The following is a 144179-nucleotide window of genomic DNA, read 5'->3' as shown; positions in this document are numbered from 1 at the left end:
TTTTTAAACTTTGGTTCTCTATTTCAAGTTGGTTGACTTCTAATAATTTTCTTTATTTTCTTTGCCTTTTTTTTATTCTAATTTTTCCTGTACTTCTTCTATTTTGTTTTTAAAGTCCTTTTTTAAGTTCTTCTAAGATTTTTTTTTTGGCTTGGGACCATTTGATATTTCTCATTGAAAAAGGACTGGCTTTTTTAGTTCCATCATCTTCCTTTGAATATATCCTGGTTTTCTTTATACCTAAAGTAACTATCTATGATTGGATTCTTTCTCCTTTGCTTTCTTATTTTGTTGTTGTTTTGCTTTATATTTTAGCAGTTGTGTGATCAAATTTTGGTTCTGAGGTATGGGGAACAATGTCCCCAGACATAAGTCCTTCTTACTGTTATTTTCCAAAGTCTGTCAGGGTTCAATATTGGGCTCTCCACTTCACTCCACTTCACTGAACTCCACTCCTAAGTTACATTGTCCTACAAATGACCTTGCCCCTTGCAGTTCCTCTGATATCAGAAAAGTACCAATGTCCCTTCTGCCCTGGAACTAGGGGTCTCCTGCAAGTACCCATAGCCAAAAGAGTTCCAACCCCTCTATCATTATACTCTCTAGTTGTGAGTTTTTCCCTGCGCAGCAGTCCTACCTGGCATGCATCTGACCAGCACAATTTTGTTTGGCATACCTCTACAGTGTTAGGTCCTTCAGAATTCTCCTACTCACTTGACAGACTAGCACACTGTGCAACTTCTCAATCCTAACCACCCTCAGGACTTGTTGTTTATTGATTCTTTAAAGTTAGCCTGGAAATGTTGGGTTTTATTCAGTCTAAGCCTCTGACCCTGGCAGTCATGTCTTTCCTGGAGTCTTCTTAGGTTTTCTTTGGGGATCAATTGTTTTAGCTATTCTTATTTCTTCTGTTCTAGATTCCCTCTGAGGCAATATTTTGTCTTTTTCTGTAGAGGAAATTTGAAGAGCCTAAAGTTTTCTAACTACTCTGCCATTTTCCCAGAATCCTCTCTAGAAGAGCATTCTTACTGATATTGGTAGTAGAGAAGGAGCTTAATTCATTATGTATTGTACTCATTTGTTCAAATATTGGAAGTATCTGTGATTTCTTTAGTATAGAACAATTCTAGTCAGCCAATACAACTCTCCATCAATTTTTCTACTTGCCTTTGTCATTCATGTATTTTTGATTTATGGCAAATGAATGCTGTGGATAAGGTATTAGACTGACTACCAAACTGTTTTTGTTTTTTGTTTTTGTTTTTGAGGCTGGGGTTAAGTGACTTGCCCAGGGTCACACAGCTAGGAACTGTTAAGTGTCTGAGATCAAATTTGAACTCCGGTCCTCCTGAATTCAAGGCTGGTTCTCTATCCACTGCGACACCTAGCTGCCCTGACTGACTACCAAACTGAAGATGTACAAAGTCATCATGTTGATCTCATAGTTGTATGCCTGTGAAACCTGGATAGCACCATGCCAGAAAACGGAATCACTTCCATTGAATTGTCTTAAAACAATTTGAAGATCATCTGATAAGACAAAGTACTGTATACTGAGATCCTTCTCCATCTCCAATTTCTCTTCCATATATCTTATTTATGTGAAATTGCTTACATTTGGTCTTTCCTATAAGACTATGAGCTCCTCAAAAACAGGGACTCTCTCTTGCCTTTCTTTGTGTTTCCAACATTTAGCACAGAACTCATAGATGCTTTATAAATTCTTGTTGACCATCTAACAGAGTACTGGGTCTGGAGCCAGAGAACCTGGATTCTAATCCTGCATCTGGCACTTACTTACTACTTCTGTGATATTGAGCAGGGCTCTCTGGGCCTCAAATTTTTTGTCTGTAAAAATGAGTGTTTTGGATTAGTTTCCTTCCAGCTCTAGATCTATAACTGTGTGATACTATAAAATTGGGGCAAATGAACGTCATAGAATATTATTGAATAATAAACAAATTTCAGATAAATTTAGGCATACATGAATGAAGCAATGGAGTGAAATAAACAGAAGCAAGAGAATGATTTATATCATGAACACAATAATATAAAAAGAGACAGTGAATGATTTCAGAAATATTATCAATGCAGTTACTGAAAATCATTTGTTGTGAAGGCTGCTTCCTGCCTGTGATCAGAAGTAATAATTTAGAAGTGGGGAATGAATCCTAAGTTTTCAGATATTGACAATTTGTTGATGTTTTTCTTGATTATACTTATTTGTTTAAAAAATATCTCTGTGAAAGGGAAGAGAGAGCAGGAGAATCGGTAGGAAGTGATAATAATAATTAAAAAATGAAAATGTCAATGAAATATATAAAGAAAAAAAGGAGAGTCATATTATGCTATAAGTGGGCAAGTATTGCAAAACTTTAATGTGCATGAATAAATATCCTTGATTTTTATCCACAGAATATACATTCCATCTACATATTGTAATCCCTTCTGCGTCTCAGTAAATGATTTAATGATTTTTTGTGTCCAAAAACAACATCATCACCAGGTGGCCGGCCTTTTGGTGATGAGCCTTTTCAAATATGGCCATTATGATCCTAAGATAAAAAAAGTTACATATTGAATATATTATATTCTTAAAAAGAAAGCAAACTCTCTTTATAGTAGAGGTTCTTAGTTTTATATACAATGTTTTCTATTCTCCTATATACATATGTATAATATATGTAATAATAATAAGTGCTTATTAATAGTTTTAATTTTCCAAGATTGTGACTTATCCTAGCAACTAAAAGATATTAAGTAACAGAATGAGGTACTAAATCCCAATCTTCTGACATTATGTCTACTAATGCTCTTTGAATCTCTCTATAAGTACATATATGTATATATATATATATATATATATATATATATATATATATATATATTTGTTGAATTTATTTACTTCTTATAACTGAAATCAAAAGAAGAAACACAATTTTATCATTTCACACAACAGGAAAATTGAAAACAAAAGATAAATTCTCTTTTATATAGAAAATTTTAAAATGTCAATTTTCAGTCATCAAATTCAATAATTCTTAATCTGGGAACAATTTCAAAATTAGAAATTGTCAAGGAATCTGAGAAGAGGCCAGAATAAACTCAATTCAATCTCTCTCTCTCTCTCTCTCTCTCTCTCTCTCTCTCTCTCTCTCTCTCTCTCTCTCTCTCTCTCTCTCTCTCTCTCTCTTTACTTTCTCCCCACCCCCTTTCCCCATTGGACCAGATCAGAACTTGTTATTATTATTTGCTTGGAGGAAAGGCAGTGTTTGCAGGATCAGTTGAGGCACCATCTTTCCCTTCACATGACTATAATTCTTTGAATTAAAAATTCAAAGTTACAATCCTAAAAACTGTTCTGAGCTTTCCTTTTCAGGTACCTCATCACCACAATACTCTATATATTTTGTCAATTTAATTCCATCCAATTTAGCAAACAGCATTTTATCCTACTTTATGTACCAAGAGGGCTTTCTAGGATAAAGTGTGGGTAGTGAATAGATAATCTCAGTCAGGAAGACGTAGGTTCAATTCCTTCCATTAATACATTCATGTTATGTGATCCCAGGCAAATCACTTAACTGTTTAATGCCCAAGACATATTTAAGACAATAAGTTTAAGGGGGAGGAGTGGCACTTCTATTTGCTAGAGAAGCTTTCCAATCTTAGTTCCCTTTATGAATGTAATCCAAGTCCCTGTCCAAAAACAAAACAAAAATATGCACAATATTATACCAACATAACAAGTATATTAAAAGTAAGTAAAAGTATTAAGTATTAAAAGTAAAACTATCAAGATATGCAGCCCCTGCTCCAAAGAGATAGCACTCTATTGGAGAATTTGGGAGTATTTGAAAACCATGAAACTATAAAACAAGACAGAATTAGATAAGTGTAAATAAGTAATCCAGAGAAAATGCCATGAGAAACAACTCTCTATAATATGCATTTGAATGTGATAAGTTTAAAGACAAAACAAGAAAATCCAAAATGGAAAAAAAAATGTGTGTGATTTAAGGGTAGTATAATAGAAAGACTAAACAATTTAGAATCTTGAGTTTAAAACAGTACTCCAGTCTTAATGTTTAAATCCTGCTTAGTCATAGTTGCTGTACCTTACCTAATTCATAAGAATTAAAGTTCCTCTAGTAACCCAAATGAAATAGTATTATATGCTGGTGCAGTGGGGAAAGCACTGAGTTTGGAGTTAAGTTAGTATTATTATGATCTTGGGTGAAGCCCTTTATCTCTAGATAAAGAAGTGTGGATTTAAAGGACCTTCAAGGTCATTTTGTGTGGTACGGAAATGGTGAGGGAACACCATTTAATAAAAAAGCTGGAGAGAGCTCTAGAGAAAAGCAAAGTTTATTGTACATTCTCGCGAGAAGGGCGTCCCACTCTTCGAGTAGACTATCGAAGAGAGGAAGCGCCTCCTGTGGGCGCTTAATTGCGTTAATCCCTAACGCAAAACGCCCCCTCCCACCACTGACCCTCATCCTCATTGGCTGAGAGTCTTACATTCTAAACGGGAGATCTACCCATGAAATTGAACTTGACCAATAAGTACATAGTTGCCCATATTTGGATGAAATAGGGAGATGTCATAGGAGGGGAAGGCAATGCCCTTCAGAGTCCTTCAGGCCTACTCGAACTCTGAAGTAGATGAAGCCTTACTCGATTTTCACAACTGTCTTGAAAGATCTCACCTCATCTCATTCAGTCCCTCCTCTTATTTTGTACACTGAGATCTCTTCAAATTTTTGTAACATAATTTCACATTCCCTATGAATTCCTCACTTCCTTCTGATTCCTGTTGGCCTTGGGCCACCGGCTCCACCCTTACCCTTTTAACAGCATCTATTTAACAGACCCTTCAGCTTTCTCTTCCAACCTGATCATTCCAGATGATGAGTTTTGGACAAGTCTGGTTATTAATCTGATCAAACAAGGGATGTAGATAGGGAATAATATAACACCACTAAGAACTATAAGGCCAAATCAAAGGAGCTGCTTCCACCAGCTTCCCAAACCAGGACCATCAAGAAGTATTGAACAGTGAGGTCCAAGTCTGTACAGGAACATGAGCAAGTTTCCTAATGTTCTTAGTGATTTCCTTCACTAGATTACCATTGTTATCAATCTCTATACAACATGTGGATAAATTTAGTTTAGCACAAACTCTCCCTTCCTTAGCCAACAAATAATCCAGCACAAGTCTGTGTTGTAAAATAGCCTCTCTGGTTTGAGTAGCTTCATCAGCCAAAAGATCTAGTGCCTCAGCTGTCTGATTGGTGATAATCTCTACAACTGCCTGAAGCCTAATTATCCTGTTCAACATCTATATTGGAGTTCTATATCCCCAACTTCCATCTTGAGCCCAAGTTGCTGGCCCATATTCTTTGACTATTCTTTCTGGAGGCCAGGCCTCACCCCAACCATTTGCATCTTCAGTCCAAGTGATGGAGGTATCTAAACTCCATTTCTCCCTTCCCAAATCATTATACAACTGAATCCCTAAATATTGGTTTGCCTGTTCGGGAAGAAAGAAAAATCTTGGCCTTATTAGTCCAATATAATAATTCCCTGTCCAATTGAGAGGCAGGTGAGTATAGGCAGTTAAACCATAGATCCAATAATGACCCTTTAGAGCAGGTTGTTCCCTTGGAAATATGTCTGAGCTATTCCTTGTAAAAGGGTAATATTGTTGGTCTCTCGTCCTTAGGGGGCTTCTCCCCACAAAGGGTCATACTGGCATTTTCATAAACCTTGCTCTTTTCTCCAACTACAATTGGCAACTGGCCACTGGCCTGTTAGATTAGAGGTACTCCAAAATGTGGAAAATAGAGTCCCATGTTGCCCGGGTGTCCCTGGGGTGACATTATACCAACCCCATTGGTAACTGTACCCAATGTATATGTTCCTTTTCCTCTTATTCTCTTTTATACATCTTAATACATCCCATTCTACTTCATCACACTCAGCAGTAGTGACTTGTTGATAGCAATATCCCTGCTCTCCTATTTCTGGGAGAACATCCAAGGTACAGTCTTTCTAGTCCTTCCCACACTTCAATTGAGGATTCCTCCCCGTATCCCGCCAATATTTAGACATTTTTGTACAGTCAATTGTGTTTGGCCTCAGGTCTGTTCTCGAATAGGTCCACTCACATACACTAATTCCCAGCTTCAAACCTTGTCCTGTCTGATTTAAGCAGTATTTCCCTTTCCTATCTTCTGTCAATGACCACTGATGTTTCTCTTCTCAATTCCAGAAACCGGTCCCATTATGAATTTGGGATCTGTTGCTAAGGATCCAGGCTGGGCTTAAGGAGACAGGTACCCATGGCCATTGGTTCAATTGTTGGGATCCACCACAGATCCAACAATTCGATAAGTTAAATGTTCTCCCTATATTCTGCATGAGCAGGAGAAATTGGTCATAAGGAAATAGATAAACCCAAAGCTTAGGGAGAGCCTCATAATGTTCAATTATTATAACACCGTAAAGTTAAGGTGAACTTCCCAAAGGAAAATATATCAAATCACAAACAGGCAAAGAGACCCAGAGTAAGAAAAGAGAAGTCATACAGTTACAATGCACTGGATTCAGAATCAGTGTTCCCATTCAGTGGAGGTCCCCTCCTCTTATGTAATTGGAGGTCTCCCCTGTCTTCAACTGTCCACTCTGATAAAGGTGGCGCCACAGGTCCTTTTGTCCTGGTGTGGTGTGTCCAGCCTCGTTCCTGGGTGCGAATCGCAGTATCTGAGGTCAGTATCACTTGGTAGGGTCCATCCCAGCACGGAGTCAGCTTCTCGTCCTTCCAGGAACGGATCAGCACCCAATCACCAACCTGAATTCTATGAACAGGGAAACCTAGAGGAGGAGTCTGAGCTATTAGCCCCTTTTGTTGAAGTCCTTGCAAATGTTCCAGCAATGATTTAACATATCTCTTAACAAACAAATCCTTAGTTTCTAAAATAGGGTCCCAGTCTCCCTTAGGATAAGCCTGGAAAGGATGACCATACAATAATTCATAAGGTGAAAGCCCAGTATCTCTACGTGGCTTGGTCCTGATTCTGACCAGAGTGAGAGGAAGGCATTTTGTCCAAGGTAGTTGGGTCTCTAAAGATAACTTAGTCAGCTGCCGTTTTATTTCTTGGTTCATCCTTTCTACTTTCCCAGAAGAGGGAGGATGCCAAGGGGTATGGAGATCCCAAGTGATTTCTAAGGCCCTAATCAGATTCTGCAATACCTGGGCAGAAAAATGTGTTCCCTGATCCGAGTCTATCCTCTCCACCATTCCATATTTAGGAATAATTTGTTCTAATAAGACCTTACTTACTGTCGAGGCAGTTGCTCGGCCTGACGGGAATGCCTCCACCCATGAGGTCAGATGGTCCACTATGACCAGCAAGAACTTAAGGCGACCCACTGGTGGCAGCTCAGTAAAGTCCACCTGGATGCTTTGGAATGGTCTGATTCCAGGAGGTGGTCCCCCTTTTGGAAGCTGGCGTTGGGCAGCCCTGTTAGTCCTTCGACAAACAAGACAACCGTCCACCAGTTGTCGAGCCATAGTATATAGGCCGGGGGAAACATACCTTGTCAGTATAGCATCACACAGGTTTTGGACATCCCAATGGCTGCCCTGGTGCAGTTGCTGAAGGACTTGCCTCATACTTGCTTTGGTCAATACCTCTCTGCTATCAGGTAAGAACCATCGTCCTTCCGAGTTCTCAACTGCTCCGAGAGTTGAGGCCTTCTCTTTTTCCTCCTGAGTAAAACTAGGAGAGGGTAGACTAGGGGGAAGTACAGGTATCAAAGCCATTATATGAGAGATTTCCTGATCTCCGGCTCCCTTGGCCTCCCGGTCTGCTAATCTATTTCCCCTTACCTCAAAAGAATTTCTCATCTGATGTCCCTTTACATGTATTACTGCTATATTCCTAGGAGTCAGAATATTTTCTAGTATCTCTCTGACTAGTGTATGATGAACCAGTTCTTTACCTTTACTGTTTACATATCCTCTTTCCTCCCAAATCCTCCCAAATACATGCACCACACCCCAGGCATATTTAGAATCAGTATATATATTCCCATCTTGGTCACGTAATAATTTTAACGCTTGATTTAAAGCATACAATTCACAACAATTCACAAGTTTGAGCCAACTAATGGGCAGGTAGACTGCCCTTGGTAACAGTGGAAGTTCTAACAAACCCATTTCTTTTCCCATTTACCATCCTAGAAGAACCATACATAAATTCTAAACAAATATTTATCATAACCTTGTGTTGATAACAATAAGGAATTTGTCCCAATGAGTTTATATCCAAGTAGATCTTTCATAAGTGAACATTATTCATACAAATCAGTTTGTTTTTAAAAACATCCAATGCAAATACAATCATATACAGAATGTCTAATTCCACACAAGAGAATTCAAGAAGTTTTGATAAGAGATTCCCATTAACTTGTAATGGGAGAGACATTCTGCTATTCTGAAACATAAGGTCTTATCAAGTATTCTGATAGAGGCGGGGGGGGGGGGGGGGTTTGCAGAACTAAGAGGCAGGGAAACTGAGGCAGGACTGAGTCAGGACAATAATTCAAAGTTAAAACATAAGCTAGCCAATCATAGTCTAGCAAATTTTCAGCTAGAGTCCCCTGTAAAGGCCTTTTGTCTCTGCAGCCTTCTCCAAACCCAGCATCTGCTAAAATCAGGTGTGTCTAGCTAGTGGACAGGTAAAGAGCTTTTTCAACTTTTTGCAGCCTCTCCCTTATCTGTAGAGACAAGAGAGCGAGACAAAAGGAGACCTTTCGTCAATCGCAGCAATTCTTAAAAGAATTGTGCCGAGCATAGAGCTCTAACGACGATCCAGGCCAGAAGCAGCCTGGATGTCCGGTGCAAAAAAAGAAAAAAATCTTTTACCTTTTCCAGAGTTCCATTCAGTACCCAAATTATGTCTAGTTTTCGAGGTCCTTCATCAGGGAACCAAAATGATGAGGTAAGCAAAGAGTAAGTAGTTTCCAATTCGGCCTGAACTGAAATAAGACATCAGTTTTTCCCAATTTTCTGACCAGTTGAAATCTCAGTTTCCCTTCCCCCCCTGTTTACAGAAATTATCAGATTATACACAACAGACTAGTAAATTTCCCAAAATAGCAATAGTCATACAGTTTTATACAGCAATAGTTCTGTTCTCCAGGGGACAAAAAGGAAGCAGGATTAAAATTATGATCTTGGATTATGGAGCATTCTTTTCTAATAGTATTGCCTCATGTTTCAACACTATGGAATCTGTGAGCCATCTCCCAGCCCTCTAGATTTAATATTGTTCTAACTTGAATACCCCTTCATTTCATTTTCTCTGCATATTTAATAGGGGATTGAGTGTCAAAAGTTCTTTCCCCACCATGATCATGCAAAACATGAAAAACGCATCTGAATATAGATCTATAGTCAGGAACTTGGGATTGGGGTTCCAGAGATTGCCAGCTTCATCTCAAAAAGAGAGGCAAAGTGGGAGCGGTCCTAGCAATGTATATCTCACTGACCACTTGGCTCTGATTACAAACATAAGAGGAAAAACCAGGGGCATGATTTAAGGCAGTTTTACTTCAGGTAGCTGTCCTAATTTTAACCATCCCACCTCCAGATGGTGGAGTTTAACGACCTATGCAAACAGTTATACCTGAATTCAAAACTCCGTAAATATTAGCTTCAGTCCCAAAAGATTTTATCTAAATGTAGGCTGTTCCTTTAAACAGTAGAAATAATTAATATCTAAATCAGCAAGGAGGTGCAGTTATTAAAAACAAACTAACAAACAAAAAAAAAAAAACCCCACTATACTTAATGGGAGGAGGGACCTCTCCACGTGGTCACCCTTCCCCCACACCACCCATGCTTCATGACCCAATATATCATAGCTCCATTTAAACTATTAATTACTTTTACTGTCCCATCTTTAAGTAAATATATGTATATATTTTTAAACTTTACACTTCAATGTTTGCACGTAACTGACCCAAATTTCATAAAACTTAATACATGCCCAACAGAGCTGACAAACACTTAAGGCATAGCTCAGTTACAAATTACCCAATACCTCTAGCAAACATACCATCGAAGTAGGGAGATACAACCACAACCTCCCCTAAGTAAGCTACCAGCATTGTTTTAAAAACCTATGTTTTAACTTAAAATCCCAATCACAGCTTTAAATTCCCAATAATATAAAACTACTTTGCCATCATATTTAAAACAATGAACTTCACTAAATAGCAGTTTCTTTCCCCCAGCCCACGTGGCCCTGCTGCAGTCAGGACACGTGGGAGGAAGAGGAAGGAAGCCACCATCTTCACTGGCTCAATCCCACAAACTTCCCCATGTACAGGGTTTCTGATCCCAAATGGGATCTACTAACAGCTATTTCTGGTCAGCTGAAACGACCCCTGCTTCAAAAGACTTATTTCTCCTCCCTGCCCGCAGGCCCCTGGAAGGGCTAATGGAATTAAATCCTCTCAGGTCCTTCCTTTCAGGTACCATTTAATCCTTTTGGCACCACCAGTCTGCAACAAAACAACAATACCTTATCCGCTTTTTCTTGCTTTTTATTTTTCCTCATATTTTGGCAGTTTGTTCCAATTACTTAATTTATCTCCCAAGGGACTATCTACCGGTATTTTCTGATATTTTTCTCATTTCTCTCCGCGAGGGCTGGCTGGGACTAGGCCACACCCATTGAATTTGGAAGGAGTTTAACAGACTCCTAAACGCCCAAACACGCTAACCGTCGCCGGTTAACTCAGTCACCCAGGAAGGCCTAGCTCTCTTCCTGTCTACCGTCTACAGCCCCCTCCAGAACCTATAACTAGACTCAAGGGGCTTCACAGGACGCTTACCTCTGGGTTGCTGCGCAACAAATTACTTGACTGATCTGTCCTCCACCAACCGGTTGGGATTTTCACCGCGGAGTTTCCGTTGCTTTTCTCTGAGTTTCTCCACTTCGGGTCCACTCTACGTCAGGGAGCCCTTAGGAGAAGCCCCTGGATGCTGGCGGGCTGCCTAAATCAAGGCAGGGCGCCATCCCACTAGCACCCAGGAGTTCACTTACTCACCGAGTAAAGGATCCGGACTAGCCCCCAAACTGTGTGGTACGGAAATGGTGAGGGAACACCATTTAATAAAAAAAGCTGGAGAGAGCTCTAGAGAAAAGCAAAGTTTATTGTACATTCTCGCGAGAAGGGCGTCCCACTCTTCGAGTAGACTATCGAAGAGAGGAAGCGCCTCCTATGGGCAGGATAGCACCTTTAATCCCTAACGCAAAACGCCCCCTCCCACCACTGACCCTCATCCTCATTGGCTGAGAGTCTTACATTCTAAACGGGAGATCTACCCATGAAATTGAACTTGACCAATAAGTACATAGTTGCCCATATTTGGATGAAATAGGGAGATGTCATAGGAGGGGAAGGCAATGCCCTTCAGAGTCCTTCAGGCCTACTCGAACTCTGAAGTAGATGAAGCCTTACTCGATTTTCACAACTGTCTTGAAAGATCTCACCTCATCTCATTCAATTTCTAACTCTAAAACAGTGATCTACAATTAAGGATATGCTGGAGCCAGACTAAACCATCAGGAGAAAGCTGATTATTAAAATTTTAGCATTAACATAAGCATCTCTTGATTTATTGTTGTATTGATTTTCTTAGACTTAAGAAAGTGATGGGAAAAAGTTAAAAATTCAGATTAAATTTAGAATTATTTCATAGGTGATACAGAGTTTGAAACCAGCTTATTAAATGCTATAAGTGATGAGGAAACCACAAAACTCTTAAAATCTCCTTGGACTCTACCTCAGGGAAGGGAATCTACCCTAAACACAAACAGTTTTCATCTTTGTTGTCTGGCTCAGTCCAGACACCCATTGAATTTGATGAGGAAACCCTAAAACTCTTAAAATCTCCTTGGACTCTGCCTCAGGGACTCTGCCCCACCCCAAGCACAAACAGTTTCCTTCTTATCTAAAAACCCATTGAATTCTATTCAAATTCTAACCCTGGCTGAAGCTTAAGCAGGAAGCCAACCTGGGACTCCACCCACGAGTCCCTTCAGATGGTCCAAAGCCCCCCCATTATAAAAAGGGCTAACCTGGAATCCACTCTTTGCAGAGATCCCAAACATGGCATCCTTATGCTAGTCCTGTCTGATGTGAATCTCCCTTGTGGTGTCTTTAGGTCCATGGACAGCTTGCAATAATTATAGAAATTCCCTTGCATATTTAAAAGGAGAATTTTTAGCTGTCAAAAGTCTCCTTTCTTTCCATATAGCTCCATGAGTGTGCAAAATATGAAAAGAAAATTTGGAGACTATATAGCTGTTCCCTCTCATTCCTTTTTCCCCAGATCCAAAGCCCTGGTAAGGGCAATAGGATCAGCTTTCAGGGCAGAAGTCTCAGGCAGGGAATGGCTTAACTTCCAAAGTGTTATTGAGGGTCACCACAGAATAACCTGCCTTCCTTTCCCCATTTTCAAGAAAAGTGGACCCATCTGTAAACTATTCACAACCTGGGTTGTAATGTCACTGACTGAGTGTTGTCAGGAGAGTCAAGTCAGGGGTGTGTAGCAGAAGAGCCTGGTAAACCTCTCACTAGTAAGTCCCTGATGATCTTTGATTTCAAAAATTTTCTGAATGATAAGCTCTGGGGATTCCTCAATTAGGAAAGTTGCTAAGTACTCTTCCATAGCTTTCTAAACAAATCTCATTTTCATGATAATAATCACCACTTTTATCATCCTAAAATGTTTACAAAGCCCTTTTCTCAAAAACAGTCTTGCAGAATATCTCAAAAAGAGAGATTTCCATTTCCATTTCACAGATAAGGAAACTCTAGGTTCCAAAAGGCTGTGACTTGTCAAAGTCATAAGTTGGGAAGTTCAAGTGATTCATATGCAGAATTTTTGTCCCCACATACAGTGTTTTGTTTTGTTTTGTTTTATCAATCCTTGATAAACTTTTCTGATTACTATACTACTTTATAAGGCAACAAAAAGCTGCTTATAAAGGTCCTACTTCCCAATATAGGCTATCCCAAAAGTCTTAGTGCAGTTTTAAGCTTTAAGTCTTTTAGTACTTTCTGCCTAAGAAAGGAATCTGAGGCGCTGGAATATTCCTATTGTCTTCCACATTTCTATCATTACACATACCTTTATTTAACCCTTTTCTCTGATTCTGTAAAGATCCAAATACACAAATGTAACCAATATTTAATTCTAAAGCATACCTTGAGAAAGGTTTGAGCAATAAACTTATTTTCAGTCTCAAGTTAGGAATTTTTGGAAATCTAGAATAGTAATTCTTGATTCAGGAGAACTGGTATTGACTCTAGCAAAGGAAGCAGTTCTTGCTTCAAACATAGAAATGCCAAAATCATTTAGGGAAATGCAAGGTTGAGAATACCCTGTGTTACAAAAATCAATTTATTTATGTCAAAATCAAGAAGTTGATTTTTGATTTGGGTATAGGGAAATGTCCTATAACAAGGGAGAAGAGACTGGGAAATTCTCTCAAAGGTTACTGGAAAGGATAGCAATTTCTAGTGATGTGGGTTAGGTACCAACATTATGTGGATAATATAGATGCCAAATGATGGTAGATACCAAAAGTTGGGATTCAGTCATGTGAAGAATTCACAATAGCCATCTTCTTTGCCAAAAGGTAGATTTATTTAGAGGAATAGATGGCAAATAAAATGAAGCAATGCAATAGACAACAGGAATGGTAAATATGAAATAGAAAGAGCAATGAAAGTCAAATTTCTCAGTAGAACTCCCAATTACCCAGTAGAAAGGCAACACCCCATGAGGTTGGGACTTGGCAGTTATAGGGAAAACAACCTCAGGGACATGACTGGATTTCTGACAAGAAATGGCTAGGTGAAATTGGTCATGAGATTGGTCAAGAACCTTACAGAGGGTGGGTCTCAGGGGTTTGACATAACTTGAATTTCTGACTGGAAGATTTCCCCAGAGAGTGGGAACATGGAACTAAACTGATCTCTATCAGTGCCTCTTCCCTGCTTGCCCCAGGCAATTTTTATCAATTCCTAGGCTAACTATCCCCAAAATTGAAGACTTCATCATCTAGGAAATTATATATATATATATATATATATTTCACACACAAGTATAGGTTCAATATAGGTTGAAATCTAGCACTCAAAATTGTTAAAGCAACTGTTAAGAAGCTGTGTTTTGTAGTGGGAAGAACTTTAGACCTGAAATTCAGACACTTAGTTTTGAATCCTGGCTCTGACATTTATTTCATGATCATGAAGAAATCATTTTTATCATATTACTATCAATTAATTAATATTAATACAACTACTTTAAGTGTTGAAACTACTCCAGATGAGCTATTTCCTTGAATAATTATAACAAATGTAGCATGAAGTTTTATGTATAACTCTTAGAGAGGAAAGAATATACTTCTTTAATGTCTGCCTCTCCAATCTTCCTCCAAGGGAGCCTTTGATTATTGCCAGAAGAGGATCCATAAGATTGAGCCAAAGGCTGGTGCTTCCTCTCTCCTCAGAGTGAATAGATACCCCACTCGAATTTTATCTTTCTGGTCTGTTTAAAATGTTAGTGTAGGAGAAGGAATTTTTTGGTTCAAACTAAACTCCTTATCACTATTTCTTTTTTTTTTTTCTTTTTTTTCCTTTTTTTTTTTTTTTTTTTTTTAATTATAGCTTTTTATTTACAAGATATATGCATGGGTAATTTTTTGGCATTGACAATTGCAAAACCTTTTGTTCCAACTTTTCCCCTCCTTCCCTCTCTCCACCCCTTACCCCAGATGGCAGGTTGACCAATACATGTTAAATATGTTAAAGTGTAATAAGTTAAACAAAATATATGTATACTTGTCCAAACCGTTATTTTGCGTACAAAAAGAGTCGGACTTGGAAACAGTGTACAAATAGCCTGTGAAGGAAATAAAAAATGCAAGCGAACAAACATAGAGGGATTGGAAATTCTATGTAGTGGTTCATAGTCATCTCCCAGAGTTCTTTCGCTGGGTGTGGCTGGTTCAGTTCATTACTGCTCTATTGGAACTGATTTGGTTCATCTCATTGTTGAAGAGGGCCATGTCCATCAGAATTACATATCGCTATTTCTTAACGGGGAAAGAGGGACTCCAAGCTATATATCTAGGGTTTAATTCTCCTCCTACTAAATACCTATTCCACACTGAACAAACATGCAAATTGCAAAGAAACCCATTTATCCAAATTAATCAAAAACAGAAATCAGAGAAAGTATATATAGGAGAATGTATGCCAGACAATGCAGATTGAAGGAGCTCTCCCTTTGGGAGTGAGATAGCTCAACTCAACTAAAAGAGTCCCAGATCTCACCCAAGAGAAAATCCCCCAAAGTCTCTAGTACAGTAAACAGGGAATAGGGACACGTTTTAAATTCTACATGTCAGCTTCTTCCCAGAATCTTTCTCCCTTTATGGAAATGAAGTTAAAATTTCTCTACATCTTCCGTCTTTATACTAGAGACCAGAAGGACATGAAGAACTGAAATTCTCTTTATTTCTCCCATTCTCTCCAAATCTGCCTACCCTCTCACACAAGCATAGGGAATTGATTCCAACAATGAGGAGAGCATCCCATGCCAATGGCCTTTGGATGTCACACACACACACACACACACACACACACACACACACACACACACACAATTTGAGGACAAGATCTCTATTATTTCATTGCTTTAGGGAATTTCTTACATGAAAAGTCCCACTATGGGTGTAGCTCCCCTACCCACAATATCCCTGGTTGTAATGTAAGACAACTCTGCAACAAAATCAACAATTCTTCTGTAACTTTGAGTCACAGGGCAGTGCTTGAGGGCATTGAGAATTTGTGATTTACCTACATGAGTAGTGTGCTTCAAAAGGATTTGAACTTCATGTGAAATCCATTATTTTATCCACTATACTGCTTAACTCTCAATAACAGTGATGATGACATAATTCATATTTCTTTAACAACACAAAATTTACAAGTTCCTCAATAGTACAAGTATTATTGTCACAATTTTACAGATGAGGAAACTGAAACTTAGACAAAAAGTTACTTCCCCAAAGTAGGAAATGTCAGACAGAGTTTATGTTGTTAGGGGTTACAGCTTGCTATGTGCTTAATACATTTCTATTGTAAATAAAATAAATGGTTGTTCCATCTGTAACTGAACTTCAGTATTCAGAATATGTGAATAATAGTGAAGGGGGAATCATTGAAAATCTATCTCATTAGATTCAATGCTGTCATTTTCTTAAAGATCAGGAAAGATCAGGTATATATATATATATATATAAAGAGCCTTGGACTTAGAGCTAGAAAATCTAGATAGGTACCCTGATTTTGCTGCTTATAAGCATTTTAATCTTGGGCAAGTCATTTAAAGACTCCAAGCTTCAGTCTCCTTATCTGCAAAATGGGATAATTATTATGCTGCCTCTCTTGTGAGACTGCCATAAAGATCCAATGAGAAAATCCAAGTCAATTGCTTTGCAACCATAAAGAGTTATAGAAATGAATCCTTTTTCTTACTAAAAATTCTATTTGCCAGCAATGAGTCAAAATTAATTAGCATTTAATTTCTCTGTTTAAAGGTCAAAAATGCAGTATTCACTCAGAATGTAATTAAACAACCACTTAAAATAAATGTTCTGTGTAGGAAAAAAAGGATGAAATAAAAGCAAAAGAGAAAAAAAAATTCTCCAATCTGTACTTTTGAGTCCATCAGTTTTCCATCTCTAGATAGAAGCATTTTTTCATCATGAGTTCTTCGAAACTGGTGGATCATTGTATTGAACAAAGTTACTAAGTCTTTCACAATTGATTACCTCTACAATACTGTTATTACTTTGTAAATTGTTCTGGTTCTGTTCACTTCCCTTTGTGTCACTTCATATAAGTCTTGCCATGTTTTTCTGACACCATGCTTTTCATCATTTCTTATAATACAATAATATTTCATAACATTCATATATCATAATTTATTCAGTCCTTCCCTAATTGATGAGTATCCCCTCAGTTTCCAATTCTGTGCCACCACAAAGACCTGCTATAAATAGATTTTTGGTACATACTGGTCCTTTTCCTTTTCTTTGTTCCATTTGGGGTATAGACATAATTATGGTATTGCTGGGTCAAAGGGTATGCAGAGTTTTATAGCTTTACCAGTAGTTAGTTCCAGATTGCTCTCCAGATTGATTGAACGAGTTCATAGCTTCACCAATAGTGCATGAGTGAACTTATTTTCCCATAATCCCTACAGTATTTGTCATTTTCCTTTTTTTTTTTGTTATTTTAGCCAATGGATGTGATGTGGTACCTTAGAATTGTTTTTAATTTGCCTTTAATTATTAGGGATTTAGACAATTTTTTTCAAGACTTGAGCATAATTTTTTTAACGTATTGCTGTAGCTACATTTTAAAATGATAGATGATGGGGGAGGGGATGGGGGGAAAGAGGGGAAAAATTGGAACAAAAAGTTTGGCAATTGTCAATGCTGTAAAATTACCCATGCATATAACTTGTAAATAAAAAGCTATAATAAATAAAAATTTTAAAAAATGATAGATGATCCAGGAACAATGAAGTACACATGGGGTATTTGGATATTTTGTAGTTATTAAGGAATACTGTCATTCTGATGGGAGAAGCTGAAGGAGCAAAAAGAGAATTCCTTTTTTTTATAAGGACTTCTTTTCTCTTTTCTATTCTCTTTTCAATAAGGACTAAATCAAGAACCTGGGTTCAAATCCCTTGGGCAAATTACTTAGTCTTCCACAGTCTCAGTTTTTTTCAAATGTAAAATCAGAAAGTAGATTAAACAGCTTCAGAGGTTCTTTCCAACTACAGTTAATGATGATGATGATAGCTAGAATTTATTTTTACTTTAATTTTTGTGAAGTCCTTTACAAATTTCATCTCATTTCATTCTCACAGCAACCCCAGAAGGTAGATATTTTTATTATCCTCATTTTAGAGATGAAAAACTGGATAGAAAGAGGTTAAGTGATTTGCCCAGTCTTGAACAGTTATTACATATCTGAGAATAGATATTCATCTGTTCATCTTCACCATGATCCCTATTCCCTCCTCCTTCAGTTCTTTCCTAAGTCAATAGCCCTGCACTGACTATATTATCTTACCTCCCCCATCTCTGTTTTGGTAAACCAACTTAACTTATTTATTTAGCTTAATTTTTATTTTTAATTTCTCTTAAATTATTAACATTCATTATAATTGTTATTATGCATTAATTGTTTTATTAATATTTGTCTTAATCATTGTCTACCCTAAAATCCCTTTCATTCTTTTTCTTTCCTGCTATATCTCTAACTTGAAATACTAGCCCTATTAGTCTTCGCTATTATTTCTACACTGCTGAATGGAACTTGAGAAAATTATGAAACTGTGCTAACTGGAACCAGAACATATTTTTGCTATCTAATCTCAACTGGACCCTCACTGTAGCAAGGCAATCATTCTATTCAATTTTCTCTTCCACTCTGGCTTTCTCCAAATTTAATTGAGTCTCTTTAATCCCCAATGGCATCACTCCACATCATTTCAGTTGAAGACCTCTACCCACATTTCACTGAAAAACAACCAAGTCCATTTGCCAAGATCTAGAGATCTCTCCCTTCTCATTGCTTTCCTATCTTCTGTCTTACAAATATCTTTCTCCAGCAACTCTTCCTTCAATTTGGTCTCAGATAATTATCTCCAGGAGATTGTTCCTATCTTCCCCCCTTTCTCTTATCCCTATTTTTTCCCTGCTTCCTATAAATACATTCATGTTTTCTCCATCCTTAAAAAAGGATTTTCATTTGATCTAATAATCCTTGCTAGCTATTATCCTATCTTTCTTCCCCTGTTAAGCTAAAATTTTGAGGAAGTTATATACATTATGTCTCCCCATTTCCTGTATTTTCCTCTTGTAAAACTTCTGAAGTCTAGATTCTGACTATTTTACAACTGAAATTGCTCTTTCCAAAGTTACCAATGAACCTAATTTCACAATCTAATAACCATTTCTCAATACTCATAATTTTTTTTTACCTTTTTTTAGTATGTTACATTAAGACCACTGTTTCCTTCCTTCTGGAAACTTAATTTTTCCTGGATTTTAGTAAAATTAGTCTCTCCTAATTTTTCTCTTATCTCTCTAACCAATGGTCCTCAGCTTCTTTGGTGATTCACAATCTCATTTAAATTATCTATCTTTGAAAATATTTTTAAGACTCTGTCGATCTCTTCTATTTCTATAGAGTTTTCTAACCTTTTTTAATGTCATGAACCTTGATGAAATCTATGGAACCTTTCTCAAAATAATTATCTTCAATGCATAAATTAAATATTAAAGATTATAAAAGAAATCAGCTGTATTGAAATAGTTAACTTTTTTAAGTTCATAGACCCCAGGTTAAGAATTCCTGATTATATTCTTTCACTTGATCTTACCAGCTCTCCTGGGTTCAATTAGCATTTCTATTCATATAATTCTTAGATCTCTATATCTGTTATGAAATCCTTTTTGGGCATTGTGAATTATATATTCTACAGGGATCTCAAATTCAGCATACTCAAAACAGAATTCATTATAATTTCCTCTAGTCCTTCTCTTCTCTCAACTTTCTTAGGACTGTCAACAACATCATCATTTTCTCACTCACCCAGGTTTGTATTCAAGGATAACAAATATTCACTGCATATTCAATCTATTGCCAAAGTTTGTCATTTCTAAGTTCATAATATTTATCATATATGATCTGTAAAGTCCAGACTAGCTCTCTGGAGAACCTCAGGATCAGCCCGAGTCCTTGGTAAAGTTGTTCTTATACTATATCTATATTGGCCTGAATTCTATCACTCTCTAAGGGCCACTGTTTTAACCACACTGGTGTATCAGTTTTCCATTGAATGGGTACAGGTGAGGGTTTTGGCAGGCCTTCAACAGCAGCCCTTCCTTAAAAGCCAAAGTACTCATTTGTTAGCTGTGTGATCCTGGGCAAGTCACTTAACCCCAGCCTCAGGAAAAAAAAAAAAAAAAAAAAAAAAAAAAAAAATAAACAAACAAACAAAAAAAGTACTTATTTTTAATCCCAACTGTTGTAAGATATCTCTTCCCCATAGTTTGACAGGGAATTTTTTCTACTACAAAAGGTGTAAAAACTCCTGTTTTACCTTTAAATATCCATCTCAAAGGGGTAGCACTGACTTCAGCTGCTATTGATCCTCCTATGCCAGACATGTAGGTGTCTGCCTTAATCTCTGGCCAATGACTGGGCCAACTGGTACCTCCAATGACTGTACAATCTGCACCCGTGTCTACCAATCCTTCCAATGGTATGCCATTTACATAGATAGTGAGCATAGGTTGGTAATCTGTGACAACTGCAGTCTAGAATATTCCTGGATTCTGTTGTTGGGAGTCAAAATTTGAGCAATTATCACTAGATTGCCTATTAGGAGTATGTATGAGTAAACCTAATACTATTACTTCTCCTGGGTGATAAGTCACACATTGTCTACCTGTATTAGTGATTGGGATATTAGCTACACATTCTCCAGTTTCCCAAATCAGTGTATGGATGGACACTGTTTTGTAAACACTCTTAGGTGGTGAAATCGTCTAGCCTACTGTGCCTAGAGGCAAGGGATCCATACGCCAAACAGGTTCATATTTCATCTATCCAGAGGAATATCTCAGTAGTCTCAGCTGCATACAATTCTATTCTCTTTGTATTGTAATCCTGTTCTCCCATCAGGTTGCTTCTCAGATGATTGATGATGTTGAAGTACTGAACTTCTAGAGACTCTCTGGGTATAACATCAGCTGCCATCATGCCCAAGTGGTTTTTGTTTTGGTTTTTGTTTTTGTTTTTTGCCTGGGGCCCTGGAGCTGGGCCCCACTTCCCATTTCCTTGAGTCAATCTAAATTCTGAAGCCCAATGGAAGCCTCTGTTGCATTTTGGACATATGGTTTTGGGTGTTGTTCTCCCACCACCTTGTCTTCTCTGCCAACATTGAGCTTTCAGATGCCCTACTCTATCACAGTGAAAGCACTGATGAATCTCTCTGGAAGTCCCTTGCCAAAAGGGACCCTTTCTTCCCATGTTCAGATCTTGAGAAGTCTCCATCATAGCCTGGGTATAAAAGGTATTTGTGCCCATTGTGGCACAGCATCTTATGATCTCATCTACAGGGGCATCCTTGTGTAGTCCTAGTATAATTCTTCTACTAAATTCATTAGCATTTTCTTTAGCAAGTTGTCTTATAATTTCTGTTGCTACATTTTCACCAATACTTCATATGACAGCTGTCTACAGACATTCCATGAAATCAGCAAAGAGTTCACTTGGACCTTGGGCTATTTTGTGAAGGCTTCCCTTCTATCTTGTCTTCCTGGGAGGGTGCCCCATAATTTGATAGCAGCAGAAGCAATTTATTCATATACTGTCAAAGGATAATTAATCTGCACTAACGTGTCTGCATAATGACCTACATCTGTTAATTGATCATAGGTGACTGGTATACTAACTCCAGGTTGCCTATTTCATTGGGCTTGTATTCTACAAAGTTCACTGTACTCAGAAAGCCACAACAAGTTTTGTCCAGGTTCTAAACATGTCTTTGCTACAGATTTCCAATCATTAGGGGTTAAAATTTCAAAAGCCAAATTCTCTAATATCATCTTAACATAAGATCTACAGACCCATAAAGAATGCAAGCCTTTTTCAGATCTTTGATAATTTCCAAATTAAACAGGGCATATTTTCTTTTTTCTTGACTTGAAGAATCAAACACTTCAATCACAGGGTATACTTCTATTTTTAAATCAGCTGTATCTTGCCCTTCCCCTTCCCCTCCCTCTACTCTTGAAGGCAAAATTGAGGGGGTAGGGTTAGAAGCTGGGGAATGCCTTAAGGACACTTGCTCAGGTGTAACTGAACTATGAAAGTGATTAGCTTATCTATGTGTTGCTACCTTCACATAATTATAACAAAATTGTTTAAATTTGTCTTGAGTTTTGCCTCTTTAATCAGGGTGATCCTCCCAAAGAAGAATTTTTTTTTACATAGCTCTCCTTCCTCACCTCTGTCTCTTACTGGTTTCCTTTAAGATTTAGCATAAATCCTACCTTTTGTAAGAATCTTTTTCTGGTCCCTTCAGCTGTCAGTTCATTCCCCTCTCATATTATTTTCCACATTTTGCCTCCATCATAATGTGAGCTCCTTTAGGACAAGAACTGATTTTACCTTTAGCACCTCACTTTGCATCTACTGCTCTGCCTAGCTTCAATTCTAAAAACAAGATGCTATTGAGCTCAATATACCTTGGTTCCCCCCACACACACCTATTTTTGTTTATTACTTTATTCCTTTAGATCAGTGGTCCTCAAACTTTTTAAATAGGGGGCCAGTTCACTGTCCCTCAGACTGTTAGAGGGCTAGACTATAGTAAAAACAAAAGCTCACACTCTGTCTCTGCCCCTTAGCCCATTTGCCATAACCCAACGGGCAGCATAAATGTCCTCAGCAGGCTGCATCTGGCCCAGGGTAGTTTGAGAACCCCTGCTGATTAGATTGTAAATTCCTTACAGGCATCTTTCTTTTTTAATTATCTTTCTTTTTCTGATTTGTGTCGCCAAAGCTTAACACAGTACCTGACACATAGTAAGTATTTTAGAAATGTTTATTGAATTAAATTGAATCTCAATTTCCAGAGTTTAGCACACTGATTCTTTAATTAAAGCTTTTCATTTACAAAACATATGCATGGGTAATTTTTCAGCATTTACCCATGTAAATAAAGCCTTCTGTTCCAAATTATCCCTTTCTCCCCCCTACCCCCAACCCAGATGGCAGGTAGTCCAATACATATTAAATATGTTTAAATATATGTTAAATCCAATATATGTATATATATATATATATATATATATATATATATATATATATATATATATATATATATATATATATATATATTTATACAATTATCTTGTTGCACAAGAAAAATTGGATCAATAAGGAAAAAAAACTGGGAAAGAAAACAACAACAGAAAGAGTGAAAATGCTATGTTGTGGTCCACACAGCTCCCACAGTCCTCTCTTTGGGTGTAGATGGCTCCCTTCATCACTGAACAATTGGAATTGGTTTGAATCATCTCATTGTTGAATAGAGTCACGTCCATCAGAATTAATCATAATATATTTTTGTTGTTGCAGTGTATAATGATCCCCTAGCTTTTCTGAAATCTTCCTGCTGGTCATTTTTTATAGAAAAATAATATTCCATAATATTCATATACCATAACTTATTCAGCCATTCTCCAATTGATGGGATTCTATTCAGTTTCCAGTATTTTTGCCACAACAAAAAGGGCTGCCACAAACATTTTTACACATGTTGGTCCCTTTCCCTCCTTTAAGATGTCTTTGGGATATAGGCCCAGTAGAAACACTGCTGGGTCAAAGGGTATGCACAGTTTAATAGCTTTTTTTTTTTAGCATAGTTCCAGATTGCTCTCCAGAATGATTGGATCCATTAACGGTTGCACGATCAATGTATTGTTGTCCCAGTTTTTCCACATCCCCATCCAACATTCAGCATTATTTTTTCCTGTCATCTTAGCCAATCTGAGAGGTATGTAGTGGTATCCCAGAGTTGTCTTAATTTGCATTTCTCTGATCTATAGTGATTTGGAGAACCTTTTCATATGACTAGAAATAGTTTCATTTTCTTCATCTGAAAATTATCTGTTCATATCCTTTGACCATTTATCAATTGGAGATTGGCTTGAATTCTTATAAAGTTGAGTTAATTCTCAATATATTTTAGAAATGAGGCCTTTATCAGAACTTTTGAATGTAAAAATGTTTTCCTATTTTATTGATTCCCTTCTAATCTTGTCTGCATTAGTTTTGTTTGTACAAAAACTTTTTAACTTAACATAATCAAAATTATCTATTTTGTGATCAATAATGATCTCTAGTTCTTTGGTCACAAATTCTTTCCTCCTCTGTAGATCTGAGAGGTACACTATCCTATGTTTTTCTAATTTGTTTATATCATTTTTTATATCTAGATCATGAACCCATTTCGACCTTATCTTGATATATGGTATTATGCTTTTTAACTTGACATATTCTTCATTCCATGCAAAGAAGCCTAGTAGTTGTTATCTGAATATAATATTCATTTTCCCATCCTTATATCTTTGTGTTCCCAGATTTGAAATGCAGTATTTCCTCAAATCGACCCTGTAGAATACCTAGCTTTCTCCAAAACATAGATCAAATGCCAGTTCCTATGTGAGACTTCTTTCTAAGATCCCAGTGACTAGTGCTCTCTACATCTTGAAATTACTTTATATATATATATATATATCTTTATAAAGCTCTGGGCTTCATCAACTCACCTTCCAAAGCAAAATAGTATTATGGCATGATAATATTCTAATATGTTCATGGTAACAGATTGTGGCCAATGGAGATTATTTGTGTCTAGATAGGACTGTCTAGAAGAGGTACCTTTATTTTTCTCAATGGGGCCATTGCTTTATTCCAGGATGAGTAAACAGAAGATGGAAGCCATGGGTTGTCCAATTTGCTCTCTTGAGCAGTATAATTTGTCAAGATATTTCCAAATGAATGGGCATCTCCTTATTTCCAATTCTTTGCCACTTTAATAATAGAAGTTACAAATATTTTTGCACATATGGGATTTTTATTTCCCTCCCCTGACTGCTTTTCTTTTCTTTATTTGATATTCTTGAGGTTTCAGCTAGTCATCACTGGGTAAAGGTTATGCACATTTTAATAACTTTTGGTGTATGATTACAATTTTTTTCAAAATGGCTAGATCAGTTTATAGATCTACCAACAGTGCACTGGTGTGCCTGTTTTACAAAAGTTCTTCCAACATTGATCACTTTCCTTTTTGGTCAATTTTGTTAATAGTACGTGTGTGAAGTAGAAGTCAGAAATTTTCATTTCTCAAATTATTAATGATTGAAGCATTTTATATGATTAGCTTGAGTTTCTTTCTTTGAAAACTACATATTAAGACCTTTTGACCATGTATTTACATAGAAGATTGTCTTTATGAATTGTTATATATGCTTTTTTATTAAAGCTTTTTAATTTTAAAAAGATATTCATGGAAAATTTTTCACCATTAACCATTGCAAAACCTTATGTTCTGATTTTCTCCCCTTTCCCTACTCCTTTCCTTAGATAGCAAGTAATCCAATATATTTTGAACATGGTAAAATATATGTTAGATCCAACGTATGCATACATATGTATACAATTATCTTGCTGCACAAGAAAAAAATCAAATCAAAAAAGGAAAAAATGAGAAAATACAAAATTCAATAAAATAATAACAAAAAGAGTGAAAATGCTATTTTGTGATCCATACTCAGTTTCCACATTCCTCTCTCTTGGGCTGTCTTCATCACAAGATCATTAGAACTGGTCTGAATCATGTCATTGTTGAAAAGAACCACATCCATCAGAATTGATCATCATATAATCTTGTTGCTGTAAACAATGATCTCTTGTTTCTGCTCATTTCACTTAGCATTAGTTCATGTAAGTCTCTCCAGGACTCACTGAAATCATCCTATTGATCATTTCTTATAGAATAATATTTCATAACATTCATATACAATAACTTATTTGGCCATTCCCCAGCAGATGGGCCTTCGCTCAGTTTTCAGTTTCTGTTATATATGCTTGAAAACCTTTTGTTAATCAGTGGCCCATACTCTGGTGATAAAACTTTCTAATATCAGTATGGCTTTCAGACAACAGACCTATAACCTGTTAGTGGTCAATGTTTTTGAAGCCTTTCCAATCTGAACAAAATCACTAGAAGCCTATGCTTGATTCACACAGTCTTAAAAAACCCATACTAACTTCAATACAATTAGGTTTTAGAGTCAAACTATATTTGAGAATAAATTGCCTTTTTTCATTTTTTTTTATTTTTAATAGTATTTTTCCCTTTTTAATTGATTTCTTTTTTCTGATTACACATGTACATCAATTTTTTAAAATATATATTTCTTTATGAATTATGTTAAGAGATAAAAATTGGAACAAAAAGGAAAAACCATGAGAGGAAAAAAAAAAACATAAGAAAAAGAAAAAAAAATGAACAGAGCATATATTGTTTTACATTCAGTCATCATTCAATAGTATTGTGTTTTCCAAATACATGTAAAGATAGTTTTCAACATTCCTTTTTGTAAGACCTTTTGTTCCAGATTTTCTCCCTCTCTACCTTAGCATTCTTATACCCAAGACACCAAGCAATCTGATACAGGTTAAATATGTGCAATTATTTTTTAACATCTTCATATTTGTCATGTTGTTCAAGAAAAATCATACCAAAAAGGGGAAAAAAGCTACAAGGAAGAAAAAACAAATAAAAAGTGAAAATACCATGCTTTGATCTACATTCAGTCTCCATAGTTCTCTCTCTGGATGTAGATGGCATTATCCAATCTTAGTCTATTGGGGAATTGCCTTGGATCACTAAATTGTTAGGAGGTAAGTCTATCACATTTGATCATCACGTAATTTTGTTGTTCTCTTGGTTTTGCTGTTTATTCATCCTTAGTTAATATGTCTTCCCAGGCTTTTCAGAAGTCAGACTACTCATCATTTCTTATAGAACAATATTCTATTACATTCATATACCATAACTTATTTAACCATTTCCCAACTGATGGACATCCACTCAATTTCCAATTCCTTGACATTACAAAAAGAACTACTACAAATAATTTTGCCCATGTGGATTCTTGTCCTAATTTTATGATATTTTTATTTTTTATGTTTTTCTTACCACTTGATAGAAAAGAGGATTTATGAATGAATAAAAACTTTTGTCCCAAATTATTTGGCAGTCTAATCAATCTAGTAATATAAGAAGAGGTAGGACAGGAGTTTATAACATATTTGGGAAAAAATAGAAAATAGAAGTCTGAGTTCAGCTGAAATAAAGTGGGTTTTAGTAATTACTTTTTTTAAAGTACAACTAATATATTAATAGTTGGCACATTTGGACAATTTTTCTAAAAGTTTTCCTTTGAACCAGGATTGACCTTTGATACTTTTCTTTCCTTTTCCAATTATCCATATACTCTCAGGCTGCTTCATACACTCTGTTTCTTCATCTCATTGTATGAAATGATTTAAGTTCAAATACCTAATTCCTTACTCATCTAATCTTTCTGCTTCTGTAGTCAAGTTAAAAAGCTTCTCTAACTCTGCTTCTAGCCACAAATACTATATCTATTCCAGTTTATCTGAAAAGGTCACTTCCCAGAATGTCTTGCTCTCTACCATGCAGTCTTTCTTGATTTTATAAAAACCTTTGGTCCTTTCCTTTATAATGATTGAATACCCACATACTTTCCTCCTCTACTAGTACCCTGAAACATTTATTTAACCCTTTCTTGGAACATAATTTCAATAGTGGTGTGATATGATTTTTTTTATTTATGCTTTTCCTTTCTCGTGAGTTTATATTTTCCCTCATCAGCCTCCTCTGTATTCCCATAACAGCTTTTTACAAACTTCCTAAAGGTGAGAATTATTTGTGTATTTCAGGGTTTTTGGTTATATCTAAGTAACATTTGGTAGAAGATTAAAAGTGGTCTAACTTAGACCAAAGTCTGTGGCAAATCCTACTATCAGAGCTCTAAGTAGAAATTATTGAACCTGGAGCAAACTCATTAGGGGTAATGAAAAATGTTGAGGTGCAATTGAAATGGAGGGAGGATATGATTCATACTCCAAAAATAATGGATCTTTCTAGAAGTATGCTAATAAATATTTAGCAATCAACTTTTCAAGGAGAAAAAAAGTGTGCATGACAGACTTTTAATTTGTCATTATTACCATTTTCACTATCACTTTCTCTTTTTTTACACTTAATAGTATTTTTCCATTTACATGTAAGTTTTCAACATTAATTTTTGTAAGATTTTGAGTTCCAAATTTTTCTCTCTCTCTCCTGAAGACAGCAAACAATCTGATATAGGTTAAACATGAATAATCACATTCAACATACTTCTACATTAGTCATGTTATGAAGGAATCAGAACAAAGGGAAAAACCCCAAGAAATAAAATATAAAAAAGATTAAAATAGTATGCTTCAATTTGCATTCAGATTCCATAACTTTATCTCTGGATGTCTCCATCACTTGTTTAAACCTACACAACTTCCCACAACAATAAATCATGTCTAATTAATAGCATTTACCAATTTCCAAAATGTAACTGTTCATACTGAAAATTTATCAACCAATTTTCAAGAATCAGTATGATCTGTCCCCAGAATACTTCTGGATCTCTCTTCAGTGAGTGTTAGTTGAGAAGCTAGGTCCAGGAATCAGGGCCTCACCAAAGGGAACCACATGAGGGCAATCTGGGTAGCTGTCCAGCACAATAAGATCAAGTAGGTTGGATTGTTGTCACAAAGGAGAACAAACAAGTCTAACTGGAGGTCAGCACACCTACGGTTCTGTCAGTGATTGATGCAGAGGCCTGAAAGTGAAATTTTAGGAGATTCTCAGGCTAACAAGGATCAGCTTGTAAATGAAATGCAGGAACTAGAGTCTCATGTTTACTTTTACAAATGAGGCACAAATATAATTATGAAAGAATCAGCTAAGAGCAAAAATTTTGTTTTGTCTAGTAGTTCTGATGTTGCCTGAAGAAGTGATATGACTCTATATATCATGATAAACCATAAATAAACAATTTTGTAGAAGGATCTTTTGATGAATAAAATGAAGTCTATGATTTATTTATTTTTTGTTTTTGTAGGTGAAAGAAAGTAAATTACAAACTTCTAGCATATTTATTTATCCTCATAAGATAGATTGTTGCTTTTGATCTATGATCTAGCTTTCAGAAACTGTATTATAGTCTTCAGTTAAGGGTGACATGCACTTTAATTGGGGTGGTAAGGCGTTTTGTTACCTGAGAGAAGTCATAGATTATGAATCACTAAGAGATCATTGGGAATTAGTGTTTGAGATGAGTCCTTAAATGAGTAATCAGAGGCCTTAGAAACAAGTATAGGTTCCTCAAATCAAGTAAAGAAATAGACATTGTGCTCAATGCTGGTAGGACCAAAACAAGCAGAAAGGCAATTTCTACTTTCTCTCTCTCTCTCTCTCTCTCTCTCTCTCTCTCTCTCTCTCTCTCTCTCTCTCTCTCTCTCTCTCTCTCTGTCTCTGTCTCTCTCTCTGTCTCTCTCTCTCTCTCTCTCTCTCTCTCTGTCTCTGCCTCTGTCTCTGTCTCTCTCTCTCTCTCTGTCTCTGTCTCTGTCTGTCTGTCTGTCTGTCTCTCTCTCTGTCTGTCTCTCTCTCTCTCTCTTCCTCTCTCTCTCTCTCTTTCTCTCTCTCTCTCTCTCTCTCTCTCTCTCTCTCTCTCTCTCTCTCTCTCTCTCTCTGTCTCTCTCTCTCTGTCTCTCTCTCTCTCTGTCTCTGTCTCTCTGTCTCTGTCTTTCTCTCTCTCTCTCTGTCTATTTGTGTGTGTGTGTGTGTTGGCCGGAGGGAAGGAGTAAAGATAAAAAGAAGGTAAAAAGTGGGGATGGAGGAGGTACTTCAGCAAGGGTTTGGTAAAGGTTTGGTAAAAAAAAAAAAAATCCAAAGTGTCAGGGGTTTTACATCTTTCCTTCTCTGTAGAGAATCAGAGATTTCAGGAAGGTAAGGTCCTGGCTTGCAAGTGAATTAGATTTAAGTAAGGCAAAGTCATAATTCCAACTCTCTCCTTCAGAGCTTTCAAAATCCAAGTGGCAAGACATGGAACAGGACTACTGATGGTCCAGAATGTAATGGAAGAGCTTGGGCCTTTTAAGGGAAGGTTTTTTCCCAGGTCTCAGCTTATCTAAAGCAACACCCATTCAGTAGTTAAAGGCTAGGGAAAGGTTAGGGAAAATGCCAGGAGCAGAAAAGAGGTCTGTATATAACATTTGTAGATCTGACCAAGGCCTTTGACACTGTTAGTTGTAAGGGTTTATGGAAAATTATGTTAAAATTTGTTTGCCCAGAGAATTTCATCAGTATTGTATGTCAATTTCATGATGGCATGTTTATTTGGATTTTGTACAGTGCCCTCCAGATTTCCCAGTCATCGATGGAGTGAAACAAGACTGTGTACTTGCTCCCATGCTTTTTAGCCTGATGTTTTCAGCCATCTTTTCAAATGTCCTAATGATAAATTCTTAAATGTAAAAAGGCTACCAGTAAGAACTAAAGCGGAGAGAGTGTTGCATGATTTTTTGTTTGTAGATTATTGTGTACTCAGTGCAGCCTCTGAAGCAGAAATGCTTCTGGTTGATACTCTGTTGTATGTGCTAATTTTGGTTAGGTAAGAATTGAGATAAGAGAGTCTGTTTTGCCTTCACAAAAGAATCAATAAGACAGAAAGTCAAATTCAGTCTACTCTCAAAGTTTCTGATCTGAGTAGAAACAACTGCTATTCATATTTACTCTGACCCATCAAAACTCAAATAATGAGCAAGTGAGGTTTGAGCTAGGGCCTCTTATTAGCCAATCAAAGAAAAACAGAGTGTTTGGGTTTAAAGGCATAGTCAAAAAACTCCATTTGAATCCCAATGGCATTTTATCAAAGTCTGGTTTCTCAGAGCTATAAGTCAAGAGATCATAAACAAAAATGAAATGAGACAAAAGAGTGGACTGTTGCAAGAGGAGGAACTAGAAGTAGAACTTTTATGGCTGACCTGGACATTTATCTTAAAATGAAAGGTCTTGGTAGAATCAACAAATAAGAGGAAGGGGCTATAGAGGCAGAGTATATTTCCAGTTTGAATAGGCTTGGGGTGGGGTAAACTTCCATTATGAAAAAACTTTAGTATCTTGGAGAAAGTCCAGGGAGCCAGGAGGACGAAAAGAATGAAGTCAGAGTGGAATGAAAACTTATCCTCAAAACAAGATAGGGCTTATGTAGTTTGATATACAACAGAACAATGTTTAAAGCAGTCTCCATTGTACCCAGACAATAAGCAATAGATTTCCATGGTTGTGCATTTGGGTCTCAGAACTGCACCTGGGCAGACTCTACTTTAGTCTTAGGATCCTCAATTTTAGTCAATGGGTAATGGAAAACTACTGAAAGTTTTGAGCAGATGAATGGTATAATCTTAGTTGTCCATGAAGAATATTAATGTGGTAGTAGTCTAAAGCATTGGTCTTCAAGAAGAGCATTGTGCCTTCATCCCAAGTATGCATACATAGAATATGGGTTGATATCTTGCCATACCTGCTAGAGCCAAGTATAGACTTGTGTTCAACACAATAACCCTGCTGCCTTTAATATCCTCCAGCTTTATTCCCTCCTATATGGATGCTCCTGGTATACTTCTCAGGAAGGTTTATAACTCAAGCCAGGTACCTATAGCAGCTTCCCCCCAAAAAAAAAATTCCTTGCCTACCACTACATTCCTCTTAAAATCACCACAGTAGCAGGCTCTATTCTCTGGGGGCAATAACAAGTGAGGAAAAGCTATAAAATCATTTTTTTATACAAGCTCTTGAGTTTCAAAGGATAACTGCTAATTAGCCAGGCAGTAGTACAACCAGTTATTACTTTTTAATGTGTTAGGTTTCCAAAGAGATTCAGCGTTATTTTCTTTGCTATAGGGATAATTTTACCATTAATAAAACATCATTTATGATCTCATGCAAATTATTTTAGGTTTATGGCTATAAAATCATCAAATTTGTCATATAGATTTAGAATGGAGTTTTGGTGAATGGAATGTAACAACATGAGGATGGAAAAAAATAGGTTATTTACTGCCAAGCACAGAATCAGAGGGTGTGGTTAGATGGACAGTTAACTCAGTACAGTTAATTCTTATTTGTACTGGCACTGAGTAGCAGGTACGAGGCCTGGGTGAGGTGGAACACAAATGCCTTTGGATATTCAAAATTCAATCTAATGTTTATTAAGGAGCTACTCTTTCTTTGCAAAGTACTCAGCTAGCAACTGAAGACATTAAGAAGTAAATGACAAAGTTCTTATCCTCAAGAAGCTCATATTCTATTAGAAAACAAACAAAGAAAAGTAAGTACAAAGTAATTTGATGAGGGAGGATAAAAACTGGAAGAATCCAGAAAGGCTTCTTGTCTAATATGCCATGAAAGCTAAAGCTTAAGGAAACTAGGGATATTAAAAGAGGTCGCCAATTGCTTGCTATTTTGTCGAGGGGAGAGAAGAGAAGGAATAAAAATTTAGAACACAAGATTTTGCAATGGTAAATGTTGAAAATTATCTCTACATGCATTTGGAAAAATAAAATACTATTTAAAATAAAAAGAAACTAAAGTTCATATATGTTAAGTTGCCCAGAGTTCAGGGGTATGATGGAACTAGTTTGAATCAGCTTAGAAAGTCAATTTAAAATTTTTCAGTCTGAGAACTGATACCTTAGAAATGGCAAATACTACAAATCAAGACTTACATTTGTTGCTCTGTTCATTGTCTAAACTTAAGAAAGTGATGGAGAAAATATTAGTAAATATAGCTTAAATTTAAAAATGCTTCATGGGTCCATTTCCCCCAAAGAATCAACTGTTAAACATTTACCAGCTCCCCTGTTGCTAAGATTAGTGTGTGAAAGAAAAGGGTGAACCCAGGTTTATCTGACTTCAGTTCAACTACTTTATTTAGTACACTATACTTTTTCCTCTAAGCTGCTATAAAGCCATTTTGTTCTGGGCAATGTTCTACAGAGTGTGCCAATTTTAATGAAAAAAAAAAAAAACGGAATGACAGCATGTGGTACGAAGTGAGGAGAGGAAATCTGGAGAAAGCATGCCTGGGTAATATGTCTTTAGCCCTTCTGAGGAGAGGATGCTCAGACTAGCTGACACCAGCACCTGGTTGGCTTGGCAGACTCCTCCTACTAATGACTTTCCTTGCTCTGCTTCTATGTGCTCACCAAGCAGCCTTCTATCTAAATTTCATTTCCCAAGTAGGCTTTCCTACTGGGAAGAGAATGTGCTGACTGGCCAACATGAACTTGGCAGCTCTATTTCTCGCTATCAATTATTTCAGTGGCTCTCTGGTATAAAATCGGTCTCCCACTAGTACAGGAAGCATTAACCAGCTTTTCCAAGGCCTGATCACTTCTGGATAAATTGTCTATTAGACTTCAAAACATGCAGACTAAACTACTGAGTGAAATTAAAGTTCACACACACAGATACCACATCATGTTTATGATTTGCATTGAATGCATAGTCATTAAAAGCAAGCTGGGAGTCAAACCTGATTATTGAACTACTATGCTACATGATACAATAGAAAGAACATTGAATTTTGGGGTTAAAAAAACTATGATAGATATAAGACCTCTTCTTGTCCTAGCCCACAGCTGCACTCAGGCTTTTGGTCGGTCTGAGTGTTGGAATGCTACTTTCCATGTGCTTCTAATTAAATTCTGTCCCTAGTGTCCACAGACATCTTTGTCTCTCTAGGATGACCTAGGCTAGAAAAATGATTTGCTGGGATTATTCATAGGCTTTCCTGCTAAAACCTCACTTTAGTGCATTTTCTAGAACTTTGTAGAGTAGTCCTGGGGGATGCTAACCTGTAGTATGTCACCCTAACCTACCATCTTGTTGGTCTCCTCTATTTGGACTTTGATATGCTTTTTATCTAATCAGCTGCTTTGGAATGCTTATTTTATGAAACCTATGACACATGTTTATTGTAGGCAAGTTTTGTATGCACATTATGAGCAAGAAGATAGGGGACTTTCACATGGAAAAAAACTGATTCCTGCACTGAGAAAATATAGCATCAGGGGCGTCATTTCTCAAACTAGCGATTAAAAAACCCAGGTTAGTCAAAGGGGAAATTAAGAGAGCTTATAAAACTAGAGCTATGCAAATAAATAAGTCATCAAACAAGGTAAATTTTCTTCCTTAGTTTCCTCATCCTTCTCTCTTCACCCTTGACCTGCCAGACTTTAGTAGTTGCTGTGAGATTTAACAATACAAATGAGAAGTACTAGCCATGGAATCAGGAGGATCTGGGTTCAAATTGAAATTCAGATAGTTACCATTTCCTATCTGTGTGACCCTGGGCAAGTCACTTAAGAGAGAGACAGAGATAGAGACAGAGACAGAGAAAGAGAGACAGAGACAGAGTTAGACAGAGCCACTACAAAAAGGGCTGCCACAAACATTCTTGCACATACAGGTCCTTTTCCCTTTGAGGTATTATTGGCTCATGTGTTTAGCCCATCTCACTGTTACCCCTTTGACCTGATCACAGAAGTTCATTCCTCATAAAAATAACAGGATAGAAACATCTTGTTCACACATCAAAATCTCAGCATGCAGGATCTTAGGCTCAACACCTTGCTATTATTAATTGAAGGGAAAGGGATAAAATAATCCCCCTTACTCTTATAATAAAATTGCAATTGTATTTTATGTTAAAGTTTATCATTTCAAATGCCAATCTTACTTTTTTGGAGTTATGGGGCAGAAATATGGGATTTAAGACACAGGGAGGCTAAAGTGTTATACAGGAATACTCAATAAGTGAGAAAGCCACAGAAGTAATATTCTGACCTAGCTACAAGGTCCTTTCTCAGTATTCCTGATTGTGTTGCTCCACAATATATTTATAACATTTTAATTAAATGTAGGGTGGTCCATTTAAAATGCAATTTGTCTTTAAATAATCCCTTCAAAAGGTGTTGGTCTATTTTCAAATTCTTTGATTAGCATTTCAATAACTTTTGATTAATATTTATTTTATGTAGAGACAGACATACTTCATTGAGATAATTTTAAAAAAATGAAATCAGAAGTCTATCTCACACTTCTCCCAAATATCACTCAGCCTTTCATCTTATCTTCTCTCCCATTTGTATTTGGCCTTCACAAAATAACAGAAAGACTTTTGGATAAATCTAATTAGAAAGTTTTTCTTTATATTGGGCTATCTGAAGTCTAGATCTGCCCTATGGAGCCATCCCTGCAGAAGTTCTCCCCTGAGGCCAAACTTGTTTACTCATTTTTCTTTAGGCTCACCTTTGCTCACATTCTTCTTTCACTCTAGAATACTTTCCTCCAATTTCCTAAGTCCTATTTTTCTTAAGAGTTCAAATTAATGTCCATTATCGTCTAAGAAGTTTTCCATAACATTCTCATCTCACATGGATTATTCTATTCCCAACTCTCTAACCACATACTACTTATGTCATTTGGTCTTTTGTAAATGTTACCTTGTATTATTATTAGACACTTCCATGTGTCTGCCTAATCTCCCCAGTTATTATATAATATTACAGCCACTCCTACCATCACCATCACTAGTATCACCACCTCCACCTCCACCCCTGTTGAGAAGAACAAGAAGAAAAACAAAACAAGAAAATATAAGTAACACACACACACACACCCACACACAAACCCAAGATGGTCAAGAACAAGAAGGAGAAGGAGTCGAACAAAAACAAGGACTACAAGGAGAAGAACAAGAAAATCAAGAACAAGAAAGACCAGGACAAGAAGATGAATAAAAACAAGAACAGCAACAGCAAGAAAATGAACATAAGCAAGAACAAAAGTTGATTAAGTTGAAGGTAGCATTTAAACTGAACTTAGAAAGAAATTAGATAAGAATTAAGAAGCATATTGATCAGAGAAATGAAAATTAAGACAACTCTGAAACACCACGATACACTTCTGAAATGACTAAGATGACAGGAAAAGATAATCATAAATGTGGGAGGGAATGTGGGAAAAGTGGGACACTAGTACATTGTTGGTGGAACTTCAAATGGAGCCAGCCATTCTAAAGGGCAATTTGGAAGTATGCTCAAAAAGTTATCACACTGTGCATGCCTTTTGATCTATCAGTGTTTCTACTGGGCTTATATTCCAAAGACATCTTAAAGGAGGGAAAGGGACCCACATGTGTAAAAATGTTTGTGGCAGCCCTTTTCATAGGGAAAGAAATTGGAAACTGAATGGATGCCCATCAGTTGGAAAATGGCTGAATAAATTATGGTATATGAATGTTTTGGAATATTATTGTTCTATAAGAAACTTCCTTTTTGATTTGAGTTTTCTTGTGCAACAAGAGAATTGTTTAAATATGTTTACACATATTGGATTTAACATATTTTAAAATGTATAACATAAAAAAGAAGAAACAAAAAGCATTCCTATGCCTGCAATGAAATGCCTCATCCTTTTGCAATTTGTGTAATCCCTTCCTTTAAAATTCAGCTCACTCAACGTGTTGTACATGAAACCTTTCCTAATTTCCTCAACTTCTAGTGCTCTCCCTCTCTCCATTATCTTATATTCATTTTGTATATATTATGAATATAATTATATAAATACCTTCTTCCTTGATTAAATACAAACTCATTTTTATCAAATACTATGTTACTTTTTGTCTTTATATCCTCAGCACCTAGCTCAGTCCCTCAGATGTATGCAATAGGAACTTAATAAATTTTATGTGTTGAGTGATTCCTGGCACAAAGGACAGCTTGTGCAGAGATACAATGTCAGAAGAAAGAAAAGAAAACTAATAGAATTCATTAGAATTGATAATATTTGGCAATTGAATAGATATATGAGAGAGGAATAAGTATAGGTTTGAAAAACTGTGTGCTTGGCAGGATGGTGTCCTGGACAGAAAATAGGGAGATTTTGAAAAGAATTATGTTTCATGGAAAGGATATAGAATTTTGTTTCGGTTAAGTTTGTATTTGAGATTCCTGTAAAATAGGCAGTTCAAAATGTTAAGTGGTCATAGATATAGAACTGAAGTCCAAAAAATAAACAAGAATTGGATTTCAATTCTGAATTTCATCTGAATTAAGAGAAGGTCATTACGAGAGAGAAGAGACAAGAGCCTAGGACAGAGTCTTAAAATACAGCCAAAGTTTGCAAATGGGATATGATGTATGAAGAGATAGCAAAGTCTAAGAGGAAGAGAATCAAGGGGAAAAAAAAGAAATAATACATTGCTTCATCTTTCATTACTACCTGCAGGCATTTAACTTTCTGGTATCCGTTCATTTTGCATGTTCAATACCCTTTTTGCTTTTGAGTTCTTTTAACAGAATGGTTAAAATTAATGTCTCTTTTTTAGAACATCTGTTTAATTTATTTTATTTTAGGTTCATAGTTTAAAGATGCATTATATTAAAGATATCAGCTAATTTTCCTTGGTTCTCTATAATATTGTATTACTTTTTTATTTCTTGCAACAATGGGATAATCCACTATTCTGTTCATTTCTCCTATGGATTTGAAGGATATCTTTGATATCTACAAAATTGTTCCGATATTATAAATGTGAAATTTGTTTACAATATTTTCTTGTGAGTTAAAGCTAAGCTTTCCTTCTCTTGATATTCTATGGTTTTGCTTATTCTGTAAGTTATATTCTGCTTCCAGTATTTTAAGACAATTTAATTATTTTGAAGTATACTAGTCATATTTTCTTTTTATTTTCAGGAAGATGTCTAGTACTTACACCATCTCCTCTTTTTCTTTATTATCTATAAACTTTTTATTTTTATTTGTAGATGTCTCATGTTTTCTTTCAATTTTGTCTCTCATTATTATGAGATAAAGACTATAAATGTAATTTCTTGAAAATATCTTTGTCAAAAATGAGAAAAAAAATAAAACCAAAGGTCATTATAACATATCATAAAATCTTAATATCCAACTTTACCTCCAGAGGAGAATTGAGAAAAAAAGCACTTAAGAAATCAGGCTATATATAGTTATATGAAGGAAAATATTCCAAATGAATAATAATTAATTAAAAACAAGTCTGAGATTTCATTTATTAGCCATCAGATTTACAAAGCTAGGGGTTGGGGCTGAAGGAAGGATAAAATAAATGTTAAAAGAATCATTAGAAAATAGGCATATTGATGGACAAATATTGGAAGAGTTATGATTTGGTTGTCATAGTTCTCCATCTAAATCTCAAATTTTATGACTAGGCAGTTAATAGCATGATAGATAGAACATGGATTGAGGAATATCAATGTTCAAATCTAGCCTGGGATATTTACTAGCTGTGTGATCCTAGCCAAGTAACTTAATTTGTGATTGCCTCAGTTTCCTCATCTATAAAATGGGAATGAGAAGCTAGGGGGCATAGTGGATAGAGTGCCAGGCCTAGAGTCAAGAACTCATCTTCCTGAGTTCAAATCTGGCCTCAGATGCATACTAAAATATGTGACAAGTCACATAACCCCATTTGACTTAGTTCCTCTCTGTAAAATGAGCAATAGAAGGAAATGGCAAAACCACTGATAGTAACTTTGTCAATAAAACCCCAAACAAAAATGACTGAACAACCACAAAATGGTGATAATTATAACACCTACCTCTCAGGGTTGTTGTGAGAATCAAATGAGATAATAATTATATTTAGCACAGTGCCCAGAATGTAATAAACATAATATAAATTTTATCTATTATTATTTGATATAATTAAATATGACAGTCATACAGGAAATTAATTTGAAATTGTATATAAAGAGTTGCTAAACAGTGCACATCTTTTAACCTACCTATACTATTATGAAGCTCTTAAGAGATCAAAGAGTAAAAGTTCCATTCTGTACAAAAATATTTATGACAATTTTTTGTGGTGGCAAAAAATGGAAAATCAGGGGTTCTCATCAATTAGGGAATGCTGAAGAAAGTGTAATATATGAATGTGATTAAATACTATTGTGCAATAATAAACAAGGATAAAAATAGTATCAAAATGTGATAACTATGTGCAGCTAAAATGATCAAGCTCCCCAGAATTGAGCCAATAATTATATATTACCTTCTTATTTTATAATGGTGTTGTGAGAAGAGTACTTTACAACTCTCAACATATAGTGATTATTTTTTAATCATTAAGGTTCAATAAATGCTAAGAATTAGGTTGCTATCATACCTAATGATATTATTGAGATACTTGGCATTTTTGATGCATTTTTTCTCAAAATCATGGCGATGTACTAATTCCTTCCAATTTTTTTTATTGCAACAACTTAAAAATAAAACATATGGAACACAGAAGAGTGTGAGCAATAGTGGAGACCTTCCTAGAAACTATTCAGGCTTCTCAGCCTTCCTCCCTACTCATGTTTCACCTCAAAGTTAGATTATGCCCTTTAGGTGCACATAAGGAAAGAAAACAAGATGGAGAACAGATCTTGTTCCCACTCTTTCTATAATATGTGACCAAGAAAATGCCTTGATCAAATATACTCAATTCATTTGTTGAACCTTTCAACAGTATTTTTTTCCTCAGTATTATTTTTATTTTTTTTCTAAATACATTTAAACATAGTTTTCAACATTCATTTTTATAAAACTTTGTGTACCAAATGTTTCTCTCTCCCTCCCTTACCTCCCTCCTTCCCAAGCCAGCAAGCAATCTGATATAGGTTAAATATGTGTAATCCTTTTAAACATATTTCCAAACTTGTCATGTTGTGGGAGTAAAATCAGACCCAAAGGGAGAAAACCATATGAAAGGAAAAGCAAACAAACAAAAAAGATGAAAATACTATACTTCAATCCACATTCATTCTCCATACTTCTCCCTGGATTCAGATGACATTTTTCATGCAAAATCTATTGGAATTGTATTGAATCACCACATTGCTGAAAAGAGCTAAGTGCATCATGGATGAGTATTACATAATCTTGCTGTTACTGTGTATAATTCAACAGTATGTTATTAGCTTTTTGTATTAGTATTATGTGAAGCTGAGAACCAATAAACCAATGATAACATACTGATCCTCCCCTTTTCTCTCACACTTTTCTTTGAAATTTGAAAAAAAAATAATAATTTAACTTTGAAATGTTAGCACTGCATCTCACATCAAAAATATTTATAAAGCCCCAGATTTCTAATCAATAAGGAGGAATTAACAAAGGAGAAATGATATCTAATGGTGGGAAAGCTAGATATGGTCATACCAAGGTTTGGGGGAGAACAGATATCAAAGTTCAAGGAAAGGATTGCTTTTTTCATCTTTTCTTCAAAGTCAACCTTGATGATTATGACACAGGATTTAGTTTCATTTTTTTTTTTGTTGCTCTTCTTTCCATTTGCTTTGCTGAATATTATTTTCCTCATCCTACTTATTTCACTCTGAATTAGTTCACATAGGTCTTCTTCCCGTGCACTACTTAATTTTGTTATTTCCTGATCTTTTTTACAATGCAGTAATCTTCCATTACATTTGTAAGCCACGATGGAAAATTAATGAGCTTCTTTTTTTTTCCTCTCCTGAAATCATTTTCAGCTCTGAAATTCTCTAAGTGCTTTCCCAAGACCTTAGATGTTTCTAAAACAGCCTACACAGAAGAGGGGACTTTTTATTCCATATTCTTCTTACCACAACATCCAAAATGAGAATTCCATAAATGAAAAAAAAGTATACATCTCTAAAAAAGATAGTCTTCTACAAAACTTATAAAGTTCCAGATTCTCATATGTAAAAATTGACTATTGAGGTAGTTAAATATTTTCCTGGAACTCAAACAAGGAAGAGTGGAAATTTCATGTCTGGTAGAGAATTTGACTACAAATCTTTACATTGTCTGAAGCACTACTAAGTCATTGTTTTTCTCTAATGACTGAAAGGAATTTTGTTTCTATCCCACTTTTATGTATCACACAACGTGGACTTTCTCAAGGTACTTTAAACAAGGAAACGCCAATAGGCCTTTTCAAAAATCAGAGATGCCTCAATGGCCTGAGGAACATTTAACCATTTCTTTCTTTCATGCCACTCTATTTTTCAAGGCTTTAGACTCCCTTAAGAGTCTTTATTTCTTCTTCCACATGATGCCTAAAAGAATTTTAATATGCAGATAAACAAAATGTATTAGCTTTGGTTAGAGGATACCCCCTTATTAAGTCTCCCAGACCCTTGTATTTCACACTGCCTCTAAAGGAATTGCACCATGATACCAGAGAGGCTATATTTTTCCATCATTTCTTCAGATTCAAGCTCAGTAATTATAATAACACAGCATTTAGTTTCATTTTTTTCTGTTGCTACTCTTTCTATTTGTATTATGATATGTTATTTTCCTCGTTTTAACTGCTTAACTGTGAACTAGTTCAGATAAGATTAGTATAAGTTCATTAATACTTGTTTTTCTTATCACTGAAGTAGAGATAAAAATATGTGTACTATATATATCAAAAGGACTTTGTGGTTTAATATCATTGGATAAAATTTTAAAGAGCCCATGATTTAATCAGTATTCATAGATTTCCCCCATAAAGGAAGGTGATAGCTCTTCAAATAGCTTTCAAAGAGTATGTTCAAAAACTTCCTCAACCAAAAGAATTCTTCACATGGTATTCTAGCTTTCTCTGATAATCTCCCGCAAGCAGAACTAAAATGGTTCTTGGGCTCCAAATATGTAATCTGTTATTGCTGCTGATTGTTGTTTAGTCATTTTCAATCATTTCCTATTCTTTCTGTTTCTCTATGAGTGGCAAAAATACTGGAGTGATTTGCCATTTCCTTCTCATTTTACAGATGAAGAAACTGAGGAAACAGGGTTAAGTGACTTGCCCAGGGTACCATAACTAGTAAGTATCTTAGGTCAGAGTTGAGTTCAGAAAGATGAGTCTTCCTGACTGCAGACCTGTGCTACCTAGTTACTGCTAGTCTCATATTTAAAGCCTTCACAATTTGATTACACCTACTAGAAATCCAGGCAAGCTTTGAGGTACCCAAACTCTGAAGTATTAGAGGAGGACTTGAGTTGAGACTACTTAAATACTCTGCATAAGTTTACTTTTAAACACTTCAAGTCCAAACTTATTTTTCTGTTCTATTAGACTTATAGGAATGTTCGTTTTATTTGATGTTTGTTAAGGTCAGAATTTAAAAAAAAAAAACTTCAAGGAAAAAAATAGTACCAAGAAGCAAAGGTAGTCAACTAAGTCAAATTGAAAAATAGATAGAGAAAATAACATATTTGGTGACTGAGTAATTATCCCCAAAGTTATGGGGTTAGTGTGTTTCTTGAGATAAAGAATGTTTTTGGTCATTTTTATCTTCATATTCCCAGCACTTGGTATATGGTAGATGTTTTATAACCAAATTTCAAAGGGTTATGGAAGAGGGAAGACCCAGTATATGCTAAATGATTTTCAAATATTTAATTTGATCTTTACAACAACCCTGGTTAGTAGGTGTTTTATATTTTACAATTTTACAATTGAGGAAACTGAGGCAGAGTTTAGGTGATTGCTTAGGATCCTGCAGTTAGTTGAAATGTGAGAGGTTAGATTTGAAGTCAGATCTCACTGACTCCAGGTTAATTAAGTAATGATGGATGATGAGGAAGTAGAAATAGTGAATGAAGGCTATACTGCCCAGTATTTCTTTAATATAAAAACATCACAAGGAGATAGGACAATTAAGGTAGGATTTTTTTAAGGATAGTACAAGTCTAGATATGTTTATAGGCAGAGGGAAAAGAGCCAACAGATAGAGTTGGAGATACTTTAAAAGAGGGTGACTTTTATGGAACAAGGTGCTATAAAATCTTTTTAATGTTTTTTTGGGTTTGCTTTTTTGCAAAAGATTAGACAAGAACATTGGTGAACGAATTAGCCTTGGCGAGGAGAGTCATCTCTTCTCCCAAGACAATAGAAAAACAATGAATAAAGGAAGACAGAGAAGTCTTAAGGTGGAAGAGAAATCAACAAACTGAGAACATCTGGTGATATTAGGGTGGGTGGAGGGAACTGCCAAGTGAAAAATGTTAGAATAGTTCTTCATGAATTCAGTAGTAAACTGGGAAGGGATAGATGAAAAAAAAATAGAATCAGCAAGGAACCAGTCAATAAACTAAGGTTTATTACTATAAATCTGGAGTAGGAGAATTCAGTACAAATTCAAGACTTTTATCCTGTAATGTTTGAGAAAATGAATAAGGAGAAATATCCTGATGGAAGGAATTGCAAGTGAAGGGTTATAAGAATGGTGAAAAGAACATTGAAATGGATAATTCTAGGAAGTAGGCTGAGTAAGGAGGCAAGTACAATTAGGGCAAAAATAATAAATAGGAAGAATAAATAGGGTTAATGAAATCACAGACCAATATGTCTGTTAGGAGCAAGGGAATGGAAAAGATGGGATAAAAGAGTATTGTGTTCAGAGAGGAGAATTTGAGAACACAATATTTTGGAAATGGAAGAGTTTAGAGGGATGGCAAGATCTAAGGAGTTGCCTAGGTTTTATGCAATTTTTCTGCTAAAGGAACACTAAAAATAGTTTTGTGTCACACTCAAAAATATATTTATTGTAGGGAGGAATAACCGTTCTCTGTCCCATTTCTCCAAATATCACTGGCTGGTAAGCTATTGATTACACTAGAGTAGTTAAAAATGGCTTTAGTAGATTGTAATATCATTGCCAGATGTCTAATGCCAAGTAAAAGTTCAAAGTAGAGAAGAATTCTGGATGATAATGGTATGTCTGCCTCTTCTTCTACACTATACTCCCCCTTACTATTCTCCTCATCCGATTGTATGTATTTTTTTACAAGTGAAATCGGATTAAAATAACAGCTTGGATGTACAACCTTGAACCTATGAAGTACTTCATAAATGCTGGCTGAATTAAATTGAATATAGCACTGTAAAATTAGCCAAGTTGTCTCTTATCCAATCCTATAACAGCCTTGTGAAGCAATAGTTTGACTATTATCCTCACTTTTTGTTGTTTTTTTATTAATTTTTTGGCGGGGTGTTTATTTGATTCCATTGGTAGAGAAGCTCTCAAAGAGGAAATTTCTCTCAATGCAAATTGTTATTACTTTGCAATTTATAATCTTAGAGTAACTTGAAAGCACTGAGAGGTTGGATAATATTCAGAATTGCACATGTGTGAGAAAGATAAAAATATGAATCTTATTATGAGAATTCTCACCATTTTACAGATAAGTAGACTGGGACTCTAACAGGCTAAATGACCTTCCCATGATCACACTATTATTAAATGTTGGAGCTAGAAATAAAATCCAGGTTTTTAGACACCATTTCTATTAGGATATCCATAAAAAGGAAAACACAAGGAAAGGATAGCTCTTTAAAAGGATGATATGCTAATTTGTTTCCTCATGACTCAGCACAGTTCCTGGTACATTATTGTTGTTGAAGCTTTTCAGTTGTTGGATTCTCTGCAATCCCATTAGGGGTTTTCTTAGCAAAAATTTTAGAGTACTTTGTCATTTACCTCTCTACATAAATTTTGCAAATGAATAAACTGAGGCAAGGGGGTTTAAGTGATTTGTCCAGGATCACATAACTAGTAAGTATCTGAAACCAGATTTTGAAATCAGGTAGATGAATCTTCCTGATGCTAAAATTAGTGGTCTATCCACTGTCTCACTAGATGCCCCTACACTTTATAAAATGTAAACTGCTATATTAACAGAAGAGGTAATAGAATATTTGAATAACCTTATCATAGGGGGAAAATTGAACAAATCATCAATTATCTCCCTAAGAAGAAATCTCCAGGACCAGATGGATTCACAAGTAAATTCTATCAAATGTTCAAAGAATAGTTAATTCTGATGTTATTCATAAAGTCATGCTTCTTTTTTATGACACAAATTTATTTTATGACATCTAAACCAAGAAAAGTAAAAAACAAAAAGAAAACTTTAAAACAATTTCCTTAATAAATATTGATGCAAAAAATAAATAAACAAAACTACCAGCAAGGAGATAACTGCAATATATCACAAAGGGCATACAGTATGATTAGGCGAGATGTAGACCAAAAATTCAGGCCTCAATACTAGGAAAATATTAGTATAATTGACCATATCAATAACAAAAACCATATGATTATTTCAATAGATGCAGAAAAAGTTTTGCCAAAATATAACATTCGCACTAAAAACACTAGAAAATAGGTATAAATGAAGCCAAAATGATAAGTAGAATCTATGTAAAACCATCAAGAATCATCTGTAATATGGATAAGCTAGAAGCTTTTTCAATGAGATCAGGAGTGAATCAAGGATACAATTCTCATTATTACAAATATTATTCAACATTTTACTAGAAATGCTAGCTATAATAATAATGCAAAAAAAAATCCATTAAAGTTGAATGAATAAAAATAGGCAATGAGAAAATAAAACCGTAACTCTTCACAAATATGATGGTTTGCTTTGAGAATCCTAGAGAATCAACAATAGCAATAATAAAGCTAGTAGAAATAATTAACAACTTCAATATGTTTCAGTATATAAAATTTAAATGTCTTCTCTCTACCTCCCAGATCTATTTGGCAGTATTAGCATATATTACATCAAGTTTCACAATAGCCCTATAACATGGGAAGAAATGAAAGAAAAGAGACAAGTATTGATTAAGCTTCTAGAATATACCAAATACTGTGCTAAACCATTTACAATATCTCATTTTATTGTTAACAAATAATACCTCAATTGATTCACATAACAATCCTGGGAGAGAATTGCTAATATTAATTCCCAGTTTACAGTTGGGGAAACTGAAGGAGACCAAAATTAAGTGACTTGCCCAGAGTCATACTGCTAATAAATGTCCAACGTCACATTTGAAATCTGTCTCTAGGCCCACCACTGTATCTATTATGCCATCTAGATGATACTATTATTCCCTTTTTGCAGATAAGGGAACCAAGGGTCAGAAAGTGAGATGATATAGCTAATGTCACAGAGCTAAAAGAAAGTATCTCTGATTAGTTTCAAACCCAGACCTTCCAGTTTCCAAATCCAGTTCTCTATCCCTTACAATGTACAAAGGAATAGCTTTGTGTATATAAAGACTTCTATCTTCCCCTATCTTCCTCTCAGATAGTTGAGCTAAATTAATTGGGGCACATCAACTTCTAAAATCAGCAGCTACATAAATGTATGTCTGAGAATATTATGGTCAATTCTACTGTTTTCCCTCAAGTCATCATTTTAACCATGCATCTTAAATTACTTTGAACTTCACATCTTGGAATTTAATAGGCTTATTTACTTGGGTTCCAGTAGGTAATTATTTTTGTATTCTCAAGTGATGTGAATATTTGTTTGTTGCTTCTGGGGTCTTCTATTTCCTAAAAGCTTTTCTTCCAAAGCTATAAAGTTGGTATCTACATATACAATGAACCTTTTGATTGTTCACTAAGTAGCTAATTTTATTATTCAAGTAAATTAATCCCTAGCATTGGATGCTTTGGTTCTCTTGGAATTAAGATGACAGGATAAGATTTTAATAATAATTGTCAAACATTTAAGAATAAATTGATTTATTGAACTCCAGTGCAATTTTCCCCTTTGCTTTTTATCTTTTTAAAGACCATTTTAGATAATTACTTTGGAAAAGAGAATAAATTGTAACTCAAAAAAAGTCCAAGAATCATAGCTTTTGATAGTCAGAAGGGAGTCAGAAGGGCAAGACCCATATGCAAAGGAATACCCACTATATCATCTAATCAGCAAGTATCCAGCCTCTGCTTTGACTGTAAGTTCCTTAAGGATAGGGGTCATCTTTTGCCTCTTTTTATATCCTTAACACTTAGTAAAATGCCTGGCATATAGTAGGCACATAATAAATGTTTATGGATCCTCTGATAGATTCTGATTTAGGACCACAATGGAGCAGGAATCCAGCACCTCTGGAGGCTATCTATCCACTTTTGCAGTTACATAATATAATAGAGAGCATACTAGACCTGACAGGAGTCAGGAAGATCTGAGTTCAAATCTGGTCTCAGACACTTAATAGCTATGAGATCCTAGGCAAGATACTGAATTTCATGCCATCAACATCTTTATCCAAATCATTAATAAAACATATAAACAACACAGGACCAAACAAAGACTCCTTTAGAGAACTGTTGCTATCTTGACATTGAATCATTAACAAATATTCTTTGAGTTTTACCATCCAACCAGTGCTTGATCCATTTAAGTGTATTATGTCCTCATCAATATCTCTTTATTTTCTCCACAAGATTAGCATAAGATGCTTTATCAAAATCTTAGATAAAATCTAGGTAAACTGTATCCATAGCAATTCCATCATCCCTAATTTAGCAATCTTCTCATAAAAGAAATCGTATGCCTTCAGATAGGAGGCAGCTAGGTGGTTCAGTAGATAGAATACTGGGCCTGGAAGATCTGAGTTCAAACATGACCTTAGAAACTTACTAGCTGTTTGCCTTAATCCAGTGGAGAAGAAAATGGCAAACCACTCCATTATCTTTGTCAAGAAAACCTCATGCACAGCATTGACATATTATAATCCACAGAATCATGAAGATATGACTGGATAACTACAACAACAAAGTCTAAGGAATTGCTAAAGACATAGTTCTTACCTAGGGAATGGCTTATAACTGGCAGTGATTATTGATGGTCTTTTTGGGCATTTGAATAATACAACCAAGATGAATAAGCAGGGTAGTAATAAGAGAGGTACAGCTCCTTTAGTAATGGAGATCCATGCCTGGTGTCAGGATTTGGGGTCACCTTATCTAAATCTTCAACTTGAGGTGAGGACTCTCAGAAAGCTAATGGGCAGTGTCTAGAGTATCAGAATTAGTCAAGAAACCTGAATTTGAATCCTATCTCAGACACTTAACAGTAAGGTGACCCTCTTTTTCCCCAATATGGTGCTAAAGGGAAAGAAGAAAGCTATTGTCCCCACAATCACCAACATAGAAATAAAGTCCAAGGCTTTGAAGGCCAAGAAGGTGATGATGAAGGGTATCCACAGTCACAAAAAAAGATGATCCAAACATCTTTTGTGTTCCAGTGATCCAAGACAATACAACTTTGAAAGCAGCCCAAATACCCTCAAAAAAGTGTCCCTTGGAGAAATAAGCTTGATTATTATGCTATCATTAAGTTTTCCTTGACCACTGAGTTTGCTATGAAGAAGATTGAGGACAACTCCCTTGTCTTCATTGTGGAAATCAGGTCTAGCAAGTATCAGATCTAGCAAGCAGTTAAGAAGCTCTATCACATTGCCATGGCCATGGTTAACAAGTTGATCCAACCTAATGGAAAGAAGAAAGTTTATGTCCACCTTGCTCCAGTCAACAGAATTGGAATAATCTAAACTGTGTCTAGCTCTCCTACTTCACCTACAATAAAAAGTTTTCAGTTAAAATAATAGTTATGTGAACCAAGACAAGAGCTTAACTTTGAAGTCATCTGTAGAAATGAGAATAAGAACACACTTACCTCATTGGGATTTTATGAGGATCACATAATATAACATTCCTAAAGTGTTCTGAAGAACTTTAAGTGCTATATAAACTCTAATTACATTATTTTTATTTTATTGTCATTATTATTATTAGATAACAATCCTAGATTTTCCCCCAGGGCACATCTTTGTGCCTGGAAGTGTCACAATTAGCTCTGGCCAAGGGAATCCATCACTAGAACTGTGATGCAGGGAAGTTTAATTAGGTAAGAGAATTTAAAAATCTCTTTTCCATTTTCTAGTCTATGGAGACTTCTCCATAGAGAGCAATAAAAAGTTACTGCCAGCTGGTAGCCTCAGAGAAATATAACAAGAGCCAAAGGCTGAGAGAAGCATCTGGGGCAACCATCTGGGGCAGCAGAGAGGAGAAAAGTACAGAAATGAGTGGAGTCACAGGCAGAAAACAAAGAACAAAGACATGTGAAAAGTCCCCGCTCATTTTGGAGATTATTTGGGCAGAGTGGAGAGCAAAATGAGTTCCAGAGCAATCATTCATGATATGTTTTTCTGTTTCCTTTCATTAAAAATTTTCTTCTGTAATATTGTGAAATCTTTGCTTATGAGTGAGGAGTTAGCATACAAATTATCTGGCGCTCCAGATAATTAGAGAATTTTGCCCCAAGTTTCTGAGGGGGGGGGGAGGACTTTGTTCAAAGGAAGGGCAAAATTCCCACAAAATATATTCAGGCCTGTTGCAAAGATTTCCATGGGGACCTTTAAGTATTCAAGAGCTAATTACCTGCTTTGCTGGTTGTAGGACCTCAGTTTTCTTGCTCCCCAAGCTTGTCTTCCCGTTGACTCAAAATCAATTCACTAGTATCCTAGGAAGTCTCAAGGGTTTATTTTTGTGTTTGGAATCAGAGAAACTTTCCATTTCCACAGAAACTTTCCAGAGAAAAGATAAATTTCCAGAGAAACTTTTAAAAATAAACACCATTTTCCTCCATCTTCTAATTCTATATAGCAAAAAAGAGCATTTTTGGTTTTTTCATTCCAAACATCAACCATTTTGCATAGTTTATTAGTATTAGAGTAAAACATTTATTTTTGAATCCTACTTCTGGTTCTTTTTACCTATGTGACCATCATCACACTCTGGGGCCTTACTTTTTCTCTGTAAAATGTGGGAGTTGACTTAGATGATATCTAAGGTTGAATCAACTCTATATCCACAATTCTATAATATAAAAATGTATAAAATTATGAATTGATTGCAATCTATCTTTAAGCATATAGAATTTTCACACTGACATAATCATAAATTCTTGACATTATTGGTGGATATTCCCATAACTATATAAGGAATTTTGTGTATTTTTAAAGAATCTACACTAAAATTTTATTAATTCTGAATTTTAAAAACAATCTTCTGTGACTAATATTCCCTATAGTTTTCCATCAATTCTTTCTAATTTGTCAGTGGACCACATTTCACTTTAGGAAGATTTAATACAACATCTCTCAATGTTTTGACTGAGATTGACTAAAATGACAGGAAAAGATAATGACAAATGTTGGAATGGATGTAGGAAAACTGGGACACTAACACATTGTTAGTGGAACTATGAACAGATCCAACCACTCTGGAGACCAATTTGGAATTATGTTCAAAAAGTTATCTAACTGTGCATACCCTTTGACCCAGCAGTGTTTCTCCTGGGCCTATATCTCAAAGAGATCTTAAAGGAAGGAAAGGGACCCACATGTGCAAAAATGTTTGTGGCAGCCCCCTCTTTGTAATGGCCAGAAGCTGGAAACTGAGTGGATGCCCATCAGTTGGGGAATGGCTGAGTAAGTTACAGTATATGAATCGTATGGAATACTATAGTTCTGTAAGAAACAACCAACAGGATGATTTCAGAGAAGTTTGGAGAGACTTACATGAACTAATGCTGAGTGAAACAAGCAGAACCAGGAGATCACTGTACATGGCAACAGCAATATTATAAAACAATCAATTCTGATGAACATGACTCTCTTTAATGATATTGAGATGATTAATACCAGTTCCAATGATCTTGTGATGAAGAGAACCATCTACACCCAGAGAAAGAACTGTGGGAACTGAATGTGGATCACAACATAACATTCTTACTCTTTTTGCTGTTGTTTGCTTGCATTTTGTTTTCTTACTCATTTACTTTCATTTTTGATATGATTTTTTCTTGTGCAGCAAGAGAATTGTATAAATATGGACTGATATATTTTAACATGTAAACATATATTGGATTGTTTGCCATCTAGGAGAGGGGTGGGGGAAAGGAGGGGAAAATCTGAAACATGAGACTAAGGGTCAATGTTGAAAAATTATCATGCATATGTTTGAAAATAAAAAACTTTAAAAATTAAAAAAAAGATTGAAAATACAAAATGTGACCACAAAAATGACAGATTTGTACGTGTGAAGTCAGTATCCTTATTCTTGAGACATTATATATATGTATATATATATATATATATATACATATATATATAAATACACACATACATATATAAAGTTTATTTTTAATCATTATGGAGCTCACAATAAAATTCATGTAATATATTAGGAGAACAAGGATTCTTATTTTCTTGTGTGTCATAGACTATTTCTTAAATAACATTTTGAAATAAATAAAATAAAATACATACATTATAAAGGAAACTAATTATATTGAAATGAAATTATCAAAAATTTTAAAATTATGAACAAACAAGTTCATGAACATTGTGTTCTGGAGATAAGAAGATCTTCAGGGGCAATCTTGTCCAACTTCTACATCTGATAGATGAGGAAGTGGAGGTTCAGGGAAATTTGTGATGCCCAAAGTTGAATCAATAAAAAACATCAGAGATAAGATTTGAATCCAGGTTCTCTAGTCTGGATGCATTATTTATTCCACTGCACCATCTACTTATGTTGCATGGCATTTAAGCAGAAATGATAAGCAATTCACATTTTAAGACTATACTAGTCTGATATTTTTTAGCCAGATGAGATTTTTGAAAGTTTTTTTTTCCTTACTTGGTTAATTCATTATTACCCACAATCACTATCAATATTGAGTTCTCTCTCCCTCTCCCTCCTCTCTCTCTTCTTCTCCCTTCCTCCCCTCCTCCTTGCCCCTCCTTGTCCCTCTTTTCCCCTTCTCCTTCTCTCTCTCTCTCCCTCCCTCTCTCTCAGTCTCCCTCTCTCTATCCTTCTGTCTCTTTCTCTTTCTCTCTCTCTCACTTTTTTACACACACACACACACACACACACACACACACACACACACACACACACACACACACACCGATTCATACTCACTCCATCCCAACTGTTCATGTCCTCCAATTTTCTATATTCCATCCATGTTCTCCTATTTCACCATTCTTCTCAGTTCCTGTTCCCAACCCTAACCTGTCAATTTTTATTTCCTAAACAAACATTTAGATGCTTGTCTCCTTTTGTCTGGATAACTGCAATCTCCCTCATTTGTTTTGCTGTTCAAGTCTCTCTTATGGCTTCAATACTTCCTGCATGTCTCTTTCAGAATAGGTTTTCTAAATGACCAATTCCATCTCTTTCTTTTTACTGGCTCAAAAACTTCTGATGGCTCTTTGTTGACAGAGACAAAGACAGATAGAAAAAGAGAGACAAAAAGAGAGAAAGAAAGACAGAGACAGAAAAAAGGGAGAAAAAGAGAGAAAGATAAAAAGAAAGAAAACATGGAATGACTTACATGAAGTATTTGTTGGGATGACCACTGATTCTTGTTAATGCAAAGATATAGTATAATGCTATGATCCTATGATGCAGAACCAGAAAAGTAATGTACATAAGCAACCAAGTAATTTATAAACACTGTAGCAGGCAGAGTTATTACAACAATGTAATAGAAAAAGTTAAAAAAAAATGCATTGGAAATGTAATAAATAAGCTTGGTTCATTGCAGGGATGTGAAACTGGTCCTCTCTCCCCACTAGGAGGAATGAGAGAACTATGGGTAAACTTTATAATTTTGGCTAATGTTTTGGTTAGTTTTGCTGAACTGCAATGTTTCTTTTTTCCTTTTTTTTCTAATGGTTATCTCAGAGAGGGAGGGAGTTTATGCTAGGAAATATATGTAGAATAAAAATAAAAGGTTATCAACAGTTTAAAAATAAGAAAAGAAATTTCTTTTTAATAGGATGCATTTTAATTTTAAAATCATACTTTCTACAGTTGAATACTTTTAAACCCAAACTAATTTCTCTTTTTTCCTTTTTTATTAAAGCTTTTTATTTTCAAAACATATGCGTGTATAATTTTTCAATATTGACCCCTGCAAAACCTTGCATTCCAAATTTTCCCCTTCTTCCTCCCACCCCCTGCCCTAGATAGCAAGTTATCCAATATATGTTAAACACATTGAAATACATGTTGAATCCAATATATGTATACATATTTATACAATTATCTTGCTGCACAAGAAAAATCAGATCAAAAAGGGAAAAAAATGAGAAAGAAAACAAAATGCAAGCAAACAACAACAAAAACAGTGAAAATGCTATGTTATGATCCACACTTAGTTCCCACAGTCCTCTCTCTATGTGTAGATGGCTCTCTTCATCACAAGATCATTGGAACTGGCATCAATCATCTCATTGTTGGAAAGAATCACGTCCATCAAAATTGATCTCATATAATCTTGTTGTTTCCGTGTTCTGCTGGTTCTGCTCATTTCACTTAGCACCAGTTCATGCAAGTCCAGGCCGCTATAAAATCATCCTGATGGTCATTTCTTGTAAAACAAATAATGTTCCAGAGCAATCATATAACATAACTTATTCAGCCATTCTCCAAGTGATGGGCACCTACTCAATTTCTAGTTTTTTGCCTCTACAAAAAGGGCACACAAACATTTTGTACATATGGGTCTCTTTCCTTCCTTTAAGATCTCTTTGGAATATATGCCCAGTAGAAACACTTTTGGATCAAAGGGTATGCACAGTTTGATATCTTTTTGAGCATAATTCAAAATTGCTCTCTAGAATGGCTAAATCCATTCATAATTTCACCAACAATGTATTTGTGTCCTAGTTTTCCCATATCACCTCCAACATTCATCCTTATCTTTCCCTATCATCTTAGCCAATCTGAGAGGTATGTAGTAGTACCTCAAAGGTGACTTAATTTGCATTTCTCTGATCAATAGTGATTTGGAGTACCTTCTCGTATGACTAGAATTGGGTTTAATTACTTCATCTAAAATTGTTTGTTCATATCCTTTGACCATTTATCAATTGAAAAATGACTTGAATTCTTATAAATTTGAATCAATTCTCTATATATTTTAGAAACAAAACCTTTATCAGAACCCTTAAATGCAAAAATGTTTGCCTAATTTATTACTTCCATTCTAATCTTGTCTGCATTAGTTTTGTGTAGCGTGCTGCTTTCTAGAGCATGTCGGGATCTCCTTCTGGCGATCACTGTTCGGGCACCAAAATGTAGTGTGCTTTCTAGAGCCCCCAAATTGGGGTGCCAAAATATACGCTCCAGATTAATTCTTTGGAGGATCTCGAGACCAGTCTTGGTCTTAGTGGAGAAGTGAAGAAGACAGGAGACTCGCGAGGACGGTCAAAGAGGGACTGTCCTTATTTCCAGTCTTCTCAGCCCTAAAATTCCTAGGTATGATTATATCATTACAGCACACTAGACATGATGAACTAGAGAACCATTATATCATCACAATCACATCACACTGAGCAAGTGCTAACTATAAGCACCCTGCTATTGATATGTAAATGCCTCTTACTGTAAGTATCCCTTGCTCCAAGTCGAACACAGGTAGTCAGGCCCTCCTAGACTTCTCAGGAAGGGTGAGAATACTAAAGGGAGGTGGGAAGCCAAATCAGACATTGTCAGCAGATTCCCTCTGGGCTGAAGGGTTTTATACCTTACCCAGAGTTCCCCCAACTATCTGTGGACCTCTGTTTGTACAATTTTTTTTTGATTAATTATAGTTTTTATTTATCAGATATATGCATGGGTAATTTTACATCATTGACAATTGCCAAACCTTTTGTTCCAATTTTTCCCCTCCTTCCCCCCCCCTGCCCCAGATGTTAGGTTGACCAATACATGTTAAATATGTACAAAACATTTTTAACTTAATATAATCAAAATTATGTATTTGGTGTTCAATAATGAGTTCCAGTCCTTCTTTGCTCATAAATTCCTTCCTGATTCACAGATTTGAGAGAGAAACTATCCTATGTACTTCTAATTTGCTTATAATATCAATCTATATCTAAATCATAAACCAATTTTCAGCTTATCTTGGTTTAAGGTATTAGGTGTGGGTCAATGTCTAGTTTCTGCCATACTAGAGAAAAGTGATTTCTAACAAGTGGCTTAAAGTTAAACCAAAATTTAAATAGACTCACTAGCATCATGTTCCACTTTCTCAGAGTCCACAATATGAGACATCATGAGTCTTATGCCTTATGACAGGAGTCCTCAAACTATGGCCCCTGGGCCAGATGCAGTCCACTGAGGACATTTATGCAGCCTTCCGGGTTATGGCAAAATCAGACCGGAAGTGATGTTGGACCTAAACTCACATTAGCAATGCACACTTCCAGCACTGGGCTGAGGCGGCAGAGACAGTGTGAGGTGCTCCAATTGTCTGAGGGACAGGGAACTGGCCCCTTGTTTAAAAAGTTTGAGGGCCACTGCCTTAGGAGATTCTTTTTATACTTTCAGTAATTTTGGATTAGGATTACAGCTTTGCATTTGATTTTGCACTATAGTAAATTGTATTACAGCATTGTTTCATTATATTAGCAATATATTTTAAAACATATTTCATTACTTTAGTAAAGATTCCTTGTTATATTATGAGTTGCAGACCAGTATGCACTAATAAATTGCTATAGGTTTGTTGAAATGAAATTCATTGGTCTAAATTTAAGATTAAAAGCCAATAATGAATCAATTTATTCAATGCTAATCCAGCTCTCTATACTGCACCAAAATACATTGAAAAGTCATGCCTGAGAAAAAATTTTGATTTGCTATTTTAAAATTATTTTCCTCAATTATATGTAAAACATTTTTAACATTTAAAGATTTTGAGTACCAGATTCTCTCCCTTCCTCTCTCCCCTTTCTCCTACCTGAGAAGGCAAGCAATTTAATACAGATTAAACATGTGCAGTCATGCAAAACATATTTCCATATTAGCCATATTGTGGAAAAAAACAGGACAAAAAAAAAGAAAAAGAAGTTTTTTAAAGAGATAGAGAGGATATTATACATATAAATTCAGACTCCGTCAGTTCTTTCTCTGGAGTTGGATAGCATTTTTCATCATAAGCCTACTGGAATTATTTTGCTGAGAAAAATGAAGTTATTCATTGTTGAACATTATACATGCACAATGTTTTCCTCATTCTACTTACTTCACTTTGCATACATTCATATAAGTCTTTCCAAGATTTTTTTTCTGAAATCATCCTGTTTATCATATCTTTTAGCACAATAGTATTCCATTACAGTCATACCATATCTTGTTCAGCCATGTTCCAATTGATGGGCATCCCTTCAATTTCAAATTCTTTGCTACAACAAAAAGAGCTGTTACAAATATTTTTGTATATATAAGTCCTTTTTATTTTGGTTTTCTTTGATTTCTTTGGGATATAGATCTAGCAGTGATATCATTGATCAAATAGTATGCACAGTTTTATAACCTCTGGAGTATAGTTCCAAATTATTCTCTAGAAAGGTTGGACTAGGTCACAACTCCATCAATAGTGAATGTGTCCCATTTTTTCCATATTCCCCTCAAGCACCTATCATTTTCCTTGTGTGTCATTTGAATCCACCCAATAGCTCTAAAAATGTATCTCAGAGTTGTTTTAATTTGCATTTCTCTAATTAGTAGTGATTCATAGCAATTTTTTCATATGACTATAAATAGTTTTGATCTCTTTTGAAAATTGACACTTCACATCCTTTGATCATTTATCAATTCAGGAAAGACTTTTTTTTTTTTAAATTTGGCTCAGTTCCCCAGACATAAGTGAGGCTTTTATGAAAGAAACTTACTACAATTTCCTGCCCAGTTTCCTGCTTTCCTTCTAATCTTGGTTGCATTGGTTTTGTTTGTGTAAAACCTTTTAATTTAATGTAATTAAAAGTATCTATTTTACATTCATACTGCTCTTTATCTCTTGTTTGATCATAGATTCTTCCTTTATCCATGGATTTGACAGGTAAAATATTTTATGTTCCCATAATTTATTTATGATATCATTCTTTATGTCTAAACCATGTATTCATTTTGATTTATCTTAGTATATGTGAGATGTTAGATGGTGATGTATACCTAGTTTCACTTGCTATTCCTATAATGAAGTGAATAGTTTCTCCCTCTTTCTTTTCCTCACTTTCTTTCTTTCTTTAACATATATACACAAATATTCTTGTACATACACAGTGCTTTCCTCAGCAATGCCAATTCTGCTTCTTTTAACAAAAAGGAGGCTTTGATTTGTTAAAAAAGTATTAGGATAAAGAAATACTTGTAATTATATGCTTGATTTCAAAGACTATGTGATTATTTGAGGCTGAAAAGACTAATAGAAATGGGAAAATATACAGTGCCATTTTTTTCCCTAGCAATGTGCATGTGTGTCTAAGACATTCTTAATGGTATCCAAAAAAAGCCTAAACTAAAATTTTTGAAATGTTGCTGTCTCTTCTCACTAAAGAGATTTTTTTGCATAGGAAATGCATTTAAATTTCAAATAATAAATATATGGTATTTATTAATGTTCATAAGTATATTTCAGTGACAGGAAGTATTACCTATCATCTGAACAAAATAACAATTTAGTTCCTTTAATATTTAGATCACAAAAATGTGAAGAAAACTCAGAGAATTGGAAGTGGGGAGTAGGGACCAATATATGAAGCAATATAATTTGTCTAAAATTATGCTAAAGTTATTAAGGGAAAAGTTTTGAAAATGTATGACAAGATTCCAAATTGGTTGATTTTTTAAAAAATCTTTACCTTCTCCTTCCTTCCTTTTGCTTAGAAAATCAGATTCACATACATTTGAATACATCTGGAAGGTATCTTAGATAAGGTTTAGCTCATTTTTAAAGGAGAAACAAATCCAGCTACATTATATCATAAATAAAATCTCTGCTGTTTCAAATTCTCCTTAGATCCTTATAAGAACAACAGCAAAGCTTGTAGAAAGAGCAATGAAAACCTCAATTCTCTTGTGTGATGGTAGCCAATCCACTATAGGATTATTTTCTACATAACATTATTGTGACATGGTCAACAGTAACATACAGAAGAGAAAAATATTAAAAAAAAAAAACAACTTGTCTTGATGAGTATCTCTTAGTAACAAAATCATCTAACCAAACCAGGCCATATGCCACAAAGAGGTTTTCTGGAACTAGGATGAAAAATATAACTAAGCAACCTAAAAGTTCAGCAAAGTCCTCTTCTGGAAGAGTGTTGTAAGTGTGTTTTCATCACTCTTTTGAGAATAGATTTTCAAAGCCAAAAGGAGCTTTAGAGATCACATCATCTGATCATTCTCATTTACAGAGAAGAAAACTGAGGCAAAGAAAAGTAAAGAAACTATCATTATCATCAAGACATTTAAATTTCTTTGGGGTGTTATTGTTTAAAAGGATGTGGCTAGTGAATACTTCTTGAAAAATCAAAAAAATCATGGGTAAGATAAACAACTCCTGCCTGATTTGTCTACCATGAAGTATTGAATTTCCAAAAATCAGTTTCCTTAAAGGAGCATGAGTGTGTGTGTGTGTGTGTGTGTGTGTGTGTGTGTGTGTGTGTGTGCATGCTAATGGTGAATCTGAATACAGAATTTAGGATAAAGGAGCATTAAAATCAGATATTGTTCAAAAGCATATCTATATGTAGTTTTAAAAGACTAAGTCATCTGAAATAAAAAGCCTGAGAAGATGGCTTCTGAACAATGTTAGGACCAACCTAGAAATGGAAGGTCCTTTTTTATATTTCCATTTTTATTCAAAGCAGCATGGCAGTTTTGCTGTTCCTGAGTTGGAAAACTTATGTACAACTCATATTGTTTAGGCTTTGTGGGTGGAGCTGGGAAGCAAGAATGAAGTGATCAGTTTTTCAAAGCCAGGAAGCTGATCCCAAGTAAATCTGGTACGGCAAACACAGGACCAGAGGCTATACATTTCTCTCCTCGGAGAGCTCTGTGCTCCCTCAAAAAGCATTTCAAATGCATCTGAACTGAATTTGGCCCATTTAGTTAACACTTATTGCTCCTTTCTCACTTGCTCATTACATAACAGAGAAGACTTTGGCTAAAGAGTTATTTCCAAGTTCCCACCTAACAAATATTTTGTATTTAAGAACTTCAATATGCAATGTTTTCTAAAACTTAAGATTCCAAGTAAAGTAAATAATGTTATATATTCTGGAAACTGTAACAATTGGAGGGTAGTTTTTTTTTTTTTTTTTTTTTTACCACTATTACCACTCCTATTAATAATAACAATAACAATGATGATGATGATGATGATGATGATATTGATGAAGAAAAGTCTTATTAAGCCTTAAACAAAATCTTTTTTGCTACCTCTCTGAATATAGTCCTACCAACAGACATCAAATAAGACTATTGTAGTTTCAAATATGATAGAAAGCTGCTAGGTGACAAGAGACCATCTCCCTGGGTGCCAGTGAATTTCTAGCTATGAGCATGCTCAGAAACATGGGAGGCAGCACTGGAGTTTACTATATCAGGGCTGCTTTCTGAGATATAAGGAGCATAAGTATAATAACTCAATTGGTTTACCCTATTGCTACTAAGCTGCTATCCATCTCTTCTGCTTACAATCGACTGCAATGTTATTTCTGCTCCATTTGGTCATCTTGTTAGATATCAAAGGTAAGACTTCTGCTTTCTTACTTATTTAAGTTTTAATAATTAGCATTCCGTAAGCCTGAATTTCTGAAAGAAAATAACATTTCTACTATTTGATTCTATTTTACAGATATACATGCGTATTTATGTATACCTTTGTCATGACTTCTAGCAATCTGTATTTAGTAGACAATGAGTCGACACTGTTTTTACCATTAGTTGCTATTTGGTTTGTCTTAGGGTTTTTTTGGTTTTTTTTTTCCTAGATGCAACAGATATTCCATCAAAAATTGTCATTGGAGATAGTCAAACTTGAAGAGGAAACAGTTTTTACAATAGGCAGAATAAAGAAACTATTTTGAAAAGTCACTTTTTATTCCTTTTAAGATATGCCTTCTGAAGCATTGCCTGACAGTTTTTATAACCTAAGACGTAGTGTGTTTCATAAAATTAGACCTTGTTCAATGACAAAGATATAAACCTTCTTTAATATTCATTTGGTATTTTTTTTTCATTTTTCAACAACTGAGCCACAAAATCTACTACCAAATTTTAGAATATATTTTTCACTACCAATAGAATTATTTTTAAAATGTAAATTTAAATCTACAAAATCAAGTTTATTTGGATAATTTCATTTTTTCTAGTTTGTGGGAAAATTAATAAATGTAATTTTCAAAAGTACTAACATATTAGGAGGCAAAAAAGAAACAAGCTTTCAGTATTTAGCCCATTACACATACACAAAAATGAAACGAGACTTCTTTTTAAAAAAAATGCAACGGTTATATTTCTGTAAATAAGTAATTTGTTCATCCAAAGGCATAAAAACTGGTTAATTTGTTTGAATGTGTAGATTTTAATATACTATATTTATTAGAGCCCTCTGATAAGCCATTTTTTAGAGAACAAAGTTTAGATGTTCAGGGAGCAAAAAAGTCTTTTTAAGAAATTGGTTTGAACAAAATCACTGGGTTTTAAGCAAATGGTTTAAAAGAAAAGATGTCATCTAAAAAATAAAATACTCCTAGAGAAGTATTTTAGCAACTCTTAAAATGTAATCCCTTTATTTTAACCCAACTAAATAAAACTTAACATAATTTTATTTTATATTTAAATAAGGGCTAGCCAAGCAGAGCTAATATATCAATTCGTCTATGAAATTATACAAAAATAAATTTGTAGGGAAAGAGTCTAACTCCTTCATATAATCTCCTATAGCAAAAAGTTTATGTCTTTACCGCTATTCGATTTTTGGATGACTCTTCCAGCCTAGACAATTTTATATTTAAAAGCCTGTACACAGATTCATTGCATACTATTGCATAAAGAAAATCTACAATTAAAAGGAAACATTATATCTGTATATATCTTAATACAGTTACAATATATTTCTATTTGTATAAGTATATATACATATACACACAAATATGCTTTATGGCATCACCTCAGATTTGTAATTACAAATTTAATTGGTTTTACTAAAATATCATAAAGATAAACATAATTTGGTTTACTGTTTATTGAAAATACTTTACCTCCCCCAACATTCACACCAAAAAGGGGGTGAGGGAAGGTGGGGGTTAAAACAAGATACTTCAGCTTACCATTCTTTACAAGAAAATGTCAGAATTTGTGCACATAATATTTGTATTCAAATAAATATAGAATTTTTTCCTTCTTCCTGACATTTTTATTTCAGAAATTTATATTTTAGTAGAATTGGAATACTGTTTTAAATATTTTCAAGTGAAGACATTTATTTAAAATATTAAATCATTTCCTTTCCATATAATATAAAAATCTACAACATTTAATTGATGGTTCTAATGTTTGTTTTTCTTTCATTTTGAGCTTATTTCTCCCTATTTTTAGAATAAGAACTTAGTAAAAAGGTTTTCTTAAATTGTTTATTGGATGGCTTGTCTTGTGAGTTTCAGGATCAAAAGCCTTATCTGTGCAGCATAAAGTTCCAAAAAATGTGATTGATTGATTTGCCTTGCAAAATATCCATGGACATTTAAAGACCTAAACATTATCAGTTTGAAGTATATAACATTATTTGTCAAAGAAAATACCTTACTTAAGCCAAATGGATTGATATTTATCTTAAACAGAACTATTTAGTGATTGCAGGGAATCACTTATTTCCCATTTTCCTTAAGCCAAATGGATTGGTATTTCTCTTAAACAGAACTATTTAATAATTGCAAGGAATCACTTATTCCCAATTTTCCTTAATGAAGTTCTCATTTTTAAAAATTTAGAGTACATATGGGAAAGTACACTCAATCAATAATTTAAGTTCCATATAACTTGCTTAAAAAGTCACTGGAAAACTGCAAATCAATGGTACTTAAAAGAATAATGCTGCTTATTGCTACTGATTTGAGTAATTTGTCCTGTAGACAGTTAGTAAAGGCAGAGTTTGAGTCTGTTCAAAAGGCAATAGTATTTGACTGCCCCCTAATGGCCCATACAGGATTCAGGCTTAACTGAGACCATGTCATTATAGCAGGGAACAAAATGTCTCCACCACACTTTAATTTCACACACTTACTGCCATGCTGCTAGTAGCTGAGAAAAATCAAATGAGCTGTGAGCTAAATGAAAGGAAATAAACCAATATTACTTATTGCTAAAAAGTCTGCCTTCAAACTTCAATGAGGGTCTCTGTACAGCTGCTAATTGTCAGAAAGTACAATACTAGGAGGATAGCTAGAATCTAAGTGGTAAAGTCACTGAGCATGTGTTATCCTTACTCATGATCTGAAAATAATTTACATTGTTCCTGAAGTTTAAACATTATAAAAGTCAGTTTGCTCATTTGGTATGTGACAATGAATAAATTTCTCCACATGCTGGCAATAAGAGAAAGAAGCAGCTAGTTTATAAGCAAATGTAAAGTAGGACTGACTTTATTATATGCCTTAAAGTTTACAGGTAAAATTTGTTTAGAACACTTAGTTGTTCCATTTTCCCCCTATCAAAAGTATCATGGCTCACAACAGATTATAAAAGGATTACTGTTAACTTGGCAGGGTGTAGAAGGAAAAATACAGGGTTCTGAGTTCATATAAAGGAAAGACTCAAATTTGGCTAGATCTGTTTATGCTGTAGATGGATAACTAAAGAGTCGAGGAGATACCCTAGAACACGATTAAAAACAGTAATTATAGCTATATTTCATTAACAGAGAAAAATCTAATGAGAGTAAACTCCTTACAGCAGTGCAGATCAATACCTTCTCTACAACCTAGAATCCTAAAAAGATGGTTATGTACTCTCTTTATATATATATTTAGCCTCTCTCATGAATTCTCTCTTAATTCTTCATTGTAACCACCTTTCCCTTCAAACCTTGCATAGTATTTATTTTTATTCTTCTGAAATATATTAAATAATTTATATGGATGAAAAAAGGAAGGAAAAAAAGACAGATATAGAAAGAGAAAGAGAGGCAGAGGGAGAGACAGAGAGAGTGAGAGAGAAGGAGAAGGAGAGACAAAGAGAGACACAGAGACAGAGTCATAGAGAGGCACAGAGACAAACACACAGAGATAGACAGAGACAGACACACACAGAGAGACAGAGACACACACACAGATACAGACACAAAGACAGGCACACACAGACACACAAAGGCAGACACAGACACAGACACAGACACAGAGGCAGACATAGACAGAGGCATAAAGAGGCACAGAGACAGAAAGAGGCACAGAGACAAACAGACCGACAAAGAGACAGAGATACAGAGATACAGACACAGACACAGGCACAAACAGATAAACACAAACAGACAAGAGACAGACACAGAGACATATAGACAGTAACATAAACATACAGACACACACACAGACACAACACAGACATACAAATGCACAGACACATACACATAAAGAGAGTTATACACAAAGATACACATTCATATACATATACACAAGAGATGGATTCCTGGAACAGATAGACAGGTTACGTGACTTTCCCAGAGTCACAAGTAGCATATTTCGGAGAGAGGATTTGAGTCCAGGTTTTCTCTGTTCTTTGTGCGTCTCCATGCTTTGTGTTACTGAATATTTTCAGAATCAATAAATATATAAGAAAAGCCTGTGTGTACTGGTAATGATGATGACAAAGATGATGATAATGATAGTGATGATTCATATTTCTGTAGAACTTTAAGACTTAGAAGCCTCTGAACAAGCAAAACAATAATCATCCCCATTTCAAATTGTAATAAAGATCAGCATAATCAAATGCAACAACAATAACATAGCTAGCATTTCTGTAGCAACCATTATATGCCAAGAACTATGCTAAGTACTTTATAAATATTATTTAATCTGATCTTTACAACAACATTGGGAAGTAGGAAGTATAATCCTCATTTTACATGTAAGGAAACTGAGGCAAATAGAAGCTAAGTGACTTGTCCAAGATTACACTTTGGATTTCTAAAACTGAATATAAGTATTTAATTAATTTGATACACATAACCTTGCATTTTTAGTATTTTAAACTTAGGGAAAAAAAACCACTGTAACCTAAACTTAGGGAAAAAAATCACTGAAGTTTTTCAACCCATCGTTTCTATTGCCCTCCTTTCCTCTTGTCTCTTCTCAATGTCTTCTATCTGCAGCTTCATTTCTCTCTAATAGTTTACTAATGTTCATACCACTCACTTAACCATTTACCTTTTATTCAAATGATTTCTCTTCTGCAGTTCAATTTTTAACTTCCTCATACTCTATCTTGTCTCTCTTCTTGATTATAACTAGAATCATATTGTTCTCTATCCTCTGGGGTTCCTCCTCTCAAACCTACCATCTGCATTCTTCCTCCCTCTCAGTTGTTCATTGCTTTCTTTCTGACAAAATTCCCCTTCAGCTTTAATTCTCTGCTATTTTATAACCCACATACTTTTAAGGCATATTTTTATTTTATTAAATATTTCCCAATCACATTAGTCCTCACTTACATATTAAAGAAGTTTAACAGTCTTTTTTTGTGGGGGTTCCAAATTCTCTCTCTCTCCCAAATCCCTCCCATGCCTCCTTGAGAAGGGAATTTTGATTTTACATGGGAAATCGTGCCAAATATTTCCATATTATCCATATTGCAAAAGAAAACACATAAAATATAGAGCAATAAAATAAAGTTTTTTCTTTGGTTTGTTTTTTAAGGGGGCTTCAATTTGCATTCAGAGTTCATCAGCTCTAGTTCTCTCTCTAGAGGGGAAATACCATTTTTTTTTAACCAAGGGTCCTTTGGATGATTGTCTTAATTAGAGTACCTAAGCCTTTCACAGTTGATCATTCATAAAATATTGCTATTACTTTGTACAACATTCTCCTAGTTCTACTCACTTCACTTTTCATATGAGTTTTTCCAGGTTTCTCTGAATCCATTTCTCTCATTATTTATTTTTTCAAACTTTTTTAAATTTTTAATATTTTATTTTTTAAAATACATGCAAATGTAGTTTTCAACATTTACTTTTGAAAAATCTAGTATTCCAAATTTTTCTCCCTCTTCTCCTTTCTCTACCCTCCCCAAGACAGAAAGCAATTTGTTATAGTTTTCATGTTTAACCTATATTCTTCTAAATATGTTTCCATATTCATCATGCTAAAAAAAAAAACAGATCAAAAAAGAAAAAAAAATGTGATAAAGGGAAAACAAACAAACAAACATCAAAAGCAAAATACTATGCATTGATCCACATTCAGTCTCCATAGTACTCTCTCTAGATGTGGATGGTACAAGTCTATTTGAAACTGCTTCGAGTCACTTCATTGTTGAAAGGAGTCAAGTCTATTTTAGTTGATCATCACATAATCATGTTACTATGTACAATGTTATCTTGGTTCTGCTCGCTTCATTTAGCATCAGTTCATATACCCCTCATTATTTTTTTTATAAAACAATAGTATTCCATCACATATACCACAACTTCTTCACCCACTGATCTATTGATGTGTATCCTCTTGATTTCCAGTTCTTTGCCATCACAAAGAGAGTTGCTATAATGTTTTTGTACAAATAAGTCCTTTGTTTTTCTATGATGCCATTGGGATATAAACATAGTAGTGATATTTCTGGGTCAAAAAGTATACACAGTTTTATAGCCATAGTTTCAATTCATAATGGCTGAATTAGTTCACAACTCAGTGAATTAGTATGCTGATTTTTCCACCTCCCCTTCAGCACTTGTCATTTTCCTTTTGTGCCATATTAACCAATCTGTTAGGGAGAGAGAAATCTCAGAGTTGTTTTAGTTTGCATTTTCTACTTAAATTTAGAGCATTTTTTCATGTGTCTATCATTAGCTTTGATTTATTTTTCAGAAAAATGCGTCATCACCTTTGACAATTTTGTCAATTGTGTAATGATTCTTATTTCTATAAATTTATCTCAGTTCCCTATATACCTGAGGAAAATGAGAACTTTTTTTTTGAGAACTGTGCTATTTTCCACCAGTTTCCTGTTTTCTTTCTAAATTTTTCTCCATTAGTTTTGTTTGTGCAAAAGCTTTTTAATTTCATGTAATCAAATTGCCCATTTTATCTACACAATATGTATTTTCCTGTAACTCTTTATCTATTTGCTCACAAAATCTTCTCTTATCTAGAGACCTGACAAGTTCATTTTGCCATGCTCTCATTATTTATGCTATGACCCTTTATGTCTAAATCATTTATCCATTTTGACCTTATCTTGATATATGGAAGGAGATGATGGTCTATACCTACTTTCTGACACAGCTTTTTAATTTTTTTCCCAGCAATTTTTGTCAAATGGTGAGTTCTTACCCCATATACATGGATTCAGGTGTTTATCAAACACTAGATTATTATGGTTATTTAATATAGTATATTGTATACCTAATTGATGCCACTGATACACCACTCTATTTCTTAGCCAGTAACATAGTTTTGCTGATTACTGCTTTGTAATATATTTTGGAACCTGAAAGTGCTATGTCAGATTTTGATTCCCTTGATATTCCTGGGTTTTTTGTTCTTTCTGATAAATACTGTTACTATTTTTTCTACGTCTATGAATTCATTTGATTGTTATGGCACTGAATAAGTAAATTAATCTAGGAGACTTATAATTTTTACTACATGGGCTTGGCCTAACCTTGGGCAAATAATATTTCTCTGATTGTTTAGATCTGTCTTTATGTGAAAAATATTTTGTAATTGTGTTCACATAGTCCCTGGGTTTGTCTTAGCAAGTAGACTTCCAAATATTTAATTTTGTCTGAAGTTATTTAAAATGGAATTGCTGTTTTAATCTCTTGCTGCTAAGTTTTATTGATAGTGTACAGAAATACTAATGATGATCCATGTAGATTTATTATATATATTGCAAGTTTGCTAAACTGAGATTCCAGAAAACTAATGATAAAGTATGCTACCCACCTCTCGACAGAGAAGTGATGGATTAAAAATGCAAAGTAGTTGCTCATGGATAGGCTGAGCTAATGTAATAATTATATACATAACAATCTATATATACCTAAAATGCAGAGCAAGATATGACATGTGTGTGAATATGGATAATGCAGGAATTTGTTTTGCTTGATTCTACACATTTGATACAAGGACTTTGTTTTCTTTTCTTTCCCATTCAGAAGGGTGGGAGAAAGAAAATAAAAGCTTGTTAATAAAAATGTAATACAATTCCTATCATATATTGAGTTAGCAAGAAGGAGGGGACAATCTCATTTCTTAGAATGAGTATCTATGGTAATTGAGTATTGGAGTAAGGAAGATCCTTTTACAGACTCATAAAATTTTAGAATTGAAAGGGATTTCAGAGATTCTCTTCAGAATTTCAAAAATTATAATAGGCAAGAAGGGATAATATTGGATTTGGAGAGGACTCTTTTCTTTTTCTTTTAATTTTACTTTATAATTATAACTTTTTTATAATGTTTTAATTCATTTTATAATTATAACTTTTTTTGACAGTACATATGCATGGGTAATTTTTTACAACATCATCCCTTGCATTCACTTCTTTTCCAATTTTTCCCTTCCTTCCCTCCACTCCTTCCCCTAGATGACAGGCAGTCTTATACATGTTAAATATGTTATAGTATATCCTAGATGCAATATATGTGTGTAGACCGAATTTTTTATTGCACAGAAAGAATTGGATTCAGAAGGTAAAAATAACCTGGGAAGAAAAACAAAAATGCAAATAGTTTACATTCATTTCCCAGTGTTCCTTCTCTGGGTGTAGCTGATTCTATCCATCAATGATCAACTGGAACTGGATCTTCTCTTTGTCAAAGAATACATCCTCATACAGTATTGTTGTTGCCATGTATAATGATCTCCTGGTTCTGCTCATTTCACTCAGTATAAGTTCATGTAAGTCTTTCCAAGCCTCTCTGTATTCATCCTGCTGGTCATTTCTTACAGAACAATAATATTCCATAACATTAATATACTACTATTTACCCAACCATTCTCCAATTGATGGGCATCCATTCATTTTCTTTTTTTTTTTTTGGAGGCTGGGGTTAAGTGACTTGCCCAGGGTCACACAGCTAGGAAGTTTTAAGTGTCTGAGACCAGATTTGAACTCGGGTCCTCCTGAATTCAAGGCTGGTGCTCTATCCACTGCGCCACCTAGTTGCCCCACATCCATTCATTTTCCAGTTTCTAGCCACTATAAAAAGGGCTGCCACAAATATTTTGGCACATACAGATCCCTTTCTCTTCTTTAGTATTTCTTTGGGATATAAGCCCAGTAAGGTATACACAGTTTGATAACTTTTTGGGCATAATTCCAGATTTCTCTCCAGAATGTTTGGATTCATCCACAACTCCACCAACAATGCATTAGTGTCCCAGTTTTGAGAGGACTCTTTCTTATCTTCTCAAATCATATTGTATAGGAAAGTCCATAAACCCTATGTATAAAAAGGACCCCTTCTTGTTTCACAGGCAATGAATTATCTAACTATTCTTAAAACTACAATTTCTAACTTCTCATCTGTTCATTCCCAATAGTCGAAGGACTATTGTTGATGGAAAGCATGAAAGGTATTGGGATAGAAACCTAATTGTTTTCAAATTATCATCAGTCAACTACTAAGAAAATACCTTTGGAATAATTTAGAATTGGGATAGAAACCTAAACGATACCTGAATGATTGCAAAAAAATCTCCCCTCAAATTTACAGTATGGAAATTATTAAGACCACTGTTCTCTTTTTAAGGCTACTTTTATCAAACTTAAAGTTTCAATAAAAATTGCTTTTCTTGACATCCATGGATGGTAAAGAGTAAACAGAAAAATGTAATTTCAACAAAGAGATATTAGCTCTCACTCTCACCCTAGACCAAAAGGGATGCTTGATAAAAACCCATTTGACAATAAGAGAGTAGACAAATTAATGGGCTGTATACAGTAGCTAAACAAGGATAAAAAAGACTTGAGGGTTTCATCATTGGGATGAAAATGTCAGCATTTGAAAAGTAATTTATGATGGGTCCCTTCCTAGAAATCATTTTTTTTTATTTCTGCAGACACCTGATGGCATGAAGTTAATAGAATAGATAAGCAATATATCTATATGGCATCCAAAAGATTATGTACATTAAAAGGAACAAAAAATAATATTCTAACCAGACTCAGATTCATTCTCTCAAAATTGTGACTATATAATAAAACAAGTACTTTACAAATCTTAAAGTACCATATAAATGCCAGTTGTTATTACTTTTATTATTAATGAACTGTTTTACCATCTATGACAAATCACTAAAAAGATGCCATATTTCATCTCAAAAACTAAGTAGATAGAATCCTGATCCTAGAGTCAGGAAATTATTGTTGTTGCTGTTATTGTTCAATAGTATCAGTCATAGCCAACTCTCCATGGCCCCATTTGGTTTTTTGTTTTTGTTTGTTTGTTTGTTTATTTTTGCTTTGTTTTTTTGCCAAAGATCCTGAAGTCCTTTATTATTTTATTCTCCAGCTCATTTTAAAGATGAGGAAACTGAGACAAACAGGGTAAAATGATTTGCTCAGGGTGGTCCAACCAATAAGTGTCTGAGGCCAGATTTGAAATCATACAAAGTCCAAATTCAGCTCTCTATCCACTGCACCACCTAGCTTCTCCTAGATTAAGGAAGGCTTAAATTCAAATCCAGTCTCAGACATTTAACCAATTTCATGGCCCTGGCAAATCATTTAACCTCTGTTTCAATTTCCTCAGCTATAAAATGGAAGTAATAATCTCCCAGAACTGTTGTGAGGACCAAATGAGATAATATTTGTAAAGCACTTAATATAGTATGGCACATAGTAAAAGATATATAATGAATGATTTTTCCTTTCCCTCTTCCCTTCATGTGTTAGCTGCCTGTCTATCCTAGTGGAAAATTAATTACTCGGATGACTTAATTTTATTTATGATCATAAATACCAATGTTCTCCCAATTATTTCTTAAAATAACAATAATAACTAACATTTACATAGTTCTTTAAGACTTGAAAAGCAATCCCCATATATTATCGCATTATATCTTATACCAGTTCAGTACCAGGTTATATGCTGGGCATGAATAAATCCCAAGGAATGTCAGTCCTTTCTACATTGTATAAGGGTTTCTATGTATTTTCTATTACTTTCTTTTTTAGATATTCTGTCTACCTTCTTTTAAATCAAAGTTAGATACAGTTACATTGAAAATGTTTCTCCTCTTTTTGATGGAACAAGTTTAGCTACTACCATCCCAAGTCACAAAAGAAAAACCCTGTCCCTGAAATTTCTGGGGGTCTTGAAACATTAAGAACATATTAAGCCTCACTCCAAGCTGCAACAGTAATATAAACTTTTTTATCTTTTAAAATAAAAGTCAGTTATCTCCAAAAGTTTCATAAAACAGCTATAATATCTGTGAACATACATCTCAAACCTGATTGCTTCAACAAGGCAGTAATTAAACTGTATGTCTTATGTGGAGGAAAGGGAGAGAAATGTTCTCCCCTTCACATATATCTATAGAGGAATTCATCTTTATAAAATAAGGGCAAGTACATTTAAGTCACCCAAAGAATGTTTTGCCTAAGAACATGGTTGTTCATCATGACATCAAGTATACTTGGCAAAGCATTTTATTTGTGTTAACTTGGCAAATCCTGGAATAATGCTGTGAGATAGGCAGTATTATTATAATAATACCTAGTTTTTAATGATGAATGAACTGAGATTAGTCCAGATTCACACAGCCAATTAATAGACATGTTACTTTATCTTTAAATCTGTTACTTTATCTCCTTTTTGAAACTATCTTGCTTTGATAATCTAATGCAATACTGATGGATCAAAACTACTACTAGAACCAAATCTAAGTAAGCAAAGGCCTACTCTAGAACTAACAGTCCTGTTTTCCTAAGCTTAATGTGTCTCAAACCTATAACTTAATCTGGTGGTTTATCTTTTTTTATTCTATCTACAGAATTAATACAAACTGATGACAGTTCAGTTAGCCCTTTGTGCCAAAAGGGATTTTTTCCTTGTGGAAATCTTACAAAATGCTTACCTCGGGCTTTTCATTGTGATGGTGTGAATGACTGTGAAAATGGAGCTGATGAAGAAAACTGTGGTGAGTAACTATTACTTAATAATATACCTCATTTGAGGTGCTATTGAAAAGCCATGAGTGAACTCAATCATATGCTAAATGGGCAAGAAGGAGGATACTAGATATCATGTATGGAATCTCTTTGTAAAATGAGAACTCTGTTTTAAATCAGTAACTTCTTAATTGATTGGTTATGAAAAATTGTGGTTTTGTCTATCCAGTTTATATAAAGTAGGGGTATAATTATGTATTATTTTTATGAATTTTTAATTTTATAAATGTGTATATATTATAATATTTCATTTATTTTTATTTTAAAATATTTATTATTATAATTAGGAAACTAGGTTAAGCCAGTGGATAGTGCCAGACCTGGAATAAGTTCTGTTGTTTGGTTTATAAAATGTCAACTTATAAATTTTTATTGACTGTTCTCATATATTATTGGGGAAAAGCACACATCCGATAAAATTGAATTACCAGGAAGCTAAAATATATAGTTTGAGTATTTACAATGAATTTTCATTTGTATGTAAAAGTTCTTGGTTTTCTACACCATAATTTGATGGGGACAGGGTGGAAGAAGGAAGGCAATTCTCAAGTTTAAGATTGAACATTAAAAAGTTTGCTGTCAAAATTAGCATATTGCAAAAGGTACCTATGATTATCTTTGATTGTTATACATGATATGTATTGACAGATTTGCATATATTATTCTATCTTGAAAATATATGTTTGTATCCATAAAGGCATTTCTTCCACTGACATAAATCATAACCCTACTATGCCTTAGTAAACAAGCCTTCCTGAATTACTTTGGCTAAAAAAGAATCATAAACCAGCCACCAGACCTTGGCTTCGGGATTTGGAACTTCTGCAATATAACTGGGTCAGCCTTAGGACAATAGATATGCATATTGTCCATTATGGGACTCATTGCACTCTAGTGGAAGGGGAAGGCAATTAGGTTTTGTATATCATTTACTATGTGCCAGGCACTATGCTAAATAATTTACAGTTACCTTATTAGATCCTCACAACAATTCTGTGGGGAAGATGTTGTAATAATTCTACCTTGGCAGTTGAAGAAAAAAAGACAAAGAGCAAACTAGGCGGTGAAGTGGATAGAGTGCCAGGCTTGGAAGATTCATCTTCAGAGTTCAAATATGACCTCAGATACTTTCGAACTATTTGACCCTAAGCGAATCATTTAACCCTGTTTGCCTTCATTTTCTCATCTATAAATTGAGTTAGAGGAAAAAAAATTGCTAACTTCTCCAATATCCTTGCCAAGAAAATCCTATTAAGGATTAGAGGTTTGCCATCCTATTTAGGATCCCAAAGAATCAGAAATGGTGGAAACAACTCAATAATAACATCACAGATGAAGATACTGAGGCCGACAGAGATTAAGTAGTTTATAGAAAGACATCTGCATATTTTTGAAATATAGATAGGAACAATTAGCCCATTTAATATGTTATTAAATCCTAGTTCCTCTTTTACTTGATTGTACACTTTAATTAAAAGAATTTTATTTTTAAAAATCATTTAACTTCTTTCATTATTAGTTTTAATGTAATATTCAGACTGCATTTCTGTTTTATAATTGGATATCAGTTCTACTGAAAGTTAATACAAGGGTTCATTACTCTTTTATAGGAGACAATAGTGGATGGGCCAGTATCTTTGACACAGTTCATGAAAATTCTAATAATATGGAACTATCACAGGAATGCTGTAAGTGAAATTGATTAAAAGGTTCAGAATTGCAACATTATAACCAAGATAATTTGTAGGTAGGTGTTAGGTGTATGCATGTATGTGTGTGTGTATGTGTGTGTCTGTATGTGACATAGAAATATATCTGGGCACTGCGATTTTACAGTTCCACATATGAATTTGCCTGAGGGATGGGGAGGGAAGGAGGTTTTTCATAAATCAACACATTTATTTTTTTCTCACAAATCACAAAAAATGATAGAGAAAAGAAAAGAAGTGTGACATCCTACTGATGTCAATTTTGTGCATTAAGAGACTATCATGAAGAAAAAGTAGGGTGTTAACTAAAGTACAAGAATTTCAGATATCATTCTTTGTAGAAACATCTTCAAAGATCCTTTTATTCTACTTATGCATTTTTAATTTTACAAAAAGTTATTTACTGAAGCTCAGTAATCTCCCAAACTAAGAGCACACTATCTACTCTATATGTTTTTGTTTACAAATAGAGTAGACTCAAACTTAAAGTGGTTGCTATTAAACATTTCTCCCATCTAGTTCACTTTGTGTGATGGTGATGGTTATGTTGATAGGAAAATGTACTCCTTTATTTGTATCTCAGATGCCTGGTTTACTCATCCCTGGGTCAAGTCACCTCAGAGGTGACTTTTATAGAAAAGCTGGCACTGCTCTCAGTTTCACTTGTTGTTAAAGGGTATTCTTAATGTTTGATGCTGACAAAGTGTAATTGATCTATTCATTTCCAATATTCATTCAGGAAAGGAAAAGGCAAGGAGGGAAGGGAACAAAGGAAAAGAGGGGGGAGGAAGGGCAGGGGGAAAGGGAGCAAAACGAAGGAGGGAGAGAAAAACATAGTAATACATATATACTTATCTCATACCATACATATCTCATACCATCTCTCTAGGGTAGAGAGTTAAACAATTGCTTCCATTATTGTGATCTTTCGCCAAATAGAATTCTTTTTTATAAAGTAAAAAGTTGCTAATCCCTAAAAGAATGCTTATTTAATTAAAATTACATTACTAGAAATACATTGAGCAAAATGGGAAAGACAGTATTTATTTTTTGACTATTAATGACATCAGGTCGAGCTCAAGTCCTTATCACTCATGAACATAGAATACCAATAAATGTTTCTTCAAGGATAATAATAACAATATTTTAATCTTTGTATTCACATGACTTAGACACAGGACATAGAAAGCATTTTTGAATGTGTATTGAATTCAGTATATTCATATTTGCTTATCCAAAGATTTACCTTTAAATTCTTCAGAGTGTAACATTTGACATGGCACCAAAAGCTAAGTGAGGTTTTGAAAAATACTTTGAAGATTTTTTTTCTTGCAAATAAGAACTCATATTGACATAATGCTTTAATGTTTTCAAAAAACCTTACTTGCATTCTCTTCTTTGATCCTCACAACAGTCTTCTAAGACTATCCCAGTTTACAGATAAAGAAAACAAGATTTGGAGAGATTAAGTTATTTACTCAAAATCAAGTAATTTGTATAAATCTAAAGCTTAATTCTAACCCAGATCTACTTGAACTATAGGTTAGTGCAGCTGTAAATATGCAGTGATTTGGACTCACTGATAACATACAAATTTTTACTACTAGAGAGACTGAATCAGTCTGTAGCATTTCCTTCATATGATAATTAGATCTAGGAGGTCATTTGTTATATTCAAAATATGAAATTAAAAAGCTTTTAACTCTAGAAGTTCATCTGTTTGTCTGTCTCTGTCATTCTGTCTGTATTTGTTTGTCTTTGTGTCTGTCTTTCTACCTTTCTTTCAGTGTCTGTCATTCTTTCTTTCTGTCTGTGCTTATCTGTGCCTGTCTCTCTTTCTATGTCTGTCTATATTTCTGTGTCTTTGTCTATCTGTCTTTCTTTCTGTCTGTGTATGTCTGCCTGTCTTTCAGTCTTTTGCTCTGAATATGTCTGTCCTTCTTTCAGTCTTTCTGTCATCTTTCTATCTATAAAGGTCTTTCAGTCTCTGTCTGTCTTTCAGTCTGTCTTTCTTTCAGTCCCTCTATCTGTGTTGGCCTGTCCCTCAACCTACTGGTCCTCTCTCTGTCTCTGTCTCTGTCTCTGTCTCTCTCTCTGTATCTCTCTCTGTTTCTCTGTCTCTCTCTCTCTGTCTCTCTCTCTCTCTGTCTGTCTCTGTCTCTCTGTCTCTGTCTCTGTCTCTCTCTCTCTCTCTCTCTCTCTCTCTCTCTCTCTCTCTCTCTCTCTCTCTCTCTCTCTCTCTTTCTCTCTGTCTCTCTCTCTGTCTCTCTCTCTCTTCTCTGTCTCTGTCTCCCTGTCTCTGTCTCTCTCTATTCTCTGTCTCTCTCTGTATCTCTCTTTCTGTCTCTCTCTTTTCTTTCTGTCTCTCTGTCTCTGTCTGTCTCTCTGTCTCTCTGTCTCTCTGTCTCTCTGTCTCTCTGTCTCTCTGTCTCTCTCTCTCTCTCTCTCTCTCTCTCTGTCTCTCTCTCTCTCTCTCTCTCTCTCTCTCTCTCTCTCTCTCTCTCTCTCTCTCTCTCTCTCTCTCTCCCCCCCCCCCCCGCCGGGCAGTATCTCCTTTGGTCAGTCATCTCTCAGTCTATGTAGGTCTATCTGTCTTTCAGTTTTTCTTTCTGTGTCTTTGTCTCTTTCTTTCTTTCAGTCTTTCTGTCTGTGCCTGTGTATGTCTGTCTCTTTCAGTCTCTCAGTTTTTCTGTGTCTGTCTCTGTTCCTCCATCCATCTGTGTCTGCCCATGTCCCTATCCCTCCATTTCTATCTGTCCATATTTGTCCATCCCTGTCCCTCCCAGGGAAATATGGTAATTGATTAGAACTAGACAAAATACAGTCAATAAAGCTAAATCCTCAAAAACACCAGAAGACAGGACACCTATATTTAATGTTAGAATCGCATAATCTCAGAGCCATAAGGGATCTTAGGGATGAGCTAGTCTAACTCCTGTCAGAACAAGGGTTGGACAAATGACAGCTTAAATGGTTGCCTGATTTACTCTCAGATATGTGAGCCTAGTTCTACCAAATCAGGCCTAAGAAAGTTGCAGCTTTGCCAATATTCCTCCCTAATGAATAAGACCTCTATCCAATACAATTTAAAGCTATTCAATGTTTTGTCCCTGGGGTTTGAAACATCCAAGTCTTAAAGGTCCCTAATTAATTGGAGCATGTCCAGTCTTTGAATGTGAGCAGTTTTCCTCGTCTACAAAGGAGACTTCCATAGCTGATTCCAGAAGGAAAATCATGTGTCCCCCACCTCCATCCCACCCTTCTTCTGGTATGTCTAGGTCCCCAGAGGCCAATCCTGACTCTAGAGATAAGCTGGTAGTGTTTTTGGTATCAGAACATTTAGCTTCAGTCACCCAATGGACCTCTACATCTAATTCAGGGGACCTGACAGCAGGGATCCTGAATTCCATTCCCTGTCAGGGACACAAACAATTAGAAATGAACATATATATATACATATATATATATGTATGTTGTGTACATAAAGATGTATGTGTATATGTATATATATATATGTATATATACACACACAGACATACATATAGCTTCAATAATAAGTAGATATAGATTTCTAGATGATCTCTCTCATATGATTCCAGGGTCACATCTCTTTGAATCTCTTACTACCCTCATCCTATTTTCCTCTCATATAAGTGGTTAGATACAATAACTTTGGTAATATGACCACAAAAGGCCAAGAACATTCCACCAATTGCCTCACAGAAACAAGGAGCAAGCCCAGAATTGAACACATGATTCACTTCATAGTTTTTGTGTCAGAGACACATACATGGGCTTGTTTGGGGAGATCTACCCTTAGAAACCCAAGGCACAGGATAAATGTGAACTCTTAGTAAGAATAGCTAGCAGTTATATAGGGCTTTAAGGATGCAAAGCAATTTATAGTCTGATATTATTCTGAAAAGATTTACTGCAAAGTGTAAACTCCTTGTAAATGTAAACTCCTTGAGGGCATGGACTTACTTTTGTTTAAGTTTAGTAGGAAATTTATTTTTAACTAAAAAAATTTGTTTTATTTTTGTCTTGTATTCCCAGAGCTTACTACACAGAGATAGGGACTGGACCCATGATTTATTTGCTCTAGGTAGTAGTTTTCAAACTATTTTGGTCTCAAGACCCCTTTATACTTTTTTAAATTATTAAGGACCCTCCAAAGAACTTTCATTTAGTGGGATATATATGTATATATTTATAGCTAGATATTGATATTTACCATTTTAAAAGTTTAAAGGTATTATTATGAAAATAGCTTTGACTTCATGACTTGAAAAAAATCTTGGGACTTCTCAGAGATCCTTGGATTATACTTTGAGAACTGATAATGTAGGCAACTCTAGGGTAAAAAAACAAGTTCTAGCAACATAGATTGGCAACCTCAGTGATTTATAGGCTTATAATTGCCTAGAATGATGAGAGGTAAATGGCTCAACTAGTCACATATTCAGATGTCAGAAGCAGGACTTAATCCATATCTTCCTGGTATTGAGTTTAGCTCTATGTCCCTCTCATGCCTAATATATATTAGGAGCTTAATTAATCTGTTGATACATATGTGGCAGTAGTTTACTATCAGCTTTGAACCAGCTGCCTCCAATTACTTTCTAGTGAAAGTAAATTGAAAGTAAACTAATGTAAAATAATCCCTGAATATTTACTAATGCTGGTGATCTAGAGATTAAATATCTTTCTCTGAATAATCTAGAGTAAATTAGTAGCACTACTTAAGTTATCTATATACATTGTAGGAAAAAAAATGTTACTGAACCAGGTCTTGTCCTATGCTCACAACTTGAGTTTCTACTCCAATACTTGACATTGTACATATATATGAGTTAGTGTAACTCTCTGAGGTTTCTTCCAGGAGATCCAGATCCAAGGGATTGGTGTTGTTTGTGTACGTTCTATACAGAGATTCCTGGGTAGGGAAATTACTGCTCTTCTCTCTCTGGATATGTGGATGAGCCAAAGGTGTGATGTGCCCTGATCACATAACAAAGGAATCAGATTTTTAAAAATATCTGTCCCCAGTGTATGTTGTTCAGCAAATACCTAAGAAGTATTTGTCTGAGACTTTCCATCTCTTTACAAATAGGCAGGAGGTAGGCTAGGTGCCTCATAGATTTTTCTTAGGAACCACAGAATCTTGATTTTGTAGGAGCTCAATATCACTAAAGGCATAGTCAAAGAAGAAATCTTTTTTCTCAAATATGTTTTACCTTGACACTCTGTTGCTCTCTAGCCCTAAAGTCAATGCCATAAGGATTATTCTCTAAATGCTATCATACCAAGGGCAGCAATGGGACAAGGAAGACTAGTTAGGATTTAGCTGAGCAGAAAGCCAACAAACCCCATACATTTATTCAAAAAAAGAAATCCAAACCTACAGAATCTAGGTAAATCAGGGAGGGAGAAATAGAAACCTACCTTAGCACTACTCAAATCAGGTCTAGCTAAACAATGAAGTCAGAAAGGAGTAAGAATGTTCTCAATGAGTAAGGTTGAATTCTGAACTTTACTGGATATAATTAACATATATAAAGTCTTCCCATAGTAGTCCTATCTCCCTATCCCATTGAAGATTCAAAGAGGAAGCTTTTAAATACATTTTCATATCTTCTGAGAAGGGAAGGCTGTCTGCTAGCTTTCCACCTGTCTGAATTGAAAAGTTCCCAAGTAGTATTTTAATATCTCAAGAGTCCTCTTTGTCAAGTTCAGGTTAACCAGAGTATTTTCATACTTATGTAATAGAAGAAGTAGGTCCAGCCAGTAAGGATTGTACAAGGGGAGAGCAATCATAGATCTTATTTCATAAGAAGCCTAGTTAATTGTTTTTTTTTTCTTTCTTTTTCCTTCCCTAGATTTACAGAAATATCCACAAAGTTGTACCTGCAAAGAGACTGAACTAGAATGTATAAATATGAATTTAAAATCTGTACCACTGATTTCCAGCAATGTAACATTATTGTAAGTTGAACTGGACACTGGGGTAAATATGGTTTTCTCTAAAGTAATATGGGACCAAAGAGAGCCTCTAGTGTCTATGTTAGCAAATTATAGAAATATCCAGGCTATCAGTTGAGAATTTCAGAAAAAATATTTGGAATGCTATTGGTTAGATTGCTAGATTCTCCTTTAGGCTGTGTTAGATGTTTAAATTTCTTTTCTAATTGTGGTCTCCGAGTGATTGTGCATGTATGTCAGGACTGAACCTAGGACAGTGGGATAGGGGAAGGGGAGGGGAGCATTACTTGCTCTTTGAAAATCAACCATTTATCCTGATGCTTATTGTAAATGAGGGAAGTTCATGTAAGATTCCAAATAGGTGGCAAGGCCATGCGAATTACCTGTTTTTGTTTTTTTTTTTAAAGTTTGTGCAAAATTTAGAGGTCAAGATATTGTAGTTTAGACAAATTATACATGTGGCAGAAAAAAAAAAGAAAAATGATAAAATATTGTCTAAATTTATGTTGGAAGTTACTGAATATAGACATAGATTTGGCACATCTGGTATTTTTCACCCATATTTAAAACAGTTGGCTTCTTCTATTATTTGCAACAATACCTTTTTACTAATCCTTTAACATGATACAGAGCATCAAATTACCAAATGAATCTTTGAGACCACAGATTTTATGCTATTTCTAATCATGTCAATCAAGAAGTGGGGGATCTAAATTGAGTCCCAAAACCCTAATAAAGAGAAATAATTAGAGAGGAGGACTACTGAGCTTTTGCATAGTCCCTTAGGACTAGAAAGTGCTCGTCTCATCTCTACTTCTCACAAATCCTGATTTATTTCAGTGGAAAAGTTAATTATCACCTCTCACACATTTCTTTTGGGAGTCCCCTCCTCCCCTTGAAATGATGTTGTATAGTCCACCAATAAAATATTGTACAGTCCTTGATGGTCGGCCATTTTTTGGTCTCAATAGCCTAGCAGGTATCAAGTATGTAATAGCTGTTTTATAAATGTTTTTTTTGAATTGAATTAAACTCAATTGAATTATTTATTATATTATCTTAGGTCCCTTAAGAAAAATAAAATACACATTCTTCCAGATGAAGCTTTCATCAAATACACAGGAATGAAAAAGATGTAAGTATGTACAAATATAATGAATTAATAGAAAAATCCTTATTATATTACAGTATTCAAATTAGAGTGATTATAAAAGTTTTTATTGAGAGTTTAGTTCTTTCCTCATAATTTTTAAAACTTTTCCTATTTGTAATTTTTAGTAAAGCCCACTAAAGGGTCTATTTTCTTACCATTAAGTAATTTTAAGTGATTGAATTATTTGTTTAAGCATTATATATAGTTAATTATACATGAATTTTCAAATATTCATCATCTGAGAACACTTACTGCTAAAGAATCTAGACTATTTAGTACATCTATATCTATATGACAAAACTAAATAGTTCAGCTTTTCAACATGAAATAAATCAATTCCAAATAATACAAGTTCAGTTGCATTTTACAGACAATGCTACTAGATGTAAAATCTACATTTTTCAGACCATAGATTTAGAATGGAAAGGACCTCAGAGGTTCTATGCTCCAACTTCCTCATTTTATAGGACCATAAAGAAATGCAAAGTAATTTCTGGTGGTGGAGAATGCTAATGCTAATAGTTAGGTACGTCAGGAAAAACTCATGCAGAAAATGCTATCTGCACTTGCTTTGAAAGAAGCTAAGGGTTATGCAGTGCAGAGAGAAGGAAAAGGAAGAAGCACATTCCAGACTTGAATGAAGTCTTCCAAGGTAGAGAATAGAGAGAAGATTCAATTTAATATATCTTCATTGATGTTTTTCAGTAATTTCCATTGTGTCCAATTCTTCTGGATCTCATTTGGGGGTTTTCTTGACAAAGACCACTGGAGTGATCTGTTATTTCCTTCTTCAATTCATTTTACAGATGAGGAAACTGAGGCAAATAAGCTTAAGTGATTTGCCCAAGATCATATAGCTAGTAAGTGTTTGAGGTCAGATTCCTGACTTCAATCCCACCTGTGCCAATCAGCTTCCAATGTCATATCTGAAGACTAGGCAATAAGTCAAGACTGAAGAATCTTGGGAGGGAAGAAACATGAATAGGATTTTAGTATCATGCTAAATGTTTTGTTTTGTTTTGTTTTTACTCTAGCAGCAATAGGGAGTTATTGGAGACTGTGAGTAAGAAGTTGGCATAGTTAAATCTATGTTTTAGTAGTATTAATTTGGTAGCTACATGAAAGATGGAATGGAAAAGGGAGAAATTGCAAACAGAAAACCAATCAGAAAGCTATTACAGTGGTCCAGGTGAAAAAAGGATTAGAGCAAAATCCACATCTAAATATACTACAAATAAATGAAATTTATGAAAATACAAATTTTTGAAAAATAGAATTTTGGAAAAGGCATTGGATGTTATATTTTTTAATCCCCTCATTTTTACAGATGAGAAAACTTAGGCATACACACAGGAATTTTCACATAGCCTAGTGATTGAGATTTGGAATTATTATCCACGTCTTCCAACTATAATAGAAGGATTACTTTTATTAGATTTCTACGAATTGTAGAATTGAAAGTGACCTTAGGGATCATCTAGTCCTTCCCATTTCATCCCATTCACAAATCATTTCTGCAATGTTGTTTCTCATATTTAGGGAATGTGAAAAGGTAACATTTAAATTAGGAACTATTCATTTCAACAAACTTATCTTAAGCAGCTTCTATATGCAAACCACTGGATTGCATACTAGGAATACAAAGTTGTAAAGTCTCTCCCAAAATCTAAAATTTAATGAGCAATGGATGACAAATGCATAAACATGATGACAAGATGGGCTATGTTAGGGCCACTGACAAAGCAAAACTAAGTATTCTAGGAAGATCTGAAAGGGAGAGAGCACTTTCTTCTGGAGACCTTTGGGTAAGGTACATTGAGGTGGATTGAGGTACAAGCTGAAGAGATAGACTTCCAGCAACCAAAGCTGAATGGACAAATGTATTCCAGGTATAGGAGTCAACTCATGCACTTAAATAGAAATGGGAGAATGCAAATGAGCTGAGGCTAGAATTCTGGGTGCTTCTGACCCTTTGCAATCATTGCTGGACATTAGAGCATTTGCTCCTCTGTCAAGTATTTGGCCAGCCTCTGAAAATAGAGAATAAACTGAATCTGTCTGTATCCTTCTTGCATATATAGCCTTTCAAAATTTTTGAGCCCCTGAGGGGGGACTCTAGTTAAATATCTCACTTCCTTTTAGTTCATCTTCATAGCGAAGCTTTTTTTTTTTTTTTTTTTTTTTCCATTGTACTGGGCCACCTCCTCCCTTAATTTATGCTGTTACATTATATTAGGTTCATGGATTAGATCTCTATGCCTACCAAAGTGTGAGAAGCACAAAGTCAGAAAATAAATTAATCTCTTGTAATAATGGAGAAACTGAGTCAAGATAGAGATTAAAGAGTTTTTAGTATTTTATTTGAATTTCTGAGAGGGAGAGATTGTCGGGAGGGGGGGGCAGAGAAGAATCCATTTGTTCCCTAGAGCTGAATTGGACTTGTATCAAAGAATTCAGCATCTTATCAAGATTCCAAGGATTTTTATATGGCTTTAGAGATCAGGGGAGACAAAGGCAAGGGGTGTCATCCAAACATTGGTGAGCTCAGGAATCAATTTGGTTCTGAAAGATTGGGGGGTAGAGGACCATAAATTCTGATAAATTGGGAGTGAATGAGGTAGTCAAACTAGAGACAGAAAGTCTGGAACAAGAGATATGCTTACATATCTCTAAGTAACTTATCTGCAATTTATGGAGTGCTAATGGTTAGGGCTTCCAGCCATAATTATCTCAGTACTAATGGTCAGAAAGGAGGGTTGCAACCAGAGGATTGAGGCAAAATAATTCAAGGAACTAGGCAGAACAATTTAGGGAAACTGAGGCACAACACTTTCTCTCCCAAGTCAGGTGTTCACTTGCAATTTGTTTTTATTATTTTATTTGAAGTGAATTTCTGAAGTACCACTTGGGTATAATATAAGAATTTCCAAGGCACATCTCATATTTCAAAATTGGGTTTTCTAGAACTCAATTTAAATAATCTATTTGGAGTAATTGATCAAAGGCTTTATGGATGATTCTTTCAACATGACAGCAACTAAACAGAACAATGGAGCTTTTGATACTTTTATATCCTCATGAGATATGAGATTAAGCAGCAATCACCAGTAGCAGCAGCAACAAGCATTTGTTGAGCCTTTATTCTATACCAGGCACTGTGCTAGTTAGGCTTCCGTGCTAGTCTTGGAATTAGGAGGACTCATCTTCCTGAGTTCAAATCTGTCCTCAAACATGTACTAGCTGTGACTTACCTAGACAAGTCACTTAATTCTGTCTCAGTTTCCCCATCTGTAAAATGAGCTAGAGAAGGAAATGGCAAACCACTTTAGTATCTTTGCCAAGGAAACCCTAAAATGGGGTTAGAAATGACTAAAAATTGGTTCAAAATCAAAAACAACTAATTGGACCTAAGTCAAGGAAACTGGAATTTCCAAGACACCAGATTAAATGACACTGAAAGCACTTGAAGCACTTCAGCAATGTAGAAACAACAGAGTTTAACATGCATTTATCAAGAATAATTAGTTAAAATAGAATCTAGGTCACTAGTTAAGGTGAGCTTTTCTCCAAAAATGCCCTGACACATATACACATAGATTCATTTCAGGAACCTCTCTAATAGGACCTTATGCCAGCACCCAAAGGTCTTTGTGCTTTCACCATTTATCAGTGTCTCATGTCCCATGTGTTTTGTGTCACTTGCCCTAAACATAAAAATTACAACTAATAAATATCTGCAGTTAGTTTTGAACACAGATCTTCCTGATTTCAGGTCAAAAGCTCCATCCACTTTAGGCTGGTGTCAAGTTATGAAATGCCAGGCCAAGTGTTTTAGATTTGACCACCTAGATTATGGGAAGCCATTTGAGGTTTTTGAGCTACACATAAAAACACACATAAAAGTTGCTCTGGATTTCTGAAGTAGGTGATGTTTGATCACTGAAGATTTCTTTAGTGTTATTTAATTCCATATCTGATGCTTTTATACATACACACACATGTATTAGAGAAGAGGTCTTTTTGGGAGATATTTTTTTTATCTAAAAGTAATTAAATCAAGGTGAAGTTTTAAATGTCAAATAAATGTATTTAGAGTCCAAACAATGAGAGTCCCTGCCAAGCCATTTATTAAAAGCATCTTTAAAAATGCTAAGTCTTATTGAACCTTCTAACAAAAATGGCACTTTTTTCCTGATGACCTTTCAGAAAGGGAAAATCTGTAGGGCTGACTGTAATGCTTTATCACTGCTGCCATGGAAACCAACCAGCAGTTCTCTTCTTCCATATGACACAGACCTTTATGTAAATTAAAAAAACTCCAACATAATACACTAGACTCTTGTTATATGTGACCACTAACAAGAAAATATATTTGAAGTAGTCTGGAGCCAGCTTCTGAATATCAAATGTTTGTCATAAAAAATAGCCAGCCTATGAACATGCATACCATTAAAACATTTATTTACTTTAGTTTCAGGTACATAAATTCCCAGTGTTTCTGCTTGAAAAAGTCTTGACAGCTGAAACAGTCAGAATACATGAACCAAGGAGCTATTTTTAGTAAATGCTTTCAACACACAGTGTAGTAAATGACCTTATTTCTTCCTTGTGATTTAAAAGAGTCCACTAGGAAAGGAAAATAAGCTTTGACATAGCACTATGTACCAAGCATTATGCTAAGGGATTTTACAAATATTATTTCATTTGAGACTCACAAAACCTTGCAAGATAGGTGATATTATTATCCTCCCCATTTTACAGATGAGGAAACTGAGGCAAACAAGATTAAGTGACTTGCACAGGTCACATAGCTAGTAAATATCTGTAGCTAGATTTGAACTGAGACCTGAGTGAGCTCAGTCACTCTATACTGTTGACTACCTATTTGCAACTATTTGCTAGTTTTCTGTGTTCACATTTTCCTATACCCAGACTAAACTCTTCTTCCAGAAAGGAAGAAGGGGCTATTACAGAATCAAATAAAAGTGAGACATTCTAATCTGAGTCCTTTTCCATTCTTCTGAGGAAGGAGGTAATTTCAATGTCACCTCTTCTTGTATGGGATGATTGATAATTCAACTTACTTCAAATAAATGTTTATTAGTGGGGAATAATTATATTTTGTGCAGTTTAGCATGCTAGGAACTGTAGGAAAAATGAAAATAAAGATAGTCCCACACCCTGTGAGAGCTTGCTGAATCATGGTCAGCTAAAATGAAAAATGATGGAAGCAATTCAACTAATTCAGGTTCCAAAGTATGGTAGAGCAGATAGACTACTGGTTGGCGTTAGGAAGCCCTGAGCTTACATCTCAACTAAATCACTTGCTAGCTGTTCTAACCTGAGAAAATCAATTAATCTTTGTCTCAGTATCCTCATATGTAAAAATGAAAAGGTTGAACATGATGGCCTTCAAGGTCCTTTCCAGCTATAAAACTTTGTGTGTGTGTGTGTGTGTGTGTATGCATATATATGTATAGATAAATAGATAGATAAATACATGTATGTATATACATATAGAGAAAGAGACACAGAGAGAGACACCCACAAAGACACAGAGAGATGCATATCTATACTAAGGAGGACATGGTGTGTCAATCTAAATTATCCAGATTAAATATCCAAAACTATGCAGTACTTGGCATATAATTAGTTCATTCATTCATTCTATGCTTTACTTCTCTAGAGTAGATACAAACACTAACTTCAGTCATATATGCATTGAAAATTTAGTTGTCTGTCTGTTCATCTAACCATGATTCTATTAATGTATCAAAATCTATCTAACTTTTATCTATCTTTCTATTTTTCTAATTTCAAGACTGAATCTCCCTATCTCATTCATTATGAAGGTTCAGAAGCTACTCATAGCCAGACCAACTACAGACCAACACAGAAGCTTTATCTGTTCTGTTTTGGACCTGAAGTTATTTGCCCCCTCCTAAGGCAGCCTGATAGCCCTCCTGCATGCATTTTCTTTTCTGTGATCCCATTATACCCATGTTGGACTTAGTAGCTACACCTGATCAGCACAGCTCAATACAATTTAAAACTCCTGAGTTCAAGAGATCTTCCAGCCTCAATTTACCTTGCAACTGAGATTATACGTGTGTACTTCCACACCAGAGAATAATGAGTATTTATTAATGCCTAATATGTAGATCATCAAGCAAAATGTTTTGGGAGATTAAAAAATAAGAAGGTTATCCCACTGCTCATAAAGCTTTAGCCTAAGTGTAAGACACAAACATGTATTATTATGCATAATACATAATATCACAAAACAAGTATTGTGGGGGAGAGCAAAACAAAGTTTGAAGAGAGGGAAAGGAACAAGGCATTCTTAACAAAGAAAATTACTTGATAGCAAAGGCAGGATTATGGAAGGACAACATTGTATCTTGGGAAAACGCTTTGGCCAGAGTTTGAATGTGTGGAAGGTTAAATTAATAATGCAGAGAATTGCCCATTTTGTCAAGATCTTAAAAGATGAAAAAAAAATGGATAGGCTTTTGGAAAGCATTTACTGTTAATGAAATGTAACTACCACAGGTAATAATGAATTCGATGTTTAAGGGGCACCACAGGTCACCCATGTTATGTTCTTCCAATTTCTGTTATAAAAATTTATATAATTAACTTTTTAATTTATAATTCCTTTTACTAGTATTCTGTAAACACGAAAATTGACATTGACCTTTGTAATCACATTTTATCCATGTCTGAATTTTAGACATTTATGAAAAAATTTATCTGTAGTCTTTTTACTTACACTGTGAATTCCTTTAAGAGTAGGGGTAAGTTTTAGCCTTTTTTTTTTTTAATTCTCCAGCACTTGGGCCCATGCCTGGTATAGAAGATGCTTAATAAATGCTTGTGGACTTAACTACATTGGGAGAAAAAAGGCTGTTAAAAGAAGGGAAAGGATGTTTGCTTGGGATGGGCAAAGATAATGATAACTAGTAATAGAAGACAAAACTACTAAATTTGTGTTTTGTTTCTGTTTTCTCTGTCAAAAAGAATGACTTTTACAAATTACAAAATTACAAATTACAAAATACAAATAACTAACAGGGAATGAGACACAAGCTAAGTAAGGACACAAGAGAGCACCTAAGGGCTGCCCTTGCTGAATTAGGTCACCTGGACTAGATGGATGATATATTCTTAGGATCTGAAAGAATTAGCAGAACTAATTGCTGAGCCACTGATGGCAATGTCTGGAAAATCATGGGAAATAGAGCTAGGAGAAGGGACAATATTTTCCTGATTTTTTTTAAAGTGAAGAAAATAGAGTCTGCAGACTAAATTTTAGAAGAGATTACTAAAGAGATAATTAGTAAACCTCTCTCTCTCTCTCTCTCTCTCTCTCTGTATATATATATATATATATATATATATATATATATATATATATAGCTGGTCATTACAAAGAGGTAGCTTGGTTTTCCCAACATCAGGTTTAGCAACAATAATACCAATTTGGCTTCATTTTCTTTTTTTTGACAAGATAAGATTGCTAAATGAGTAGATGAGGGAAATGCAGTGGACATAATTCACCTAAGTTTTAATAAGACATTTGATGAAATATCTCATGCTATTTTCATGGAGAAAATTGAGAGAAATAGATTAGAAAATAATACAGGCAGATTTCAAACTGGTCAAATACCTGGAATCAAAGTATATTTTTAGTGGTGATATAGTATTAATATAGCATGCTTATCAAATTAGCAAATGATACAAAGCTAGAAGAGGTAGTTAACACAGGACATGACACAGTAAGTACCCAATAGGATCTTGGAGTGGGTTGAATCTAATAAGATGAAAGTCAAAATGGATGAATGCAAAATCTTGTATTTGGGTATAAAATTATCTTTATATACATATTATATATATATATATATATGTGTGTGTGTGTGTATATATACAAATATATATATATATATGTAAAGATAGCATATATATATGTAATATGTGAAGCATGATTCAACAGAAATTGTTATGAAAATGCTCTGGGAATTTTAGTAAATACTTAACTCAATATGGGTCAGTGATGTGATGCAGCAGAGATTTTCTCAGTATAGAGAGGTGACAAATTCACTTTACTCTCCTCTCATCAGACCTGATCTGCAGTATTATGTTTGTTTCAGGCCACTACTGGATAAGAAGGAAATTTAAAAGCTAGAAAATATCCAAAGAGGGCAGCTGGAGTTAATCATATGAAGACTGGCTAAAGGTATTAGAGATGTTTAGTTTGGAGAAGACTCAGGGGGGGAAATCTAATAACTATTTTCAAGTTTTTAAAGAGCTGTTATGTAGAGGAGGTATTATAATTTTTCTGCTTGACCCCAAAGGACAAAGCTAGGAGAAATGGATAGAAATTGCAGAGGCCAATTTAGACTTGATGCTGGAAAAATTTTATAATAATTCAAATTGCCTCAAAATAGAATGATACCTCGAGATGATAGATTTCCTTTCATTTGATGTCTTCAAATACATCCTGGATGCCTGTTTATTGGGTATGTTTTAGTGAATCTTTCATTCTCATATGGGTTGCCCTGGATGATCCCTTCTGATCCTCAAATTCTGTGGTTCCAAGATATGGGAGTATCTCACTCCAATACTGGTGAGGCTTAATGATGGGGAGTGAAAAGAACAAGGTTTTCTCTGTACTATAGAAATGTGATGTTTTATAGCATTATAAAAATAGTAATCAACTCACAATATAATCAAATTCCAGATACAAAAAGCTTCTTTTAAAGAGATTTTATTTGACCAGTGGTTCTCAATTTGGTATTATAGTGTTGCTGTTGAGTCATGTTGGACTCTTTGGCAAATCTCATTTTGGAGTTTTCTTGGCAAACATGATGGAGTAATTTGCCATTTCCTTCTCAAACTTATTTTACAGATTAAAAATTGAGGCAGAGTTGAGTGACTTGCCCTGAGTCATACAGCTAATAAATATCTAAGGCCAGATTTGAATTCATGAAGAAATCTTCCTGATCCCAGACCTAGTACTCTGTCCACTGTGCCACCTAGCTGTCCTGTTGTAGTAGTGCAGAGATAAATCATCATAATATTTGGGGGAAGGCAACTGAAATCAAAGCAAATCTGGCAGTCATTCAAAAAAATTCATGATTTTGGCCCTTTATTATGATAAGAGGTCAAGGTTACATCTGCCTTTAATAGACTCTGCCTGGAACAGCTTTTATTTGTCTAAGCAAAGCAGTGATCATTGGAAATTCTCTGGGTTTTGGAATTCCCAGAGTGCTCAGCACCTGGATGAAGGGATAGCATCAAGTATGAAGTACAGAATACAGAGAGAGAAATAAGCCCAATGGAGCAATTTCAAGGTTATTTTAAGCAGTCAAGAATTTATTTATGTATATCTACTAGCTTAAAGGAGATTTCCAGGCTCTAAATGTTAACCTCATATTGGAGGATCAGAGATCCAATATTATACCCTAAACATCTATTGAGCATCAGAGTATAAAGAGTATTGTTCTCTACACACTCAGGGAACTTCAAAGTACAGATATAACATATTCCCACCTTCATGGATCTTTTAGATTGGCAAATGAATGTGATAAAAACACTGTCAGCTATAATATACAATTTTGCATGCAAATTTAAATTGATTGTTCAGTAATCTTAACCATATTATTATTGCATCAATTGTCAATTGTTAAGTGATTAGACTTAAGACAGAACCAAAAATTTAGAATAAGAAATTTGGAGTTCTATTCCCAGCCCAGTTACTATTCACTGTATGACTTTGAACAATTCCTTTAACTTTTGTGTACTTTACGTGTTTCTTCTATAAAACAGGAATAATAATGTTCACTGTTCCCTCATATTGATAAAAGGAGAAATTTGATATTTCATTTATAAGAACTCTGAGATGTAAATATGCTATACACAAATTTTCAGCAGATTGGCTCAGTAGGACCAAGTCTTTCCAACATACTATTGTCACCAATATTTTCCTAAAACTCAGATCAGATATGGCATACCACTCCCTTCCCCCATTTATTCAGGAAATTTCAAGAGCTCCCTAATAAATAGCTAGTCAATCATGAAACATTTATTAATGCCAGGCACAATCATCTACAAACAAAAAATCAAGAACAAATACTTCCTTCACTTTAATTTTGGAATTGTGCACTCAATGCAGTCTCTGAAGGTAAGACAAAACAAAGTATGGATCACTTCTCTGCTGCTTGTGCTAATTTTTGGTCTAACAATTAACACCAAAAACAGTAGGTATTCCATCAGCCAGCACCACACCAACCATATGTGGAACCATCAGTTACAACAAATAGTGAAGTTTTAAATGCTGTAGATAAATTCACTTCCTTGGCAGTATACTTTCCAGGAATGTCCACATTGATAATGAGCTTGACTCACTCATTGACAGAGCTAGCTCAGTGTTTGGAAGGCTGAAAGGAAAGGATGGGAGAGAAGTATCAGACTGACTACCAGACTGAAGAGCTATTGTACTGGCATAATTGTTGTATGCCTGTGAAACCTAGAGAGTTTACCTGTACCATGCCATAAAACTGAATGGCTTTCATTTGAATTGTCTAAGGAAGATTCTCTCAAATTTCCTCAAACATTAATGTAAAGTACTGTGCTAAGGGCTGTGATAAAAGAAAGATAAAATGATAGTCCCTGCTTTCAAGGAGCTCAATCTAATGGAGCAAACAATATACAAACTTTATACAAATAAAATATATGCAGGATAACTTGGGAAAAATTCAACAGTGAAAAGGCAATAGATTTAAGAGTTGGCTTCCTATAGGAAATGATTTTTTTTTAATCTTACAGGAAACAAAGATGAGAAGGGGATAGTTCTAGGCATGGAGGAAGATCAGTGAAAATGCTCAGTCAGGAGATGGAGTATCATGTGTAAGGAATAGCAAAAGAGCCAGTGTCATTGGATTATGGACATGATGGAAGAATAAAATGTAAGAAGATTAGGAAGATAAGAGAGAAGCAGGTTATAGAACCTGGAGGTAACAGGGAGAATTGAAGTTTATTGTGTTGGGAGGAAATGAGAGAGAGAGAAAATGAACAGAAGGATAGAATGATGTGGGCAAAGACTTGAATGAGGGAGACTAACCAAAAGTTTATTTAATGCCTTAGTAAAAATAAATAATTAAATTAAACTAATAACAAAATAAAATAAATTAAGTAAATGTAAATAAATAAAATAATTAAATAAACATATTCTTCAGTGTGTAGTGGGTTGAGCCCTTCACAAACGATGTTTTCCTACATTCCTAATCTTCTTACATTTTCTCTACCCTCTCTATAATTCATATACTTCTTGGTCTACTTGCTCTTCCTCACAGAAGATGCCCCAATTCTCATGTCAGCACCTTGACATTCACCACACCTACAGTTATCTCCCTCCTCACTTAAAATGCCACTTTCCAATAAAATTCCTTTTCAACCCCCTCAACTTCTGCTGCCTTTCATAAGATAACTTTTGTCTAAGGTTACCTTATGTCATTTATGTACCTATTTATATGCATTTTGACTCCTCTCCCCTTGAGGGCAGGGGTGATTTCTCTGTGTTCTTATTTTTCCTTATAATCCTATTTTTATTGATTGCTTGATACTATTATTTATTTAATAATACTATATGTCAGGCATTACTTGATACTCATGCCTACATAATGTGAACAGCCTATTCTAATCCACCAGTATTTGCAAGTATTTTGTGTGTATATGTGTGAATTCTTGGTGCAAGAGCTTCCTGTAGTGGTTTATGTTTTGGGGAGGCAAGGGGGAGGAGGCTTTAGGCCAACCCCATCGTGTTACGGATAAAGAAAATAAGGTCCAGAAAAAAAAAAAAAAAAAGAATGATTTAACCAACTTCACATAACTAATCAATGGCAAAGGCAAGATTTTAACCCTGCTCTCCTGTGTCTAAATCCAAGGCTCTTTCCACTTACTCCACCTTGTTTCTCTTGTATTATTTAATTTGTGAGAGGACTAGACAGAGCCAAAGAAGAATATTCGAAGCACCATAGTTATGGCTTTCTAGTAGCAAGGACTTCAGACAGTACAATCTGGGTAATCTTTACATAAGACCTTCTGGGAAAGTTCATGCTAGATCATCACAATTCTGGCCAGAAGAAAAATAATAATTAACATTTATATAACACTTTGAAATTTCAAAGTGATTTGCTCAAAATAATCCTGTAAGAAAGGCAAAACTAATATCATTAGCTTTTAAAATATGAAAAACCTGGGTCTAGAAGAGATTGAGAGAGGTGCATGATCAGAGAGACTATTTGAATCTGCATTTTTTTGCAGCTAAGTTAAATATTCTTTTCAGAATGCATATCCTAACAACTTAAACTTGTAGAATGGCTGAGCATTATAATGTACTTTCTTCACAGCAACATTTGAAAGACATTTTAAATATAGCATGTGAAACATAACCATAATGCTCTTTTGTTTTATCTCTAACAGATTTTTACAGTATAACTGTATTAAATATATTTCCAGGAAAACTTTTTACGGGTTGTACAAACTTCAAATGTTGTAAGTAACATTTTTTTCAGAACATTCTGTATATCATTTTAATAAAAAAGGAGGACTAAAGCTATGCTAAATATATCTTTCTATCTATATCTGTTTATATGTATATATACTGCATATAATATATATAACATGTCATATATTTACAAATATATACATACATATATATATGTATGTATATATATACACTAGATAATAAAAATTTTAAATCTGGCAAAAGATCATATGATTTACTTAGCCACTAAACATGAAAAATAAAGGATTTCAATTTTTACTGAGGAAGAAAAGTCTCTTCCATTTTTAGGAAAGTAAAGTTCTTTTAATCTTTTCTCTTTAAACCAGTGACTCAGGGTGATAATAATTTTTATTGTTCAATTCAAGGACAACTTTAGGTCAACACACTTTCTTAAAATGCAGGGACCCTGATTAGATGTGCTAATAAGGATGAGACTAGAAATAGGTATAGCAGAGGGATTACTTTCTAACTCTTGGACTTTGTACTCCAGTTACTAAGTTCCAATAAGGATATGGAGTATTCTGGGAGGACCAGCATCTCCAGTGTAAGGACTTACCAGGCTAGTCTCAGGGCTGCTCGTCCACCTCTCATCCAATTCTCACCTATGGCTCCAAAAATCGCTAGCATGCACAGTGACCATACCCAGATATACACAGGCTGAGGATAACTAACTGTTCTTAAATCGGTCAGTGATTTAGGGGGATGTCTACCCAAGCATGTGAAGACTTCTGAAAGAATGGACAGATGAGAACAATTTATTCCAATAGTCAATAAGGTGACTGAAGCACGCATTTTGGAATGCTTTTAGAACTAGGTCAGACAGAAAAGACTCCAAGATTATTCCCTCCATTCATGATCATTCCCAGTGATTCTAATTTTTATCTTGCCACTGGATTCCATGACTTAGGAACTCTGCCTCCCTTAAATCCAATTCACCTGGAAATCAAGACATCCCATGATGTCAATGACCTTCTTCAAAAGGAAGGACAGCCAACCATTCTGATGCATTATATTTGCCCTGCCTTATTTTTAAATAATAGCACTTCTATAAACTCAAATTAAGATGAAAATAATTTATTAAGTGCCCACTATATACCAGGAAAAATGCTAACCTCTGCAGATACAAAAGACAGTCCCTTCTCTCAAAGAGCTCATAGTTTAATGGGACAAACTTTTGTATAGAAACAAGATATAGGAAGGATAAGTTAATGATCATCTCATAAAGAAGGCACTAAAATAATAATATATACAATGAGTGATTTTCCATGATTCTATGATTTCCATGATTCTCCCCCCCATCTTTGTTCAATTTGGTTCAATCCAACAAAACTCTATCAAGATCCTGTTATACACAGAGCACTATATTAACACAGACTTTTCAGCAATAACTATATAGGTAAAACATCACCATTATAAGTAACATTTTCTAACACAAAAGAAAATAAAAACTGTCATCCTGGTTCCAATTGACTTCCATGTTGTTCTATTTGTAGGTATCTCAGTCACAATTGTATTACCAATCTCAGGCCTGGAGTATTTAAAGATTTACATGAGTTATCATGGCTGTAAGTATCCCAGTTCCTATTTTCCCAAATATTATTTCTAGGACCATGACATCATGTAGCTTTTTGTTTTTGTTGTAACGTCATTCGTTTTTATTTATTTGGTTCCATATAATCTAGACTTCTACAAAGTCACACCAACAAGTATTTATTAATCAATCACTTGCCAGGTAAAGGCACTGTGCCAAGCACTAGAGATACAAATACAAGCAAAATGATAGCCCCTATCCTCCAGTAGCTTACATTCTATTAGAGAAAGTAAATAGAAGGAAAGAAAATATCTATGCAGATAAATAATAGTTGTATCCAGAAATTTAGGGATGCCTTGTCTGAGCTGTTGAGAATTTAAGATTCCCTTATTTCCTTATATTCCCTCAATTGTTACTGACCTCTTCCCAAATTACTTTGTCTTTACTTACAGCACTATATAGAACGTAATAAAGTGCATGTTCAGTAGAATGTAAACTATCTTAAGTTGAATATAAACTCCTTGAAGGCAAGAACTATCTTGTTTTTGTCCGTGTAGCCCTAACATCTATCACAGTGCCTTACACCCTGTAAGTCTTTTATAAATATTTGTTGAACTATGTTGATTTGAACTGTATTTACTATCAGACGTCCCATATTTCTGGCTCTACCTCCAACATTACAAAGCAGCCTCACAATTAACATCTGTTCCCCTGCCACTACTACCAAGTTCTAGTTCTGTCATTATCAGGAATAGAAAAAGGCACAAGGGATCTGAGGACTTCCTCCCCTTCCTCATTTTGATTTTGGTTTCCTCAAAATATGACATAGTACCAAAAACAACTTTCTACTTCAATTTATCTTTTCAATTTCAATTTATCTTTCTCCCTAATCTTATGGAGCTCTGATTTAAGTTTCCTCAAAATATTACCTACTTTCAAAATAATTATATTAATCCATTAGTACCAGAGTAAGAGAGATTAGATTCTGGTCTTCTAATGAGGGGGAAATGACATCATAGTTAAAAGTAAAGGGATGAATGCTAGAGTTTTTCTCATACATTGTGAATATGAGTATACTTCTTTTATTTTTTCCTCTCATATCCATCCCTAAAAACTGTGTAGAAGTTATTTAACATCTTATCTAATATTTGCTTGTACAACCTATAAGAAAAACACTATATACTTCTACCAATACATTTCCACTCTTATTTAGCTATCTTAAAAGTGCCGAACAAAATTTAGGAAGTAATTGTAGTAATTAACTTACCATAGGTGCCCAGCACCATCTGTTTCTTTGTTCCTTTTTTAAAGTTTTATTTTTAATGGTTATGCTTCTCAAATGACATCAGATCCCTTTGGGGAAATAGACCAGTCATAAATGCTAAATAAAATGTAATTTCAGTTCAACACTTAAAAAGTAAAGGAATCATTTATCCCTTGTTAAGAATTATTTTCTAATACTATTTTTTTTTGCAATTTATAAGTATCATTAACACTGAAACTTCTTAATTATGTTTTTTTGTCAGAATTCTAGATGACAACCCAATAACCAGAATTTCACAGCAGTTATTTATTGGATTAAATTCTTTGTTTTTCTTGTAAGTACAAATTCATTTCTCCATCTGTTTCTCCATCAGTAGTACCTGATTCAAATTTACAGAGGTTCAATAACATTTTCATTAATAAGTCCATACTTCACAAAATCTCCTTCACTGATGCCATTCTTCTGACCACCCTATAAAGGGAATCAGAGTCCGAGGGGATAAATTGTTTTCTTCCCAAACCCAATGACTGATATTCTTTCAGTCCACTTTGATTTGATTTTGGTTTGAGGTGTACTCTTATTTTTCTTGGCTAGCCAGGCTACCAGTGTCCATTTTTCATCTATTTAGTGCTTAACTGAAGATCCTGGCTCCCACACAATTTTTCTTCATAGTTTCAAAGAAAACAACCGAAAATAGTCCCCACAAATCACTTTAAGCAAAGCATTTTCCTCCCAATAGTGCTGATAGATAGATAGTACCTATATTCAGGGATGTATTGGTAAATATTTAACAACCAGATGTCTGGGGAGCAGAAATGTATGTATGACATACTCTTAAGTTTAATCTTCATTATTGATATTTTCTCCATAATTTTCTTACATCTAGACAAGCAACAAAATAATAAATCAAGCCTTTGATTTGTAGTACTTGCCTATTTTCAAGATGTAATGATCCAATTTAAAAATCTGGCTCTATAAAACTCTCGAATCCATAAACATTTAAAAATGTGTTTTCATTTTCATTTTCATTCATCCACTGTATGCCTCAGGGCAAATCACTTATCTTTTCTGAAGTTTAGTTTTACAATAAGTGTCAGAGACTGAACCAAAATTCTGGTCTCTCAATTCTAAGCTCAATTTCAATTCCACTACATATCCAGGAAAAATATGCCTCTATCTTTCAAAACAAAACCAACAAAAACCTGCTGAAAACTGTACTTTTTCCAGTCTTTGTTAATGCATAGTATTAATGCATGTTTCTTTACTGTAAAAATTACATATTATTTGTCCATATGTCAAAGTAAGTGCTGCATTATTATGAATCATATCTTCCATCTTAACCTGCATGAGAGATGATTTTCTTTACATTTTTCTCTTTGTGGCACTTGAGTTTGAATGCCACTCCCAGCAGAGTTCCTGAAAACTTGGAAATTAAGCATTCCCTTGCTATGTAGTTTCATTTCATAAAACTGAACCAGATGGTACTTTGACCCAGGTTATATATCACATTTAGCCATTCTTAGTTTATTTTTCAAAGTCTGGTACTTCTTTTTTCAATTATATCAGATAAAGACCAGTTCAAAAATATTTATTTTCTTATCCTAAAATAGCTCTTTAAAAGGCATTGTGAGGTAGAAGATAGAGAGCTGGCCCAGGCACAGAGAAGACCTGAGTTTAAATTTTATATCTGACATCTACCAGCTGTTCAACTACCTCCTACTTCATGTGTCCCTGAGGCAAGACTCCTACAGGGAGCAGGGATAGCCTTAAATATGCATGTGTAAGTCCTGCTAGCAAGATTTCTACCTTTTACTGCACCCACTGATCTCCATTTCAAAGTGAGAAGGGAAATGAAACTTTCTGTTGACTCTGTGCCTTCTCCTGCTTTCTCACATGTCTCTTGGGGAAAAAAAGAGGGAAATTGGTAGAGAGTAGGATTTATACCTGTGCTAACTTCTGACTAATCTCCAATCTTCAGAGTAGTGAAATGGGACCTCCCATGGGACCAAATGACCATGTGCCTTCCATTGCATGTTGTACTTGTTTCCAATCTCATCTTCCAGCCTCCTCTGGGAAGAGGAATAGTTACTTCCACTCATTGATGAACATCTTCATATCTGTCATACCCTGCATATTCAAGTGATTCTGAACTTCTGTAGATCAGCTTTCCAAACACTATTTCCCATCCTGCACCAGACAGTTCCTTATTCCCATTCTTTTCAATCCTCCCACCCTCAATCTCAACCAAATACTACCCATTCCTTCCACTGTGCTCTCTGGATTGTCTGTTCCTTAAGAGACAAACTTGCTTTTCTTTTAAATCTTGAGGGAAAGTCCCCTCTCCTACTTCTTCCATATTCTTTCTGTCACTAAAACCTGATTCTTCCCCTACCCCTCAATGATACAACCTCCCTAACCAGGCTTTCCAATATTAGCTGTACATTGTCTCATTTCCTTAGGTCAAAGTTGGAGAGTTGGAATACCTCTTCCGCCCCATTGCTACTTCCAGGTTTTCTCTTTACCTCTATCACTCAGAAACCTGTATTCCTTTGAAATGCATATAATTCATATTACCATACAATAATGGTAATTATTATCAATACAATATTACCATACAATATAAATTCTAGTACTTATTATCTACAGTTCTCCAGATCTTTCTTTTTACTGACTCAATAATAACTTTGGTTTGTGCCTCATAATTTGTTATCCTTTTCACATTTGCCTTATACTAGGGGACTTTAGTATACATATTAACTCAAACTCAAACATCCTGACTACTCATTTTCTCAGTTACCCATTTTCCATGACCTACTCCATTATCTTTTGAAAGACAAAGGCATTGTATTTTTCCTGGATATGTCATGGAAAGAACAAAAGGCCTGTGATTAAGAGACCAGAGTTGTGGTCCAGTCTCTGACACTTAAATGTAAAACTAAAATTCAGAAAAGATAAGTGGTTTGCCCTGAGGCATCCAATGGATGAATAAAAATTAAAATTAACACTATATTTTTCAATGCTAATGGATTCAGAGTTTTGCTAGAGCCAAATACCCTTGATTTTGCCACAAATAGACTACTACCATATTCAAGAATTCCCTTCTCTAACTAATTTATTAACTCTCCACCTTTGCTACTGTCTCTGTCTTCACTTTATAGATCTTTCTCTTCCTCTACACCATGTCCTTATAATTCCTCAACCCCTCAATTCTCTCTTAAGACATATCCACTATATCAATTACTTTCCTCATCATAGCTCCTCATCTGCCTCTCAGCTTTGTTGTGAGGATAAAATCAGATTATATTTATGAAGTGCTTAGCATTGTACCTGGAACTTAATAAGTGCTTAATAAATTGCTTATTCCTTTTTCTTTCCCTTTCCCTTTCTTTTTTCTGAGTCCTTGGTGAGCCATTTCAAAACTACAAACTCCATATCATATCATGAACTGTGCCCCATCAAGCCTCACCTGGATCATTCCCACCATCTGCTGCATTTGCTCCTTTTAGACATGTGGCTAAACAAACATGAGAAAAAATCATGCTACCATTTTTACTGAATCCATAACAAATTAATTATACATAACTTAAATTGAGCACTCACTTCTGCTGGCCAATACTTCTATACTTCTCTTATCAGTTTATCCACAATAGTTCTTCCAAACCCTTTCATACCTTCTTAAATATTCCATGACTCCTCCTATCCCTAATCTCTCAAATGAGAACGTTGCCTCATCTTTTACAAAAAAAAAAAAAAGAAAGAAATTGAGGCCATTTGCTGAGAGCTCCATCTTTTCTCTCTTCTGTAATTTGTCTGTAATTTCACTCCATTGCCTTCTGCCACTTATGTCCCCCTTCAACCTTATCTCACAGAAACAAGGGGTCTCACTGCTTACCAAAGCTCTCCAACTCCACTAACACTAGAGATTCTGTTCCATCCTGTCTCCTCCAACAGATTTCCTCCATTGTTATGTCCTCTAACATTTATGTCTAATGTTTCCTTGTCTACTAGCTCCTTTCCTACTACATATATCCCCAAGTATTGGGCATTCTTAAAAAAAAAAAAAAAAAACTCACTTGATCTTTCTGCCTCTACTATCATCCTGTATCTCTTCTGCTCTTTATAGTTAAATAAAAAGGCCATTTACAATAGGTGTCTCCATTTTCTCTCTATATATTCTCTTCTTAACCACTTAAAAAGGTTTCCAATCTTATCATTCTACCAAAACTATTCTCTTCAAAGTTAATCACTGATCTTTTAGTTGTAAAATCCAATGGCCTTTTTTCAGTCATTATTTTTCTTGATCCTTCTGTAGCCTTTAATTATTGATTACTCTTTTTTATATTCTCTTCTCCATAGGTTTTCAGGTTATCACTTTCTCCTGGTTTTCTTTCTACCTATCTGATGACTCCTTCTCAGGCTCTTTTGTTTTGCTTGAGGACATTAGATTTTTATTTCTAATTAATATATTCCTTTTATAAAGGTCTATGATCAATAACCACTTGGAAGCCCTCCCCAAGGAGATGTGTAACTACATGCCTCATCTTAACTGGATGTAAGTAAACATTAAAGTTCTAATTGTTTATTCATTCAGTCGAATAAATCACAAGTAAAGTGATGAAATTTTTATCTTTACAATAACAAACTTTGAACAAAAAATAAACCTGTAAATATTTATGTTGGTGTTATTGTCTAGAACTGATTAATCATGTTCATCTCTTTGTGATCTCATTTGGTGTTTTCTTGGCAAAGATACTGGAGGAATTTGCCATTTCTTTCTCCGGCTCATTTTATAGATGAGGAAAGTGAGGCAAACAAGGTTAAATGATTTACCCAGAGTCACATAGCTAAAATTTCTGAGGTCAGATTTGAACTTGAATCTCCTTCATCTATGGCACTATCTAACTGCCCTAGACAGTTTTAAAATTTGTGAACTTAATCATGAAATAAAAACATTTCAATATACCAAAAACAAGCAAGAAGAAAGAAATTATGTTGTAAAATTCTGACTTTAAGAAAGCAAAATATGAAATTTATCAAGACAATAACAAAACTGCTTATATCACCTTCTATGTTTATATATTTTTCTTCTTCATATTTAAAAATTTTATTGCTGCTCTTTTAACATATCCACCAAATAAAATATTCTCAGTTATGTCCTTTAATTTTTCATCTCTACTTTCTGTTTCAATTGCTTGCTTTGACAAAAGCCTGTAAATGTACAATGTGTTGTTCAAATTACTGTAACTTTTCAAACAAAAAACAAAGTAGAATATGAGTAAGGATACACAATAGTACTTAATCACCTTTAAAAAAAACTATTTTTTTCCTTTTGAATAAGTTATATCCTTCTACAGTTATATATTCTAATCATGATTACTCTCTTACCAAATCTCAACAATAATTATAAGATGAAATATGTATCATTGTATTGGGAACTCTAATTTTTCCCATTTCTAATCTTCACTTTGTATTTTTCTCTACATATTTCTGAACTCTAGAGCTGCCAGGTAGCACAGTAGATAGAATGCTATATAAATAGAGCAAGTCACAACCTCCCAGTTTCTTAGACTTTAAAATAATGGAATTAGACTACACAACCAACCATCAAATATGCTTCTTTTCATCCTTCACTTATTACTTTAGTTTTGTCTTTGAAGGTCAACAGAATGTCTGTTTCCCTTTGCATGGCAATCCATTTATTATTTTATTTTTAATTTATGGAATAAAATAAGCATTTTCACAACATAGTACAACAAAAATGATTGTACAGGAAACAAAAATCTATTATACACAATTTGCTTTTCCTTTCAAATAATAAAATTATCATGTAAATTTCTTTTTTTTCTTCCCTCTTCCAAACCCTCAACCTAGAGAAGGCTACCATCAGCACAAAAAGGTTTATATGTAAAACTATTTTATATACTTCTATTATCAGTTATTTTGCTAGATGCAGATAGCATCTTTCTTCATAGATCCATTGTAATTAATTTGGATATTTATAGTAGTCAAAATAACTTATTCACTCAAAGTTCTTAAAAATATTGCTGTCCCTGTATACAGTGTTCTTTTAGTTCTGCTCATTTTACTCTTAATTATTTAGTGCAGGTCTTTCCATGTTTTTCTAAAATTATTGAGCTCATCATTTCTTATAGTATGGTAGTATCCTAGCACAACTGCATACCACAACTTGTTCAATCATTCTCCAACTGATGGGCAGCCTTGCACTTTCTAGATTTTTGCATCAGAAAGAAAGCTGCTACGTTTTAGAATATATAGCATATTTTCCTTTTTTCCTAATTATCTTTGGAAATAGACAATAACTGCCATGATTTCTCTTATCTTCATTTTCCTGGACTCTCTACTCTGGATGATGTCTATATTATCCACTTCCTTCCTAAAATGTGGTTCCAGGAATCAAACATAATTTTCTGGATGTGTTCTGATCTTGGTAGAGAATAACAAGACTGTGCTCTCCTTTGCACTAGAAAATTGTGAGCCTAGGTTGGATTATTATTTTTTTTTGCTCAATATTGACTCACGTTGAAATTTTAATCTTTTGAAACCATGAGTCTTTTTCACGTAAATTCTTCTTAGCCATACAAGTTCCATCTTATATTTGTAAAGTTGAATTATTTGAGCTTGTGTAGTATTTTATTTTAGTATTACTTTTAATTTCATCTTCTTAGTTTCAGCATTTCATTTAAACTGACTAATATCCTGAAATAAAAGGGGAAATGCTAATTTTTCATCTAATTGTTCTTTATGGCATGAGAGCCTCCAAGAAGAAGATCCTGAATGAGCTTCATAGTGTAGCAACTCGTTCTACCTGCACACATACAGTTCCCATCACCTTCAGCAGACAACCAGACTCAGGATACCTTAGGAATCTTAATCCTCTACAACAATAGCTTATAAGCCCCCATCAATGTGTTTCCCTTTCTTAGTTGACCTGAGACGCAATTAGTTCAAAACAAAAGCATTTAATGAATCAAGGGAAAAAAATCCAGAATATCCCTTCCCCCCTCACTACCAATAGCGCCATAAACCTAGGGTATACTCTCCTACAAGTACACATAACATTAATGGGAAGAATAGACACACATAGTAAGCAGACAGGGAAAGTTACACACAAGGGATTAGTGTGACAAATAGAGAAATATACCTATAGTATAGTATAGTATAGAAGAGGAATTCATACCTTCATGAGAATTTCCTATCCCTTTATTATCCAATTATCCTTATAGAATTCTAGACCATGGAACTTAACCACTTCCTTTGACTTTCTTTCCTAAGGTCTAGGTTTTCTATTATAAATCCTAAATAGGTACTTTGTTTCTTTCCCTCTTCTTTCTATTTTAGTAACAAATTCTTCATTGTGGAATGATTTCTTTATTGTTTCCTACATCTTTTAAAAAATGTAATTATCACAATAAGCAAGTCAAGAATTTATTGACCGCTTTGTTTTTGGCAGAGAGAAAACCACAACAGATGTCCAGATTGTTGAAGTCCCTCATCACTACTATAGCAATACTTTCTGCCAAAATTGTAGACCATTTCCTGAATTTCTTACCTATGTTATTTCCTCCACTTAATGGTTTGTGGTATATTTCCAACACAATATGATTTCTCTTCTTTCTCTCTATTGATCCTCATCCAAATGATCTCTGATATACTTTTCACTCTGGTTCCTGAATTTTCTAATATGAGTAAGAAATATGCAATGCTACTTAATCATCTTTTAAAAAATTATAATTCTATATATATTCTGATCATGACTACTCTCTTACTAATCTCAACAATAACTATAAGATGAAATATGTATCATTGTATTAGCTCTAATTCTTCCCATTTCTAACCTTGACTTTTTATTTTTCTTTACATATTTCTGAGTTCAAGGGATGCTAGGTGGTACAATAGATTGAATGCTAGGCTTGGAGTCAGGAAGAGCTGAATTCAAATCCAGCCTTAGAAACTTACTAATTGTGTGACCTTGCACAAGTCACCTAACTCTGTTTGCTTCAGTATTCTCATCTGTAAAATGAACTGAAAAAGGAAATGGCAAACCACTTTAATTTTTTGCTAAAACTTATACCCCAAATAAGACCACAAAGAATTGGATATAACTGAATAACGAAAATCTAAACTCATGAGCTTTATGAAGGGAAGGAAACCAATCATTTATATAGTATAGATATAGTGCTGGGCCTAAAGTCAGGAAGATTCATCTTCTTGAGTTCAAATCTAGCCCCATCCACTGACTAGTTGTACAACTCTGGGCAATGACTTAACCCTTTAACTCAGTTTCCTCATCTGCTGAACTGAAAAAGAAAATAGCAAACTACTTCAGTATCCTTGTCAAGAAAACCTCAAATGGGGTCACAAAGAATCAGACATGACTGAAAAACAACTTAATAATAACAGCAACTGGAAGATATATTCAGTACCAAGATAGCCATAGACAATAAGAGCTTTTTTAAATGTCATGGCATTAAGAGCTAGAAGGGACCTCAGAAATCAACCAAATGTTAAAGATTCATTTGAATTTTTTTTCCAAGACTTGTGTCAGCTTTACCCCTGCACCATTATACCTACTCCAGGATACCCCCCCAAATAGAGATAAATAATAGGTTCAGAATCATGCCATAATATATATAATCACTTCAGTTAGGTCTGAGGGCATATGCAATTTTTCAAGTGGCCTGAAAACCTGGCTGATTACCACTTATTTTTAGGAGCCTCATCTTCAGTCTTCCCTCACTTTCTATATCAAAGTCCTCTTAGGGGAAAACCCAGCCCTCTAGGGAACCACATTGAGATTTGCCCACAAACTGCATACTTTGACACCATTACACTTGGCTCTGCTTCATTATTACTATTCTCTCCGATTTCTTACCACTAAACTCTAAATCAGTTTAGTTGCTGACCTAACACTAACTCTATCCACATTCCATTTTCTGCGTTCTTCCTACTTTACTCTTGAAATACTTTATTCCAAGTCCCCAGAAGATGCTAATCCCAGGCTAATCTATAGGTAGCCTCAAGAAAACTCTAATATGCATATATGTAATATGTTATATACATATGAGTTACTTGTTTGTTTTTATTTTCCAACATTCATTTTTATTTATTTATTTTATTAATTAAACCTTTTTATTTTTCAAAACAGTGGGAAATTCTTCAACATTAGCCCTTCCAAAACCTTGTGTTCCAATTCCCCTTTCCCCCATGCCCTTCCCTAGATAACAAGTAGTCCAATATATGTTAAACATGGTAGAAATATGTTAAATCCAATATATATATATATATATATATACATATTTATACAATTATCATGCCACACAAGAAAAAAAAAGAGAAGAAAATAAAATGCAAGCAAACAACAACAAAAAGACTGAAAATGCTATGTTGTGAACCACACTGAGTTCCCACATACCTCTTTCTGGGTATAGATGGCTCTCTTTATCACTAAACAATTGGAACAGGTTTGAATCATCTCATTGTTGAAGAGAGCCACATCCATCAGACTTGATCATCATATAATCTTCTTGTTGCCATGTATGCCGTAAGATTTTGTGCTCTTGGTTCTGCTCATTTCACTCAGCATCAGTTCATGTAAGTCTCTTCAGACCTCTCTGAAATCATTCTGTTGGTCATTTCTTACTGAACAATAATATTCCATAACATTCATATATCACAATTTGTTTAGCCATTCTCCAAATGATGGACATCCACTCAGTTTCCAGTTCCTTGCCACACAAAAAATGCTATCACAAACATTTTTGTACATGTGGGTAGGTCCCTTTCCCTCCTTTAAGATATCTTTGGGATATAAGCCCAGTAGAAACACTGCTGGATCAAAGGGTATGCACAATTTGATAACTTTTCGAGCATAGTTCCAAATTGCTCTCCAGAATGGCTGGATCCATTCACAATTCCACCAACAGTGTATCAGTGTTCCAGCTTTCCCACATCCCTTTCAACATCCATCATTATCTTTTCCTTTTACCCTGTTAGCCAATTTGAGAGGCGTATAGTGGTATCTCAGAATTGTCTTAATTTGCATTTCTCTGATCAACAGTGATTTAAAGCACCTTCTCATATAAATAGAAATAGTTTCAATTTCTTTATCTGAAAACTGTCTATTCATATCCTTTGACCATTTATCAGTTGGAGAATGTCTTTTATTCTTATAAATTTAAGCCAATTCTCTATATATTTTAGAAATGAGGCCTTTACCAGAACCTTTGAATGTAAAAATGTTTTCCCAATGTATTACTTCCCAATCTCAACATTCATTTTTGTAAGATTTTGTGTTTCAAATTTTTTCTCCCTCCCTCCTTTATATTCCCTCTCCCCAAAAGCTACTTGGTATGCTTTTAGAGCCCTGGTAGTCACCCATGGCAGGAATTAAGGGCAGCTTCCTAGCTTGCCTTTCAAATTGATCATTTCTCAAATCTAACTCCAAAAGCTTCACTTTACAGATAAAACATGACCAAGAAATGGACTTGCCTGAAGTCACACATAATAGTTGAATTAGGGTTCAAACTGAGCTCTTTGAAGGAGGATAAACTGAACCTCAAATCCCAGCTATTATACTTACTATGTGTGAAAACTGAGCAAGCCACTCCTCCCTGTCAAAACTTCAGTTTCCTCATCTTTAAAATAAAAAAAAATAGATTATGGCCTTCCAAGACTACATTTGTGATTCTATGTTCTCTTCCAGTTTAAATCTGTCTTCTAGAGGCAAGTAAGACAAGGTAGAGGGTTGAGCATCTCCCATTTAGAAAGCAACAGAAGCCCTAGGGAAGCCTTTGCCCCAGCAATTGTTAGAAGATTCTTCTGGCTGTTACATGTTCTAGGAAACTCTCCCATGTTCATCCTTCAGATCCATCCTCCGTCTTTGCCTCAAACACTTTTCAGACAGTATACACTTAACACAGTGCCTAGCACATAAAAGAAAGAAGAAAGCTGGAGAGGAGAGGGACAAAGGGAAGGAAGGAAGAGGGAGAGAGAGAAAAAAAGAGAGAGAAATGCAGATAAAATATATAGACAGATAGACATAGAGAAATGTTTATGGAAATAGATCTCAATAGAGATAGAGAGACAGATACAGATAAAAAACAGATAGAGATAGGTAGAAAGAGAGAGATAGATGGATGGTTACAGAGATAGACAGACAATAGACATAGAGAAAGATAGACATAGGAATTACAGAAATAAATCAATAGAGAGATAGAGAGAAATATTGATAGAGGTATATAGATATAGAAACAAAGATAGGTAGACAGATATAGGTAGATGGAGAGAAAGAAATACAGTTAAAGAGATAAACAGAGACATGTAGACATAGAGAGAGATTAATATAGATAAATCAACCAATAGAGAGATAGCAAGAGAGATACACAGAAAGATATGGATAAAGATAGAGAGATAGTTAGGGACAGATAAAAAGATAGAAATTTCTAGATATTAAAAATTAATACAGAGGGATAGACAGATATAGAAACACACACAGAGAAAGGTAGAATGAGATATATAAAAAGAGCTGGAGAGAGACAGACAGGGGGAAGAAGGGAAAGTAAGAAAGAGAGACGTAAACATGAGAGAGATTTATATAGATAGATAAAATGATATTGATAGAGAGCTAGAGATGGAAATAGAAAGATATAGAAGCAAAGAGATACAAGTAAAGTGATGGAGATAGAGAGGCATACAGATAAACACAGAAATTTATAGAGTTAGATATATCAATAGAGATGCAGACAGATAGATAGGTAGATAGATAGATAGATAGATAGATAGATAGATAGATAGATAGATAGATAGATAGATAGATAGATATTGCTATATCTTGATCCTCTGGCCCCTCCTTCCCTTGCCCTCTTATCTGATTTCTGGTTGGCTGACCAACCTACCTAGTTACTCTAATGCCCTACCAGAAGTCCCTTATGACCATGACTTGAGGATCTGAAATCTTGTAACTTTTGCCTACTCCCCAGCTGGGTAAACAGGAAGAATAGAAAGAGACCTATAGTATTCATAGAAGACCTACAGCATTATGCTTTTGTTAAGAAATCTACCTTACCACTTGCATATGTTACTAGAAAGATGAAGTAATAGAGCCTGGAAATAAGCATATATGCTTTCTGTTGTATTTGGTGCTGTTAAGGCTTTCATGAGATTACTCTGTTTATCTTAAACACATTTTAGGAGTGACATGGAAAAATTAGAGAGTCCAGAGGAGAACAAATTGATCTTGCAAGAAAAGAACAAAGAAGCTGGAGGCTTTTAGTCAGAAGAGCAAGCTAAATGAAAGCATAATAACAGTCTTCAAATCTGTAAAGGATTAAGTGGGAGTGGGATTGGCTCTACTACATGAGAGGAAGGGTAGGAGAGACCTTGTGTGAACAGCTCACTGTGTGAATGTTGAGGAGAGAGTTCTTTGAAATGAAGGCAGCCTTTCCTTAACTCTTCAGAGCACTAACTTGTCTTTTCACTGTGTTACTGAAGAATCTTAAAAGAGGACATGATGGTTAAGTTGTCACGTGGAAACATTCAGAGGAAAACAATCTCTGCTCTTGAAATAAAGTGCCAATAATGCTGACTTCAAGGGCAAAGCATCCAGAGAAGACATAGGGCTCATCACTCTAACCTTGCTGTCAGCAATTGGGAAGAAAAAGAGGGTGTAAGAATGGGCCTAAACGGGGCTGGCAGGGGCTCAGAATAGATTCCTCTGCTCCTTGATGTGATTTGTAGGCTTTCTTGGTTTTCAGGGATTTGGAAGGCAATCGGATTAAATCTCTAATGAATTCCACCTTTCTGGCATGTGATGAGCTCACAGTATTGTAAGTATATTACAGACTTATTTGTAAATCTAGAACAAATGGTGAATAAAAATGAAAAAATAAACAAAACAAAAAACCCCAACATTCTAGTGACAGTTTAAATCTGGAAGGGTAAACTGTGAAATGACTTTGCTAGCCCTTTAGACCTCAGTATAAGGTCCTCTTTCTATTGTTTTGTCAGTGAATCAACACATATTAATTTAATTTCTGCCAGGCCCTGTGCTTAAGCACTGGGAACACCAAGAAAGAGGGGAGGGGAAGACCGTCAAGAAGTTCACATTTAGTGGCAAAGACAACATGCAAAAATAATATTTTATATGCAATATAAATATATATGGAAAATGGAAGGTCATTTAGGAAGGACAGTACCAGTAAGTAGTAAAGGGCATCAAGAAAGACAGCTTGCTGAAAGTGGGTCTTGAGCTGCATTGTGCAGGCAGAGATGATAAAAGAGATCATCCCAGGAGTGGTGGATTTGTGTGTCCCAAACCTAGCCACATTGTTCTGTGGAACTTTTTCAGTTTGAAGCAACAACCCTTTTCTTATCTACATGGCTAACATTTAAGAGCCTTCACCATAATCTTTCTCTGCCTTTCAGACTAGCCATAGTGCAGCATTAGTGAGCAGCTAGGTGGAAAAATGGATAGAATGATAGACCTTATATCAGGAAGGCCTGAACTAAAATCAAGCCCCAAATACTTACTATATGTGCGACCCTAGACAAGTCACTTAAATTCTCTCAGCCTCCGTTTCCTCATTTGTAAAATGGGGATAATGGTAGCACCTTCCTCCAAGAATTGTTATGAGAGTAAAGTGAAATCATTTTTGCAAAGCAGTTAGCAAAGCTTAAAGCATTATGTAAAAGATATCTATTAAAATTATCTATTATTATTAGTAGTAGTAGTGACAATTATGGAACAGAATCTTCACATTGGCTAGGAATCCATCCTGGCTTCTGCTTGGCTATTTGGTAGTAAATATTTAGAAGAAGTTTAACTTTTAAATTATATATCTAGGATCACAGGACCCATTGATTTAATGCTAGAAAAATCCTTGGAGGCCATACTTCTTCGTTTTTCAGATGAGGTTGAACTAGATTAAATGACTTACCTAGGGTCCCACAACTAGGAAATGAATAAGAAGAAATTTAAACCCACAGTTTCTGATTTCAAGTCCACTATTTACAGTATGCACTGCAGCCCTTCTTATTTACAGATAGGAAACTGAAGCTAAAAGAGGTGGAATTACCCATACAGAATCACACAGGTAGTAAGAAAAAGAGTCTGGACTCAGTTTTACTCCTCCAAATATATTTTCTTTTCCTTCTAACAAATCTAGAAAGAGCCATTTTGAATGGCATTAATATAAATTTGCATTAGAAGAAATCACTCTACCTACAAAGTACAAATAAAAAATTTCTGCTACCCTGAAAATATGAATTGGGCAGAATATAGTATGGATCTTACCTACTATTCTTTCTTCACCTAAGAAAGGAAAACTAGGGTACAAGAGATAGAAAATATTAAATAAGTCACTCAGAATTTAAATTTTCTTGTATCTTTTTTAAAAGGATGGGGTGATTAGGCTCAGTTTGTTCTTTCTTGCCTTCTCTTTAAAAAATTATCTTTCCCAGGATATCTCTAGCAACAGAGTTAAGCTCTCTTATTCTAAAATTTCTAAAATTTCATTGAGAAAAATCCAGTTATCAAAATAACCAATGTTCAAAATTCAAATGCTTTTTTTCTTTGTCAATCATGCTCCCTATTATTAAATCACATTGCATTTAGCAATATAAGCTGGGAGAGATGATGGATGTTCTTTTCTCAGCAAACACTACTTGGGGGGAGACAAGACAGAAGAAACATTGTTTGTATTCTATTTCAAAAGGTGCTTCCTTCCCCATGGGACTTCAAAAGAAGCATTAAATTAATCCTGGATCTATGACAACTCACAGACTGGCCTAATTATGGGAGCACACAAAAATAACCAGAAACGATTCTTGATCTGTCTTGCAGGTTTCTTCCTAGAAATCAAATTGACTTTGTTCCAGACAAGACCTTTTCTTCATTAAAAAATTTAGGAGAACTGTAAGTAGCAGTGAGTAGTGGGAAAATATTAAAGCTTATAAAAATAAATTGCATGTGCTATTTGTAGGAATTTGGAATGACTGAAACAGCTGCTCACATATTGTACTCATTACCTTTCCCCTGGTAACAATCACAGTCCCCTTAATCACTGGATATTCAAAATAAATATAAGAACTAAGTTGGAGCTTATAGACTATTACCCCATAAATTTTTAGAAGGCACCAACTGCACCATCCTGGGATGCACTTCTTCTCCTTCCTATCCCTCGCCCTAGTCTGTCTGTAGAGCAGCCTCATCCTAGGACACCTCCTCCTTCTTCAACAGCTTAGAAACCTTATTGAATATTTCATTAAATACCTTACTGAAGTCATATCAAATAGCCCTTATAGAAACACTCCAGTTGATACCATTCATTTCTGCTTCACCCTTAACAGTCTTTACCACGATCCAGGTACAGAAATATGAAGTTATTGATATGTTATAAATATCCCAGTCTAATGTTATATATGTATTCAATATCTGCCAAAATAAATATACACCTATGTCTGTTATGTTTATGTGCAGCTAGATGCCATTATAGATAAGAGCCCTGGGCCTGAAGTCAAGACTCATCTTCATGGATTCAAATCTAACCTCAGACATTTCCTAGTTGTGTGACTATGAACAAGTCACTTTAACACTGTCTCAGTTTCCTCATTTATAAAATGAGCTAGAGAAAGAAAAGGCAAACCACTCCAATATCTTTGCTGTGAAAAATCAAGAGTCACAAAGAGGCAGGCACAATTGAAAATTTACTTAACAGTGACAACAAAATTTTTTTTATGACAAGTCTAAAAATCAAATAGTAAATTAAAAGAGATAGACATTCTCTTCCATTTAACCCACACATTCTCCTTTATTATCCGAATTTTAAGATTATGTGTTTAGAATTGGAATTTAGAGTCTACTTGTTTTAGAAAACCTTTGAACCACCAGTATTGAAAAAGAGGTGAAGTTCTGGGGAAGACCTCAGCCAGGATGAGTACACAAATGTTTACCATGCTTGTAATGATCTCAATGAATGGTCTTTTGTGTTTTTGTATTTGTTTGTTTTGGGGGGGCTGAAGTATGAAGTGAGAAAATGAGGGCAGGAAGCTTGAGGAGAAACAAGAATATTTGTGCTGTGGGGGGGACCGTGAAATGATTAGGGAGGTATAAAAAGATTGCCTCGCTGCCGTGAGATAATGTTAACATACATTTATAGTGATTGCAATTAGGATGATTTTGTGATTTTTTTTCCCCTAGCTCCATTTAAAAGTACATTAATATAAGTGAAAACAGCAGATGATGGGTGTCAGTTAGTAAATAGTCTTCTTATTCACCATTAATCAAACAGTACCTGAACATGAATAAAAGCCGTACAAGTTGGTGGTAATACAAGGTTATGGCTTGGCAAGACATTCTCAGTGGTAAAACAAGGGGGCAAAGGATTTCAATATAAAGGACTGTGTAGAGTTGAATTGATTGATCAGTGAGGTAAGAAAGGAAAAAGGAGAATAGTATAACCAGAGCAGCGGAAATAACTTGCAAAGAACACTAAGAGATAGAAGTGAAGATAAAAATCAAGAACAGGATTAGAATCCTAAGACATGGGAGGAACTAGAATTACAAAATATTGTGACCAGATAAAAGAATTAGTAAACAAGTGAACACTTGTGGATGATGGCAAGATGCTATAAAATGAGCAGATTAAAAACTTTAGGGTTAGGGTATATATGTTGAAATCCCCTAGAAAGTTTATGTGAAGACCAACTGTGGTAGACTTGACTCTTTTCAATAATTAGGTGATTCAAGGCAATTCCAATAAATATGTGATGAAAAGTGTCATCCACATCCTAAAGAGAAAAGTATGAAGACTGAATATGTTTCAAAGTATAATATTTTCACTTTTTTGTTTTTGTTGTTTGCTTGCTTGGTTTTTTTTTCTTTTGATCTGATTTTTTTGCCCAGCATGACAAATATGTAAATATATTTATAATAATTATATATGTTTAACCTATGTCAGATTGCTTGCTGTCTTGGGGAGGGGCAAAGAGGGAGGAGAGGAAGAAAAGTTTTGGAACACAAAGTTTTACAAAGCTGAATGTTCTTTACATATATTTGGAAAAATAAAATACCATTAAAAAAAAAAAAGAAGAAGAAAAAAAAAAGAAAGAAATCCCCTAGAAGGAAGGAAGGAATTGAGGGAGAGATGATTTTTGAGCCAAGCAATGAATTTATTATAGAAAGAAGAACAATGTCTTGGGGATTTGGTGGATAGCAGGCATCAAGATTTGGATTAGATATTAAATTAAATTAGATCTAAATTGGATATTTGGATATTAAAGAAGGGCACATTGCACATAGAGACAAAGTCTAGAAGTAACAGTATGAAGAAAGGAATATTCCGTTTCCTCCACCACATGCTGTGAGTAGAGAGGTATGAGTGAAAGTGGCCAACCAGGTAGCATAGTGAATAGAGCTCCAGGTCTTGATGACCCTGGGCAAGTCACTTAATCCTGTTTGCCTAAATGTCTTTAGCTGTAAAATGAGCAGGAGAAGGAAATAGAAAACCACTCCAGTACCTTTGCCAAGAAACCTTCAAATGAGTTCATTGAATTCATGAGATCGTGTAATACCACTAGAATAACAACATGGATAAAAGTGAATAAGATATTTCTAACAGAGCCATACTAGCAAATTCTCTGTTATGTGAACTTTAAGGATAAAGATACAGAACTTACTCCTTTTCTATCATAATTTCATTCTATCTCCTTAAGCCTTCCTTCATGCCAACCAGAGAAGATTTTAATGGCTCATGGTCTGTGGACTATTTTATCAGGATAAAAGCCCAACAGATCAGCTACCCCAAATTCTACTTGTAAATGGCAACTTCTTGAGAATTAATGAGAATGGCACCACTTTTGATGAGAAGGGAGTTATAGGCAGAATGAATATCATCAACAAATATTTATGAAGTACCAAATATTTATAAATAAAAATATACTCAAACTAGGAATAAAAAGTTTGTCAATTTGGTTCCATAAAACCAAACATAGACCAGGCTAGGGAGGGTTAGTCAGAAGAGAGACTTCTTAGAAGCCAGTTTAAGCTGAATACTGAAGGAAATAGTGAACATATTTTGGTGGACAGGAACTGCAGGCTGGATTAATTATATTTGAATCCATAAAAATCATACATGTTTTTAAGCAAAAATATCAAATGTCAGAGGGAACGAGGTCAAAATGATTTAAAAATCAATTATCTAATACTAGAAGGATTCTCAAAGACTATGTTTCAACAACATATTTTCATCTATTTAGTGTTTGCTTGCTTGCTTATTTATTTATCATCTTCCATTTCCATCTATGTTTGTTTTTATTATATGTTGTATATATTATTTCTTTAGATTGGGAAACTTAAACATCAAATAAAACAGTCACTAGTATGTGCCATACATAGGATAACAGAAGAAAATATCTGTACATGAAACAATAGGTATTGTAACAATATATGTATGATAACAATATCTATATGTAACAATAGCAATATGTAACAATATTTATTTAAAAGAAAAGGATACTGTATGTAACAATACAACTTGAAACTTTCAAAATTTCCTCTGTGATTCTTTCTGGTCTTTTATTCATTTCTATGATTAAAAAAATACATCAATAATCCCCTTTACTTCCTTTTCTTTTATCTTATCCCTGTCATCACCACAATTGGGGGGAGAGGGGAAGAGATAGAAAGAGGAAAAAGAAATTCCTTACAAAAATCTAGAAAGTTAAGCAAAATAAATTTCTTTATTTACTGGATCTCAGAATATGATTTACGCCTTCTATTAAGTTTATCACCTTTGGCAATAAATAGATAACATGCTTTATCATCATTTCTTTAAATTTGTGATTCAACCACATCATTTTAGAGATGAAGAAACTTGAGTCTAAAAAATCAAGTTACATATGGATACATAGATAGTATCTCAAATGTGATTTGAACTCAAGTCCTCTGACTCTGAAGACCATGCTATTACATTAAAATAGCCAGGAACTATGTTGTAGAATAATGAATAAAATATCATTTCAGAAAAGAATCAGATTTTTGATTTTTGACTGTGTCCAGTGGAATTATAATGCCCATACAGAAAACACTATTTTTAATCTATATCCAATTTGATGCACTGACATCTAATTGTCATGGTTTCTCACTTTCCGTACCAGTGATCTGTCTAACAACTTGATCGTGGACTTACCCCATAACCTTTTTAAAGACCTAAAACTTCTGCAAAAATTGTAAGTAGCAACTTTTCCCCTTTAGAATCATGTTTAATGATCTCTTGTTGAACTTTCTAAATAACAATGTGCCTTCTTTTTCTCTTCCTGCTAAAGGTATATTGTTTTCTCTTTATTTTAGGAATCTCTCTTACAATCCAATTTCTAACCTTGATGAAGACCACCTTAAAAGTCTGAAATACCTTCAATCGCTGTGAGTGAATAATATATTCATCATGATTAGTAAGACTATGCTATTTTAGCTAGGAAAACATGCCTTTTAAGTGGTTTTCATATATTGTATGGCTGTTAAGCCTCTCATTGATAAACAAGCAATAATGAGCAGCACTGCTATCATCTAGGGTTTATTGAATGACTAACAACTATTTCTCCCAATCAACCTATAAAAATGATTATATCTTCCCCTCCCCCTTTGAAGACTAAGGAAGTCTTCCTAAAGACTAATATCAGGTAGAAGACTTTATTGTACAATTTCACAAAATATAAATGATGCATATAATAATTTCAGAATAGAAACCTTTTAAAAATAAACTATCTCCTTTTTCCCCAAACACATTTGCAGAAGTGTTGAATATTCATCTTACAGTGTGTACCTCATTGTTTTTAGTCAGTTAGAAAAACAGAATTTTTATGTGTATTTCTAGCCTTTTAAAAGTTTAGCTGAAAAATATTCCAAATTATGCTAACAATCAATCAACATTTATTAAGTGTCTTCTATATATCAAGCATTGTCCTAAGCCCTGGAGGTACAAAGGAGGCAAAAGACAGTTCCTACCTTCAAAATGTTTACAATTTAAAGAGCATCTTAGAACTCTTTTGAGTTGTAAAAAAACAAAAGCAACAACAACAACAACAAAAACCATCTCTCTTTCCCCCCCCAAAAAAGGTAGTTGATTTGTCAAATTTTCTTTCCATAAAGTAGGATCCATAGTATGCTATCTAAGGTGAATGCATTTATTTATCAATATTTTATGGTCACATTTTTCATTTCTCTATAATTCTTATCAAAAGTCACCATGACATAATCAACAGAGAGCTGGCCAAAAGGATGTGGGTTTAAGGCCTGACTCTGACACATGAAGGAATGAATAAAAAAGTAGATTCTCTATGCCAAACACTGCTGCTAGGATACAATTAGAAAAATCAAGATAATCTCTGTCCCCAAGAAGCTTACATTCTAATAGGGGAAGACAAAACTTATAGAAGAATAAGGATTAGGGAAAATGATGTTCATCAGACCTGCAATGTGATCCTAAGGCTAGTCACTTAATTTCTCATTGTTCCCAGGCAATTCTCTAAGGACAATTTTTTTTGCTATTGTTCAGTGATGTCTGATTCTCCATGACCTCATGACCATAGCAACCAGGCCCTTTTATCCTCCACTATTTCTTGGAGTCTGTCCAAATTCATACTCTATAGTTCTTATTAAACAGAGCAATTGATAGTATACTGCTAAATCTGTAGATGACCACAAAGGAAGGACTGGCCTTTGGAAGCCTTATCAGAAAATAAATGATGGATCTGGGCTCAAGAATTCACAAGCCTCTGAACAGAACAAAAATTGTGGACTTAATGAAAAGCAACTTTTTTTCCTTTTCTTCCCACAAACCTTCTTCCCAGGAGTCCATTTATGTGTGCTGGACTGTTTGCTCATCAGTATAAACCTAGTGGTTTCTTTGGGAAGAAAAAAAGGAAATCGAATAGGACCCCATGCAGACCTAGAACTCAGAGGGATTGGGTCATTATTCAGTAACTGTAATTCAATAGCTCCCTTAGATGTCATTTCTGCTTTTAAAAGAATCAAACTGATTGAATTACATCTTTCTCACTGAGCAAAAAGACATCTTTACATGGGGTAAAGTATAGGTAAAGTGAGAATGAGGTTCTTTTATCTAAATCAAATCCTAATTTTTTTAAAGGAAGGTTTCTGCCTCTTTTGATTGACAATTTCCCACCCAAAACTACGGGGAAGGTTTTAGGAATTTTCTACATCTATTATTCTATAATGACTCTCTTTATATATATTTGGAGATGGGAGAGAAAACCCCTAGACAAATAAGTTCCATAAGGAATGACTCTGGAAGTTTTCAAATGACAATTTTTATGGAGAAAAGTCATCCTAGATGAATTGTTGTTTTTTGGGTTTTTTTTTTCTGATACCTATAAGCTAAATCCCATGGACTTCACTATGTGAAGGGTTTCTTGGAATCTTGAGAAGATTTCAGGATATCTTTGTAATCTTGAATTAGGGATACTTCTAACAATTAGATTATTGCTAATAGAGAACCCAACACAAAAAGAGATTGAAAAGTTGGTCCTCAATCACCTTTAATACCTTCACTTCGGTGACATTCTACTGAAGAAGTAATATATATATATATACATATATGTATATATATATACATATATGTATATAAGATTACATTCTATTGATTGTAAATAAAAGAAAAAAGGAAAAATAGGTTTTAAAGAGAATATATCAAAAAATGTATAAAAATGCAGCTATGTTATCATTCTACTTTTAAGTGAACAAGACAAAGATTCCACAGGAGCAGAACTGGGCTTTTTTACAACAACTACAAACATAACCTTTATAAATATACAAACATATACAGAAATATAAAGATCTTGTGCATATGTGCATATATATGTATATATATATATGTATACATATATATGTATATATATACACATATATATGTATATATATATATATATATGTATATATACAAACATGAATTTAGGGTGATTTCTTTTATATTTAAATATTAACTTTGTAATTTTTTAATGTTTCATTTAGTGGGCTGTAAAGTTTGTGACCCTCAAAACCAAAATTTGAAATCACTATAAATCCAAATTCTAATTTGTCAGTTAGTAAATATGTTAATCATATTTTCCAGGGACCTGGAAAAGATAGAGATTCCAAATATAAACCCAAGAATGTTTCATCACATGAGGAATCTTTCTCACATGTATGTACGTATGTATTGTATATATGTATATATGAAAGGTAGGTGGAGATTTGGTAGAAATATTTTAGAATGTTCATATGAGCTATGTTTCCTATTTATAATTGCGTGTTTCTATTCAATAAAATATTTTTCATTAAGAGTTTTTCAATTTTGTAATAGCTGGATCTTGTTCAAATAGAGCTGAATTTTACAATAAGCCAAAAGCAATGAAACTTCTGTTTGGATACAAGATGTTCATCCATCTGAGGTCCATTAAGTGTGCTGGGGCATCTAAGTGCCACATATTACATTAGATGAGGTCACAGGCTAAACATTTCTCAGGTGAACTAGAAAAAATTAATTCCCTTCACATGGATGAGCAACTGACTGCTCTAAATAGGTGCTCTGATGAAAAAAAAAAAAAAGAGATGTTATAAGAATTCCATTTGTTGATAGAGATAGTGAAAGTCCACCATTATAATGGTTTGGGGTAACAACTTCTTTCTGGTAAACTGTACTATGTAAATGGCATAATGTTACTTAAAACAATCATCTTTCCTTTGCAAGTCACTATACATGTTCATCATTTCAAAAATTCTGAGTATCTACATTAAAAAGGGAAGAAATAAGAGGAAAATCAAAATTTACCAGATGAACAAGATGGAAAACATTTTGTTTATATTTATATGGGATCAGAGATTAGATTAGATCCCAAAGGGCTCATAGGCCAGTCAGATTAAACTCCTCATTTTATACATGAAGAAGATTCAGACCCAGAAAGGTTTTAACTTTCCAAAGATCAAGTAGGTAGAAAGTAGCAGACCAGGGATTTGAACCCTAATCCTTTGACAAAAAGGTCAATGGTATCATACTGCTCCTCAAAAGATTATCTACTCAATCCTATAAATCCTCAAGAGATTATCCACTCAAGTCAAATCCAAGATTGTACTAGCTGGAAGATTAGACCTGTAATCAAGAAAACTTGGATTCCAGTCTCAACACTTAGTGGTTATATGACTAGCCAAGTCAGTTTCTCCATCTCTAAAATGGTCATAATGGAATCTGTAATATATATTTCCTGCTTTTCAATAGCTATTAAAGGTATTATTTTCACCATTTAACAGATAGATGCTCAAGCAAACTGATTTGTCCATAGTTACACAACTAAGATTTAAAGGAGTGAAAATATATAGATTACTTTGAAAACTTTAAATCCCAAATTTTTGTAGTGTGGTTTTCTAACAATTAAGGTCTTTTATGACTCAAAGTTAGGTTGCTCTCATTAAAACTTCATCAAGTGAAGACTTTCTGTTGCAGGTAGAATGTGGTATCTTTTCAGAAATGCAAACTTCTTGAAACTAGATAAAGTTGCCACTTTAAATATTGACCCAAAAATCATGTCAAAAAGGGCATATCCATTAGCAATCTGTTTATTGGCCTTTTTCATGATCTAATTGTTAAACCCTTCTATTCCTTGCATAAAATCTGTTTTTAACACCTCCACAGTCCATTTCCTCCTCTAACTAATTCCATCATCAAATATCAGCAAAATCACACTGATGAGGGAAGTTAACTGGAAAAAAAAAAAAAAGCTATCTGACAAGGTTATTCAATTCAATTTAACTCCACATGTATTAGCCAGAAATAAATGCCTACTATGTGTCAGCCAATTATGATAAAAATGTCCCTGCTCTCAAAGGACTTATATTTTACTGGATGAGATAAATATACAAGGGTTATAAAAGACCCAAAAGGAAAGATTTTGTGTTTGCTAGAGATTACAAGGCAGAAAAAGGAATCCAAAAAATATAAAATTCCCTTAAACTAGATATAGTGGCTAAGGAAACTGATCTGAGAAGGCCTGTAAATACTATCCTTAGCATCCTAACATAGATCTCTGTATACCATATTAATCTCCAACTGTCTGATATGGGAGGCATTTTTAAAAATGAACAGGAAGATGAAGAAAATTGAAAGGGGGTTGCCAGGATGTGGTGAAGTAAAATAGGGGCTGGATGAAAATAGATAGGATGAGATATAAAAAAATTCAAGGCATAGTTTGGTAGGTGGGTATGAGTCAGATGTACCTCCATGCCACCAATCCTGCTCCCAGCTTCAACCTAGAAAATTCAGATATATAAAAACCTAAAACAAACCTTTCTCTCTCTCCTCCCCCCAATTTACTTAAATCCTTCAAAGTCCTGATCCAAAATCAGTATATAGAATGGCCATTTCTCCTCAGTCCCAGACTTCCCAATCACAGAGGACTTCCCATCCTATCAGTATAACAGAAAAAATTCAGTTTCCTTAAAGTGAGAACATTGATGATATTAAAGTAAATATAAGATATACAACTAAATGCAAATGCATAACTTATAATGATGGACTCTTTACAAAGAAGCCATCTTTCTTTGTGTTTCTCAAATCCCCAAATATTGGTTAAGGATCAGCTTTATAATGAGAATCAACTCTCTTTATGTGACAGATTAAGGCAGTGTTGATAAGCAAATTAGAATCCCTAAATCTTTGAATCCTCACTCCACTAAAGTCACCTTGAGTAAGTATTGGCTTCAGGTTGTTCATCAATAATATAGGAATAGTAGCAAAGAAAAAACAAAAAATAATATATAGGAATATTATCTAGAATTATAGTGAGATGGCAACTAAGTAGCTTTGTTGTTAAGTATAAGTATTAGATGAATGACATCTATATTAATATATCAAGAATTTGTGATTTTTATGGTGTGGAACCTCCTTCTACCAAAGCAGATTCCAATCAGGTCTGTCACTTAGGAATTGCTTTTATGGACAAATTGGTGATGGGAGAGGGACAAATTGAAAATAGGACTTCTTGATTCTTAATTCTGATAGGCTATTATATGAACATTATATACTGAATAAAAATTTTAATAGGTAAATAGAGTGTAAGACTTGCAGTCAGATTCAAATTCTGAGAGCTAGAGAATTCTGAATTCAGGGGTTACTTCTGATAAGTGAGACATGCATGTCCTCATGTTCCTTGACCCAGATAACTCTAAGTCTATAAGATGCAGGTGAGCTAGCGATCTCCATCAATGGAGAATTTCCAGAGTTCCAGGGAACTCTGCACAGGTCTGGATCTCTCAAGAAAAAAGTCCATTAATACCCCATTTCAAGCAAGCAATTACAACCTTGATCTATACTAACAATGTGTTTTTTCTTTTTATTTCAGTTATTTCAAAAATTTTCGGTATTGCTCCTATGCTCCTCATGTTAGAATATGTGTACCCTTGACTGATGGCATTTCTTCATTTGAAGACCTGTTGGCTAACAACATCTTGAGGATATTTGTCTGGGTTATAGCTTTCATTACTTGCTTTGGGAATCTTTTTGTAATTGGTATGAGGTCCTTCATCAGAGCCGAAAATAAGACCCATGCTATGTCCATCAAAATTCTGTGTTGTAAGTATAGTTTTGGTTTGATCAGACCCAAACTCAAACCCTCTGGGGACTGCATCAGTAAAAACAAAACAAAAAAAAAAAAAAACAAAAAAAACAAAAAAACCCAACAACAACAAAAAAAAAAAAACAATTAAGTGACTACTATGTACCAGACAGTGCACAAAATACTGGGAATACTGAGAAAGATAAATGATTGGGTCTACCCTCAAGGAGCTTAAAGTCTAAGGAGGAAAGAAAGACAATATTTGAATTTTTCTGTATCAACAAAGCACAAATAGGATAATCAACAAAAATAAAAGGGATTAGGAAAGCCTTCCTGTGAGAATGTAGAATTTTAGCTAGGATTAGAATTGGTAAAGGTATTTCAACTTCACAATTGTGATGGCAATTTATATATAGAGATACTTATACATGTTTGTATAGGTATCTGTGAATGAGGATGTGCTCCAACAATTGAATGTATGTACACACACACACACACACACACACACACACACACACACACACACTCATAAATCACGAATCATCCAGAGTCATCTCCAGTCATCCTGATCTATATCTGGCCAATGAACCCAGATGGTTCTGGAGGAGAAAGTGAGATATTTCTCCCTCCTTTAATTTAATCTAATTCACTTAAATATCATCATGATATCACCTCCCTCATGTAGTGATCTTCTTCCAGAACAAAGGACAAATAAGAACAACAATAACCTTCAGAATATTCCCATACTTTCAGTGATCCAGTAATTCCCATCAGCACAAAATGAGGTCAGATTGAAAAGATGAGTCATTTGAGGGATTATAGAAGGGAATAATAATAATAATAATAATAATAATAACATTTTATGTCATATTTTCAGGTTACAAAGTGCTTTGCCCATAGCATTTCATTTGATTTTCCCAATAATCCTGTGAAGTGGGTGCTATTAAGATGCCAATATTATACATGAAAAATACTGAGTCTAGAAGAGGTTAAATGTTTCTTCTAGGATCACACAGCTACTTAAGTGACTGAGGCAGGATTTAAATCCTGGTCTTTCTGACTACAGTCAAGTTGTCCTTCCACTGTACTACCTCCCTGTATATAAAAACAGTGCTTTAATTAAATACTCATTACAACAATAGTTCCTGTTCTTAGTCCCTTATGCTGTCCTTGGACAGCAACCATGCTGTCACATACACCACCCACAATGCTGACAAAGCCCAAATCTGATTAAACTGTAATTAGGAAACATTTAACAAAATACAAATATAATATAATATAGATAATGACACAATGACACAATATGTCAGTGGCATATTCTATGACACTATTAATGTGTGTTCCTTTCTCTTTCCTACTAAATGTCAGAAGTGGGATTTGGTTCAATATAGTACTATGTCTGAAAATATAAATGGAATTCATACTGATAGAAAAAAAATTTTAGACAAATACTAAAGAAAATAGTGGTGCACTTCAGGGGATCTGTAGAAGGAGTGTGGTTCTGTGGAAAGAGTAATGGCTTTTGAGTCCTTGGCTCCTTGGATCAAATCCTGACTGCCACAACTCACTGAATGACTGAACATTTCAGCGTAAGAGGATTTATATTCGTATTTTGTAAAAGGATAGGTTTGGATTAGATGGTATCTGAGGTCCTTTCCCAGCTCAAGAGCATGCTCCTATGATCGCATCAGTGCAGTACTCTATCTAGCAATGCAAAGTCATAAACCTTGTGCCTATCTTCCAAGTTTACTGCAGGGGTTTCATTGTAACTATGTTCTGGGAATTTTCCTTGGTGTACTGATGACATCCTGAGGATACCAGTGAATCATGCAGGCATCTGTCCATTACTCTCTCTCCATATGACAATCTACCTGGTTTGTTCAGCCACATACATATCTGATGATACCCCTTTTGAATCACTTCTCTGCTATAATTTGTCATTTCTAATATGTCACAGCCAATTAAAACATACCATGAGCCTTTCCCTTTCCTTTTCATTTTAATATTTATAAGCAGTATAGCTTGCTATAGGATTTTTTTACCTAGCCCAACAAGGTACAGCAGATAAAGAACCAGCTTTCAAGCCAAAAAGATCCTGCCTGTGTAATCCTAGGCAAGTCACATAACCTGTGGGCCACAGGCAAATCTCTAAATTATACTTTAGATCTATACTAGTATGAATGAAATGAGATTTAATCTATTTTTTATAAAAGAACTTTATTTTTTAGAAAAAAAATTGTAAAGAAGGAAATTCCTGTCACTCATTTTAGTGTTCATTTCTAGTTAAAATTATAGGATTTAGGAAGTAGAACTAGATAGAAGGTTATAAGTAAATTGATTCTTATTTTTTAATTTAATTTTTAGTTTATGTTTAGTTATATTAATGTTAATTGTTTGTTTTTAAGCCTGGGTCTCCCCTTTTTACTTAAGCTACTCACTGGACAGTCCTATTACTGATTGGTATAAGAATCCTATTTCTGATCTGGGCTGGTTCATCCCTCCTTAAGCAACCTGATGGCCTCTCTGTTCCTGGGGGCTCATCATAACAATGACAAATATAGTGCAATTGCATAGCCCACTTCATCTCAGAACTCCTGAGCTCAAGAGATCCATCAACCTCAGCCTCCCAAGGAACTAACATTATAGGCCAGGCAATTAGTATTAATATATTATTTTTTTTTTTCAATCCTTCAACAGGTGCTGACTGTCTAATGGGAGTTTACTTGTTTTTCATTGGATTCTTTGATATAAAATATAGAGGACAATACCAGAAGTATGCTTTGTTGTGGATGGAAAGTTTACAATGCCGCCTCATGGGGTTTCTAGCCATGTTATCCACAGAGGTCTCTGTCTTGCTACTGACATACTTGACTTTAGAGAAGTATGTAGTCATCGTCTTTCCCTTCAGTAATATTCGTCCAGGAAAACGCCAGACACTGATCATTCTTGTATGCATCTGGATTGTGGGATTCTTAATAGCAATTATTCCATTTTGGAGTGAGGAATTTTTTGGAAACTTCTATGGAAAAAATGGAGTGTGTTTTCCACTATATGACCAAACAGAAGATTTTAGAAGCAAAGGATATTCTCTTGGCATTTTTCTAGGTAAATGAATTTTTAATTTTTCCAGTTGATTTTAACTTGTGTACATATGTTATAAATTTTGACAAAGTTAATTTATGTACATTACTAAGTATAATTATGTTGCCAATATTCTGTTTTTAAATTTTAAAAATGTTCAATAAATACTGATGAAATATTTTATTAAGTGTTTTATTATATAAATTTAGTCCTGAAAACAGCTGAAGACATACTAAAAAGCTCCCCCAGTAAATCCAGAAGCTCTAGGTGATCTTTGTCTGATCTGTAGCACCTTTTGCTTTCCTGTTTATCAACAATGACTATGAACTAAAGCAATTCACCTGGGAACTCTGCCAGCTTTTGTGAGCACCTCATTCTTTAGACAACTTAAGTGAGAGTTCATTAAATAGAACATAATTTCCCGAACACTCAAGTGTGAGGCACTTTCAGTGACAAGGAAAAGAAAGGTGGTTGTTTACTGTTTACAAAAAACAGCTCTAAAGTCAGCCAAGTCTTGGTTCTTAATAAGGTACCTCCTCCTTAGAAAGTCACTTACATTTTGAAGGGAAGCATTGCAAAAAATCAGCATGTTTCCACTTTTACTTTGTAATGCAATTCAAATTTTCCAAGATCATTTACAAGATTTGAGAGACCAAAAGAATTTTTTTCTTCTAATTGTCATCAGCCAGATCCTATCTCAAGAGATCCCTAGATTTAAATTATAGCATCTTGCAATTCCCTCATGGAATGTCCATGTATTTGAAAATCCTTTTTCCCCTCTCATATGACAATCTCATATCTGAGGAGATGATCCAGAACACAACCTCTTGATTATGGATTTTCTCTGGAAGTCACTGGAGCTTTTGAAATAGGGTTGCACAGCCTGCCTGGCAGATATATTTAACAGAACCTTTAAAAATATCCCATTATTTATATAGAACCAAGGTGTTAAGATTTGTGCTTTCCCCCCCAGGTGTGAACTTGCTGGCTTTCCTCCTTATAGTGTTTTCCTACATCAGCATGTTCTGTTCCATTCAAAAAACAGCCCTGCACACTTCCAACATGAGGATTCACATTAGAAGGGATGTAGCTCTCGCTAATCGGTTCTTCTTTATCGTGTTCTCTGATGCCATCTGCTGGATTCCCGTGTTTGTAATAAAAATTCTTTCCCTCTGCCGGGTGGAAATACCAGGTAAGTCGTCCTTCCTATTCTGGGAGAAAGAGAAAATAAAATATCCATCCATATTGTCTTTTGTATATTGTGAGGAGGAGGAGAAACAAAAAGGATAAATCAATATCGCACAATTTGAGATTTTCCCACCCATTTTAAAAAATGTGACATCATTCAGAGATTCTATGTGTCTGATAGCAATTGGTTAATCAAAGGGCAGAAAGGATCTGCTACCTGAGGTTGAAGAAGTGGCAGCTATGAAATCTCAATAGGTCTTCTGCTCTACTGGCCAATTTAGAGAGACATAATAACATTTTAAAATATATAAAAATACTTAACAAAATATACAAAAAGCTATAACAATATAGAAAATACTAATATATGGTTTTGTTAGTTTGCATACCAGCAGGAATCTTTTTTTATGTACAATTTAGAGGGCCCCATTCTATGTAAGTTTGATTCTACAGCTTACCTGATTCCAATCCACAATTAGAATTCTGCATTTTGTGTATGTCTGTATTGCATTACAGGGAAAAAGTAAGTTTCTGATTTCAGAGCCCCTCCTATCTGTGCATGATGTCATACCCAAACCTTCAAGTTAAACGGATACAATCCCTGTTTTCCAAAAGTCCCCATGATACTATATAACAAGCCAAAATGTCTTATCACTCTTACCCAGACCCTGCCCAGAAGCCAAACCAGGTTTTGGCACTTTCCACCCCAAGCAGCCATTTGGGGAAAGGAGACTTCACACAAGCCTTAGGAATCTTGATTATCAATGCAAAACCCTATGCAGATACTGCTCTGAGGGATTATAAAAACTTTATTTTGACAAGGATCAGTGGTCACAGAAAAATAATTGAGGGACACATAGAAAACAATTTAAATTTAATTGTTTTCCCCACAGAGTGAAAAATAGTGAGATTCTGCTGCTCTTTAAATTAACAACTGGAAATATAATCCTTTATTTTATGAGAAAAACAAATGCTAATAATATATTTTGATTCCAAGTTATTTCTATGTTAAAGAAATAGAAGAGGAAGAAAAGATGATAGGGAAGAAAAAAAGGAAGAATAGGAAGAATGCAATAATGAAGTGAACTAAAGCTTTTTTACACAACCTCTTGTATATAAATATATAAAAACTGGTATACAAATAAAAATTTACTGATAATAAATATTAATTTCATGACCTGGTATATAGTTACAAAGCCCTAATTGGAGTTACAATCTATAGTTTTAGTTAAAGGGAAGGAAGGAGCCAAAAAATTGAGGGAGAGAGAGAAAAAAAAAAAGTAAGAAAATTTGACAAAGAGAAACCTTCATTAGCAATGTGATACAAAAATAAAAGTGAAACAAACATTCCAAGGCCTTGAGGATCGAGTTAGAGAAACAAAATGGGTTTGTAAATGTGTGCACACAAAAAATAGAGGGAGAGCAAAAGGCACTAAGAGATGGAGAGATCAGGAAAGCATTCCTATAGAAGGTTGTTGTCCTTCATTCTCAAAGGACAAAAATGACAACACTATGTTAGAGTCAAGATATACTATATCCACTTGTGATTAATCAGGCTAATAGGAACTTGGAATACTCTGCCATAAGTCGGATACAAATTGTCCCTATGACATGTTCGTATAGAAGATAGTGCTTGAACTAAATCTTGAAGAAAACAAAATTGAAGAAGGAGAAACAAGAAAGAAAAGAATTCCATGACTGTTTTGGGAAATGATATCTGAAATTGGGTGCTATGAGTAAAGAAAAGCAAGAAGGCCAGTTTGGTTAGATCACAGTATGTGTGGGGGAGAAAAAAATTTTATATATATATATATACATATACATATATATACATATACATACATACATATATATATACATACATATATATACATATACATACATATATATATATACATATATATATATATATATAATATGGCTGGAAAGGGAGGTAGGAGCCAGATTTTGAAAGCCTTTAAGTGGCAGAGTAATTGACGTTTGATCTAATGGAATAAAGGGAGTTTATTGGAGTGGAATGACATGGGAATAAGTTGTGCCCAGAGGAAACATGGCACAGTGGAAAGAACTGGGACACTTGGATTTAAATTGTAGACATGCATGACTACAGGCAAATCAGCTTCAGTTTCCTGCTCTGTGAGCTAAGGTTAATCACATTCCTGATACCTGACACAAAGGGTCCTTGTAAGGAGAATATTTTGTAAACCTTAAAAGACTTCAGGGATATGTCATTTTCTCAGTATTTTCACTTCACAGGATAGCCGATGGTACAGCAGATAGAGTGTCCATCCTGAAGTCAGGAAGTTATCATCCTGAGTTCAAATCTGGCCTCATTTATGATAGCGATATAACTTTGAGCAAGTAATTTAACCTTGTTTGCCTCAGTTCCTTATCTGGAAAATGAGCTAGAGAAGGAAATGGTGAACCACTCCAGTTTCCTTGCCACAAAAATCCTAGTCACAAAGAGTTGGAAACAACTAAACACATTAACTTAATTGGCCCCAATCAAAACTCTTCCATGGAAATTCTTTAAGCATTATGGTTATCTGTGACCAGTCTGGTAGTAAACCTATCCATAACAACTGGGCAAGGTTAGACAAGAGACAATTTTGGACGGGTCTGTCCTTGATATTTGTCCCCCCTAAAAAGTGAGCAGTTGTGCTTCATTTCTGTAACCTGAGGGAACCCAGTCTCACTTGCAACTTTGATTCTTTGGGGATTATAGTGTTCCAAAATTCACAGTCATCTTACATCGTAGGATTATAGTTTTAGAAGCAGAATGATAAGAGTCTGCTAGTCTAACCTTCTCATCTGACCAGATAAGGAAACTGAGGCTTGGAAAAGTAAATAAAGGAACTGAAATTTTTAAGCCCAAATCATCAGGTTCCAAGTGTTGTGTTCCTTCTGCTAAGTCATACTGCTAAGAAAAAAAATTCTGTTATGTTCTCATTTTTCTGTAAGAAAAGCAATATAAATGGGGGGAATAAAAAAAATATATAAAAATATAAAAAAATATAAAAAATATAAAAATATAAAAAAAAGCAATATAAATGGGGGGAATAAATGGAAATAATAAGAAAGGAGACAGTAGCATCCAGATTCCCTTGATAAAATTTAGTCATCAGAAGCATAAGATCTCCATCCCAGGACACTAAACATGCTAGTAGATTTGATTGCTGAACCAGTGTTAATGATCTCTGAAATATCATGGAGAATATAGCCATAAGACCTGAAAAGAAGAATGGCTATCCCATTTTCAATAAAAGGAAAAGAAAAGCTTCTGTAAACTCTGAGTTGGTAAGCTTAACTTTGAGTCCTGGTAAAACTGTAGAATGTATCATTAAATGGATGATTAGTAAATATCTTGAAAAGGAAATGATCATAGACAGCTTGACTTCACCCAGAAAATGTTTGCCTCAACCAATCTCATTTCCTTTTTTCCCTAGGTTTTTATACTAGTAGATATGAGACAGCTTTAAATGCTTAGATTTTAGCAGATACAGTAATATAATAATAACACATATATAGTATCTTACATTCACCAGGCACTCTGCTAAATACTTGACAAATATTATCTCATTTGATCCTGTCAATGATCCTAGAAGGTAGGCAATGATATTATTTCTATTTTACAGATGATGAAACTGAGGCAAATACAGGTTAAAAATTTGCCCCAAATCATACATCAAGTAAGTGACTGAGGTTGAATTTGAATTCGCTCCTTCCTAATTCCAAGCCCAATATCCTAATCCACTATGCCCCCTAGCTGTCCAATGTGGATCATAGGTTGTATTAAAGAAGCTAATGACTAGTATCTAGGACTAGAGAGGGATAGACTCACTACTCTGTCCTCGTCAAACCAGATCTGGAATGCCAAATGCAGTTCTGGGCACTCTCTTTTGGAAAGGACATTGATCAGCTGTATAGTCTTCAAAGGAAGATAATCATCCTCCATCTCTGAGGATGAGCTTCAATATTATACCCTAAGGAGATGAGCTAAAGGAACTGGGTATGTTTATTTGATCTAAAGAAGAGAAAATTTGAGGTGAAGGGTCAGTGGTTTGATAGCTGACTTCGGTTATAGATAGAGCTATAAAATGAAGAAGCTTAAAATTGTTCTGTTTACCCTCATGGATAGAATCAGGAATCAAATCAAGAGAAATGTTCAGAGAAGCCAATATTAGCTCAAGAAAAAGACTCATTTCCTGATCATTAAAACTGTCCAAAAGTTGATTCAGATTCTCTCTCCTGAGATATCTTCAAGCAATAGCTGAATGGCCAGTTGCTGGGCATGTAGTGGCAATGGTTTTCATTCACGTGTGGACTGAACTAAATGATTAGTCAGTCAGAAATCTGTGATTTTGTATGATTGGAGCTAAACACTCCCATTTTTAAATTGTTGTTCTTCACTTTTTCTTAGCGACTTCAATAAAGTGGGAAAGCTAAAAACTTAAAGGCAATTTAAGTCCCTCAAAAATTGTGTTAACCCTAAACTAAAATGTTTGTATATTCTTTTATAAAATAAAAATAAAACTAATAGTCTCCCATAATTAAGCATCTTATTTCCTTCTCTAGGCACAATCACTTCTTGGATTGTAATTTTTTTTCTGCCAATAAACAGTGCCCTGAACCCCATCCTCTACACACTTACAACCAGCTTCTTTAAGGATAAATTGAAACAACTGTTACACAAGCATCGGAGAAGGTCAATTTTCAAAAGTGAAAAGAAAAGTTTATCTACTTCCATTGTTTGGACAAATGATTCCTCCTCCCTGAAACTTGGGGTGTTGAACAAAGTAACTCTAGGGAATAGTATTACAAAACCAACTTGCTTGTGATGACTTTTGATGTAGGACCACTAGAAGCTGAAGTAGACTCTGTGGATTTCATGCCATTTCAAGAAGATGACTTCAGAAATATCTTTCATTTTTACCAGCAGCAAATCTATCTGCAAGATGCACCCTCCTATGTAACTCTTAGCATTTTGGCACCTAAGCCTTTTGATTATTGTTTGTGCTAAGAATCATTCTGTCCATTCCTTGTTTCCCTACAAGAAGTAGCATTGCATCATGGTATGATGGATAGGGAATTGGACTTGGAGTTAAGAAGATCTGGAATCAGGCACTTACAAGTTGTGTGACATTTTCCAAGTCATTTCACCTGTTTAAGCCTCAGTTCCCTCATCTATAAAATGAGATGATTGAACTAGATCTCTAAGCCAAGAATTCTCTATTCCTATAGATTCAATAAACAACAAATAGGCAATTGATCTTTGCTTGCTCTAAGCTAATAATTGATTTCTTTTCATTCTGGAAATGTGAGTTTATTTAAATATGGAAATACATTTAAAACTCAGCTAAGAAGAAAATTATTGTCCATTTATAAAATAAAACTGTAGCATCAAACTAGGGGGAGAGGTTTGGGCAGAGTACAACAACAGCATGATCTTTCAGTCCTTTCATGGCTCTTTCAATGTTATGTGAAACCATAAAGTGTCTTTGACTTTCTGTTCACAATCTCCCTGTTTGAGGCTTCCTATTAATCATAGGTATTTACCTAATCATCAGCGGATGCACCAGGCAAAGTATCTTGCTAGATTTCCTATTAAATGTGTAGGGAGGTAGTCTAACAAATCCCAGTGTCACATCTTGTATTTCATTCTCTCCCACACTAAAGACTCAAGCAAGAAATATTACTGAACAACCCTGTCCCTTGGAGTTCTACAGTGATGTTTTAATTAACTGGAACAAAATAAAATAATTAAATTATTGACCTATAAAATTCTTTAAAACTTTTTAAATCTTTAGAAAAATTTGTTTTCAAATATCTCCACCTTTTGGACAAAATTGCATTTTCCCAAGATTTTCTGTTTGATTTACCAAGGGCAAGAGTATTGTTTGTAGAGTATTACAACTGATAAATCTCCAGATAAAAAATTTAGTGCCTAATATGATTAGCCATGTGCTACCTTTTGAGTTCCCAGTTCTCCTTTCTGAGTGGATAATTTGATTTCTTCACTTTCCTCCCTTCTAACTTCTGAAATAAAATAACACATAAATGTGTAGTCTAATATATGCCTTCTCTAATGGGTTATTGAATTCAGTGCTTTTTTATGAGTGAGTAGGGAAATGCCTCAAAAGAGTAAGAGAGCTAGATATGGAGTCAAGAAGACATTAATTCAAGTTTCATCTGTAAAATTTACTGGTTGTGTCACTCTATATAAGTCACTTGACTTCTATCAACCTCATCAGGCACCTTGGAGTTGCCAATAAATTTGATTCCTTAGATTTTGCTAACTGCTTGTTGGAAAAAATTCTTATACCCATAGTTTTTTATCCTGATCAATTCAGAGGTCTTTGTTATATTTATATTTCCAATAGATTCTATGTAAGGAAGGGGCATGGATTGGCTGTCCATCAATCACATTTATATATTGTTCTCCTATTAATTTAGACAAACTTTCATTATTATTTAAAGCTTACTAAACCCAAAAAATATGCTACACTATATAGGACATGTATACAATGCTGTATATTCTGCAGGAGTTTATAATTTTGATCAAATCAGTTATTTTTAGCTTTTCTGCTAATTTTTTTTCATTGTCAGAAAGAAATGAATTCACAAGAAAGTATAGCCTATTTCCTTGCTATAGAAATCCCATTTCTCTTAAAGCTATCTCTGTAGCTTCTTCTCATTCCTCTGTGATTCTAGAAATATCGATTTTATTCCATCTGAACTTTCTCTTGTCATCAGTTCCCTTTTCATGACAAACTTCTTTTCTCTCTTCTGTCCAGGTATCATATTTGCTCTTCCACTTGGTTATTTAATTCTAGCTCTTGTATCATTCATTTTAGGCTCTCTTTTCATCTATTTTTCACATTTGCTGATTTTCAAAAGCTAAGTCCTTCCTATTTTTGAATGATGTGTGGTTTCTCTAATTGCCTCACCTTCACTAACAGTATGAAGCAGGATATCACAGTAGATCTAACAAACCTATCTGAGTCATTCTAATCTTATCCACTGTATAAGTAGGAAAAAATATGATCATTCACAGAAGCGTTTCATATCCATAAAAGTTCATGAAAACTGCTTTTTTGCAATGTCTCTGTTCTTTGTCCTATATAGCAAGTATGAATAAAAATGCAGTAGAGAATAGTAGAGAATGACCAAGTGAGTAAGTCTATAAATAAGCTATATATTAATATGACACAAGCCATACTACAATCTTGTTAATACACACAAGAAAAAATCCATAATAAATTTCAGGTAATTAGTTTTGGATTCTAAAATGAGAATACATTTAATATTTTTTAAAAAACTGATAAATTAACCATTTGGGAAAAACAAATAAAACTATAGTGGAATTCTAAATATAGCATTATACATAGTCTAGTAAGATGCTGACATATAGAGTTGGAATACTAGTATGTCTTTGGCAGAATAGAAGATAGCAACTGGCACCTGTGAGGTGTGAGAAACTATTCCTCACCATTTTTTCCACTGCATAAATGACCAAATACCATGCTAAAGAGTTAAGAAAAGAAATGATAATCATAGTCATCACTTGGGCATACAGGATCAGAGGCCCCATCCCAATAAGTTGAAGTCTCTAGACCAACTAAATATGAAAGGCAGCCTAGAGAGAAAATAGGCTATCTCAAAGGACCATGTTTTATCCAAAATGGTGTGCAATGCAAGAACAGGGGAGAGTGCTGGTGGATGTGGTAGACAGAATTGTCTGTCTGATTGAATCTGATTGAATAAGAGAGGAATTTAAGTACCTACAATCCAACACTAATTTGTAGTGCCAATTCCCCCCTTCAATCAGCTTTCTCTATAAGTTACAATTAGGCTCTAACTTCTTGGTTTCCCCAGCAGCATGGAAAGTCTCAAGTCTGACGTGACTTTCCTAACCCCAGAACTGACTCTAATGCCAAGGAAGGTGGTCATTTAGTTATATCCTTCAGTATGTCAGTGAATACATAACGTCATTGCTGTGGAAATTCCCAACAATTCCATATCTTCCCATTTTATGTTATTCTTGTCCAAGTTTTCCAGCATTCCTCCAGAGAGGGCCCACCCCACATTCTAGAGGCCTTTTTTCACTTAATTATACATGGGGATAATTTGTTGTCCTGGGTCAGTTTAAATTAATCAGTCAATAAACTTTTATTAAGCAACTATTATATGCTAAGCACTGAGTGTACAAATGCAGGCAAAAATAAAGACATCTCTATCCTTGAAGAATATACATTCTAATGAAGGAATCTACCACAATAAAAGGAAATTGAAACTTTGGAGAAAATGGAAAGACGTATGGGAGCCATAGTAGAAAGGAAAGTTCAGAGTCAGAAAAGGAGCTGGTAGAGGAATGAAGAGGGCATACATGACTGGCCTGATCACTTTTCTTACAATGGAAGTTCTGAAGAACTGGCCAATAAGAGAAAAGGGCTTCCGAGGTATCCTCATTATATTATCTGCCATCTCCTTTTCTATTCAGAATGTATTTTAGCTTTAGCATCTTTATGTCAATATGGATGTGGTTCAGCTCTTCCAGTAGAATCCCTTTTAGTTCTAAAAGGGTCTTAGAGATTAATTTATCTGACTCTCATTTTATAATTAAGTGACTCAATGGATAAAAGTGTTATAGGTTGAGTCCAGAAGACCCAACTTCAAATCTAGCCTCAGACTCTTGCCAGCTGTGTGATCCTAGGAAAGTCACTTAACCAGTCTGATTTAATTTCTTCAACTATAACATGGGGATAATCACAGCACCTGCCTCCCAGGGTGTGAGAAAATAAATTGAGATAACATATATACAGCACTTTTCAAATTGTAGAGCACTATCTAAATGGAAGTTATTATCATTATATTATAGAAGAAGTGTAGCGAGCTGTCGTCTCTAGAAGCTGCCGGATTACTCTCTGGGAAGAGATCTGCTGTGTCTACTCAAATCTCTCAGACAGATTCTTCTTCCTGTAGTGAACCATTGTCTCCAGGCAGTTGCTGTTAACTCTTGTCCAAAGAAGTGACTTTCCTTCCTGCAGAGAGCCCCGTCAAGCCTGATGCAATTCAGAGTCTTCTCCTCTTCCTGGAGTGCTGTCCTCTTTATCCTCCCAGAGAATGGGCGTGGGATAATGCAAGGGCTTCTGGGAAGAACCACTTCAGCCAATGGGCTTGCTCCTTCTATCAAGTCAACCTGAGTTCTCACCTTGTAATTGTCCAGAAAACCTGAATTCTCACCTTGTCACTGTCCAGACAACCTCAGTTCTCACTTAGTAATCCTAACATCTCCCCCTTTCTTTTGATTTAGAACATAGGACAGTCATGACCTTGAAACATAAATCCATCAATATGGGAAGTATTACAGATAATTACATAAATGACCTTGAAACATAAATCCATCAATATGGGAAGTATTACAGATAATTACATAAATTATATAAGCATATAGTAACATAGTAACATAACGCATGCTAGAAGTATATAACATAATCAAATAATCATAAATTGAAAATTTATAAATGTCCATAAGTCCATTGTCCATTATTCTCATCTTGTGTGAGGAAGTCCAATGATTCCTGCTGGTTTTTAAAGTTCTTTAACAGTCTTCTTATTATCCATGCTCTTTCAGTGTCAGATGTTTCTTAGATCTTCTCCTTTATTTTGAGGTCTTTCTCTTTTTCTGTCTCTCTCTGATGGACAAGGCGAATATGACTTGTTGGCACCCATCTGATTCCTTCTCCTGCTGAAGAAATACAAGCAAACCCTCTCCCCCAGGCAGTTAACCTATCTGGTCCCTTCCATTCACCACTTTCTGGATCTCTCCACATCACCTGGCAATTATCTAAGGACAGTGGAGATGCTCTCACTGGACACTGCCCTTCTGGTGGGTTATAAAACCTGTCTGCTGGAGCCAGTGCATCTTTGTCAAAAATTAGAAAATTAATGGTATAGAGAACTAAATTTAGAAGTTCCCTAGGGCTACCTGTGGCTCCCCCTTTCTTTTGTTTTTGGAGGAGTGTCTTAATATCTCTGTTTCTTCTCTCTACTATTGCCTGCCCTTGAGGATTAAAGGGTATGCCCGTGGTATGTAAAATCTTATACTGTGCACAAAAGTGTGTAAAATGTTTGGACGTATATGCAGGTCCATTGTCTGTTTTTATTGCTTGTGGCACACCCATAATTGCAAAAGCTTGTATAAGGAATTCAGTGACCACTCGGGCTGTCTCTTTTGCTGCTGGCATTGCAAATGTGAATCCTGAAAAGGTGTCTACCACGACATGAATAAAAGATAGACGACCAAAAGATTTGTAATGGGTCACATCCATTTGCCAGATTTCATTGGGTCTCAAACCACGAGGATTCTTCCCTGGAGGGAGTGTAGGAGCATGGAAAGGAAGACAAGCTGTACAGCTTTTTACTATGCTCCTAGCTTCCTCTCTTGTGATTCCAAATTGTAAACGTAAAGCTCGAGCAGCCTGATGATATTTAGAATGAGATTCTTGTGCTTCCTGAAATAAAGGACTACTGGCTAACATGGTTAGAAGGCTATCTGCCTTTGAATTTCCATCAAAAATGGGACCTGGAAGTCCACTATGTGAGTGGACATGCAAGATATAAATCTTGCCTGGATGTTTTCTCACTTGCTCTTGAAGTTCCTTAAAGAGCTGATAAATATTGGAGGCTGCAAATTTTATTTGGGCTGTGGCAATTCTTTGTACTACACCTACTGAATAGGCTGAATCAGTAATTATATTTACGTCTCCTGGGTAATAAGTGAGAGCTAGCATGATAGCAAATAATTCATTCTGTTGAGTGGATTGAAAAGGAGTCCTGATTACTCTCTTTATGGTTAAATCATGAGAGTATATGGCACAAATATTTTCTTTGGAGGCATCTGTAAAGATTGTTGGTCCTTTAAGAGGAACCTTAGAAACCTTTTCTTCAAAAATCCATCGCCAATTATGTAGTAGCCGGGTAATCTTTAATGGAGATCCACGTTTAATAGAGGCCCCACGTTGGGCGCCAATTGTAGCGAGCTGTCGTCTCTAGAAGCTGCCGGATTACTCTCTGGGAAGAGATCTGCTGTGTCTACTCAAATCTCTCAGACAGATTCTTCTTCCTGTAGTGAACCATTGTCTCCAGGCAGTTGCTGTTAACTCTTGTCCAAAGAAGTGACTTTCCTTCCTGCAGAGAGCCCCGTCAAGCCTGATGCAATTCAGAGTCTTCTCCTCTTCCTGGAGTGCTGTCCTCTTTATCCTCCCAGAGAATGGGCGTGGGATAATGCAAGGGCTTCTGGGAAGAACCACTTCAGCCAATGGGCTTGCTCCTTCTATCAAGTCAACCTGAGTTCTCACCTTGTAATTGTCCAGAAAACCTGAATTCTCACCTTGTCACTGTCCAGACAACCTCAGTTCTCACTTAGTAATCCTAACAAAGAAGAATCTTGAGCTCTGAGAGAAATGACTTCCTGAAGGTCACACGGATGGGAAACAACAGAAAGCATTCCATTCCAGGTCCTCTTCCAAATCTAGAATCTGTGTGTCAATTTGCTGTTTGTGGGACAAAGGTTGTATGCTGACTGCCAAAAGTTAAATTAATGTTTAATGTCTAAGAATTATGTGATTCTTTTTACCTTTAGTCCCCATTTTCTATATTTCCACCAAGCAATCTGGGACATAGAACTGAGGACCATTTTGAGTGAGATTTACCTCCCCATTTTACTATCTATCAAATAACAACAACAACAAAAGACATCCAAAAAGAAGTGTCATGGACTGCACACTGATATCACTAAATTTTTGAAATTGTGTCTTCCCCACAAGGTAGACAGGACTTGCCAAAACAAAGTTTGAGATAGTTTTGACCTACTTTGGAAGCCTTCAACTTTTGCTGACATGGCTGGGTATGCTTTTGGTCAAGTCCACCAACTTGGTTCTGAAAGGTATAAAACCAAGAACAAGAAGAAAAACAAAACCAAAAAAGGAGGAAAAATGGAATAGAAAGAAGAAAGCCATGACAATTGTATTGGAAACTGGTGGGTAGTCAGAAACTCTGGTGAAATTTCTGGAACCATAGTGACTGAAACGGACAAAGGAATGTCTATGACCTTGACATGGGAGCACCACACAAAGAAGATGATGAGGGTCCCAAACCTCTTGAGGACCTCACAGATGCCAGAATTGCACTCTTCTGGCTATATAGAAAATATCTTGGAATAAATTCAGATTGCCTGGTTGTGGAGTAATCTGATGCAACAGGACTCAGGGAGCAGTGGGAGCCAGTCAAGATGGGAATATGGCTTACCTTGCTTCAAATAGCTGCTTGAAGGAGGTGACATAGAAGCCAAAAGAAAGATTGCAGGGGAAGAAGAAATGATCAGGATTCACTCTTTTGTACAAAGAGAAATCAAGAAGAAAGATGACATTCCTAAAGAAGTCAAAGGAAATGTGAAACGGTAAGAAATTCCAGAATATCCAAGACCACAGACTAAAAATAAGCAAAGAAAACAGCAGAGTTCTTTAAATGGCCTGGAAATACAAAAGTATTTTACAAGATACTCCTGGAAAGGAGAGTCAAATTGAAAACTGATAGATATTACAAATGAGGAAAATGTTTTTGCTGTCCTGTTCTCCTTTTCATTGTTATTCCTGAATACAATGTTCACCAGTTGTAGGGGAGGGAAGAAATTGTATCTTTCCAGTAGCCACCCTCAGCTGGCACTTGCTTGCCAATTTACCAAGTATTTTCAGATTATCAAATAATATGCCCAATCATTTCAAACTCCTGGAAATTTGGGTTAGCAAAATTCCATCTAGAACATTATCCCACAAATTGCCAAACTGTGAAAAAGTTTGAAAGAAATGTGTTTTAATCATAACATAGCAAAGGCACATATATTTGAGAAATATTTGCATAATTTCTTAGAGGAGCTCCTATATCTGGCAATTGGTTTATCATATAGGCATCCATTTGTACCTAACCTTTTATTATTAATTTTTAGCATTTTCATTTAAAGTTTTGACTTCCAAATTTTATCCTTCTCCCCTCCCTGAGAGGATAAAGAATCAAATATAATTTATGCATGTGCAATTATGTAAACTACTTCCATATTAGTCATTTTATACAAGAAGACTTAAATAAAAGAAAAAAATGAAAAAAAGTGAAAAATTGTATTATTCAGTCTGCATTCAGACATTATCAGTTCTTTCTCTGGAGGCAGATAGTATGTTTATCATTAGTCCTGTGGAATTGACATTGTATTGCATGAGAATAGCTAAGTCATTCACCCTTCTTCGTTGAACAATCTTGCTGTTACTGTGTACTGTGTCTGTGTAAAATGTTCTGTTCACTTCACTATGTATTGAGTCATGTAAGTCTTTCCAGGTTTTAGACATTTCACAATTGATGGGCATCATTTTGATTTCCAATCCTTAACCACCACAAAAAGAAGTGTTATAAATATCTTTGTACAAATAGGTCCTTTTTTGCATGTCTTTGGAATATAGACGTAGTTGTACTTAACCTTTGTATTATTTACACCCAAAAAAAAAAAAAAACCCAAGCAAGAAGAGAATTACAATACTCTTTTGTGCTAGGAAACTAAGCATAATTCTTGGTATTCTTTGAAACAGACAAGGAGATTGCTTTAGAAAGATATCTTTCTCTTCCTTACTTAGCTATCGACTGACACCCTGTAAATGAATGGAAGGGGAAATACAGTTAGAGTATTTTTCCAGACCCTAGAGAATAGAATAAGTAAGATGTTTTTCTTTTGAGGAATTACATTTTGCAGTGAAATATCTCAAAATCCTTGAGAAACAATTTCTAAATCATTTCAATCTAAGTGAAGACTATTATTCATTTCACTGGGTCAACCTTTGTATTATTTTCCTACATATGTATACCTTTGAATGGACAATAAATGACCTACAAAAGAAAATATAAGGAACAAAGAGGCCAAATAATCAGCCTTATGTGGCTACAAGAGTTCAGAAGCAGAGCCAGGAATAAATAAAAACTAGGACACCCAAACTATAATCCCATATTTTATATTGACTGCTTTTTAGCTAAAAAGGAAGCTCTTGGTCTTATCCATTGTATATCTCTCTTGAAAGTCAACTGAGAAATAAGATGGCACCATTTTGGATTTTTTTTAAAGTGACACTTTTGTGTTATTGTTTAGATTCTGTATTAATAGGTCAATTTCAAATACATTAAGAGTTTTACACCAAAAGTCATATTCTTCCCCAAATGACTCTCTCCCTGGCTTTCCTCCCTTTCTCTTTCTCTCTCTCTCTCTCTCTCTCTCTCTCTCTCTCTCTCTCTCTCTCTCTCTCTCTCTCTCTCTCTCTCTCTCTCTCTCTCTCTCTGTCTCTCTGTCTCTCTCTCTCTCTCTCTGTCTCTCTTCCTGTGTGTGTGTGTGTGTTTGTGTGTGTGTGTGTGTGTCTCCTCTTCTTTTCTATCTCTGTGGGGTCTAAAAGAAATAGGGACTAAAACAAATACAAGGCCTATGTTTTGCTTCTGTCATGGCCCCTAATCAATTATGGGACTTTTGGCAATTATTTCAACTTCTAAGCCTTAGTTCCCTGATTGGTAAAATGAGAATAAAGTTAAGTTTACATGCCTAAGACTGGCCCTAATCAAAGTTCTAGAATAAAAGTTTAGTTTCTTACTTTCTTTGTTTTTAATTATTCTGCTTTATCCTTATGTTCCTTTTCTCTCTTTTATCAGACTTTTTATTAGGATTTTTCCCTCTAGATACTCTTGTTCTAGTAATTGATAGGTTTTCCTTTTCTAGTATGTCCACATTTGTCTTCCCCACACACAATCTTATTAGAACAGCTCCTGAATCAAAATTTACCCGTCAAGTATTCTATTTTCTCAGAATTCTGCTAGGTGTCTGATTTGCCCATTTATGATAAGATCTTAATAGATATTAAGACATTATAAATAATCTTTCCAAGATAGCAGATACCTTTAACAGAGGTCATCAAAACTTTAAATTTGAAGGAAATTCCAAAGTCATAGATTTATTTTGATATCTTGGAATTTCCTAAGAATTAGTCTTAAAATATTAAATAATTAGTGAAAATACTTAGATATATCTAACAAATAATTTAATAAACTTAATTAAAATACATAAATAAATGCAGGCTTAAAGTGAAACGGTCCATTTTGGTTAAGTGCTAGGAGTTTTTCAAGTGCAAGTAGGATGAAATAGAATACTTGTCAAATACATTTGAAAAGAGCTAATTAGGTATAGGTTACCCTTGATGGCCTCTGAAATACCCTCCTAACTCAGAGATCATGTAATTTTTTAGTTTCTTGTTGAAATAGTATCACGTAGTAACAAGACAATTAATCTTAGCAGAAAATTCCTTTCCCATTTTTCACAAGATTTCAAAGATCTCTGGCACAAACTTATATGTTAGGTACTTTGCCAACCACGAACTGTTTGTATTATTTCCTCTTCCTGGGTCCCTCCATGATTCATCTAGCACAATTAACTGTTCTTTTATCACCTACTAATTTATTTTTGGCTTTTAATTTCCTGTTAATTATATTTATTTTATACATTCCAATATAAAAGATCATTCTCTTTAGGAAAAGAACAGGAAGCCATGATTTCACTGTTAGAATATCCCAGTAACAAAACTCTTACCAATGTAGATTGGCATCTTCTTAGTATATTACAATCTAAAAGAGTCACTTAAGGGATTAAAAAGTTAACTGACCTGCCCTGAGTCACACTGCCAATATACAGACTTGAACCAAGGTGTTCGTGGACAATATTCTGTCCTCTATGTGACATTGACTCTCTTAGTTAAAAACAAAACAAAAAAACAGAAACAGAATAAGAGTTGTCTTTCATCCACTATTCTTGTTCTATTTAGCCCAGGAGTGATTCTATCCCTATTTTGATCATCCTCTTGCCTTTATCATATCTAAAAAGTCTATCATGGTTATCAGCATTCATCACAAGCTTGAATTCAATCTGAACTTAAGCATCCTTGAACTATTCTAAAATGACTATGTCACTCTTCTTTACATTTTTCCTTAGTGACTGTCTTCATTTATATCATCTATTCATTAGTTTTTATAATATAAAATGGTGAAACCCATTTCCTTCCCAGTAGAGAGATGGAAGACTGCAGGTGTAATATGTTGCTTACTCTGCCCAATGCAGTTGTTTGTCCATTTTGTGTAGTTGTTTTTCTTTGTTACACGGGAAGATTCATTTTTGGGTGGGTCTATCAGAAGTAACTAGTAATGAAAAGAAGGCATCAATATTCATTTAAAATAAAATTAGGTTTATGCAAATTCATAAAAATAAAAAATAGGAAATAGGTTAGGAGATGGTCTAGGATGAGATAGATAGAGACAATAAGTTTAATTTGGGACATATGGAATTTGAATCTCTTGACAAACTCGCATGGCCTTACTTACTAGAACGCCTTGGGTATGTGTTGTGAGAAACAAGTCCAAAATAAATAGTGTTAGCCAATACCAAAAGACAATCTTCCTGTGAGTCTATGAAAAAGGTGGCTGACTGAGCCATCAGTAATCTTATCTTTGATTACAAAGGATAGCTATACATTCAGGTATATGAGTACATATGTATAAATAGCACAAAAACATCCTTTCAAAATAACATCATCCATCTGGCATGTTGTAAAAAAAAAATAAATAAACCCAATTTCCAGTCACACATTGGATATTATCCTTTGAATGTTCTTTCAGAATCTCAAATTCCATATGTCCCAAATTAAACTTATTGTCTCTATCTATCTCATCCTAGACCATCTCCTAACCTATTTCCTATTTTTATTAACAATAATACCATTCTCACAGTGGCCACAGCTCAAAATCAGTCTTTGGTTCTGTTTACCCTCCTTCTCTTTCATTCAGATCTCGTTTGGGTTCTCTTTCTCTCTCATCCCCAAACCTCATAAAATTAGTTGTTAGTAATTCCTAAAGTACCTTGCATCTACTCCTTCCTTTCCATTCCAGCTGCCATCACTACTTAAAATCAAAGTGTTCATTACATTTGAACTATAGAAATAAGAAGGCAACCAGGTGATGTAGTAGAGTGTTATGTCTGTAATTAGGAGGATCTGAATTCAAATCCAGCTTCAGAACCTTACTAGCTATGTGAACTAGGCAAGTCACTTAACCTCAGTGTTTTTGCACTTAGCACAATGCCTGGCACAGGGCAGTTTGATAAATGCTTGTTTCTTTGCCTACTTCCCAGGTTTGTCATGAGGATAAAGTGATAACATTTTAAAGACACTTTGTAATCCTTAGTGATAGCTCTTATTATTATTAATATCCATTTAATGTGTCTCCATGATTTCATTCTTTCTCTGATGTCATCTAAACTTAAATATCCACAAATCCAACTAGGACCACAATATGATACAGTACAATAATGAATGTTCAGTCAAGCAAACAATCATTTATTAAGTTTTTACTACTTGCCAGACACTGTGACAAGCACTGAGAATACAAAAAACAAAGTGTAGCTTGTAGAGGGCCCTCCTGTAGCTGTGACATTCTCTTAGGAGATATTCTTGTTAACCATGAATGGTTGGGAAAAGGTTAAATTATGATTGGTGTATTATGTCTAAAAGCCAGGGAGGTATGTTAACTCGTTTTAGAAAATTTTTGTTTAAAAATTACTGAAATATAAATCAGTGGCTAAAAAGCAAATCCTTTATTGCCTTGGAAACACAACTATCCAAAACAATCATTCTCAAAAAGTTTGGATAAACTAGGTTTTGATTTGTGTAAATGTATGACATACATAATGACCATATGATTATGTCTCTCTATATGAAAATCTATATCAATTAGAAGAGACAGTCCAGGTCCCCTAGATTTTCAGTCTCAGATCTGGAAGACATGAGTTCAAATTCTGTCTTAGACACTTAATCAAGTGCAGTGACCCTGATTAAGTCACCTAAATTCTGTTTACCTCAGTTTCCTAGTCTATAAATTGGGATTATGACAATGCATATGTCAAAGATTTGTTGTGAAGATCAAATTAGATAATAAATGTTGAACTTGTCACAACCTTTGAAGTATTACATAATATGAACAGTAATTTTTATATTTGTATATATTTATATATTTCACATATTTTCTATATCACATAAAGAGTGTACTTTATATTTTATATATAATATATATTATATAGGGAATAAAATATGGAATATATTAAAAGAAATATAGTCTAAATGATATATAAATATATTACATATATAAAATATTTGATAGATAATATTCTGCATATATTTATCTATAAAAATATATATACATATATATATTCCATATAGATTCATAATCAATCCAATTAATACAAAAATGCCTAAATAATATTTTATCACTATTTCTTATATTCACCATTTTAATGATAGTCAGCAACAAACCATTTATTTTCCTGGCCCTCAGTCAGGCCCTTCTTGTTAGGTTCCCTGTGGTGCTGACTCCTCATTTTTCCCCTCCACCCTGCTTTGAGGGAAAGCTCTATAACACAGAGAGTATCTGGCTTCCTGGTATGGCAACAGCTTTTTTTGGCAGCTGACCAGACCAAATATCACTGGCCCATGATAAGAACACATCATGGTTAATTATTGCTAGAAGATAAAATGTACTTAAAGACAGGCTCATTTCTAAAATATGTGAAGAACTAGTTAAATTAATAAGATATCTCTTCTATTATATTAATATAGCTCTTCTATTATAGTGACACATTTAGAGAGCTAATCTAAGCCTATGAAAGATCAGATTTCAAGTTCCACCACTGATTCATACTGTTTTTGTGACTTTGGGTCACCCAGTGCTCCAAATCAAATCACTAACATTATAAGTTGATCTGCATTGGTAGAGAAAGTCCCTAACCCAATGCGCTCCTTACACTTATAACATTGACCTAAAAAATGAACATAGAATCAGAGTATGATGGCTCTGACCACCTAAGATGGGGACATTAGGAATCCACTTCTGGGAGACAGGAGGACTGGGGTATTTGTTTGTAAAGAGCCAGCCTCCTT

General features: G+C 34.7%; 1 protein-coding gene and 1 pseudogene across 1 annotated transcript; both read left to right on the top strand.

Moving 5' to 3' along the window:
- The first annotated feature begins 35590 nt into the window (after nucleotides 1–35590).
- Nucleotides 35591–129959, top strand: RXFP2 (relaxin family peptide receptor 2). The gene is made up of 18 exons (XM_074302219.1): nucleotides 35591–35729; nucleotides 70851–70997; nucleotides 72639–72716; nucleotides 78617–78722; nucleotides 79783–79854; nucleotides 92356–92427; nucleotides 93934–94005; nucleotides 95498–95569; nucleotides 99716–99787; nucleotides 108009–108080; nucleotides 110096–110167; nucleotides 114409–114480; nucleotides 114602–114673; nucleotides 117381–117452; nucleotides 120643–120872; nucleotides 123553–123960; nucleotides 124910–125128; nucleotides 129697–129959. Exons 1-18 carry the CDS (start codon nucleotides 35591–35593, stop codon nucleotides 129957–129959), a joined length of 2310 nt encoding a protein of 769 aa, XP_074158320.1.
- A 7062-nt stretch (nucleotides 129960–137021) lies between these two features.
- LOC141559694 (protein FRG1 pseudogene) lies at nucleotides 137022–137731 on the top strand (annotated as a pseudogene).
- Nucleotides 137732–144179: the final 6448 nt, after the last annotated feature.

The sequence above is a fragment of the Sminthopsis crassicaudata genome, chromosome 3 (assembly GCF_048593235.1).
Source record: "Sminthopsis crassicaudata isolate SCR6 chromosome 3, ASM4859323v1, whole genome shotgun sequence".
In the NCBI taxonomy this organism is placed as follows: domain Eukaryota; kingdom Metazoa; phylum Chordata; class Mammalia; order Dasyuromorphia; family Dasyuridae; genus Sminthopsis; species Sminthopsis crassicaudata.
This window is presented reverse-complemented; position numbering and strand designations above follow the sequence as displayed.

Bases quoted from the DNA above. Each gene is read 5' to 3' on its own strand.
- RXFP2 (XM_074302219.1), top strand. From the start codon at position 35,591: ATGGTCAAGAACAAGAAGGAGAAGGAGTCGAACAAAAACAAGGACTAC. The intron at 72,717-78,616 runs GTAAGTGAAATT...TTCCTTCCCTAG, and splicing joins GGAACTATCACAGGAATGCT to ATTTACAGAAATATCCACAA. The intron at 92,428-93,933 runs GTAAGTAACATT...TTCTATTTGTAG, and splicing joins TTGTACAAACTTCAAATGTT to GTATCTCAGTCACAATTGTA.